This window comes from Schistosoma haematobium, chromosome 7, assembly GCF_000699445.3.
Source record: "Schistosoma haematobium chromosome 7, whole genome shotgun sequence".
NCBI lineage: Eukaryota > Metazoa > Platyhelminthes > Trematoda > Strigeidida > Schistosomatidae > Schistosoma > Schistosoma haematobium.
This window is the reverse complement of record NC_067202.1, coordinates 14,971,557-15,087,758: the sequence shown is the minus strand read 5'-3', so window position 1 is coordinate 15,087,758 and position 116,202 is coordinate 14,971,557. Positions and strand designations below refer to the sequence as shown.

Here is a 116,202-nt window from a genome sequence, read left to right as displayed (position 1 = left end):
GACCCGCGTTAAGAGAGCCCAAAAGAACCAGGCATCACCGCCTAAGCCGAGCAACCCAAGTGTTGCTGCACGGAAAATAACTGGTGATTTAGTCGCACAGTCTACCCCCAAGACTGTTCGTCCGGTCAATAAAGAGCCCAAGATTCATAAACGCACACTGACCTCCAAAAAACAAGTTATTAAACCTGAACCCATCGTGAAACCTGGTAAATTAACAACAGTTCGTGACGATTCTCTCGTCGACAATCCTGACCTTCCTCTCAGTCTGCAGGATAAAAACGACAGGATGCTGTGGGGTGAATTGAACAAAAAGCTCGAACTTCCTAGAATAGAGCCTTTGACGGTCACCCGGCTCACTCGAGGAAAGGATTCTAAGCATCTAAATCACCCGAGGCTTCTCCGAGTAACACTTAAGAATGCTACCGACGTAGAGGACGTCTTGCTAGCAAGTCACTTACTGAAATCAGATGGTAACGTAAGAATATTGCCCGACATACCGTACTCTGAGCGCAATATCATACGAAACGTCCCTAAAGAATCTCGCGAGAAGTTCTTCCGCGGAAGAAACATAATTGTCCAAGGTATACCGGAAAATGCAGACCCTACTCAATCAAATTCTGACATCAGGGAATGGAAATTCATCAAACAGTCCTTGAGGCTCAAACACATACTGACTCAGCATGTGACGAGACTAGCCAAGAAGGACGGTGATCCTAGACCTCGTCTGATGAAGATAACCTTCCCATCTTCTCACATGGCGGCTGCAGTTCTGGAAGCATTTCGTGCCAACAGACGTCGATTGCCACCTGGAATCCACATGCACCCGGATAGGCCATACGAAGTCAGGACCAAGAACAAAGGCAAGCTGGAGCTGACCATTCCACTTGTGGACTGTCTAAACGATAAAAAAACGTGTAAAGGACAGGGCCTACCACCTCGGCAAACCTCATATAGGTGGGCTACCTGTCCATTCACATAAGGTTCATACAGAAAAACAGGACGAAGCTCATGCGTTCCAAATTGAAAGCATAAACTGCTTATATACGAACGCCGCGAGTTTACCAAACAAACTGGATGAACTACGTGAACTTAGCGACGCTAACAAGGCCCATCTGATAGGAATATCTGAAACCTGGACATCTTCTCAGTTCTCGGATCAAGAGTTAGCATTGCCTGGGATGACTTTGTTCCGCAACGACAGAAAAATAGGAATTGGGGGCGGAGTAGCCATATACATAAGCTCTTGCTTGGAGGTGCACCAGGTTCACAACCTCGAGTTTAACAATCTTGAGGAATCCATATGGTGCTCTGTAAGGTTGTCTAGTACTTCCAGGTGTCTAGTCGGAGTCATTTACAGGAAGCCAACTGCCGACACCGAGTACGATAGTCGTATGCTGGAAGGACTATCCCGCTCTATCCGTCTCGGTTTCACACACATCCTGATTCTAGGGGACTTTAATCTCCCTAGAGTCAACTTCGCGGAACACACGTACACTGGAGGCGACAACTCAACTGAAGCTCGGTTCTTCAACCTCATCGATAACTTGGGCTTATATGAAAATGTGAGGTCGGCAACTCGTTGGAGAAACAGTCAGACACCATCGCGCTTAGACTGTGTATTCACTAACGAAGAATTCCTAGTCGACAACCTCTCAATCCTGGCTCCTCTGGGAAAAAGCGATCATGCCGTCATAGCCTTCAGTTTTGTCATCAAAACTAAGCTAAGGTATCCCAACAATAATTTGCGATGGAATTTTAAACGGCTGAATGTGCGAGCTCTACATGACCATCTACAACAGGTGGCTTGGGATGTTCACCCTCAAATCGATGTGGATGGTCATTGGGACTTCTTGCTGCACACGCTCTTACGTGCTACAAACCATTCAGTTCCTCAAACGGTTCCCAAAAGCTTCAAGCCACCTACAGTAATCAAGAACCGTACCCTCCGCCTCCTAAGCCGCAAACGGCACTGTTGGGCGGAATACAAACGAACTAATAACGATGGAGCGTATAGGCAATACAAACATATCAGGAACACATGCACGAAGGCTATAAGAGAAGACAGGCTTCAGTACCAAACAAAGCTTATGGACAAATTCGCCTCTAACCCTAGAAGCCTATTCCGTTATGCAGCCTCTCTTCGTCAAGCCAAAACAGGAGTTTCTCAACTGCTAGGTCCTAACGGCCCGACCAACAACGATGGCGACGCCGCTAACCTTCTGGCGGCCCATTACTCTCAAACATTTCAACCGGCTGATATCAACTTTATTGACGACAGTTTCATCTGCAATTCCACAGGACTTTCTGAAGTGGACCTAAGCGCTGACTTGGTGTTCCGGAAACTGCAGCACTTACGACTTGACACTTCTCCTGGCCCGGATATGGTTCATCCTGCCATACTGAGGGAGGCAGCCTCAATCCTGGCAACGCCGCTTAGCGTGATGTTTTCACACTCGCTTAGCCGAGGCAAACTACCGGAAAATTGGAAGTTGGCTCACATCACACCAATTTTCAAAGGTGGTCGACGCAATGAACCTTCAAGTTACCGGCCGGTAGCTCTTCTGTCGTTACCTTCAAAACTCATGGAGTCCCTGATATGCGACGGTTTAAATGACTACCTACTGTCCTTAAATTTCTTCTCACCCCAACAGCATGGTTTCAGGAAGGGTTACTCTTGTATAACCAACCTGCTGACTGCGGTGGACAGATGGACAAGCATCCTCGATCGCAAGGGAAAGGTTGATGTCATTTACCTTGATTTCTCAAAAGCTTTTGATAAGGTTAACCACTTGTGTCTTATCAACAAGCTCAAACGACTAGGTATCAAACCACCTCTAATCGACTGGCTTACTTCATACCTAAAAAATCGACACTTTAAGGTTAGGGTTAATTTCACTTTATCTCAAGCTATGGAATGTTCTAGTGGGGTCCCCCAGGGCTCAGTACTAGGGCCTCTTCTCTTCTTGATTTACATAAATGATCTTCCTCAACAGGTAACGTCAGACTTATTACTTTTTGCCGACGACGTGAAACTTTGGAGAGAGATACGCAACCAAGACGATATACAGGCTCTTCAAGAGGATCTGACTCGACTTCATAGTTGGGCAGACGATAACGGACTTACCTTTAACACTTCTAAGTGTAAAGTAGTCCATCTGCGACATGTCGCAAACTACAGTTACAACTTAGGAAACTCCTCTCTAGTAGTATCCCAAGTCGAAAAAGATTTAGGAGTCCTGGTGCCCCATGACTTAAAGTCTTACGCTAACTGTGACAAAAATGCCTTCCGAGCAAACCTTGCACTGGTAACGTTGAGGCGCATTTTTGGTCAGTTTGACGGAAGAACTTTCCACACAATCTTCAATAGTTTCATCCGTCCCCATTTAGAGTACGGAAACATAGTACTCCCCCTCACTCCAAAAGGATAAGGTCACTTTGGAGCGTATCCAACGGCGAGCCACGAAATCAGTTCGAGGACTCAAATCTAAGCCTTACGAAGAACGCCTCCGTTCACTAGACCTTTACCCACTAGAATATAGGCGTCTTAGAGGTGATTTATTAATGGCTTATAGTATTCTTAACACTTCTGGACATCCTCTTAAACACCTACTTAAGCTTAGTTCGAACAATAACCTAAGGGGTAACACCCAGAAACTGGAAACACAACATAGCAAGACGGAATGTAGACACAACTTCTACTCCTTAAGAGTTGTCAAAAGCTGGAATTCGCTGCCGGCCGAGCTAGTCCAAGCGACTTCTCAGGAGTCCTTCAAGAGGCAACTTGACCTATTCTTAAGGACCAAGGACAGCATCGCACTATGATTTACCAATTTCTTTTCCTCTTTTATTGTTAACATACCTAGGTTCCTGCCTGGAGGATTTGGTGATCCCCTGCTACTAGACACGGAAGCCTGCTAAGCGAAAGCTTCTTCTATTCCGTCCACAACCACTTGAACCATTTGAACCATTTGGCACGTGTTTCTTGGTAGCGGTGTTCATAGTTAACCTCAACTCGACTCCACGCTACAATTGGTGACCCGTATTTTGGAACACGCCTCAGCTTCTGGTCAAATCTTCCAAAGAAGCCAATTCGGTGAGTCTATGATTTATCTATCCACGTCTGTCGTATATTTTCATATTTAATATATGACGGATAACGATAAGAATAGTATTAATATAATAGACTCCCATTTATGTGTACCGAACTCTTGTTACTTTTTATTCGCGTGACGATGAATTCCACGCTTTATTCGAGAAATTTTCCCCTATTAACTATTCTCCTCGCTGACCCGGCTGCTTGGTACGGAATGCATTCGCATACGCATTAACGTCTACCTCCCAGCATCAAATGGTTAAGTTGAACGGTTTCATTGCCAACTTAAAAGTGCTCTACGAGCACACGAGAGCGACAACTGGTACGAAACCTTATCGCTCGTCCCCTTAGGTATTCGAACGAGCTTGAAGGCAGATATACAATGTTCCGCCTCCGAACTGGTATACGGCACGACATTGCGTCTACCCGGAGAATTCACACCACGGAGCAGACCTAATTTCGGTAAATCAGACTACGTCCATCGACTGTCTGCATTTATGCGAACGCTGTCTCCGGTGTCAACTCGAATACAACATTGACAGGTCGCTCTCTCTCGAGAGTTATCTACCTGTTCACATGTTTTTGTACGAGTAGATTCGGTACGCAAACCTTGGCAACAACCTTACGAAGGCCCTTTTCACGTGATCGCTCGTCACGAAAAGACCTTCAAGGTTGATCGATATGGACGCGTCGAGATCGTCTCAAACCAGCACACGTCGATGACAGTGACCTATCTGGTAACCTGAGATTCAATGCTAGACCTAGCAAACCTACTAGCGGGATCCTCAAACCATCTTCAGGTCCCACGCTAGATACATCTGAGACCTCATTCTCACGTCCCGGTCAACAGCACGCGTTATCTGCACCGTCTACGGACGAGACGATAGTCTCACGTCCAGATCAGCAGACCACGCCGCCTCTGACCTCGGATGAGATTACAGGCTCACGCGATACGAACGAGACTGCCGTCTCACGTTCCGGTCGCCGAGTACGGTTGCCCGTACGCTTCCGCGACTAGTCGCACAGTCAACAACCGATACGGTGTAGTGTTATTCCTATGCTACATGCATGCTACACTCTTCTCTTTTTTGATTTTCTTTTTGTTTCCTGAGCCCACGCCTTCGACCACCTCCGTTTGGTTCCGTCGACTTCAGTCAACTTTGGCGAAAGCTGGACTGGCCACCCATGCTCTTGTCAACGCACTCAGTCGATATTTTGGTTTCGAATGCTTGGCATACGCTTGGTCTCGAACTTGGTCGTTACGGTCGCTTCTGGTCTTTTGGCTCAACGTGGTTTCATCCTACGTCTGCAGCGTTTCTGGTCCGGACCCCTACGAACGCCCTCTTCAGATTCTGGATACAAACCACTCTCGTGTAGCATGCCAACTCAAGCAATACATACAGCACATCGCTCCTGGTACCGTTCTCCGAAAACGACCTTCGTTGGCAACTCGACGATCAACGATCGCTTTCCTGTTCGCCAATTCTTCCGTCCTACAATCGCTCGTCAGCCGATCAGTCCCACGATTTAAACCGCTATTTATCGAAAGTGTTAACCCTTTCTAGCGCGGGGCTCCTGTAGTGACTCACATTTATCACGAGAACACGACTGGTTTAATAAAAACAATTATTATTATAACCAACTGTACCAGTGTTTGTTTTAACGTGCTTTTGTTTGACTGTGCTAATGACAGCTATTTTGTGCTTCCATTCTTGTACTTACACTTCAATTGTAACTTCGCGCGAATTCGGTTACGTTCTGTAACCAAGGTTGTATCCTGGCACGATCTCGGTATCCTTTCGATGCCACGAGATCGCCAGCAAATAAATATCTCGACTTGGTCCATTAATTGCCTTCTGGTATTTGGCTTCTCGGAGATTTTATGGGTTTCTTTGGTTACGTTCAACCTTCGCCTTCTGATTTATTTGGCACGTGTTTCTTGGTAGCGGTGTTCATAGTTAACCTCAACTCGACTCCACGCTACGATGGTACATACTACTTATATCTATCGATATCAGTGGCACATACCACAAAAGTAAATGAAATGTTAGATTTATCAAAAGAGCTTGTAGTGTCGGTCACAATGTTAAGCCCATATACCTATTCTAGCTTCTGGACAGGTCAATCTATTCATTCTTCTTGAGTCACGCTTTGACCTTGTTAATTATCTACTTATCAACCTCGACTGTCTCTATATGAGCGTATGTGTCCCCTTCTTATCCCATTCGTTATATGTCTGTAACCTATTTTTGTGTGACTATAAATATTGACTAACACTTGACTGAATAGAGTTGACTCACAAGCCTTCTCCAACGCGCGTCGTTTCGTTTCGCCCTCTCTTCTTCACTTCCTTTGCTACATCTCTCTGATTATCTGTTCTGATCAATGATTGTAGAAAATATTTGTATTCAAACATCCACTCTCATATTTGACTTATTTAGTTCCGTTATTTACTAACGTGATCTTAGTCGATCATTATATACGAGGAATGACGATATGTATATCTGAACAGCAATTAGAAACAATCTTAACGGAGTCAGATTATACGGGCCACTAAAAGCTAATTCAGTATACTGTTTGGACAGTGTAAAACTTTCTTCTAGTTTCAATTTAGCTTAAGCAGAAACAGGATATTTAAAAAGTGTTGAAAAAAAAACAATTAAAAAGAAAGCCACCAATGTAACTTTAAAGCTGAATGATAAAACTATACAACGACATTGATTTGTCGAACGACTGTTCTGAAAGCTTTGCTAGTGAATAATGAAGAAATTCTACTGAACCTGAGTCATGTTTAGTATCTAGGCCGAAATGTATAATAATCGACTTCAAAATTATCATCACCACCACCACCACTGGCTTTCGATTCTCTTTGATCGTTTTTTAGGTATTCTTGAACGACTTGCTGTATTTTAACTTTGACAACTCATATATTTTTCTTACGAAATGTCATATTCTTCACATTCATTATATTCAAGAGAAAATAATCAAATACCAAAAGTATCCACTTGGAATAAATAATTATAATCTTAAACGAAAACTTCGTGAAATCGCGCGACCATCTTCCATTGTACTGAGGTAGATACCTGTCTCTACCCGACACCGATTAGCTCCACCTGTCATGGCTTCTCACTACAACTCCGAGAATTCCCTCACAAAGCTAATCAATAGTGAGCACATAGTAAATATCAGTGTAGGGTTGTGAAGATTATTAAGCTTTTGATTGAGATTATGAACCGATTGGTGTTAGACCACCATCGGATCCCGTGAGCAGGATCGTGGATGCATACTACTGAGGAGTCGCACCATACGAAGAAACAACCGTCCAGTGCTTCCAGGTCTTCAACGGTGGTTTAACATCCATCAGTTCATGATCTCAATCAAAAACTTAATAATCTCCACAACCCCTATACTGATAAGAAACCTTATTCACACAAAAAGTTGAAAACACAAATCTCTCCATACGTGTCTACCTGTGTATTACAACTTTGTCAATGAATTTTATATTATGTAAACAATACCCCTTGTTTAAATAATGTCTACAACAACTACATACCATATTATATTGGCTTGATGACGCGTTATTTTCAAGATATTGGCCCACACACACACTTAGAAATTTCACTACAGTATTATTTGTTATGCAATTGTTACTTAGATTGAATAATTTAAGCAAAATGAATTCCTGATCGTTAAGGATGATTAGAAGTGAGCATAGACAAGTGTTGGCTTCGAACAGATCACTGCATTATTGTATTTCTCTGATTTTATATTCATATCTAACTGGTTGGTCTATTTGATTGTAAGTAAATTAGTTAGTTACGTAATTAGAATATCAAATCACCATAGCAATTATTTCATTGTGTAATTGTTCAGATTTAGCTTAGTTGAATATAGTCATGGAGACTGGTAGTAGATCAGAGACAGTAATTATTAAGCACTAAGGTTAAAGTATTTGTGTTTACCTAATTGTAAGCCATAGTTGCTGTTAAACATCCAACCATCTCTAAATTGTCACTAATTGATTATGGACCTACTACTTAGTTTCGTATCATTACTTACTTACGCCTTTTACTTCCAATGAAGTATAGGCCGTCGACCAGCCTTCCCAACCCATTCTGTCCTGGGCTTTCCTTTCTAGTTCCATACAATTGTTATTCTTCTCATGTCCGTCTCCCTTTCTCGAAGTAATGTGTTATTTGGTTTTTCTCTTCTCATTGTATTTTGGGGATTCTAAGTGGGGGGTTGCCTTATGACGCAGCTGGGTGCTTTCCTCAACTCCGCCTGTAGCCCTTCTGGGGTTACTGTTGATCCCAAGCCCGGGTATAAAGAAGTAAGATTAGGTGACCTCATCTCGTAGAAAACTAGCTCGCTAAGAAAACGCTAGCCAAAAACAATAATTCAAACCATATAAACTTTGCCCTGGGAGTTAGAAGGTTTTCATTTGAAAGAGTTATGACGCCTCATGGTAAAAGGCCGAGTTTCTTCGGAAGTTACGAAGCTGATGCCCCTTCTAACAACTAGAGTAACCATTACTTTAGATACATGAAATGTTCGTACAATGTGTTTGGTGCTGTTTGACAAAGCAAATAATCCATATGAACCTATGAGTCTCTGAGTCATGATAGATAGAGATGAGCAGAGGACATTATAACAACAGGACGTTTATCTTCATTTTGACTGGCTTCGAAGTTAAAGGAGCAAACATTTCGCAGTGATTTGTTATCAGCCAAACCGATTAGTTTATCGACAAAAGATTATTATGACAGATAAGCAGAAAGTTGTTGATTCAACCTTCACAAAGCGTACAAATCAACAAACCTACTGATTAATCAATGACTTCCACTAGAAGTTGCTCGATCATACTAGCCTCATTAACAATAACAAAAAAGTTTATCTCTTTCTTTATATACAGCAAAGACTAAGCTTCATTTACTCACCGACAAAATTGATGGTAACTATTGATATCTATTGTAAGGTAAGTTATTCTTATGATTTCGGTAATATCAAAGTGATTGAAATAAATATTGATTGGTTCCGTTATTAAGATATTATCACCGAACAAACGTTACTATAACCCAATCGAAAAGAATTATCAATTAGTTTGTACAATATATCAATTTACTCGCTTCATTGAACGCCTACATATGTGGTCGATAGGATTCGATCTGGACTAAGAAGGACCTGATATACATGAAATTAATCACCACTCACTGACCAATCAATTGTAAATACATCTCACTCCGACAGAAGGTCAGTCACGGTCCGGATAGCCCAGTGTTAACGTCTCTGACTGTGAAGCTGGGTGACACGCGACCCAATCCAGTAGGGAACATCAGCTCCATCAAGATTACAGCTACACCTTGCTGATGAGTGCTAAGTAGTACAAAACCTAGGTTCAGGGTTTTATGTTGACTACCTCCAACCACCATCTTATCTCAACATAGTACACTCAATGTCGAGTCATCCAGACTAGTGAGCACATTACAACTTGGTCGATAGGATTTTGTTGTAATGGGTGTGACTGCAGGTTTTGATAAGCAGCGTTTATATCGATCGATTACAGTGACACGTAAAACACGTACGGACGACCTAGAGTCCCGATTGGCCCTGCTTCGCTGTCTAGCCCAGCCAGTTGAGTCCAGAACGCAAGTCACAGCCTCTGAGTTATGAATCGTTATATTTCAAACATACTCTGTTTATATACCAACCAAACAGACCACATCGTACCATAAAAATAGAAAACAACATCTGTACAATATTTAACGAGTGAAATAAATAACGGCCAATAGGGAATGCCCATTTAAGGTCCAAGGACATCATTAGACTTAACATGATAATGATTGGCACATCATTCCTCAGCATCCCTAACAGATTTGATCTTCAATAAGAAGGTTCTGACATACATGACATTGATCATCACCCAGTGATCAATCAACTGTAGATGCACATCTTGCATAGCGAACTCTGTATAAAATATACCAGAAGCCTAATCCAACTGTTTAGTTAGGAATTAATGTGAGGAAAGAAATAGATATGTGGTGACAAACAGCGAATTTCAATTTTATTCTATGTATCATAGGCTTTTGTTTAGTTCATAAATTACTATCATATCCGTTTATATTAAAAAAATCACTGTAAGTTGGACGTGACCTTTGTATTTCATTGTTTTACTCTTATTTCCTAATTGGAAAATAATTGTATCTCTGAGGTGGTGGAGAAGATTTATAGCTCAGATGAGTGATTTTGATGAAATTTTGTTCTTTGACCTGGATGGTTTAGTCGTGGAGTTTTCAACGTTCTTCTGAACGACATTATCTGCACAAACTTCAGGTAGAAATTACACACAGCTTGTCCTGTAGAACTCAATGTTGATTGCCTCTATCCAAGATCTCAACATTTTTCCAGTCGAATGTGTGTCCACAGGTGACCACATGAATTGATGTCCATGTAGGCAAAGATAAAAATGACCTCCGCTTTGTCTGATATGCTGATGATGTCGCTCAGAAGAACGATGAAAGCTCCACGATCAAGCCATCCAGCTCAGAGGACAAAACTCCGTCGAAATTGTATCTTTCCCAGCCTCACTACTTACATACTTACTTACGTCTGCTACTCCTCGCGGTGAAGCATAGGCCAGCCATCATCACTCTCCATCCAACATTGTCCTGGGCAATCCTTTCCGGCTCTTTCCAGTTGTTATTTATCCTTTTCATATATGCATCTATTTCGCGACGTAATATGTTCTTTGACCAGCCTCATTAGTCATATATTTATTCATATGCGTTTTAGACTTAGTACGAATCACGAACAAGTAGGACAGTCTTTCTGCCAAGTCGTCTTTTTCCTCCCTGCTTACCAACCACTGAGATTATAGGCTATTAGTAGGATAGTTTCCTTCTCTCCGCAAAGACATTCAATCAATTATCAGTGTAGGGTTGTGGAGATTATTAAGTTTTTGATTGAGATCATGGATCAATGAATTTTAGACCACCATTGATAACCTGGAAGTACTGAACGGTCGTTTCGTCCTACACTGATAATTACTATGTGCTCACTAGTGATTAGCTTTGTGAGGTAATTCTCCGAGTTCCAGTGAAAAGCCATGACTGGTGGAGCTAATCCGTGTTAGGTAGAGACAGGTATCTACCTCTGACAATTAAAGATGGTCGCACAATTCCGTGAATTGGTTGAAGTTAGGCATTAACACTATTGGATGTCAGTCAGTTCAGTGGTCTAGAGGTTAAGAGTTCGCTTGCAAGACCGAAAGTTCTGGCTTCAAATCCCGCAAGCAGGATCCTGAATGCACACCACCATTGATAAGTCCTATACTAGGACGAAACAATCGTCCAGTGCTCCCAGGTTTTCTTAAAGAGGAACTGGACCTTCACCGGAAGGCAATCAGTCAGGATTAACACAGGTTCATCAACCTACTATCCTTATTACTGATGACTGCATTAGTTTCTCATTATTTCATAAATATTACTCTACAGACTGAAATTATTTCAATATCAGTTTATTCAAATATAAGAAAAAGAAAGATTTCCAATTAGGCAACGTTTGTTATTTGAAAATCCTACAAGATTATTTCCATCATATATGAAGTTATATTGATAAAATTGACTGAATGATTTAAAAAAATGCGGGATATTTTGAAATATCACCATGGTGATTATGATGAGGATAATGATGGTGATGACGATTATGTAATACGAAGATAGTCGTGAATGGATATTTAATCTATGGTCTCTTCACTATCTATAAAACAATCATCAATTTCTGTTATATTAAATAAATCTTCATTCATTTCTTCAATGAAACTACTTTGTAAATAGTTACTAGTTGAATTAATTATTGTACATTGATTATTTTGTATTTTATATTGATCAATATCAGATGATGGTATTATATGTAAACTAATAATAAATCCATAAAATAATGAACCAATTATTGCTCCTATATATGGTCCAATTAATGGTAACCAAAAATAATAATTATTTGCTTTGAATGCTTGAATACCCCAACCTTTTTTCGTGTGGGGGGGGGAGGATGAGTTACCATGGCAATGAAATCGAAGCAAAAAAGAAAGAAAAACAACAGAAAGAAAAGAAAGGTGTTAATGAATCTGGGAAAAAAACCATAACAAATCAAATTCAAACTAAATTGATTAGTAAATATAAAATAAAATGTGGTGTTGTTTTACTTGTATCTTCCCATTGTTATTTAGGACTATAATTGATCAATCCCTTGTTGGCATATGTGCATCTTGCGCTAATTACCTCGATATAGTCTTAAGTCACAAGATTTTTAAGTAAAGATCGATAGTGGCTAGCAGTGGAATCTAGTTTGACACGCGTTTTGTCCTCTTTGGGACTCGTCAGCTGGATATACCTGCATCTCAGAGTTGATGTCCACTGTGGGACTCGAACCAAGTACCTTTCGCTTCAAACATCATCGGTTATCTACTTAGCTATTGAGTGCTGACACCCACCTGTTTATGCAGTGGGGTGAAGTTTAAATTCACTTGGTGTTGTATTACTTGTATCTTTTCAACAGGACGAAACGCGCGTCGTGGATTGCACTGATAGCCACTATCCATCTTTGCTTAAAATGACATCAGTTGTAAATACACCTTAGTCTTGTAGGAATTCGGTTAGAATCCAAATAGTTCAGTGGTAATATCTTAGACTGTGAAATTGAGTAAGGTGGGCATGAATCATACAAGAAACGACAGTCCCTCTAAGGTTGGAAGCACACCATACTAACGAGCTCTAGCTGGTGAAAAATCTATGTCAACCAGGGTTTCTTGTTTACTATATCCAAGCACCGAGGACTTTAATTAAAAAACTAATGATACTGAAATATCACTAACTAATCAACAATTCTGACAAATAGACCCGAAGAGTTTAAGCTATATTCGATATGATGAGTATACAGTTAACATGAAAATAACAATATCAATCTAATTGCTTTCATATTTCAATTGAAGATGTGATGTAGTTCATTTCGATAATATCCCCACTCATACTACACTTCTAGCCATCATTAGTAAACTTTACACAACGTAATTAATATTATCTAACAGATGAAACTCATTTAGATGCTTCGGTTTATTTGGGCTCTCTTTTCGTTATATTGAGGAATCTTCAGACGGATATACTAACAATCCAGTGTTAATGTTTACATCAAAACTAGAGTCCAATGTTTTTTGCATCAAATACCAAACGCTTTATTCATTAAACTACTGAATCCAAATAGCAACTAATTTGCATAATAAGTATAAAATTTAAAACTACATTGGATCAGTTTCAGGGCATGAACAACATCAAAGTTTGAAGCTTAACACATTGAGTTCCAATCTCATTGTGAATAGCAACACTCGGATGTAAGATCATCCAATTGACAAATTTCAAATATTACGTAATACACATCCTGGATTTCACTCTTAACTATAAAATAAATGGTAAGACTGTAATTTATGGACGAGCCAGTCAGATATAAAATAACAGATCTTCGATTTTGGCATAAAATTAATTCATCCACTTGGTTAAATATCATTTTAGCATTATAGCTGATTTCAGCTCGTGATGAAGACCCTAAATCTAATCCCTAACCTTACTCATCATTATTCTAATTTCTCAAATTGGTTTATAATCATTATCTAATCTTAGTTAGTATGTGAACATCCTCATTGTCGTTTTAGCATCACTTAAATGTCGTCCGTAAATTATAGTCTCACCTAACAAGACTAAAATGTATGGAAGTACTAAACAGATATAAAATAACATCTCTTGGATTGATCCACTTGGCTAAATTATCCTAATCATCCATTATAAATCATAATCCTTATTCTTCAACAAACTGGTTTATAATCATTATACAGTCCTAGTTTCCAGATGGATATCCTCAAGATCATTTCAACGTCACACAAAGATCATCTCACCATAGAAACATATATATCTGTATAGTAAAAGAAATATATACATATTACATAATCAATCATTTACCACATAATGATATTGTTATTCTTGCACCTAAATCACTAGCTGGATTTAATCCAATACCAATATTTAATGATAATGATCCAATAATACCAGTGAATAATAATCCAATATAAATTAATTGGAATTCATATGATAAATTATGATTATTATTAATGATTAATATAATCCATGAATAAATTGTATTGGATATAATATAATCTAATAAACATAATTGATGAGATACATTAGGTATATTGACTAATAATGAACCAGTATAATTCATTTCTAATTTACCATATGAATATAATTTAGCATATAATTGTATATTTTCCCAATAAATACAAATGATAATAAATGTACCAAATATTGATCCTAATAATTGTACTATACTATATGGGATAAGATAACGAAATGATAATTTACCAATTAAACAATATGCAAATGTAATCGATGGATTTAATAAACCTGATTGATTACCATGGTTACTACTACTACTATGATTATCATGATCACCACCATCATCACCATCACCACCACCACCACAACCATTAGTTGATATTAATAAACCAATAATTTTAGCTATACCCCAACCTGTTGATATAGATAAATATTGTCCAATATTTTTATCATTTATTGAATGAATATTTGTTTGAATCATAACACCTAAACCAAATATAATAAATATTGTTGTACCAATAAATTCATTAATACAATTACATAATAATGGCCATTTAGTTAAATTAATATAATTTGTTAATTGTTTAATAAATGCATTATAACGTATTTGATAGATTGATTCATTATTATTTGACATAATTACTCTTATGATGATGATGGTGATAATAATAATGATGATGATGATGATGTAGTGACGATTATAGTATGCACAACTTTAATTGTTTTTAACATTTACTTACCTTTTTTTTAAATGGTTATATATATTGATCCAAATTGTAGGTGGGTACATGTGCATACAATACATTATTCTATTCTACATTGGTTTTTTTAAAAAATGGAATTATGTAATCAACATTTATTCTTTATGTGCGAATCTGTAGAAGTTGATTTTATTGACTTCATTACAATATATATATATATATATATATATATATATATATATATATAGTAATGATAGTAATACTACTAATAATAACTCTGCTCACAATTGGTTGATCACTGGATGGTGATCAATATTATGTATGCCAGGTCCTTCTTAGTGAGGATCAACCAAGTTATAGTGTGGTCACTAGTTTAGGTGACTCGAAATTTCGTGCATTATGTTGAGATGATATGATGGTTGGAGGTAGTCAACACGAAACTCTGGGTGACCTAGGTTTCTTGCTACTTAGCACTCGTTAGTAAGATGTACTTGTAATCTTGATGAAACTGATGCACCCTGACGAGTTCGATCCTGTTTCAGTCAGCTTTACAGTCAGAGCCGTTACCAATGGGCTATCGAGGCCGTGGCTGACCTTCTGTAGGAGTGAGATTTATTTACAATTGATTGATTACTATGTGGTGATCAGTATTATATGTGTCAAGTCCTTGTTAGTGTAGGTCGAATCCTAACGATCAAGTTGGTATCGTCTCTGATTGTGAAGCCGGGTGACACAGTACAGGTACACCTTACTGACGGGTGCCGAATAGCACGGAAATAGGGTTGAGAGTTTTCTGTCGACCACCTCCAACCACTATTTTGTTTCAGCTTTACCAAATATAACATAATTCTGCTATGATCTCGCTGATATATTCAAACCTTTTACGACTTTCCTACAAAAATAATTATTTATTGGTTTGCTTATCTAAGTCATTATGTTTTTTTAGGATTTGTGGTACGCTGTTTGATGATGTGTTTTTAATTTATCTTAAGAAGCGACTTTAATTCCATTTTCGGACAATATTGTCGATGAAACCGTAAACATTATGGCCTATTCCACTTTTTATACGCTGTAGATGTTAGATTAATACAGTCATACTGTTAAAAGTCTTCAAATGCACCACATTTGAATCTATGGATCACTAAGTAGCGATATGTTACTAATGGGCGGTTACATTTTATCGTTTAAATTTCCTCTTTTTACTTAAAATACTAATATTATCTGGCGAAACTTGACATTACTTGAGATATATTGAAGTGTTGTGAAAAAATGTCGAATAACAACTAGTTATGAAACAAGTTGGTAAAACAATATTCCCTCTAAAAACTTTTCTTCATATAAAATGTTTGGCGAAAAATATTGCAAAATAATTGTGACTATTTTTACTTATACTCACTTACGCCAGTTACCCATCATGGAGGAGCAGAGGCCACCTGCCAGCATTCCCTATCTGTCCTAGGCACTCCTTCACTAAATTCTACTCAATTTTTCATGTTTGCTTCCAATTTCAGACAGAGTGTCCTTTGCGCTTCCACATGTCCGTTTTCCTTCAAGATTCCAAGTTAGGACTCGCCTCATGATGCAGTTCCATGACTTCCGAAATGTATGTCTCACCCACTTCCAGCGTCTTTCCCTAATTTATTCCTCGTCTAGAAGTTAGTTTAATCTCTTCCACAGTAGGCTGTTGCTGATGATGTCCGGTCAACGATATTATGTGACCATATGTCATTGTCTTCAGTGGGTAGCGTCTTCACGCTGGACGCGGTTGAAATCCACTGGTCACGGATTCTTACTAGAACTTCGGAAACTAGTTATTTAACCTAGTTATAGGTGTTTATATGATATTGCTCGTACTTGGCTAATGAAATTATTAGGCTGATTATACATCCTTAACTGTAAAAGATCAGGGTTAGGATATAAGATCAGTTTTTATACACTGAAACTTTTAATTTTAGCCAATATCATTTGTTATTCTAATTCCAATACTAAATCTACACTGTATTCTTAACCTAAACCTTAGACTTAGTAATAACTCAACCCTAACCTTAGCGAATATTACAACAAAATACTATTGACGATAAAGATTGAGTGATCTCCAGTTAGGTGTTAGCAGTCCAGTTAATAAACATTAAGTTAATGTACATTCTTTCCTCGGAATATTGCCAGCAACTACGGTGTATCTGATTAGGCTCTTTTGTAACTTTACACAGAAAGGTGGTAAACTTTTTATAATCTCGACTGAATAGGTCACGAGACTAATAAGCATACGGATGTGTTAAAACAAATAAAAAAAGTTAATTTGTTGAAATGTCCAGATAGCAAGAACACGTAGCCCAGATATTCAAGTAGGCAGGTTTTTATCAATCCACTGTCTCCTAAGGGACGAATTGTGTTTTACTTAATAAAATAAACTATAATATGATCGGTGATATACATGTTGTTTCAATATGGTTGCATAAACAGTATTTTCGATTTATATACACCCCATGACCATGAAGTCACTTTCATTTTCTTGATTTATTCATCTGCATACATTAACTTCTGGAAACAATCGAAGGTGAAACATATGGCAACATAAGGTTAAGAAGATCAGTGAAAAGAGAACCAGGACAGAGAATGATTGCTGGAGGAACAAAGAAACAATAAAGTCTGAGACGATTGGTTGACATTTTGCAAATGAAGTATTCACTGTATGATTCTCAGATTTTAATAAGCTGTTCTGTAGTTTTGTATTCAAATACATTCGATTGTTACCATTTGTGTTCTCGTCGACTACAATAGGAATTCCAATTTATATAAATAAATGTTCGTTTTTGAATATTTATCCCTTGGATTCTATGCAGATTATTATAGTAACCACCGAACCGGGTGGTTTTCTTAGGGGGTCACACCCAGAGCCTTTGACCTAAAGGTCTAATCCACAAGGCAGTGGAGCATCTTAGGAAGATACAGTCCCATGGTAGCCGAAGACGAACAATCTTTTCATATGCCATTTGTTCTCTCAGGATCCTGGAGCTATTGTACTTCACTAGTTTGGAATCAGGGTTTTCGAACTCCTCTAAGCGGATCCTCCGTACCCACTGACCCGGTTAAAGCACTGGACATTCAATTTTCGTCCTCTTAATTTCGTAAACAACACCTGTGGTGCGAGAAGGCAGTAAGTAGGAATTCCGTGGCGGTGGTTGTATGTACTTGGCCATGTGAGGGCATTACGAGAGATAGAACCAACACACTGCACCCTCGGCATGAAGATACGTTCATTTTCCTGATGCATCCATCTTCATACTTTAAGATGTAGAAAAAACAAACTTTTGTATCTGTTGTAGATGAGGAATGAACATCATTGATAGGTTATCTACAGGATAGATGGTAATAGTTATTAGGCACCAACTATCGTTAACGGACGCATCCTTAAAATTGAAGAAAATATGGAACTCAAAACAACTGTCTCTCAACCAATATCAAAGTCACAATCCTCAATACGAACGTCAACCTAGTCAGTTCTACTGTACAGAGCTGAAACTCGGACAACTATTGCAACCATCATCAAAAAGGTACAAGTATCTACACATAGTTGTCTACGTAAGATACTCAACATCCATTGACCGGATACCATCATCAACAACCCACTGTGAAAGAGAACAAACCAGATTCCAGTTGAATAGAAGATTAGGAAAATACAATGGAAATGGATGGGACATACATGACAGAAATCCGTAACATGGAATCCTGAGTGGAAGTGGAAAAGAGTAAAGCCAAAGAACACATTACGTCGGAAAATAGAAGTATATATGAAAAAGGATGAATAACAACTGGAAAGAGATGGGAAGGATTGCGCAGGATAGAGTTGGATGGGGAGTGCTGATGGTTGACCTATGCTCCTCCACAAGGAGTAACAGGCGTAACTAACTAACTAACCATTACCGTAACCATTAAAAAAGAACACTAAAATTATACCTACAAACGAACCTGTAGAATTATGGTCTACTATAATATTAGTACTGCTCTAATAATAGACCTAATCCTAAAATTGTAGATTTGTCATGGTATAACTGCCTAATCTATAAGATCTTACGCGGAAGTCACGCCATCGACTACACCAACTCACTGTATCGTATCGATTACCAATACATGATGTAGAACAAGGTTAGGCTAGAGAAGGAACAATACATTTAATATGAATAGAAGATATAAGGTAACATTCCGCAAGGACCACGCCTGCATGGCCGAGCCATGCCATCCAATCAACTCCAATTCATCCAATTAACTGTTCCCGCCTTTTCCATCGTTAGGTATTTCTCCGCGTTAAATATTGAATATCTATTTTCCGAGTAGTCTTGTGTTCAGCTTTGAAGATTGTGTGGTTATGGTCTAATGCCACTACAAACCAATCACATAACAGTCCTTGAATTACATAATATATATTACACATTTATTGATTCAGTGGAATAAATATTGACACAAATCTATTATAAATAAACCAATTATCATCAAAAAGAAATTAAGAACACCCCCACATGATTTTTTAATATGATTAATAATAATTCGTATAACACTTGTAGTACAATTTTTATTCACTCATGAAAATGTATAACATTAATCTCCATGACAACTATATCTATTTATTATATAAAATAAAACATAAATTTTCTTTTATTCATAATAAACATTTATTAAATGCTTGTCTTAGTGAATTTATTGGTACATTTATATTAATTACAATTGGATTAAGTAGTATGATACATAATACATTAAAATATAATTTATATTATATCAATATATCAATTGGTTGGTCAATTGCATTATTATTATCACAAATTATAACTCAACCATTAGGTTATAATAGTTTAATGAATCCATCGATTACATTATCATTAGCATTGATTAATAAATTATCATTTCATTATGTAATTCCATTAACAATTATACAATTAATTAGTTCATTATTATCAAGTTTAATGATATATTATATATATTATTATAATTATATTAGTATCCATGACAACATAAAATTGATTATATTAAATCAATTTATAATAACACCTAATGGATCACATTTAATATGTTTTATTGATCGTTTATTATTAACTATCATGACAACAATATTTATTTTATTAATAAGGGATGAAAGAAATGATAAAATACAAAAAAATTATCGATTAATTTATATCATTCTATTTACATCTGGACGAATTACATCCTTATCAATGAATGCTGGTACATCAATTAATCCAATACGTGATTTAGGTCCAAGAATAACAATTGCATTATGTGGTAAGTGAATATTGTTTTTAATAATATGTTGTTTTGTTTTTTGGTTTACTTTGGCTATTCAATCTAATATATGTATTACTTACTTACGTCTGAAGGAGCATAGGCCAACTACCAGCACTCTCCATCCAACTTTGTCCTGGGTGATCCTTTCAAACTTTTTACAGTTGTTATTCGTCCTTTTTCATATCTAATTCTATTTTCTGACGTAATGTGTTCTTTGGCTTTCCTCTTTTCCGCTTCCCTTCAGGATTCCAAGTTAGGTCTTGCTTCGTGATGTAGTTTGATGATTTGCGTAGTGTATGTCCTATCCATTTCCATTGTATTTTCCTAATCTTCTATTCAACTGGAATCTGGTTTGTTCTCTTTCACAGTGGGTTGTTGATGATGGTATCCGGTCAATGGATGTTGAGTATCTTACGTAGACAACTATGTGTAGATACTTGTACCTTTTTGATGATGGTTGTAATAGTTGTCCGAGTTTCAGCTCTGTACAGTAGAACTAACTATGTTGACGTTCGTATTGAGGATTGTGACTTTGATATTGGTTGAGAGACAGTTGTTTTGAGTTCCATATGTTCTTCAATTGTAGGAATGCTGTCTTTGCTTTACCGATTCTCGTCTTTACTTTTGCATCCGATCCTCCCTGTTCATCGATGATGCTTCCCACGTACGTGAACGATTCCACATCTTCCACAGCTTCGCAATCAAGTGTGATTGGGTTGATGTTTTTTGTGTTGAATTTGAGGATCTTGCTTTTTCCTTTGTGTATGTCGAGGCCTACTGATACAGAATCTGCTGCCACACTAGTTATCTTTATCCTCCTGTAGCTCTTCTAGAGTTACTGCCGATCCCAAGCCCCAATAAAGAAGGAGGGTTAGGCATGAGGTTACCGACCTCATCTCGTATAAAACTAACTCTCTTAAAAAACACTAACTAGAATAAACAATTCAAACCATTTCGACACTACCCTCAGATTTAGAATGTCTTCATTCAGAAGAGATGTGACGACTGAAGGTGAAAACCGATTTCCTTTGGAAATCACGAGGCTGACACCCCTTCTGACAACCAGAGCAACAATTTTTATAGGTACACGGAACATCCAGACAATGTGGAACATCAGGAAGAATATATATATGCAGAAAAGTTATGAAGAAAATATTAGAAATTCCAAGCAATTAATCCCTTTAATAAATTTCAATAGTGTAATAAGAAGAAGCAGATTATCAGAACTATGTTGATATAGCAAATGTTAATTGAATAAACATAACACTCTCCAAAACCACATTAGTCTTTCATGTGAAGTGAAGAAGAACAACCAGCTTCCCTTTCTTAGATATACTTCTAATTAGATGGAGAAAATGTCTCAATCACACGATTCATTTTTAAAAAATCAACGTGGACAGGTCAATACCTTGGTTATTATAGTTATTGTTCCGTGCAATACAAACAGGGTTTGATAAGGTGCCTATTTAACAGGCTTGATCGTATTTGTACAAATGACGCCACAAATAATGTTAGGTTGCTACACAAAACATTAATGGAAAATGACAATCCTCTTAAATTCATAAATAGGTGAAAAGTTCATGGTACAGTGTGACCTATTATAGCTTTGACAGAGAAAAAGCCTGTTTACATCACCTTACCATTTAGAGGTGAATCAAATAGCCTTTTATTGAAACAAAAGCTTAAATCAGTCATTAACAAGAGATATTGATCATCAAATGTCATTATCAAGGAAACAACAAGGTTCATGAACGAAGCTGCCGTCCAGTGCTTCCAGGTTTCCCATGAAGGTCTAACTTCAATTGACTCATGAATTAAACTACTAAATTACTATAATATCCACAAAACCCATTTCTGATTATAATCATCATATGCCGTGACCAGTGGAGTTTAACTGGGTCTGTTGTGAGATAGTAATTCACTGATGACAATGGTGGACGGTGGAGCAACTTCATGGATTAGTTAAAGTTAGACATTAACACCATTGGATGCAAGCCCAGTGGTCAGGTGGTTAAGCGCTCACATGCGAGACCGATAGGTCGTGGGTTCGCACAATGCTTCCACGTTTTCCATGGTGGTCTAACTTCAATTGACCCATGAATTCAACTATCAAGTTGAACATTTCAAAATTTGTAGTAAGAAGAAAGATTATGACCAAAAATGCATGAGTTCAATGAACTGCTTATTCGTGATATTCCTTAGGATTGAAATATATATAATAACTTAGTGATTTAGACAATATTGTTTAACATCAAATTAACTAAATAATAAAAGACATTTGAATAAAATTAAGAGTTCTAAAATGTACTACTTATTATACTTATCAGTAGTATAACTCTATGTGTGATTACTTTCGTGGTTTACATTTTATGAACCAAATTAATGAGTAAGCTGTTGATAATAAAAGAGTATTCATCTATTTGTATGAACTTTTGGGGATAAATTCAAGAAAAGAAATAATAGTATGATTCCTTTTCTACCTTGGATCCATTATCTATTGTGAGTTTTCTGTGTTGTAGATGAAGTTAGATTATGAAAATATTCCATTTATGAATCATTATTGAAATGAATTGGAGCAAGACTGATTTATCAAGGTTATGATTTGAGTTAAGCGCTGAGTTTAGCTACTGAAACTGTGGTGAACAAAAAAAAGACAAGTGAGAACAATCGGATGTATTTAGATGTAAAATTATAGGATGTCTTAGTAAAATCTAAGAACTATACAATACATGTCAATCAATCGTCTCAGACTAGGTTATCCTTTGGTAACCATACAGATCATTCTTTGTTCTTAGTCTCTTGTCTTTGATCTTATTTTTAACCTTCTGACACAAAAAGTTTCACTTATATCTGTCGACATCAATAACATACACCATAATGCAACTATTTTCATTCGTTATTCATCACGACGGATAAAGAATTCAGGGAGAAAAGCATGATTGTAGAAGAAGACTGATTTATTCATCACTTACTAATTGGACTACATCTTCAGTAATATTAATAATAATGATAATAATAAATTACATAACGTATTCGATATTCGGTTAATCAATAAATTTGAGTAAACAGAACTAATAATTAATCAATATCAGAATGGGTTCGAGTCCTGGGTTCGAACCTCGCGGGGTGCGGGGTTGTGGATGCGCACGGTTGAGGAGTCCCATACTAGAACGGAACGGTCGTCCAGTGCTTCCAGGTTTTCCATGATGGTCTAGCTTCAATTGACTCATGATTTCAACCTGTGAAATTAATCAATAATCTAGAATTGTGTACATAGTTTACAAAATCAATAAATTAACTGACACCACAGAGAAATATTCATCAGTAAATGATATATATATATAGTTACAGGATGTTTGTATAGATCATCGAATTACATAATTTAAAGGATATATTGATTTAAATTAAACAATTGTTGCTAACCAAGTTGAATTAGGTAACTATATGATTGTAGTATTGGATTGATTTCTAGAAGATTCTACCATAGTTTTTAAGGTGAAACGATGATGATTAGTAAAGTATAACTATGTCAGTTACGAGATATACAAAGGTATTTGTACAATACTTACTTTACTTACTTACTTTCGCCTGTTACTCTTAATGAAGCATAGGCCGCCGAGCAGCATTCTCCAACCCACTCTGTACTGGGCCTTCTTTGCTAGTTCCATCCAATTCTTGTTCATTTCTCTCATGTCTATGTGTTCTTTGGTTTTCCTCTTCTCCTTTGGCCTTCAGGATTCCATGTGAGGGCTTGTCTTGTGACGCAGTTGGGTGCTTTCCTCAATATGCGTCCTATCCATTTCCAGCACTTCTTCCTGATTTCTTCCTCCTCTGGGATCTGGTTTGTTCTTTCCCACAGTAGGTTGATTTGTACAATGCTGTGAATTATTTGAAGTTACATATGTAAATCATCAAATGATAGCTCAATAGTTTCAAGGTATAAAGCGTTTATGTTGCGAAAACAATTTCTTAGGTTTGATCCTCTATGGGACTATGGGTTCTTATTTGTAAAAGTTCATATTGTGGGACGAAAAACCTGTTTTTCTATTTTTTTCTTAACTTAAATAGTTATCTAACTAAATTCAGTTCATGATGAAGACTAATAATGCTTAATATAAAGTATAGGTCTTGGATTCGGGATCGGGGATGCGCACTGCTGAGGAGTCCCATAATAGGATGAAATAGCCTTCCAATGTTTCCAGACTTTCCATGGTGGCCTAGCTTTAATTGACTCATGAATTTAATAATTAAATTACTGGAGTCTCCATAACCCCACTCTCTGATTATAGTTTATTTATTTAAACACAAATATTGGTACAAGAAGGCACGAAATAGATACACACCACATAAATCATTCGATTTGTGTGAGGACTGGGCTACTGCCCGAGTGCCCAGACCAAAGCAGGGGGTGTTCTTAGGGGACCACAACCCGAGCGTTCGACCTGAAGGTCTGATCTTCAAAGCAGTGGAGCAACATCAGGAGATGTAGTCGCATGGTAGCCGGTGACGAGTAATTGGTTCATAAACTATTTTTTCCTTCGGGACCCTCGAGCCCATGTTCATCATTGTTTTGAAATCAGAGTTTTCCTACTGCCCTAGGTAGATCCTCCATATCTACCAACCCGGTGAAAGCCTGTGCTGTACACTCGCTTTTCGTCTTCTCAATTTCGTAAACAACAGTAGTGCTACAAGAAGGCAGTAAGTAGGAATTTCGTGGCAGCTATGTGAGAGCATTTCGAGAGGGAGAACCAACACACAGCACCCTAGGCTGTACTCAGGCATTTGAAAGCCTTTGATTATAAAGTATATGTTTGTTAACCTTTTATAATTCTGGCATCTCCACTGTTTTACAATCTATCTTGTTTCTTCTTCTTCTTCATAGAATTAGGTTTGGATGCATTCAAAAAAGATCATTATTATTTTTGGATTCCAATTGTAGCACCATATATTGGTTCTATTATTGGTGCAATATTTTATGAATTATTAATTGGTACTTATTTAAATAGAAAAACAGTTGATAAATTACAAAATACTATTGAAATATCACAATCGCGAATCTTTTCATCACCATCATCATTATCATCAAGTATGAATTCAAATGTATCAACACTTACCTCGTCAAATGATACCACTAAACATTTTTATAATAAATGATTTAACAACAAATGGTTTATTAAGTATTATCTTTTTCTGATATAGTGAATGAGAACACAAGTTGCATACTTATTTACTTACTTAAGACTGTTACTCCCAATGGAGCATAGGCCACCGACCAACATTCTCCAACCCACTCTGTACTGGGTCTTCCCTTCTAGTTCCATCCAATTCTTATTCATTCTTTTCATGTCTGTCTCCATTTCTCGGCATAAGGTGTTCTTTGTTCTTCCTCTTCTCCTTTGGCCTTCAGGATTCCATGTGAGGGCTTGTCTTGTAACGAAGTTGGGTGCTTTCCTCAATATGTGTCCTATCCACATCCAGCAATTCTTCCTGATTTCTTCCTCCTCTGGGATCTGGTTTGTTCTCTCCCACAACAGGTTGTTAATGATAATATCTGACCAACGGATCCGAAGTGTTTTGTGTAGACAACTGTTAATGAACATTTGTATATTCTGGATGATGGTTTTCGTATTCCTCCAGGTTTCCACCCCATACAGTGGAACTGTGTTGATATTTGTATTGAAAATTCTGATTTTAGTGTTGATTAACAGGCAGTTGTTTTGAGTTCCAGATGTTTTTCAGTTGTAAGTGTGCTGCTCTTGCTTTTCCGATCCGTTCCTTCACATCTGCATGAGATCCACCGTGCACATCAATGATGCTGTCCGGATATGTGAATGTATTTGCATTTTCCAAATCTTCTCCTTCAAGTGTAATTCGATTGGTGCATGCTGTGTTCTATCGGAGAATCCTAATTTTCCCTTTGTGTATGTTGAGACCTACTGCCGCTGACGCTGCTGCTATACTAGCCGTCTTCTCCTGCATTTGTTTTTGCGTGTTGAGAACATAAGTGGGGATAATCAAATGTATTTGAATCTCTTCGTAAAATCTGTGAATCATACAGTGAATATTTCATATGAAAAATATAAATTAATCGTCTCAAAATTCATTGTTCTTTCATTTCCATACTAATCATTCTTTGTTCTCATTCGCTTTTCTTCGATCTTCTTAACCTTCTACCACCAGGTATATCACATTGGATTGATGGTACATACTACTTATATCTATCAATATCAGTAGTACATACCACAAAAGTATATGAAATGTTAAATAAACCAAATGAACTAATTCTGTATACTGTTTAGACAGTGTAAAAGTTTCTTCTAGTTCCAATTTGGCTTAAGCGGAGACAGAATATTTTTAAAAAATGTGGTTAAAAACACTCTAAAAAAGAAAGTCACCAATGTAGCTTTAAAGTTGAATGATAAAACTATACAACAAAATTGATTTGTCAAACGACTTTTCTGAATACTTTAATGATGACTAATGAGGACGTTCTACTGAATCTGAGTCTTCTTAAACTTCTGTTACCAGGTATTTCATTTTCGTTTGATGATATATACTACTTATATCTGTCGATATCAGTAGCATACACCACACTAGTATAAAAACTACATGTTCTACATTTCCCGTTTCATTGGGTAACATTGAGTCTACTTAAAACTAATTCACTTTACTGAAATATGACCAATGAACTTCACTTGATCAGTCGTTTGGTTGGGATCCTAATTCTTATTGATCCGAGATCTCTCGATAGTCAATTAGGTGACAAAAAAAGTCTTCTATGACTTAAAAACTCATAGGTTCATACGCATTAATCGAATGTTTACACATCATTACAAAACAAACTAAATCATAGTTTGTACATAAGTAGGTTTTAAGTGATACAAAACAGGGCAATCAGTCAGTCAGTGATCTACAATGTAGGATCAGGCACATATATGCATTTGTCAAAGTTGCCACACATTATTAGCACAACAAGATGAACACCAACTTCATGGAAGTAGTTACTACAATAGTAGTAATATATCAAAAGTAGATTGAATAGAATGATAGGATACAGGGAGAAAGAATTAATTCATAGAAAAAAGTGTTATAACGATTGGTTTTACTTCGTCTAATGTTATGACGGTTGGTTTCCCACATTTACACGTATGCGACGTTAATTCAACTTAGACCAAATATCTACACTAGATTCCCTTCCAGTGCCTATTCTAAAGTAGTTCAATACAACTCAGATCAAGAACACATGAATAGCCTGACCACAACGTAAATATATTTCCACACCAAAACCCGACACAATCCAACAACAATAAACAATCAATAATAAGTGACTAGTAATAATAATAAGGATAGGGGAATATATAACTCATCTGATACCTGTCAGATTATCTACATGTCTGACTAATCAGAAATCCAATCATTATCATTCTCGCCCACATATCAGAAAAGTATAAAGTAATGCAATCTCATGGTTTAAGAGAAGACAAAGAGTGTTTACACCTACACCATTGTGATCGATTCGGAGCCATGTTATCCAGAGTCTCCAACTACAGGTTACGATAGTCGTGCAGACCCCAAACAAGGAGTATGCATCTACCACCAACATGGCTCACACTAGAAGTTATTGGCTTTATAAGTTGATCCCACTTTTCGGTATGGCTGCCCCTAATTTTCTTCCAACCATCCGCAAGACTAGTCAGGATGGCACGTCGTGGTAATCAGTGTTTTGGCATACGTAACGCGAGGCCCAACAAAGCAATAGGTGAGTTACTTTTGTAGTTAACAACTTAAATTCAAGCTTATATTTAGTGCAGTGTAAAAATAACTACTAGGTCCTATCAAAGCTTCTGATTACACGATCAACTGATTCATAAAAGCCAGGGATCAAAAATGCTTAGTTTATATGAAATACGAACTATTATTACGAAAATATATGGAATATCCAGGCATTATATACAAAGACGTATAGTGTCTAGCAATGGAATTCAAGACGCGCGTTTCGTCCTGTTTGGGACTCGTTAGCTAGATGTACCTGCACCCTAGATTTGAAGCCTCGCAGTGAACATCATCTCTGAGGTACAGGTACGTCCGGCTGAGGTGCCCCAAATAGGACGAGACGCGTGTCCTAGATTCGATTGCTACCCACTATCCATGTTTGCTTAGAATGGTTGTGACTTAAGGCTATATCGAGGCAATGTTCACAGGATGTACATATACTAATAAGTGACTGATCAATTGTAATGCTAAACATCCATGGGAAGATTCAAACAAACAATAATAAGTGAATTTATATGGAATATCATTTGCAAACCTTAATTCCATAAGGTATATATGGTGTTTACTGTACTAGTAATCAACCAAATAAAGAATATTGCTGAAATGGATATATATATATATATATATATATATATATATATATATATATATATATTTAAAGGTTAATTACAACAACATACAAAAGCCTATATAATAGCTAACAGTTGTTATGTGACTACAATGGCAGATAATAGTCCATAATGAGAAGAGACATTAAGATGAAAAGTATATACAATAGAACAACTGTTCAATAAATACAGTAGCAACGAAGGAAACTATTACCAGTTTTCTTTTCAGGGATATACAATTATGATAACAATAAAATAAACTGAACATTGACAGTTTATGTAGATACTTGGTAATATACAACAACATATGTTAAAAGATAGGGATACTACCCCTAACTCAGGGTCTGAAAAGTCGGAAAAATGAAATTTTCGCAAATGCGATAAAAATAATCTTGGTGGTCTAGTAATAGTATTCCTACACCAGACAATCGGTTTTAAGCGTTATTTAAGCCCTAACGCTTCAGGCTGGGCTATTTCGCTTACTACCCTATACATGTGTTGTATGCACTATAAGCTATATGGTTATATAGAGCTGAAGGTCTCATATGAGGCTGGAGGTTCGCCATTGTTATTGTGGACGGTTCGGCATTGCTTTGGTAAGTTTTGCTGACTGTTCATGCAAAAATTGGTTTGCTGGTTAACCGATTTCATTCATACCGGTGGTTGCTTGTCAGTGTTCCCGAGGGCCATTGTCATTGGGACATTGTAAGGCATGCCGCCATTGCTAGTATTAACGAGTTTGACTGTCGTGTAAGCGGAATAGGTCAACTTTGGCCTGTTCGTGCTGTGCATAATTGAATCACGCGATCATTGATCGGAATAACTATACATATGATGCGAGTGTGTATATGAATGGTGCGAATGGTCCACCAGGGATCTTGGTACCTGTGTGGTTGCGGAACAGGATTGAGCTGTACTATCCAGATTGTAGCGTTAAAGCCTGTACGGTGTCTGGTTCCTCTGCTAAACAGGGTTGAGCTGCACTGTTTGGGTTTTTACGTGAAAGTCCGGATGGTGTCTGGTTCTCCTGAAAACCAATGTAAAATTACCCTGACTCACAAGGCTATATTATATATATATATATATATATGTAGTGTCAGTTATTATGCCAAGCCCATATACCTTATTCTAGCTTTCGGACATCCCATTTTATTCATTCTACTCGAGCCATACTTTGACCTTATTATTTATTCGCTTATCAATCTAGACTGTTTTTATATGAGCGTATATGTGTTGTGCCCTTCTTATTCCATTAATCACATGTCTGTAGCTTTATTTTGTCTGACTATAAATATTGAGTAACGCTTGACAAAGATGGAGTTGGCTTCCCAGCCATCTTCCCTGCGTGTCATTTTGCTTTGCTATGTTTCATTCGTTTCATGTACGAAATATATGTATTCTCAAGTCAATTCTCGTTATTCGACATATTTAATTCCGTTATTGGATAACGCGATTTAAGTCGACGATGATATACGAGAATCAGCGATAGCAAACATCTATACGATCTTGGAGTCAGATCAATGGGCCACTAAATATATATAACTATGTTAAAAGATTATTAAAATTGAAACTCATTACTGGATATTTTATAAGTAGTATAATTCATCATACACAAAAAATGGGATGGGGCAAGATCATAAATAGAATACGCTACTTGAAATTAATGTCGTAAAAGTCAATGTGTTAATTCACCTTCCAGAAGTTTTGACGATTTCATCATCTTCGGAAATTTCGTACAATCTGGTAATTCCTTTGTTTCTGTCATAACTATACCTGTTTGTCTACGGATATCCTTAACTGGCTTATACTTGATACTGCGATCCTAAATCTGACTGCATAGCGAAAACCAAGAACCAGTTTTGCAAATATACTTGTCTCTTCTCACGAGATCACTTAGAGATGTCCATCCATGTCGTGAAAGGAGGTCACACTCAAGACTCTCGACTTCATACATAAACACTTTGCTTCTGAGCCAACGCCTAGCATTGTATGTGTCGAACTTTAATCAATTCTTTAAAATTCACAATCATTTACCAGTATCTTCAGTGGTTGAATGCTTGATATTCTTTACATTTGGATTGCACTTGTCACAGGTTTGACTTGATAATTTCAAATAAATTGAACACTGGGTAGATTGTTATGAATAAAAATAATCTATTTGTATTAATATCAATATACAGGTTTAACTCGGTGCCCAAATACGGTGAAACTATTCGATCAAATTTAGACGAAAGTTCTCATTTAATATCCAGGTTTGTTGAGCTTATTGAAGTTAGACATGTAAATCATAGCATTCTGGCTCAGTACCTTAAATGTTTACTGTGGAATGTAATAATCCTTGGTTTAATCCTCAGTGAAGTTGCGCATGCTCACCACCACTTAAAAGTCCCATATTGTTACGAAACAACTGTTCAGTGCTTCCTAGTTTTAAATCGTTGTAGAACTTAAATAGATTTGTGATATCAATAACACTGATTAATCTCTACAAATCTCTATATTATTAATTGTCCAGTCAGACAGCTACAACGTAGCTCCAGGCACATATATGTATCGGTTGCCATACCTCATTAGCACAGCAAGATGAACAACAAATTCATAGAAGTAGTTAATTCAGAGGTGGTAATATATAAAAGAATGATTGCTTATAAGGATATAGTACAGGGAGAAAGAGAGATCTAAAGCAACTTTAACATCATAGTTTAAAGGAAGACAGATAGTGCATACATCTACCCCATTGTGATCGAAACTGAGCCAATGTTAAAGTAAATGCTTACACTACTAGGAAGATATTCTCTACATTATAAAATATATGTATATATTTGTTATGACTTGTGACCGCCAATTAGAGAGCAGTGACTTGTCGATCGGATCAATGAGGCGTAAAACACGTGCGAGCAGCCTAAAGTCTGATTGGCCCTGCTCTCCGCCACGCTCAGCCAGTTAAGTCCGGAACACCAATCCGAGCCTCTGCGATATAAATTACTATATTTCAAATATACTGAGTTTATATACCAATCAAATAGACCACAATGTACCAATAAAATAGGAAACAACATTTGTACAAGAATTAGCCAAATGTGGCTGTGAATGAGGGAGGTAGTAATTAATATACTGGGTATAACTCAAGAATGGTAAAACGTATAATAATAGTTTATGGGTCAACATAAAGCTTAGAATAAGATAAATATGAATATGCATAGTTTAGTTACTTAATAATTTTACGATAAAAGTATACGCACAGTATTGATCCATCAATAAACCTCAAAAGTTACCATTCATTATTCTTGTCGGGACATAACAACATCCTGAAATACTTACTTACTTATTTATTTATTTATTTACTCCTGTTACCCCTCGTGGAGGAGAATAGGCCACTCACCAGCACTCTCCATCCAACTCTATCCTGAGCAATGCTTTCCAATTGTTTCCAATTGCTATTCATCCTTTTCATATCTGCTTTCAATTCTTAACATAATGTGTTCTTTAGTCTTTCATATTTCCATTTTCTTTCAGGATACTAATTTAGTATTTACCTCATGATTCCGTTTAATGATTTCCATAATATATATGTATATATCCTATCGTATTCCAGCATCTTTTCCTATTCTCCTCTTCATATTCTAAACTAGCTTAAAGAATAAATAGATAATAATAAAGGTAAATATACCAAATATAAATTGATAAAACAATCATAATCGAAATAATCTTTTTCCCTCCCTCCCTCCCTCTTTCCATCCATCCATCCATCCCCCCCTCACCACCATCACTTTAATTCTACATGATACATCATTCTTATTGTCATTGTCAAAAAGTAAACCGAACAGATAGTTTATATTGTACGTTTCCATTAAAGAAGAAGAACATTGTTATGTATAATAGTATTACTAAAAAAAGGATAATAATAATATACATTAGTTGCTAGGAAAAATTCATTACAAGTTAATATCTTTTCTCTAAAACAAAAAAAAAGAAAAAGAGAAAAAAGAAAAAGAAAACTATCTTATCCTATCAACATCAAATATGTCCATAATTTAGTCTATTCATGTCATAATGTTTATTCATATAACTCCCAACTCCACCCCTCCCCCCATCAGAAAAAGAAATCAGTTAATTTATCACGTTATAGTAAAACAACAAAAATAAAGAAAAAGAAGAAAAAGAAAAAGAAGAAGTAAGGGAAGAACAACATTGTATTAACTTCAATTGACTAACTATCTTTCTTCCTTTCTTATTTATGGTATAAATTGAAATATTCAATGACATAAATTGTTTGAATAGTTTGTTAGTAGTTCATGTAGATTTTATTTAAATAACTAATTTATTCATAAATAGTGGAGATAAATAAGATGGTGATTGCTGATAGTCGATAGGAAACCTTGGATGTACTTGTACATAATGTCGAATTATCTAGACTAGTGGTCATATTATAAATTAGTAGATAGGGTTCGATCTGAAGTATGAAGAACCTGAGACATCTCAATCTTACATGAGGACTATCACGGCCCTGATATTTGTGTAATAACAATTCTTACTATGAAGCTGGGTGATATGGGATCGAACCTTTCAGGGTGCATCAATTCCATCAAGATTACAAGCACATCTTACTGACGAGTCCTATGTAGCACGAAACTTATATCACCCAGAATTTCCTGTTGACTACCTCTAACCATCGTCTTATCTCAACATAGTGCACTTAATGTCGAATCACACAGACTATTGAGCATATTACAATTTGGTCGATAGGATTCGATCTTCACTAAGAAGGTTTTGATATACATGACATTGATCATCATCCAGTGATCAATCAATTGTGAATAAGTGGGGGAGAATGTTTCGCAAGCATCTTCAAACATGCATATATATATACATAATATTCTTATTAGTGTGAAGATAAACTGAAGTCTTTTTCAATCATTTAAAGAGTAAGTATGACACTTTCCTTCATCATTGAAGTTCATTCTTATACTTTAAAGACTAACTTTAGTGACATCTTCTTTATTCATAATTCTTTCATAACATTTATTGTAACCTGATTGATTGTTATCCATTTTAATTTCCTTATTTCAATCATGTACTTCAAGGTCATTGCATATTGTTGGGGATGTTAGATCTTCAGAACTCACTTGGGAAAGAATCTAATTTTGTAATTTTATTTAGAAAATTTGAATTTCTTTGTTTTTGTGCCAAAAGCGCTCTTGTCACCTTCATGTCGTATTTCCTACTGGGAAATATCTTAAATGTTATTGGTCCGTTGCGTCTTTTAGTATGCTACCTAGTATCTCTCCCCAAGGACGATTTTGTACTGTATATATACGTTTTGAATTGTGTTTGTTGTTATTGCTCGTTTCTGGCTGTTTTGCAGAATATACTTCCCCATTCCAAGCTTGGACTTCTTCCTTTAGTTAGCGGGGCTGGGATGCATCAAATAGCTCGCTTACTGGTCTTTGGTCACCAAGTCTTTGTTCTCGTTCGCAGATTAAGTGAACTCATGATAGCCTCAAACCTAGCACATATGGAGTTGTTCCTTTTACAATTTTTTTCTCACTTTTATGCAAGAAATAAAATTTACATGATTGTTCCTGTCTTCTATTTTAGTTTATAGATCATGAATATTGAATTAATACTGTGTGACAGATTCAATCTATTGGAGTTAATATACATTGTGTTGTATTAGAAGATTCCTCACAATTGTTCGTAAACAGAATTTACCGTAGGTTAACCGGAAACTTAAATATTTGATTATCGTTATTATTGTAGTTTAACAAACTGTAATACAATTCTGTTGCATCAGCTAAAATTCGCTTTATTTATACATTCAAACAACAACAAAAACATACATGAGCCAATTTAAGTTAAACCACCACGGAAAACCTGGAAGAACTGGACAGCTGTGTCGTCCTAGTATCCGCGAGACTGATAGGTCCTGGGTTTGAATCTCACGAGGCTGGATCATGGATACGCACTGCTGAGGAGTCCCATACTAGGACGAAATGGACGTTCAGTTCTTCCAAGTTTTCCATGGTGGTCCAGCTTCAATTGACTCATGATCTCAACTATTGACATTAATATAATATCCACAAAACCCCTCTCTGATTATAACCATTGTTTGCTCAATAGTGACGGTCTCCAAGAGGTATTTCCTGGAGTTCTATTGAGAAGCAGTGACGAGTGGAGTTCAACCGGGTCTGTTGTGAGATAGTAATTCACTGATGACAATGGTGGACGGTGGTGCAACTTCGTGGATTGGTTGAAGTTAGATATTAACACTGTTGGATGCCGGATAGCTCAGTGGTCAAGTGGTTAGGCGCATATGCGCGAGACTGGATTCGAATTTCGCGGGGTGTGGGATCGTGCATAAGCACTACTAAGGAGTCCCATACTAGGACGAAACGACCGTTCAATGCTTCCAGGTTTTCCATGGTGATCTGGCTTCAATTGATTCATGAATTCAACAATTAAATTATTAAAATATCCACAAAACCCCTCTCTGAAAAAAATATACATTTCAATTTGATTCTATTCTTAAACTATCATCAGCTTGAAACTAACACACTTGAAATATTCTATAAGTTTGGATCGGTATAGCTCCTGTATATTTTCATTGCTTCAATGTAATCATTAGAAAGTATTCATCATTATGGGTTATGTAGAATCTTAGGGTTCAATACTCTTTACTGGAGTTGTTTACTTTAATGAACAATTCAACAATGAATGATAATCTATAATCACATAAATATACATTTTACTGTAAATCATCTATCCCTTTTGTTTATACCGTCGTAAGTTTCGGATTCGAACCCTAATCTACAATGGCAATACAAACTAACGGTTACACTCATCAGTCTGTATGAAAATGATAAAGAAAAGAAAAAGAACAAATCACTTTCCATCTCTATTATCAAACAAGCTGTTAGCTATGAGCAAAGAATCATTTAGATGATTTTCAGACATTGACCAAGGAAAATAATCACACTTGATATAAAGCAAACCCAAAATAATGTCACGTTCTATGATCACCCGATTATGGTACAAACCATAGACACTCCCATACAACTTGTCCACCCTAACACGTGAATTTAGATATCTAAGAGACAATAGAGAGCTATAAGATGTAAAACGTATAGTATACACAATCCATTGGTATGTATATATGTATTTATGCCTCAGATAGAATATCGGTACAGACATGTGATATGTCTGGAATTGTTCAGACTTGTAAACGAACAACAAATGAGTTATAATTATCATCAGAAAGTCAATAGAAGAAATTAACGATGATGAAACCCAGTAATCATGACAAAAATCATATTTCTGAACATCAAAAGAGAGAAAAAAACAATTTCGATATACAATTTTTTTAATAGTTGAGATCATGGGTCAATGGAAAACCTGGAAGTACTGGATGACCGTTTCGTCCTAGGGTGGGACTCCTCAGCACTGTATGTCTACAATCCCACCTCGCGAGATTCTAATCCAAGACCTATTAGTTTCACGTGCAATCGCTTAACCCCTAGACAACTGAGCCAACCGGCATCCAACGGCGTTGATGCCTAACTTCGACTCATCCATGAAATTGAGCGATACATCTACCATTGTCATCAGTGAATTACTGTCTCACGATAGACCTGATTGAACTCCATTGGTCAAGGCTTTTAAGCGAAAAATAGGTTCAGATATTTAGAATCTGGACGATTTTAGTGTAGTTTGATCACTGCTTTTTATAAGTGACATAAAAAGTATTACTAAAACAATGTCCAATAATTACCAATTACATTTCTTCGTGTTAGCGTTTTTTAGCGAGTTGACGTCTTCATGATTGACTGGATTATGATTTATGGACGACCTTTTAGCGACGCCAAAAAGAGGGGAGTTGGGATACCCTGATTCCAAGCCAATGGTTCAGATGAGCTCCAGTATCCTGAAGGAACAAACGGCGTATGAACCAATCGTTGGTGACCGGCTACCATGGGACCGCATCTCCTTACGACGCTCCACTGCCTTGTGGATCAGACCTTTAGGTCAAAGGCTCCGGATGTGGCCCCCTAAGGAAACCACCTGTTTCATCGGTTTGGGCACCAGGGAAGTATCACAGCCCACACACAAATTTAATGAGATGACAAATATTTCACAAAATACTATGCTCGCTCCGATCAGAACTCAGACGTTTCACTTTCACTTGATGAAATTCATCCTTATTATTATTACTATTTTTTTTATAGACTATATCACTTAACACTTTTTATTCACACTTCATATATCCCTACTGTGTGGCGCATATGTATCTGTTGCCCACTTGTACCAAAATGCCAAGACGCTATTTGGACGAATGGGTAAGTGAATTACGCGCCAAAATCCAAGATCTGTTATCCTAAATCTGATTGGTTCGTCCAGTAATGATAGCCTCGCCATATTTCTTTAAGCAAAATCAATTTCTATTAGTTGAATTCATGATTCGATTAAAGCGAGACCACTATGAGAAACTTGGAAGCATTGGACGGCCATTCCGTTCTAGTATAAATCTCTTCAGCAACGCGCATCCACAATTCTACCACGTGGGACAAGACGCGGCCAACATCCAACGGTATTAATGTCCAACTTCAATCAATCAATGATATTGTACAACTCATGAATTCAATTAATTAATTACTACAATCTCCACAAACCGCTATTCTGATAAGAACAAAAATCGATTTTTTCTGGTTGATCAACTGATAGAAATATTGATTTTTTTCTAAGAAAAAAATAAAAATCAGATCATTAAATAGATAAACTAATTTGCATCAATTATTGATTAGAATTGGTAATCATAATGATTACATAATTACATCATTCACAAAAAAATAAAGAAAAGTCTTTACCAATGGAATAAATATCAATAATGGTAATATTTTCTTCTATTGATATCGATTGGGAATAGTTGATTAGCATCAGAAGGGGTTTTGTAGAGATTGTAGTAAGTTCAACAGTTGAGATCATGAGTCAATTGAAGCTGGACCACCATGGAAAACATGGAAGCACCGGACGGCCGTCTCATCCTACTGTGCGACTCCTCAGCAGTGAGCATCCACGACCCCGCCTCACGGGATTCAAACCCAGGACATACCAGTCTCGCGCCAGGCGCTTCAATGGACGAAACGGCTGTCCAGTGCTTCCAGGTTTTCCATGGTGGTCTAGCTTCAATTGACTCATGATCTCAACTGTTGAAATAGTTGATTAGTTTCATTATAAAAATTCAAGTTGGAAACTAAATATAACTAACCAAAAGGAATAAGGGGGAATAGCACCAAATTATCTAATGATAACAGTTTAACAGATAGTTGTAGTTATATAAGGTATATATATATTCATGGTTTATCTTGTTAGTTGTATGATATTGTAATGAACAAATACACAAATGAAGTCAATCAAATATATTTGATAACAAAAGAAAAAGAATTACCGAGTTATTTAATAAATTCACTTAGTATTATTGTTCTACTTATATCTTCCCATTGTTTTTTAAGATAGTGGAACCTTGCTTGAAGCGCGATTTGTCCTATTTAAAACTCGTCAGATGGATATACCTGTATCCTAGAGTTGATGTGCACTCCGAGACTCGAACCCAGTACCGTTCGCTTCAAACGCTATCGCGTTATCTACTTAAATACTGAGTCCTGATAACCACTTGCTTATACAATGGAGTGAAGTTCAAATTCACTTGGTGTTGTTTTATTTGTATCTTAGGTCTGTAGTTGATCAGTCAAATGTTGGTATATGTGCATGCTGTACGGGTTGCCTCGATATAGCCTTAAATCACAAGCTTTTTAAGCAAATATGGATAGTGGCTAGCAGTGGAATCCAGGACCTGTGTTTCGTCCTATTTGGGACTTGTCAGCTGGATGTACCACTATCTCAGTCTACACTACATGGAACTATTGACCTGGATTATTTACCAAATAATCTTATTGGACTTATACGTCTGTGCATCGCGTCGAAAATACCATTGTAGGGAAATAGTTAACAACTGAGTTTAACTCTATCTGTGATAGTTACCCAAAATGGGACTTCAGAGTAATATTCACTACATAACTATTGAAAATGTAGTGAACGAGAACACACAGGTGGGAACAATCGAATGTATTCGAATGCAAAATTACAGAATTATATCTTAGTAAAATTTGAGAATCATACAGTAAATACTTCGTTTGCAAAATGTCAATCAGTCATCCCAAACTTGATTGTTCCTTCATTTCCACACCAATCATCCTCTATTCCCATTCTCTTTTCTTCAATTTTCTTAATCTTCTGCCACCAGGTATTTCACTTTCGATTTATGATACATACTACTTATATCTATCGACATCAGTAGCATACTTTGTCATTCAATATATAACTTTTGCATGTTATTATATCTTGAGGGTCCATCACAAAACCTTCCTTGATTAGTAGCAAGGTATATTTGTTTATACATTATAAACGAACTCCCTCCTTCTAATAACTTTTATGACAAGTGCTAAAGAGCACGAAACTTAGGTCACCCAGAATTTCCTGTTAACTACCTTCAATCACCATTCTCTCTCAACATAGTGCACACAATGTCGAATCACATAGACTATTGAACATATTACAACTTGGTTGATAGGATTCGATCTTCACTAAGAAGGCTTTGATGTACATGACATTGATCATCATTCAGTGATCAATCAAATGTGAATAACCTTTATGGTTGTTATTCGTAACAACATCCATTTATATATATCATTGATGGATAACTTCATGAACATATGTCATTCATTAGTTTATTAAATTACAATTTATACTTAATCTAATTAACTTCTATCATTATTCATTAGTGATTTAGGATAACTCAATCTTTATTATGAAAATTTCATAGTTATTGTCAAATTCACATAGATTTGGATGTTACGTCTAATTAGTAAGATGAACTCATCGAGATTTTTTTATCAACTAAGAAGAATCAAATGGCAAAGGTAACAATGTACTTATATACGCCTGTTGCCCCTCGTGGAGGAGCATAAACCTCCCGCTGCCCTTTTGAAGCAAACGGGTCTAAGTTCGAGTCCCGCAGGGGACATCAACCGTGAGATTTAGGTACATCCATCTGACGGGTCCCAAATAGGACGAAACGCGAGTCAAACTGGATTTCCACTACTAGAAACTATCCACTTTTGCTTATCCCACTTTTAGTTTTCTTTTTTTTTCATTCACATGAATAGTAAAAAGGTACTTTGTACTAAAATATTTGATTTTGAGAATTGTTTGGAATAGATTATGTAATCTGGCGGCATTGTTTGAATTCTCTAACTTACTATAAGATGATTACATCTAATTAAACGTTATTGTTTTCTAGTGACATAGTATAGAAGAAATTGTTTAAACTATACTTAATATACTACTGATTGCTTAATGTGATAATAAAAGATTAGAATTATTGATAAGACTATAATTTATGGACGATCTCTAAGAGATGTCCAAATGACCTTGAGGACATCTATCCAATTACCAGGATTAAATAAGAATTATAAACCAATAGAAAGATTATGGATTATAATTTACAATTGATGGTTACGGTTGAGATTTATATTCAATGTTTTCATTCCATATTGACATCAGTTATAATGCCAAAACTTTATTGAATCAAATGAGTAAATAAATCTCGCGCCAAAAAAATTGAAGATCTACTCTCTTAAATCTGATTGGTTCATCTATGAATTATCAAATTTAAAGAAAAAAACGTACTATTCAATGATATAAAATTACTACAATTGCATTATTAATACCTAATCCATTGAAATTGGCATAGATATACATATATACATGGTAAAGATTTGTGTAGAATTTGACATATACCCTTGATAATATAATCTGTAATATGAAACTTATAAATTATGCCATTATAATTATAAATCAGTAAATTATCATACACCCGTTTTGACTTATATTAAAGCTTATTACCTTAAGGGTGATATAGATATATGAAAATAACTAGATCACCAGTGAAAATCTAAAAGTATTAGATTGTTTTGAAGCAGTTATTCATTGAAGACAATGATGAACAGTTGAGTGGTCTGTCTAGAGGTATAATGTTCGTAAACGATACCAAGAAGTCTTGAGGTTCAAGTGGTGGTGGATATGCACTGCTGAGAAATCTTATGCTAAGACGAAACGAACATCTAGTGCTTTCAGATTTTTAGTACGGGTCTAGTTTAAATTGACTCATAACATTCAACCACTGAAATTACTACAATCTCAACAAACCACTACTGTAACTTGTGAAATTATTACGTTTACTATGACTTATAATAATTTTAATATAAAACTTTGGAATATGTAAAGACCTGTACAGATCTGAGCAACATGACTGACGAACACGGTGGATCTGATGCATATGTAAAGGTGCGGATCGGTAAAGCAAGAGCGCCATATTTACAATTGAAAAATATCTGGAAATCAAAACCATTGTCTGTCAACCAACACCAAAGTCAACATTTTCAATACAAATGTCAAGACAGGTTTACTGTATTGGGCGGAAATTCGGAGAACTACGAAAGCCATCATCCAGAAGATACAAGTGTTCATTAACAAATGTCTACACAAAATACTTCGGATCCATCGGCCAGATACTATCAGAAACAACCTATTGTGAGAGAAAACAAACCAAATCCCAGAGGAGGAAGAAATTAGGAAGAAGTGATGGAACTGGATAGGACACACATTGAGAAAAGCATCTAGCTGTGTCACAAGGCAAGCCCTCACATGGAATCCTCAAGGCTAAACAAAGGAAAAGAGGAAGATCAAAGAACATATTAATTCGAGTTGGTACTTTCGGAATTATTTTTCGGACAATAGTAATAATAATAATTATTAGTGACTCATGATCTCAACTTTTAAGATTACTACAATATCCACAAAAACCCTTCTGATATTAATCAACATATGCTCAATAGTGAATGGTTTCAAGAAGTTTTTCCTGGAGTTCTAGTGAGAAGCATCGACCAGTGCAGTTCAACCAGGTCTGTTGTGAAATAGTAACTCACTGAACACAATGATGGATGTGTCATTCAATTTCATGGATTAGTTGAAGTTAGATATTAACACCATTGGATGACGGCCGGCTCAGTAGTCTAGAAGTTAATCGATCGCGCGCGAGACGGGATCGTGGATACGCACTGCTGAGGTGTCCCACAATAGGACGAAACGACCGTCCAGTGCTTCCAGGTTATCTAGCTTCAAGCGACTCATGAATGCAACCATTAAAATTACTTTAATATCCACCAAAACCCCTTCTGACATTAATATTATTATTAATTATAATTTTATTGTATAATTAGTAGATAAATGTGTAGTGATCGTACACTCAAGTAATCAAAATCATTACAAAATACTTTCGTAAAATATAATAACCATACATTGAATACATTATTTTCATATCTTCCATCAATTGTCCTTTACATGCTTTGTGATCTTTCTTCAATTCTGTTGTTACCCTATCTTGTTTTCTTTAATTCAACCTTCTCAACTTTCTGATGGTATGCATTCCAATTCCAACTGATGATACATACTACTTATATCTGTTAACACAAATGTCATACATCATAACTGTAATAATATATCTCAACATTGTCATTATCGTAAGCCTAAGCTGAGCTTATTAGTTACTGTTACGATATATATATGACATATTAGAAACTTGATTCTAGACTTCTTTTTAAACTCAAGTCTAAGGATAGAAAGTTTTTCAAATAGATAAACTGATGGGAGTATAACTTACGTTAACGCAAGGTCAATGTTCAGGTCAGAATGTATAATTGGTGAAGACTAAGGACACTAAGCTATAGATGGAATAGTAACATGAAGTTGATAAACTAATAACCGAATGTTGATTGGTGAATTCAGCACGTGATATGGATTAACGCCTCAAGATATAACATACTACATATGTAATTATTATGTGAAAATTATATTCTTCAATAATCTTAGCGATTAAAGTCTTAAAAATTTCCCATGTTTCGTCCAATAAACTTGTTTGAACTTCTTCAGGATGATAATCGAAACAAAGATTATCAAAGAAATACCACATATAAAAACAGAAATAATTTCGATAAATATAACAATTACGTGAAGGTTCATATTGTTCAAATGAAAGATTTATCCTCTTCTATAAGTTACGAAATAACAACTTGATAAATTCACTTGGTATTATTTTGCTTGAATCTTCTCATTGAGGTTTAAGACTGCAATTGATCAGTCTGTTATTGGCATATGTGTATACTATGCGTATTGCCTTCATTCACAAGCTTTATAAGCAAAGATGGATAGTGGCTAGTAGTGGAATTCAGGACGCGCATTTTGTCCTATTTGAGACTCGTCAGCTGGATGTAACTACATCTCAATTGCAATCTTAAACCTCAATGGGAAGGTTCAAGCAAAACAATACTAAGTGAATTTAAATTCATCCCATTGCATAATCAAAGGGCTATCAGAACTCAGTAGCTAAGTGGAGAACGCGATGGCGTTTGAAACGAATGGTATTACGTTCAAATCTCAGAGTGAATATAAACTGTGAGATACAGGTACATCTAGCTGACAAGTCTCGAACAGAACGAAACGCGCGTTCTGGATTCCACTTCTGCCCATCATCCATCTTTACTTATGAATAAAATAATATTTATGGTAATTTAGTTCTCCCATTATTCTTATTTATTGTTTACTTAAAATTATTAACATCAAAAGAATTTCAGTACTTTTTTCAGACATGAAAAATAGTCTTTACATTCAGGGACCATTTACTACGTTTTATATTAGTACCTGTTTTATATCATCAAATAATGAATGTAACTCCGAAGAGTCACGGTTATGAAAAGACTTATATATACGAATCAATAAAATTACTTTATATACACTTATAATTCTTACTATAGTTTGCATCTGAGACTGATCTTCGACAATCTTTGAAAACAAAAGAGAACATTGTGTCGTCTGAGTATTAAACTTCTCAGTAACTGTCTACATCCATAATCCTGATGGGGATTATGAGCCCGTAATCCTATGGATAGCGTTAAATCTTTAGACCAATGAGTTGGTATATAATGGTTTATAAGTTTGACTTTAATCATTTCTTAATATTACACAACTATCTATGAATACGCTATAGAACAGGTGCTCTCCACAAGATCTGAAAGTCTTGGATTCCATCCTTAATTGGATCGTTCATGCATATTGTTAATCAAGATTTCCAAGATTAACACGAAACATCTATCCCTTCAGAGTTTCCTGATTTATTATGGTTGTATAATTGAGGTATGTCTATGATGAAAACAGTTAAATTCAACGACTTTTAAATACCTCCATACTAATAAATCTATTTTTATTGCTTTCGTTATATTTTTTCCATGTAATTGTTATTAGTTTACAATTCGGTCAAGTTAAAATGGTACAATAATCTAATCTAACTAACATTACAAAGCTCATATAGTAAATTCAGTTATCATTAGCGTTTTCCTGGTTAGCATTTTTTTTAGCGAGTTAGTTTTCTACGGGATTGAGTCGCTAACCCCATGCCCAACCCTCCTCTTTTATCTGGGTTTGAGACCGTCAGTAGCCCCAGAAAGGCTCCAGTTATAGTTTCTGTTACCATATTGACAATAAAAATCATAATGATTACAGTCGTAAACGTATGTATCCAGTTTCTAACTAGAAATAACTCTTAATATCATTTCAATTTCATTCTAATTTATTTCATTAACTTACTTGATTACTCCTTTTACTTCTCGTGGAGGAGCATAGGCCAACCACCAGCACTCTCCACCCAACATTGTCATGGACAAACTTTCTAGCTCCCTCCAGTTGTTACTTATCCTTTTCATATCTGCTTCTATTTCCGACGTAATGTGTTCTTTGGCCTTCCTCTTTTCTGTTTCCATTCAGGATTCAAAGTTAGCACTTGTCTCGTGATGCAGTTTGGTGATTTTCATAATGTATGTCCCATCCATTTCCATCGTCTTTTCCTAATTTCCCATTCAGTTGGAAGCTGGTTTGTTCTCTCCCACAGTAGGCTGTTGCTGATGGTATCCGGCCAATGGATGTTGAGTATCTTGCATTAAACGTATTGTTTATTCAACCTTAAAAGTAAATAAATTCTACACTGTAATAAATGGTTACAACTGTCATAAGAAAGGCAAATATTGTCTTATCAATCCAAATGAACTAATTACACAATTTTATTTACATACCCATTAATCAGTAATCTTTTTATCTGTATTTGTCATTTTACTTCCGTTGACTACCATACAATTTAAACTATTAGGAGTTTTGTTTTATTAGTTATTGATTAGTGAATAATTTCTAGTTACTGCCAATCTTTTATCCGAGTTTATTGTAAAGATTCGTAGTTTTCTTTATTGAATCTGGTGATATTTCATTTATCAATATAGAGTTGCGGAGATTGTTGAGTATTGATCGGGATCATGAATCGATCAATGTTAGACTAGCAGTAAAAACCTAGAAGTACTGAACAGTCATTTCGTCCTAGTATGAGACTCCTCAACAGTGAGCATACATGATACCGTAGGTGGAATTCGATTGTCGCCGCTGGTGTTCTTGTTCACTACACTATCAAACACTTCAACGACTATTTATATGAACAATTATGAACTTAGATGGTGGTTGGAGGTAGTCGACAGGAAACCCTGGATCCGGGTTTCGTGCTACTTGGCACTCGTCAGCAAGGTGTATCTGTGATCTTGAGGGAACTAATGTAATGACAATTGATTAATCACTGGGTGGTGATCAATGTCATGTGTATCAAGCCCTTATTTAGTGCAGATCGAATGCTATCGAATTGTGATTAAATCTCGGTCCTACAGTAGGTCAATAGCGGCCCGGATAGTTCAGTGGTAACGTCTCTGACTGTGAAGCTGGGTGACACGTGATCGAATCCGTCAGGGAGCACTAGGTCCCTCAACATTACGGGTGCACCTTGCTGACAAGTGTCAAGTAGCACGAAACCTGGGTCCAGGGTTTCTTGTCGACTACCTCCAACCACCATCTAATCTCAGTATATAGTGCCCGCAGTGTCGAGTCGCCTAGACTGGTGGTCACATTGCAACATGATTGATAGCATTCGATCTGCACTAAATAAGGACTTGACACACATGACACTGATCACCACTCAGTGATCAATCAATTGTGACAATTATGAACTGTTAAGTAAAATCATGAGCATATATATATCATTCAGCCTATGATATCTGCGCTAACCAATCTGCAAGTAATCTCATCACTATCTGTTCATAGGTAACCCTAGTCGCATTTACTGATGTTTGACTATAGTTGTATTACATGACCTTATTGAAACTCTTGATTTTGAGACGTTTTCTGACAGAGTTTGTCATTTAAATTTGTTCCAAACCTTGTGAGGACTCGGTAATCAACACTATCACATGAGTTAGAGTTTATAATAAGCTTTCATTTGAGATGAAAACTTAAGTTTATGGTCGTTAGGATTCCCACTATCTTCATTTTTATTTGATTCTGTCAAGGTCATTTTGTTAGAGATAACCCTTTCCTTGTCCAACTTTTAAGGGATTGATCTCTTATCAAGAGATCCACTTATCAATTCGACATATCTAGATGATGAAGTTCTGTTTGACAGAAACTCTGATAAAGTGCAATTCTGAGACTGTTTTTAACAAAAGTCCAGGAGTATTTGGTAAACGTTTGCCTCTCACTAGGTAAGCATTGTCTCTTCAAGACCAATCTGAGTCATCTCTTAGATCGATCATAGAGAGTGAAGTAGCTGATCGTATCGAACAGTTGGTATATTTTGAAAGTCTTATTAACCCTAATAGGTTGGTATCTGATGATATTTCGATATTTTTTCAATAAGTCCTGTTGGCCTTGCCAGAAAGCACCACATGTAGCGTTGACAAGATGCAAGATTGCTAACCAGGAGACGAGTATACTACAAAGAAGTCCACTTTATACACTCCTGTGGAAGTAAAAAAGGGTCTATAAAAGTAGAAAATATTCATAAGTCGCAAGTACTCAATAATAAGTTATTTCGAAGCATTAATAATGTTTAAGAAATAACCGAGCAAGAAATGTCGACGTTAGGCAGATGTTAGTGGGCAATAGTGACAAATCAGTTAATGAGAGTATGCATTCTCACTGACTAATTTACTTGAAAATAATGTCACCTTCACAATCATCACTTATCTAGAATCTCAATGTTAGGTGGAGTAGAAGTAGATTCGCAGGAAGCTAGAGGTGACCAAGACCAAACGTGATATCAGTTCATGAAGTCCCTCAAAGTTGATCTAAGCTTGGTTAGGATCTGCTCAGTTATCATAATCAATGATCGGAAATGTCACAATAGAGTAGAAGTTTTCACCTTTGATCTTCTCGTATCATCTTTATGATTGACTTATTTATCGATCTAGTACTGATCTTCATAATTTCATTACTCAATACTGTTATATTAATTTGAACTGATTTTATATCTGTTCTTGGATCTACCTTATTTATGACTAGTTAATTGAAATTTGATTATCATAGAAGTCACTTTAATACACTTTATATCATTTAATTCCATGATCATTCATTTTCAGATTGGAAAGGACAGGAGGCTTAATGGCCTGTGTTAATCCTGGCAATCATGGTCTTTCAGTTAATCCAACTTTTGTTTTGAAAGAATCGACGAATGAAGCCTCAACCACGTCTTCATATAATGAATTCTACTTACTGATGATTCGATTTGGAAAGTCGATGGACTTGTAAACATTTTTCTGGCGTGTCCTCTTAAATCATTGATTGAGATCATGAATCGATCGATGTTAGACCACCATTGAAAACCTGGTAGCACTGGACGGCCGTTTCGTCCTATTGTAGGACTCATCAACAGTGCTCCTCCACGATCCTGCTGGCGGGATTCGAACCCAAGGCATTCACTCTCGTGAGCGAACGCCGGCATCCAATAGTGTTAATGTCTAACCTCATCCAATTCTCGTAAATTCTGTTTTGGAAGATAAGAAAAATGAGAGTATATCAGGGCATATCATTCTATTCTAAGATTGAAATTTCATAACATTTATTCATTATTTAAAGCTTATTCATTAATTAATTTAAATAAAACAAATGTATACCATATTATAAGGTGTCATTAGTATTTCTTTTCAAATCTATCTGACTAACTAAAGAGATTGTCATTTAAACAAGTTTTTTCATTCAATGATATTCATGATTTGACATGTTCCATTTGGTAATATATAAGTCAATTTCATTTAAGTAAACACATGTTTAGACAAGATTACTTAATTCTGTCTATTAGTACTCATGGAGGAGTATAGACTTCTCATCAACTCTATCTTGGATATATATTCTTTCTGTTTGTTTCCAGGTACTATTCATTCTTTTGATGTGTATTTTCAATTCTTGATACAGTGTGTTATTTGGTGCTCCTCTTTTCTGTTTCTCTTCAGCTTTCTAATTTAACGCTTATTTCTTGATACAGTTTGATTATTTCCATAATTTGTGTCCTATCCACTACCAATATCTTTTACTGATTTCCTTCATAGCTGGAACCTGGTTTGTTCTCTCGCATAGTAGGCTGTTACTGATGGTATCCGATCAACGAACATTGAGTATCTTACGTAGACAATTGTTTATAAATACTTGTACTTTGCTGATGATGGTTATGGTGGTTCTCCAAGTTTCAGCTCCTTACGCTTATTATAAATTACTTAAGCTTGTTTCCCTTCGTGGAGGAGAATGGGCCGCCGACCAGCATACTCCAACACGCTCTATCATGGGCATTCCTTTCTAGTTCTATCCAGTTGTTATCCATTCTTCTCATGTATGTCTCCATTTCTCGGAATAATGTGTTCTTTGATCTCCCTCTTTTCCTTTGCTCTTGAGGATTCCATGTGAGGACTTGTCTTGTGAAGCAATTTGATGCTTTCCTCAATGCGTGTCCTATCCACTTCCATCACTTCTTCCTAATTTCTTCTTCCTCTGAGATTCGGTTTATTCTCTCCCACAATAGGTTGTTTCTGATAGTATCTGGCCGATGGATCCTAAGTGTTTTGCGTAGACATTTGTTAATGAACACTTGTATCTTCTGGATGATGGCTTTCGTAGTTCTTCAAGTTTCCGCACGCTAATTATAAAAAGTATATTATCATTAAGCACCAGAATAATTATCAGTTTTCATGAAGTTATTCTCACAAATCAAATTATCTTTTATGCTGAAATATTTGTCCGATTAGACTAGGAATATAGATGGGAATGATTTAAAACCACGCCAATATGTTTTCGAATGTTTATGGACTAAACATAAAAAAACTATACTATACCGACGACCTTCAACTATTCTAAGAGTGACCCTGAGAACAATAAATGAGAAAACAACCAAACGTAGATTTCGATAACCTATTCAATCATTATAATCATGATTTGTTGCGATGACAGCTTTGAATCGACAAATAATGTGTCATATCTTACACATTTCTTTGATGAGATTCTTTTTCAGCGTAAAATATTATATCTGATTTCGAGTCTCCGATCTCAGCACACATCATTTCCTAACCACAATCACATAAAATACTGTTTCTCCAAAGGCCGATCACCTGCAGATGATGCATCATTGAATCATCTCTTAAACGAGGTAAAATGCTAAATCTCGTTAACATTATCTGTATATGTAATAGGTTTTCTGAAAGTGCATTTAAAAAATCGCAATAAAACCTAGAAACACTCAGTCAGTCACAACTTAGAACTTCGTACGTGCGTACATCAGTTCAAGTTGCCATACCACATTAACACAGAAATGCAGTTGTCGATTCAAATCTCATAGTGTTAGAGGTGGTGAGAGTATAAGCAGTAATCTGAAAGATTAGGGTTTGAAGATGTTATTCAAGGAGTATAATACAGCGAAATAAATTTGAAGAGATAGAAAAAAAGGGGACATGAAGAATTCAGAAGATTAGAATTTGGGAGAACACAAAGAGTGGATGCACCTACGCCATCGCAAACGATTTTGAGCCATGTGATAAGTTTTATCGATTGAACTCTATATTAGTTTCCTAAGCTATTCTGGTACCCCGCAGTCTAGAACTGCACAGCGACTTGAACACCAGAGAGAAGACGCAAGTATGAGGGAAAATACTTTACTCCGAGGTTCATTTTATTACAGAAAATATAGGGTTTTTATAATATATCTAAATGTCCTTGGGTCGCTGGAGTATTCTGGAATGCTACTAAACATAGTAGCACTGTAATAGCCAACCAATCAGAGCTTCCGCATGTGACGTTTCGCTACCTTGATATTTCTGGCCAAGACTCCAAATGAGCGCTGATTGGACGAAACACTTCTTAGTGTTTCTTGATGCTTGCTTGTCTTTTGCAAGCGATTTCTGGATCACCTCAACACCATGTCATTCAGGATCTCTAAACATCGGTTGCTATCATCTCGCGGATCCCAACCAGGTAGTCTACACCTACCAACATGGCTCAGTCCACTTGTCAGTGACTTCGTGGACTTGTGCCATGTTTTGGTCTGGCCACCCCTAGCTTTCTTCCAACCTACTCCTGTACCACTGAACATCTCACGTCAGGGCAGTCGGTGATTGGGCATAAGTAACGCTGGTCCCAGCCATCTCAACTCATGAAGTTTCACTACTTCATCAATTGATTTACCATCCTTACCTAGTACCCGTTTCCTGACAAATGCGTTACTTACTCGATGGTCCCCAGATATACGAAAAATGTTTAGAAGACACCTATGATCAAATACTAGTAACCTACGAATATCCTCTACTCTTACCGGTCATGTTTCACTGCCATAAAGTAGGACGGAACGAACTGCTGCACAGTAAACACGTCCTTTGGTTGATAGACGGATATATCGCTTATGCCATAAATGACGCAAGTTGGCGAAAGCTAGTCGAGCCTTCTGTATCCATGCTGAGATTTCGTCACACACCAGACCACAAGGGCTGATGAGACTTCCCAGATAAGTGAAGCGGTCGACACGCGCAACTACTTCCCTCCCTATCGTTAGTTCAGGTCTCAATGCAACCCAATCCTGAAGCAACATTTTGCATTTCGAGGGGGAGAATCGGATCCGGAACATGCTTACATTGTTGCTTATAGTAGTCAGAAGACTGCATTTGAAAAATCGCGATAAAAACTAGAAACGCTAACTTTATTCCGATTGGATAGCTGAGGATCGCTGGTAAAGTGCAGTCTAAACTAAAACATAATAAGAAATGATTAATTAAAGGAAACTTTAACAATGTTTAGTCAACAACCTTTAAAAATCCCTTATTCTAATAATACTTATATGCTCATAAATGGCTTATTTTGAAGAAAAGTTCCTGGAATCATGACTAGTGGAGTTTGAACATGTTCAATGTGAGATATATACATACATATCAACGAGATTGAAAGATGAATGCCCGATGAAGCGCGTTGATTGAAGGTGGACATTTACTAAGATTTAAAACAGTCTCAATGAAGTTAAAACGTTTCAGTGCTTTGAAAATATAATATGAAAGTTTGGGAATCTTCAATCACCAAGCCATCTGTATGAAAACTTAATTCACATATTTGAGTTCTAAATTATTCATCATTCATAAGCACCAAGCTGAAAGTGATGTTGAATATATATGAATGTAGATAGAAATATTATAACAAATTAATTCGAACAATGTAAAAGCGGCTAACACAAGTCACTTGATTTGTGTGTGAGCTGTACTACTGTCCGGATACCCAGACCGAAGCAGGTGGTTTTCTTGAGAGGCCACACCCCGAGCCCTCAACCCAAAGGTCTGACCCACGAGGCAGTGGAGCGACTGTCATGACATGCAGTCCCATGGTAGCCAGTGACCAACAATAGGTTCATGCGCCATTTGTTCCTTCAGGATCCTGAAGCCTATGTGCACCACTGTTTTGGAATGAGGGTTTTTCAACTCCCCTAGGTAGACCCTCTGTGTCCATCAACCCGGTTAAAGCCCCTGCCTGACATTCGCTTTTCATCCTCTTAGTTTCGTAAACAACATCCACGCCACGAAAAGACAGTAAGTAGGACTTCCTTGACAGTGGCTGTATACGCGTGGCCATATGAGAGTAGTTCGAGAGGGAGAGCTAACTATCCCCACCCTCGGCCGTACCAGGGCATTTGGGGGCTCTACATTAACCTGTTGAAATAATGTCAGTATATCCCTTGCAAAATGAATTATTTATGAACATTGAATTGAGTTCGACATCATGATCCAGAGAAAACCTTTCCTAATTTGAGATAAACATGAAGAAAACACCTACATTATAGATGAAATATTATGACATTATGACATGGTCTAGTGGTTAAGTGCTCGCGCGTGAAACTAATAGGTCCTGGGTTCAAATCTCGCAGGGAGCGAGGTCGTGGATGCGCACTGCTGAGAAGTCCCACAATAGGACGTAACGGTCTTCCAGGTTTCCCATGGTGATCTAACTCCAACTGACTCATGATGTTAACCATTGAAATTTATTTTTTTCTTAAGAAAAAATAAAAAAATTCATTTTGTTTATTCTTTTCAAATGATAAGTCGATTAAATTAAGCCCAGTTACATACAACTCCCATTCTTCTAAATATATATAATTTTCTATAGAGATGTGTTATTGGGCGATTTCTTCCTTTATTCTTGCTTTAAGTTTATAAGGTCAATCACGTTTTTTTTCTGTTTTTCAATTTTTCTTTCAAACCTTTAAGTTCACTTCATGAACGTAATTTTCATAAATAATTATCAGAAGTTGGATTTTGTGGAGATTGTAGTAACTTAATAACTGAGTTCATGAGTCAATTAAAGCAATCTGGAAGCACTCAACGACTGTTTCGTCCTCGTATAGGACTCTTCAGCAGTGTGTATCCACGATTCTGCTCTTCAGATTCGAACTCAGGACCTTTGTTCTTCCACATGAGCACTTAACCTCTAGACTACTGAGCCGGATTTTGTGTCTAACTTCAATCAATCTACGAAAGTTACTGGTCTCCATTCTCATGTGCAGAATCGTGAGTGCTCATTGTCGAAGAGTTTCGTACTACGACAAAAGAGCTCGTTAGTATTTCCAGTTCTTCAATGTGTGTAGAACTTAGATCAGTTCATGATTTCAATGAAACTTAATAATCTTCACAATTCCATACTGACTACTGCTCAGTCATTTATGAGTTACCAAAATGTATTTAAAAATAAATAACAGTCCAGAATAAGTCAATTTGATAAGTATAAATTCTCCTGGAATATCTTTCATACAAATAATCAATATTATGAATCACGAAATGGAATTTTTAACGAAATAACAAGAATTTAATAAAAAGGAGACGAAGATATGAGTGAACTGTATTGTAGCAGGTTGACTACTGTTGGGGATGGTTGGAAAAAAGTTAGGGGCGACCAAACCAGCCAAAACGTGGCATCAGTCCACAAAAACACTAACTTCTAGTCTAAGCCATGTTGGTAGATGCAGACTACTTGGTTGGGGTCCATCGTGATCAGTGGTTGGAGACTCCGAGTGACATGGCTCAGAATCGATCACAGTTGCGTAGGTGTATACATTCTTTCTCTTCCATTAAACCGTGAGATTAAAATAGCTTTATACCTTTCTTTCTACCAACTAATTCTTTCTTCTTTTATTATATCCTTGTATGCAATGTTTCTTGTATATATATTACTACCATTAAAGTAATTACCATGAATTTGGTGTTCATCTTGTTGTGCTAATGAAGTGTGACAGCTTGGACCGATGAATATATGTGCCTGGTCCTACTTTGCAGCAGACTGACTGAACTATCTACTTGTAGTTTCAATTTCTATATTGTCTTAATCTATGGCTTATTTTATTACTAATTATTCTCTATTACTTTCTTGAAAAAAACCAGTGAAATCTCTAAAATCTCCACAAAACCCATTCTGATAATAATAATCACCCGCTCACTAGTGACTGACTTCAGGAGACACTCCTGGAGTTCTAGTGAGAAGCCGTTACCAGTGGAGTTCAACCAGGTCTTTTGTGAGATATCAACTCACTGAAGACAATGGTGTACGGTGGCGCAAATTCGTGGATTGGTTGAAGTTAAACATTAACACCATTGGATGCAGGCTCAGTGGTCTAGTGGTTAAGTGCTCGCGCGCGAAACCACTAGGTCCTGAGTTCGAATCCCACGGGGTGCAGGGTCGTGGGCGCGCACTACTGAGTAGTCCCATACTAGGACGAAACGGCCGTCTAGTGCTCCCAGGTTTTCCATGGTGGTCTAGCTTCAATTGACTGATGATTTCAACCAGGTAAATATATGTGCATTGTGTGCGCACTTACTGGTCTACCTTTTTTCTGTTTTTCAGTTTTCCTCACGTATATTACTCTACATACTCCCCTAATACACAAAGTACCTTCTGGCTAGATATAAAACGCTATATGTATCGATTATAATTTCAATAAGGAAGTAAATAACCGATGAATTTAGAATAAATTTTGACATAGATATGAACTATTTTACATAGAGGTGTATTATTTTGTTAGGATGAAATGATACATATTAGTTCATTGAGAGCTTATTGGGTCAGTGATATGAATTTGTGAGTAGGTATCATTCAGATACATTCATTATATTAGGTCAAGTGATCAATCACAAAACTTACACTGAACATTCATACAATTATCTATCCATTATACCAGTAAGATGCTGTTAGGTATTACTTATCTTGTGTAGTTTATATTACAGATTGATCTTATTTGAATGACGATTAAAAACTGGGAAACATTTATGAGACAGGTATTTTGTCCAAGAATAGAATTTCACAATGACAGTGCATCTCACAGTAAGTGCTTCACCTTCAGATCATTGAATAAATATCTGATGCTTTATATTCCTAACTTCAGTTAATTCTATTGGTAGATAATTATCTCACATCCAACAGAGGTAAACTCTATTAATCAAGACTTCTGACTGTAACTCTAGGAATTACTTTCCAAAATTAGTTACTCGTACTAACATGTTTATTATACAGGTTCACTATGAATAATTCGAGTCTAATTTGTGTTTTAATGAAATCAAAGCACATATTCATTTAATCCAGATAAACTAATAATTAATGAGAGTGAAAATCAATAAAATGAACCATTCACCAAAGAAATCCATTTCAATGATAAATGAAATGTAGACGGTGGCGTAATTTCGTGGATTGGTTGAAGTTAGACATTAACACCATTGGATGCTGGACAGCTCAGTGGTTTAAAATTTAAGTGTTCGCGCGCGAGAGTGATAGGCTCTGGGTTAAAATTTCGCGAAAGGCGGGATCGTGGATACCCACAATAGGACGAAACGACCGTCCAGTGCTTCCGGATTTTCAATGGTGGTCTAACATCAATCGACTAATGAATTCAACCATTAAAATTACTAAAATATCCACAAAAATCACTTCTGATATTATTCAACATATGCTCACTGATGACCGTCTCCAGGAGGTATTTCCTGGAGTTCTAGTGAGAAGCAATGACCAGTGCATTTCATCCACGTATGTTGTGAGATAGTAATTCACTAAACACAATGATGGATGTGTCGCTCAATTTGAAAATCATAAAGCACTTCATATCATTATCAATTATAATGTTACATGATGGTTGGAGATAACTGATGAAAAAAACCACTTAGAGACATAGATTGCGATATACAATAAGACAATTTTCCTTCATTATCATATCAGAACTATTATCAAGTATAAAACACTTATATTCAGTCTACAATTTAAGAATATACATCTAAGAGTAGTAAAAGATGAAGATAGTTAACCTCCTTCATTCTTATTCATTCACAACAATTAAGTAAACATATAAAAATTATTTACTTAGTAACAAGATTCTTCACTTCATTAAAGTTGATCAAATGATTTTAATGAAGAATTTTTATTATTCGTTTAATTAAATTATTCTCTATTTTTAAATCATAAAACGAACTTCATAATTATATGACCGATTTAATCAAATGAATATTATGATGAGACTAGATTTATTCTTCGTGAGATATTATTCGCAGTCGTTTTGGGATAAATCTCTTTATTTACTTACTTACTTACTTACTTACTTACTTACTTACTTACTTACTTACTTACTTACTTACTTACTTACTTACTTACTTACTTTACTTACTTACTTATATCTGTTGCCCCACTTTGAGAAACATAGGCCAACACTGACATTCTCCTTCTAACTCTATCTTTGACACACCCTTTCCACTTGTTTTCATTCGTTACTGATCGTTTTCATGTCTGCTTCCAATACTCAACATTGTGCGTTTTTCTGATTCTAATTTTCCGTTTCCTTTCAGGATTACGATGTAGAATTTACCTTATGATGAATTTTGATGATTTTCGAAATGCATGTCTCATCCACGTTTAACACGTTTTTCCTAATTTCCTCCTCAGCTAGTTTGTTCTCTCTCATGACAGATTGTTGATAATGATGGGCATCTAATTTTGATTCCTGGTTGATATTTTAGTCATACTAAGAAGTTTCTTACCTGGATGAAACAACTGTTTATTGTTTTCTGGTTTCTATTTACGTATTTTGTGAGATATAATGGTAAAAAGTAGTATGGGACTCCTCGACAATGCAAATCCACGATTCCCCATGAGGGATCCTAATACAGGGTATTCAATTTCGCACAAGAAAGCTTAAACTATAGACCTCTGACCAGTGACCAGAGGTGCTAGTCCGTGTCAGGTGTGAGGCAGTTACCCACAGTGGACCATGAAAGATGGTCGTCCAATATCGTGGATTGGTTAAAGTTAGACACTAAAACCGGCCCAGTGATTAAGCGTCCGTGCGCGAGACCAAAGGTCCTAGGTTCGAATCCCGCGTTCGAAATCATGGATGCTCACTGTTGAGGAGTCCCGTAAGAGTTTTTCATTGGCAATCTAACATTGATCGATTCATGATCTTAATCATAACTCAACAATCTCTATGGCCGTATACTTATATTTTTGCATACTAGTAAGGTTATAATAAGTTACAGTATTCATCCGGCTCAGTTTTATCCCGTAATATATGTACTCCTATAAAGGTAAGTAGATAATTCTGATAAGATATTCATTTAAAGTTAATTGATTTAATAAACAATTAATCTTTGAGATTAAAATCATACTGCCCTCCTAAATATCTTCACTCTATACTTTTGGTTGGATAGTTTCTCCTTTTTAGTTTTGTTTATTTTTGCACATAAAAATGAATGAAATCGTTTCCATTGTGTTATCTCCAGAAGATAGAACTCCCCTAAATATCATATCTCAAGTCAATTATTTTATATCGTTTATTATATTTTCAAATTATTAATTATGATTTTAAAGGACTGATAATTTCTCATTGCCTTAATGTGATAGACAACAAATGATCAGTTTCTATAGATATATTGTAGTGCATACTACTTATATTGGCATATATAAGTAGTATGTAACACTTGTTGGAAATAAAACTTCCACAAGCAGAAAGTTGAGAAGAATAAAACGACGAGAAGAAGGAAGAAAACTGAAAGCAATCAAGATGATAATAAGAATAAAGGAACAATAAAACTTGTAAAAGATGATTCACAGATGTGTAAACAATGTGTTGAATGTATGATTTTCACATTTTACTAAACTATTGTGTGATTGCATATTAAACATTAAATTAGTTATCCCAATCAAGTCTTCATTCACTGCATATGTATATTTCAGTAGTTGAGATAATGAAGCTAAAACACCATGAAAAACCTGGAAGTATTGGACCGTCATTTCGCCCTAGTATAGGATTCCTCAGCGGTGCGGATCGATACTCTCGTCTCGCGAGATTCGAACCCAGGACCTTTCACTCTCGCACGCGATCGCTTAACTTCTAGACCATTGAGCTGGCCGGAATGTTAATGTCTAACTTCAACTAATACACGAAATTGAGCGATACATTCATTATTGTGATCAGTGAGTTACTATCTCACAACAGACCTGGTTGAACTGTACTGGTCATTCCTTCTTACTAGAAGTCCAGGAAATACATCTTGAAATCAGTCACTATTGAACATATGTAGATTAATATCAGAAGAAGTTTTTGTGGATAGTATACTTAGTGAATTCATCAGAATAAAAATTGTTCGTTTGTGTTTTCTTTAAATAAAGTATCTGAACAATAATACTACTATTAATTCCGTTGTATAAATGTACTTCTTTTTTCTTTCCATGATTTATTTATTAAACAATTTGTAAATGATCAGGTAACTGAGTAAGGCTATAATTTATGGACGAACCAACTATGTATAAGATACTAAGTGTCAGATTTTGGCGCAAAGTTCACTCATCCATTTGAATAAATAGAGTTTTGGCATTATAATAGCTGATGTCATTTGATCATGAAAACCCCTAAATCTATTTCTTAACCCCTAACGATCAACTGTAAATCATAATTCGAATTGTTTACATAGATCTATAACCTTTATTTGATTCTAGATACTAGATGAACATTTTCAATGTCAGTTTAGCATCACTTAAAGGTCGTTCATAAATAATAATCACACCAATATCTCTATTGGGCAGCATCATTGATGGACAGGGTGGATCTGATACAGATGTGAAAGCGCAGATCGGTAAAGCAAGAGCAGTATATTTACAACTGAAGAACATCTGGAACTCAAAACAACTGTCTGTCAATCAACATCAAAATCAGAATTTTCAATACAAATATCAACACAGTTCCACTGTATGGGGTGGAAACCTGGAGGAATACGAAAACCATCATCCAGAAGATACCAATGTTCATTAACAATTGTCCACACAAAACACTTCGGATCCGTTGGTCAGATATTATCATTAGCAACCTACTGTGAGAGATAACAAACCAGATCCCAGCGGAGGAAGAAATTAGGAAGAAGTTCTGGAAATGGATAGGACACACATTGAGGAAAGCTCCCAACTGTATCACAAGGCAGACCCTCACATGGAATGATCAAGACCAAACAACACATTACGCTGAGAAATGGAGATAGACATGAGAAAAATGAACAAGAATTGGATGGAACTAGAAACGAAAGCCCAGGACAGAATGAGTTGGAGCATGCTGGTCGGCTGCCTATGCTCCATTAGGAGTAACAAGCGTAAGTAAATAAGTAATATCTCTATTTGTAAAGTTTTTAGTATCTACTTATTTCTCATGTTAATTAGATAATAAAAATGAAATCAAATTCTACTTTTCTTTTCATGATTATTGATATTCAACAAATAAATATCTCTTCATCAAAATGGGTATCAAAAATCGAATCATCAATTGGTTGGGAATAATAATAATATGGAACATTGGATTGGTTAAAACATTTTCAATGATCATTGATTATAATAATCAATTTTATGTGGCCTAGTTTGCTGTGTTTGTTTCGTCCTCTTTTTTTTTTGTTTTCTACTATCGGTGACTAAATTCGTTCGGATCTAATACAACTATTAGAACTGTGATTAACTATAACTAATATATGTACATCTATATATCTATATATAATCAATGTCCATTAAGTGTGCTATATTCGATGCTTTCAGTCATTTTTGCCTTCAATTAGTAAATATGTACTATTTATTAGAGCGTAATTTTCAACTAATTACATTCATTGTATATGTATTTTTTGTATCTAAGATGTTAGACTATGTTACACTGACATATTCATTCATAGAAGATAGTTATCGATAACTCTAAACTCTGAAGAGTTTGTGGAGGAGCATTGACACCGATCAGCATTCTCCAATTCACTCTGTACTGGGCCTTCTTTTCTGGTTCCATCCAATTGTTATTCATTCTTCTCATATCTGTCTCCATTTCTCGGCATAAGGTGTTCTTTGGTCTTCCACTTCTCCTTTGGTCTTGAGCATTCCATGTGAGGGTCTGCCTTGTGATACAGTTGGGAGCTTTCCTCAATGTGTGTCCTATTCATTTCCAGAACTTCTTCTTGATTTCTTCCTCCACTGGAATCTGGTTTTTTCTCTTTCACAGTAGGTTGTTGCTGATAGTATCTGGCCAACGGATCAGAAGTATTTTGCGTAGACAGCTGTTAATAAACACCTGTATCTTCTATTTCCCACACTCCTCTGAAATATAAGGTACCATCCGACTAAATACAAATGTACTAAAGATTAAATGTTACATATACTTTTTCACGATTACATTATATGTGATGAGTATTTCGGGTAATACGGTACATTTTAGTAGTTTGATAATGTAAATGTTATATACATATATATGTACTGGTGATCAATTTTCAGACAAGTATTGAACACATTGAAGCGTCTAATTTCCTGATTGTTTGATTTCACATTGATCTCTTATCAGTGACATTGATCATTTGAATAGTTTAATTATACTAACTAACTCAGTTTAATGTTGTTTTATGGAGTCTAACTATTTGTATGAATATGAAGTTATATGGCGAAACACATTTTCAGTGGTTGATATTATTTCAACAATCTATTTAAAACAGTCGAATGCTTTCCTTAATGTGTATCCTATCCACTTCCAGCACTTCTTCCTGATTTCTTCCTCCGCTGGGATCTGGTTTGTTATCTCTCACAGTAGGTTGTTGCTGATAATGTTTGGCCAACGAACCCGAAGTATTTTGTGTAGACAACTGTTAATAAACACCTGTATTTTCTGGATGATGGTTTTCGTATTCCTCCAGGTTTCCACCCCATACAGTGGAACTGTGTTGATATTTGTATTGAAAATTCTGATTTTGATGTTGATTGACAGACAGTTGTTTTGAGTTCCAGATGTTCTTCAGTTGTAAATATACTGCTCTTGCTTTGCTGATCCGTTCCTTCACATATGCATCAGTACCACCGTGCACACCAATGATGCTGCCCAGATATGTAACGGTTTTTACATCTTCCAAATCTCCGTCAAGTGTGATTCGATTGGTGCATTCTGTGTTGTATTGGAGAATCCTAGTTTTCCCTTTGTGTATGTCGAGATCTACTGCTGCTGAGGCTGCTGGTATACTGGTCGTCTTCTGCATTTGTTGTTACGTGTGCGACAGGAGGGCCAGATCATCTGCGAAGTCTAGATCGTCCAGCTGCATCCTAGATGTCCACTGTATCCCGTGCTTCCCCTCGGATGTTGACATCTTCATGATCTAGTCGATCGCCAGGAGAAGGGAAAAGGATGAGAGTAAGTAACCTCGCCTGACACCGGTTTTTACTTAGAACGAGAGTGCAAGCTGTCCCCCATGGACGATTTTGCAGTTTAATCCATCATTAAGATTTCGTATGATATTGACTATCTTCTCAGGCACGCCGTAGTGTCGAAAAAGCTTCCATAGTGTTGTTCTGTCCATGCTATCAAATACTTTCCCGTAGTCAATGAAGTTGATGTAGAGCGATGAATTCCATTCAATTGATTGTTCCACAATGATCCGTAGTGTTGCGATTTGGTCTGTACACAATCTATCCTTACGGAATTCAGCCTATTGGTCTCGAAGTTGGGAGTCTACAGTATCCTTCATTCTATTTAAGAATACCCTGTTGAAGACTTTTTCTGGTAATGACAGAAGAGTGATACCTCTGAAGTTATCACATTTGCTGAGATCGCCTTTCTTTTGCATTTTGATCAGGTGTTCTTCTTTTCAGTTTGTTGGTACTTGTTGTTCATCCCAAATCTTGCTGAAGAGAATATGAAGTATCTTTGCAGTTACTGCTACGTCTGCTTTCAGTGCCTCTGCTAGAATGTTATCTGGCCCCTTTGCTTTGCCACTCTTGATTTGTCTGATGGCCTGAGTGAAAATTATACTCTAATATACACCAATCGTTTAGTGAATAAACCAATAAATGTTGAAACATGTCGAGTAAAACATTCACTGAACACTAAAAACTTTAACCAGTTATTAGATTGAATAATTTTAAATTCCTATATTAATAATTATAATGTTAGATAATTGGAAACGAAGCGGGAAAATGTATCCCTCTTTAATATATATATTTCATATTTATAGGTAGTCATTAAACTCCCCTTGTAGCTCTCATACGGTAACTGCTAGTCCAAAGTTCGGGTAAAGGAGGAGGGTTAGGCACGGGGTCAACAACTGTATACCACAGAAAACTATCACCCTAAAATAACGCTAACACAAATATGGTAGGTAAATGCTCCTACACGTGGAGTAACAGGCGAAAGTAAGTAAGTAAGTAAATAAGGCAAGCAAGCAGCAAGCAAGGAAGCAAAGCAAGGAAGAAGGCGCAAGCGCAAGAGCGCGCGCGCGCGCGCGCGCGCGCGCGCGCGCGCGCAAGCGCAAGCAAGCGCGCAAGGCAAGCAAGCAGCGGCAAGCAAGCAGGCGCAAGCAAGCAAGCAAGCGGCGCAAGCAAGGCAAGGCAAGGCAAGCAACAAGTAGCAAGCAAGCAAGCAAGGGCAAGGGAAGGGCAAGCGGCAAGGCAAGCAAGGCAAGTGCAGCAAGCAAGGCAAGGCAGTGGCAAGCGTGAGCGGCAAGCAAGCAAGGGCAAGTGCGCAAGCAAGCAAGGCAAGGCAAGGCAAGGCAAGGCAAGCAAGGCAAGGGCAAGAGCAAGGCAAGTGGCAAGCAAGTAAGGCAAGTAAGTAAGGTAAGTAAGTTAGTAAGGTATTCACCAAAACAGCTTATTTATCATATCACCTCAGAAACACTTTATGTTGCGATCGAATTTTTCACTGTATGATTATGTTGTATAGGTGAGTGTTCACACTGTATATACATATATATTTGATATGTTTAGTCTGAAATATTTTGATGGTATCTAATGTTTGTCCATGAATGGTCTGATTTTATTTGATTTTAGAAACTATATTACGTGAAAATAAAAAAAAAAGAAGGTATCTCTCTAAAGGTGTATCCAGTTACTACAAATGAATTGAAGAGGCTGAAAAAAAAAACAAAAATAATAACTAACCACTAACTACTCACAACGATAGCCTATATAAATCATATTGTACTCAATCACATATAAATTGCATGAATTTATTGAGTATGATAGTTTTCTAATGAATTCTATTGAATAAATTGACTAGAATAGATTAGACTATGCATGTTTTGTTAGTAGAGAGTATTGTTTTTTAGATAGATGAGATATATCATAGATTGATCTGAAACTAGACGATTGTTTAGAACTAGAAAACACTAGATATCTGATTCTTTTTAGTATTGGAATATACACAACAATGTGTATTTATCATTCCATTGGGGAATGAATGTATTTATTTCTTTTAACACATAGATATTGGTAGAAGGAGGCACCAAATACATATGCACCACACAAATCTCGTTTGATATGTGTGAGGGCTGTGATACCGCCCAGGTGCTTAAACCAAAGCAGCTGGTTCTCTTAGGGGGTCACACCCCACTCAATTTCGTAAACAACACCCCCACCACGAGAAGGCAGTTTGTTGATTAGCGTAGGACATACATTACGCAAATCATTAAACTGCATCACGAGGCAAGACATAACTTGGAATCCTTAAGGGAAGCAGAAATGAGGAAGATCAACAAACACATTACATCGGGAAATAGAAGCAGATATAAAAAGGATGAATAACAACTGGGAAGAACTGGAAAGGATTGCCCAGGACAAGGTTGGATGGAGAGTGCTGGTGAGCGGCCTATGCTCCCCCACGAGGAGTAACAGGCGTAAGTAAGTATTTCTCACAGTTCCAATGAAAATCCGTAACCAGTAGAATGCAACCATATCTATATTATGTCGAAAACTAAATTGTAACTTTTTTTAAAACTCGTCCTTATATGTTTATATACTACTAGTTAGTAGTCAGTAGATTGTATATCAATGTCTTTTAATGGATTTTCATTCTCTGAGCTGAATGGTTTAAATGTGAAACTTTCAATGTTTGTCTGAACAACATTGTTAGAATCGACTCTGGATGGAAAGAAACAAAAATAAAAATTCCCTCTGTTTTCTAGTATATAAAGTGATAATAAGATTAAAGGAGACAAGTAGTTCACAGACAACTTCATTATGCTATGAAACTGTCATGCATCATACATGCTGGCATGTAAGTTTTAAAATGATTGTGAAACTTTTAGCACAGCGAGATATTTTGTTGGTAATACTGAGTGATTTAATCGCGAAACGCTTGTTTTCATTCTGGATAATATCATATAAGGGCTTACTGAAAGTAGAAGTGTCACCAATATTCTCCAAGTATTAGATCAGTTGATTCGGATGAACTTATTTCTAAATGGTTGTTTTCATGAGTACTTTAATTCCTTCTGGAGTGTTCTTTTCCAGTTGACTTCTGATCATATTGTTGGTTAACCTTTACCGTATGAATTGATAAATCGAATCTATATTGATATATCTGTTGACTGTAGAATGATATAAATGCCACTCTTTCAGAAATCCTTTATCACGATTATAATTTCAATCAGTGATAATGCACCACAACCTCGCATGAAGCCACTCTGGGGCTACTGCCGGTCCCAAGCCCGAATAATGCAGGAGAGTTGCGCATAGAGTTAGCGACCTCATTCCGTAGAAAACTAACCCGGTAAAATAACGCTAACCAGAAACAATAATTCAAACCACCTAAACTCTTTCCTGAGAGTTATAAGGTCTTCATTTAGAAGAGTTATGACGCTTCATGGTGAAAGCCGAGTTCCTTCGGAAGTAACGAAACAGATGCCCCTTCTGACAACCATAGCAACTATTTAGGCCCAGGACAGAGTGGCTTGGAGAATGCCGGTCGGCGGCCCATGCTCCACTATGAGTAACAGGCATAAGTAAGTAAGTAAGTACATGATACATTTTCACAGCTGATTTATGTTTTTGTGTACACAGGTGTCGGAGTAGTTCATTTCTGTAAGTTTCTGAATATATTCCAGAATGTACTAAACATTTATCGACCCTTTACTTCATTTTTTTAAGACACACATTTGAAAGATATAATGAAATTAGCTGATTCACTTACGGTAATCTATTTTCAGACAATTAAATCAATATAAATATGCCCAAAATCAATGATATCACTCAAGTAGCTAGGTGGTCATCATTTATATATATATATATATATATATATATATATATATATATCTTATTAAAATTGGAAGGACTTATATCCCAATTCTAGTTTTCAATGTGACATTCATTTCCTATCAACAATTACCTACAAACTACTACCGTCCAATACGTCCAACTTTTCCATGGTGGTCTAACTTCAATTGACACATGATCTGAACTATTGAAATTACTAACAATACCAACAAAGAAGCCCCTTCTGATATTCAACTACTATTTCCCAGCATAAAAAAACTAGAATTAGATATATCAAACAGAAATATCGAATATTTCTCGTTTATCTGTTTACTTATCAATCATAGGACTACAAATATTATTATTATTACTGTGTCAAACTGTGCTTCATTATCAGTTAAAGTTATACTGATTATTATTATCAAAAGGGGGTTTTTTGGAGATTTTAGTAATTTCAATAGTTGAAATCATCAGTCAATTGAAACTAGACTACCATGGAAAACTTGGAAGCACTAGACGGCAGTGAACATCAGCAAGTCTGAGATGAAGGTACGTCCAAATAGGATGAAACGCGCATCAAGCTAAATTCCACTGCTAACCACTATTCATTTTTGTTTATAATGCTTGTGAATTATGGCAATATTGAGGTCATATGCACAGTATGCACATATGTCAATAAGAGACTGTTCAATTCCAGTCCTAAACATCAATGGGAAGATACATGTGAACAATACCAAATGAATTTAGTCTTTTCGAACACCTAAACTAGTACAGAACTATTCTACAATTGACACCATTATTACCTAGTTTTTTTTTGTCATTTCACTCTTTTACCAAAAAAATATCCCTCCCCGCTCCACCCGAAAAACAAATATCTATCACTAACACAAGTGTTACCATTTTGTCAGTTAAAAAAAAAAAGAAAAAAGATCAATTATTTATTGGACAGGCATGAATAAGGTATCCAAAGCAAAAAACACACATATATATTTTTTTAAAAGAATACTGTAGGTAATGTGATCTTGTTTTATTGTTAAACTAAAAACAAAAGAGGGTGGGGGATGGGTAAAGCGAAAAAACATAAATAAATAAACAATAAACTTATTTCATTAGTAGTATTATTCTTGTAACCATCTAAAGTGTTCCCATGCAACTTGTCATTATTATTATTATTATTATTATTATTATTATTATTACTATTACTGTGATTGGAAAAGACAAATACATATGCATATCAACTGGTGTTAATGATATAATTAGTAACCATGGGAAGATTCTTTTCTTTTATCATTATTCTTGTTGAACATAGATATTCTATGTGTAAACATCAATTTTTTTCAGAGTGCAGTATTCTTTCTCATGAAAACAAAACAAGTAAACTAACTGTGGTGTTTTTTAAATGAAGAAAAGTGTGCATATATACTTACTTCGAATATATCAATGAAGGGTGAGATAATGTTCAAAATAGTGTTCTACAAAAAAAAAGGAAACACAAGACTATCACATTCGTTAAATGGGTATCGAACAAACAGATCAGTAAGGGTAAGGTAGGGTTTTTTTTCTCAGGCTAAATTGAAGATGAAATAGAACGAAGAGAAGATAGTGATAGCCTTTTTATTCGATCGGCTTCCACAAGTAAATAACTGTATACATTAAAGCTGAAAAGTATTCATAGGGGAAAATGTTTCTGTAATAAAAAATAAGGATTGAATATGGTGAAAAGCACTTCAAACAAGGGTTGATGGAGTAGAGAGACTATATCAACACACAAAAAAGAACAACTGTAATCAACCAAATGGTACACATACACAAATATAATAAGAATATCAATTTCAATCAGAATTAGATTGATATCAATTAGAATCAAGGAGAAACAGGTCAATTACAATGCAGCATAGTATCGATTAGTTTCTTGTAGACACTTCATTATATATTATAATCCCCGAGTTAATAAATAAGTACCAGACTTTCCAGGTGAATCAAGATCAAATCTTTGCTCTCCAGATGGTGTAGTTGTTTGCGGTGGTGAAGATGATAATGATTTACGATCAAGGTGTATACCAATTGTTAATTCATAAAGAATTGCCCCTATCACTGCACCAATATATGGACCTAATATAGGTACCCAAAAGAAATAATTCCCTGAAGTAAATGCTGAACCACCCCAACCTATAAACAAATAAGAATGAACAGATTGGATATTAAATCAACAGAATAAATAATTTATTTGTTAGTATACATATAAACACACAATTAAACTATGCGATAATCATCGACCTTCGATATGCAATTAGTTGACATAAGCCAATCCTAACTGGTGATCCATCAATTCATTGATGTGGAATTGATTGGTAGAATGAATAATTGGCTATTATCAATGCGTATCAAAAATAACTCATATGTATACACTATCCTGGTGGGACTATAGACGGATTAATCAGATTGAGGATAACAGGTCTTCAATTTTAGGGCAAAATCCATTCATCTGTTTGGCTAACTGTAACCTTTTGACATTTTAACTGATGTTAGTTTGTGATGAAACCAAGAAATCTAATAATTCCTAACTCTTACTATCAACTGTAAATCATCATTCTAATTCATCACAATGGTTTCTAATCATTATTTAGTCCTAGTTAGTAGGTGGACATTGTGAAGATCACTTAATCGTCGTTCAATCGTTGTCCATAAATTATAATCTCACCAAAATATGGATTCACATAATTAGTGAAACAAGAGATAGTAGATTGACATAAACACAACAATAGACAATTTGAAATAAAGAGAAATTAAGAGATCATTCAATTCGTAGTTACAGAAATAAACAAAATAAGTATATAATTCAAGAGATACTCCTGGAGTTCTAGTGAGAAGCCGTTACCAGTGGAGTTCAACCAGGTCTGTTATGAGATATCAACTCACTGAAGACAATGGTGTACGGTGGCGCAACTTCGTGGATTGGTTGGAGTTAGACATTAACACCATTGGATGCCGGCTCAGTGGTCTAGTTGGTTAAGCGCCTGGCGCGAGACTGATAGGTCCTGGGTTCGAATGTCGCCGGGTGCGGGATCGTGGATGCGCACTGCTAAGGAGTCCCATACTAGAACGAAACGACCGTGCAGTGCTCCAAGGTTTTCCATGGTGGTCTAGTTTCAACTGACTCATGATTTCAATCTGTGAAATCTCTAAAATCTTCACAAACCCCTTCTGATAATATACATTAAGAGTTCAATTGAAAGCATAGATAGATACACAAAATAAGACTACTGGATCATTATGCTATTTTATTAATTATAAGTAGTGAGACTATAAATTTATGGACGAGCTTTGAGCGACGCTAAACTGACCTTGAGAGTGTTCACCTAATAACTAGGACCAAATGAGGATTATAAACCTGTTGTGAGGAATTCGAATTATGATTTACAGTTGATTGTTAGGGGTTAGAAATTAAACTTCGAGTTTTCATCACGAACTGATATCAGCTATAATGCCAAAACTCTATTTATCCAAATGATTGAGTGAATTTCGTGCCAAAATCCGACACTTATTATCTTATACATGATTGGTTCGTCCATAAGTTGTAGTTTCGCCTGTATCAGTATGATAACAACTACACCTATCTGTTGACACTATAACAACTGGACAACATTGAAGCTGTAGATTTAACATGTTTATAATAAGAGTTTATCCCAAGTTGAAATATGAGTATATTTGGGATAGATATATCCCATCCATTCGTTTATATTGACAGAACATTAGAGATACAGCATAGAGAAAGGTTACTCAAACTACTTGACAAGTAACAGCTGAGTCATTCTTTGTATAAAGTGAATTATGTGCCAATTTTCAATAACCAATTAGAATATATATGACATATACACACATACCCACACGTAAGATAAACATACATAAAACTCACATGATATAAGGTCACAGATAATAAAGTACTTACGAAGGTCTTAAAGTACTTGATCAGATTACAATGATACATTTAGTGGCTGAACTAAATTGGGCTACCTTGTCATGTGTGATAAGAATTGCTACAAGTATATTTTAAAAGATCTAACAAATTTAGTTGTTTCAATGGTTAAGACCATGAGTCAGTTGAAGCTAGACCACCATGGAAAACCTGGAAGCACTGGACGGCGGTCTCGTCCTATTGTGGGACTCCTCAGCAGTGCGCATCCACGACCTCGCCCCCTGCGAGATTCGAATCCAGGGCCTACTGGTTTCGCGCCCAGGCACTTAACCACTAGACCACTGAGCCGGCATTCAACGGTGTTAATGTCTAACTTCAACTAGTCCACGAAATTGAGCGACACATTCACCATTGTCTTCAATGAGTTGCTATCTCACAACAGACCTGGTTGAACTCCACTGGTCACTACTTCTCACTAGAACTCTAGGATATACCTCGTGAAACCAGTCACTAGTGAGCATATGTTGATTAATATCAGATGGGTTTTTGTGGAGATTGTAGTAATTTCAATGGTTAAGATCATGAGTCAGTTGAAGCTAGACCACCATGGACAGCCTGGAAGCACTGGACGGCCGTTTCGTCCTAGTATGGGGCTCCTTAGTGCTTCCAGGTTTTCTATGGTGGTCTAGCTTCAATTGACTCATGATTTCAACTATTGAAATTTAGTTATGAGTATCATACAATAGTCCAGATTACATAAATCATGAGTATTAAAGATGGTATTGTATACCTTCAGATTAGTTAATTAATTAATCATCTTGATGTTAATAAAGTGTTTATCTACACTAACATTAAGTTTCCTATGTAACCTTAGTGGAATAAAACTAGTGGTGAGATTATAATTTATGGACAACGATTGAACGACGATTAAGTGATCTTCACAATGTCCACCTACTAACTAGGACTAACTGATGATTAGAAACCAGTGTGATGAATTAGAATGATGATTTACAGTTGATAGTAAGAGTTAGGAATTATTAGATTTCTTGGTTTCATCACAAACTTACATCAGTTAAAATGTCAAAAGGTTATAGTTAGCCAAATTTCAAGACTTGTTATCCTAAATCTGATTAATTCGCTCATGAATTATAGTCTCGCTAACATCTCTGTCAACTTTTCTAATTAGGTGAATCAGTAGTGTTTCGGGATAGCTAAGTACAATGAAGTAGTGTAGAACGGTATTCTCTGAAATCATATCAAGATTAAGGTAAACCTCAATCAATTAAAGTTATTTTATCTCAGTATAGGGGTTGTGCAGTTTGTTAAGTTTTGATTGAGATGATGAACCGATTGATGTTAGACCACCATCGAAAACGTGGAAGCACTGGACGGCCGTTTAGTCCTATTGTAGGACTCCTCAGCAGTGTGCATCCACGACCCCGCTAGCGGGATTTGAACCCAGGGCCTTAAGTCTCACGCGCGAACGCTTAACCTACTGAACTACTGAGCCGGCATCCAATGATGTTAATGTCTAACCTCAACCAATCCACGAAGTTGCGCAACCATCTTCCATTGTACTGAGGTAGACACCTGTTTCTACCCGACACGGATTAGCTCCACTGGTCACGGCTTCTCACCAGAACTCCGAGAATTTTCTCACGAAGCTAGTCACTAGGGTGCACATGACACGCGATAGGACGAAACGGCCGTCCAGTGCTTCCAGGTTTTCAATGGTGGTCTAACATCAATCGGTTTATGATCTCAATCAATATTTCATCTCATTGAATTGTAGTTGAGATCCAAGTAATTTAGACATCTTTATGGTATTTTAGAAAACAAATTCATTTAAAAGACTCTACTATTAATTATAAATCTAAAAATATTACATTGAAATACTCAGTGTAAAGTGTAAACATTCTGATTATTTCAGTAAGTGTTGCACGTTAAAAATACTGAATTTCACGACGACATTTGTTATCATTACTTATGGTGGCTTCTATGTACAATGATAAGTGCCCAAAATCTGTGAATGGATTTAGAAAGAACAAATGGCGTATCAACTAATTGTTGGTCACCGGCTACCATGGGACTGCATCTACAGACGTTGCTCCACTTCCTTGTGGATTAGGTCTTTAAGTCAAAGTCTCGGGGAGTGGCACACTAAAAAAACCACCTGCTTCGGTCTGGACACCCGAACAGTATCACAGACCACTCACAAATCAAGTGACCCGTGTGGCGTATATGTATATGTATTCGGTGCCTCTTTGTACCAATATATTTATGTGTTCAAATAAATGAATGAATAAATCAATAAATAAGTGTAGATATTAGTATTTCATCAAACAGTGATTAGCACGGAAATATTTCATTTATATCTCGTCTATTGTTGATAGTTGCAGATCAACAAACAAAGTCCTTGATAATTATGACAACTTAACAATGCTTGAAGTTAAACATATACACCATTGAATTATACCAAATGGTCCTGAGGTTAGACGTTAACGTGAAAGATCAAACATCCTAAATCTAACTCCTAATTTCAGAGTTATGTATACACACGGCAACTGAAGAGTCTCATTCTAGGACAAAACAATCACCCAATGCCTTTTAGTTTCTTATGGATATGTAACTAAAGTTAGTTTGTGACATAAAACAATAAAAGCTATGAGTGTTTACCAGGTTAACCAGACTGATAAAAAGAAAACTAGGTCTTGAGGTTTGTACGATTAAACCCTTAAAATCTCAAATTTTTCTTATTTATTAATGCCATAAAATATATTTGGTTTTATGGTAAATTCCAGAAACATCATAAATCCCTTTCAACATACGAATAGGACTGAAATAAGGAAATCTTAAAAGATAAATCAGATCATTCATTTGCTATATGTTTGTCTGAAACATAAAAATGAATAATCGATCAGATCATTTTCACAAAGATAAACTAAAGTTAAGATAACCAAAAATAAGAATAATTTATGACATATTCAGCCAATAGTTGGCAAGCCCTAACTTGGAATCTTGAAGGGAAGCAGAAATGAGGAAGGCCAAAGAACACATTACATCGGATAATAGAAGCAGATATGAAAAGGATGAATAACAACTGAAAGGAGCTGGAAAGCATTGCCCATGACAGGGATGGAAGGAGAGTGCTGTAGGGCGGCCTATGCTCCTCCATGAGGAGTAACAGGTGTAAGTAAGTAATCCATTGGAAATTAGTTTATTATTACTTAACACTGATGTAAGTTATTCAGAATACAGTTAAACAATCAATCAAATTTACAGCTCACTCCTTAATCTAACCTACACAAATAATCGAAATTGTAGGAAGCATTAATTCTGACCAGAATATTCATTACATCACTTGGAAACATACTCACCCACTAGATCTCTTTCTCTCTCGCGCACGCACACACGCACACTCAAATTATTTCACTTGCCACCATACATAAACCAACATCAGCACCTGTAGCTGAAACCAACTGACCCATTTGTGAAACTTATATTTGGATCAGCATTAGCGAAAGTTAAGGATAGCTTTCCAAAGGAAGAACAACAGGATGTCGTCTATGAGATTAACTGTCATTATTGTAATGCAGTTTATATGAGATAAACGTCTAGACAAATGAATGTGAGTTTGAAAGAACGCAAGCAATATTTGAAAAGTGTTCCCAAATCCTCGGTTGATCTGAAGAAACTTGAGGATAGATCAGTGGTTGCTAAAGCGGTTGCAAGAATAGTCAAATTTTATTAGGAACGATAACCGCTCGCATACTTTCTACTAATTCGATTTTCCGCATAACTTTTACCCTATGATTGTTTGTCATGTTTAGTTCGCTAAATTGCTACATGCCCGAAGGTCATATTCTACTATTATACTAACAACTTTTGTACCAATTTCGTTTGAGTTGCTTGTTCTACTGCAAATATCAAGTTACCTGCAATTCCGTTTTCTTCCTGTCTTAGCCGTCGACGTTTGATATGTTAAGTATAATTGACTGTTTTCGGTTCCGAAGAGAACCTATCGTATTAGAAACGCTCAATCATTTTCGTTCCTAAATCCGTAACATCGTAGGCCGTACTGAACCCTAATAACAAGACACAGCAATGACAGCGTTACACGCGTTAAAAACAGAACACAAGATCAATTTCGAAAGGACCAAAATATTTCAGAAAGAGTTTGGCACACATAAAGAAAAACCGACAGTAGAAGTATTCTATGTATAGGCTAATAAGAACAGCCAAAACAGAAAAGATGATATTCAAGTAGCTACCACATGACAAATGTTCATTAACAAGTGATTGGACGCTATCTCTATCCAACCTGTTTATTTCAGATGTATCATTATCCTAACAGAAATTAATTGGGATATTTCAGCACTACAATTATGCATTTGATGGTACTTATTCTACATATACATTGACGTTTCAAAAACATATTCCGCCTTTGTACTTAACACCTAATATAAACTATCAAATAACTCAATCATACACACACACACAGTCATTCATTCATTTATCTTCACATTGTGAACTATTCATATGATTCGCATATAACTAACTCATGTTATCCTACTTACTAGAGTGTAAGCACAGTAAAGATTAGATTTGATTACCAAAACATCATTGGTTTCATTGATAATTTTGATTTTGATGGTTACCCTGAAGAAGTTCAGACAAGTTTGTTGGATGAAACGTTACAATTATTTATATTTCAATCGATGAAATTATTTAAAATATAATTTTCACAAATAATATCTTCTCTATATTCAATGCTCAATTTCTGTCAAGTGATTCGTTTTAATATTGTACAATAGTCCTAGAAACAAACGATCTGTTGACTCATCAACAACAACCACTCATGAACGCATTCACAATTCATATTTTCAATTAACAGACTCCATTACGTCAATGATAAACAAACACGTCGTATCCACTAGGAATCTCAGTAACAAACACATATATACACACACACAAAATAAAATACAAAAATCATAGTTTGTCCAGTGAATGGAAAAAGGAGGAAAAAATCTGTTCTCGTGATACCGTCGCCTACGTCATAGTAATCAACATTTACAACGTAATCTAGACTAATAGTGACAATAACAATGATCTGTAGTGAACAATAACATTCTCAAAAATTCTCTACACAAACCATAACAATCACATCTAATTCATTATATTCATTAGGTATTTGATAAACATGACACTAATTCACTAATCGTTCATTAACTTTCAAGTAAAAAAATAACATGGATTCCAACGGAATACACATCACAAGAGCACAGTCAATCGTGTGGTATTACATCGATTTCTGTCACTTTCTGATACACTGAATCGATGTGTGATTTCACTTGTGCTTTTCTCTATTCTCAACTACCATTCCACATTTCACATTCCTCTGTATATCTTGTAGTAAATTACAAAGTGAATTTGTTGATCGTACACTAATCAGCTTAGTTTGTCCGTTAACCAGTCAGTTTTTCGTTAAATCAGTAATTATCTGTTGCTATCTCAGACATTTTGTAAATAGTAATTTTAATGGGATTCTTAGTACGTAGTATTAGTAATCATTATAATAAGAACATCAAGATAATCAGATTATTAAAACAAAAACTAAACTTACCACACATCAGTATCATTAGTCGAGGTCCTAAATCACGAGCTGGATTTAATGCAGCTCCAGCATTCAATGCAAAACATCCAACCAAAGCATAAACTAGAAAGGCTAAATGTAGCGGGTGTAAATAATCTGGAAGTTTCCATCCATTACGATCAGTAATAGCTAATGCTCCTGCTGCTAACAATGCAGTACCAAGAACTTGATCAAGGAAACATGTTAAATGTGATGCCCCAGGATTTGTTACAAATATACCACCTGTTGTCTTTACTATAAAACTTCCATTTTCACGAGTTACAGCATATTCATGAATTTTCTCATAATAAACACCATATATAACAAGAGAGCCAACAAAAGCTCCTAAAATTTGACTAATAGTATAAAGTGGTACACGTCTAAGTGGAAATTTTCCAATTAATGAAAATGCTAATGTAACAGCTGGATTAATATGTCCAGAACCACCACAACCAGAAAATATAACACCCATATAAACAGCAAATCCCCAACCCAAACTAATTGATAAAAATCCACCATGTGCTTGTTTACCATGATCACCTAAAAATGTTTGAGCTAATACACCAGTACCAAATATTAATAATATTGCAGTACCACAAAATTCGGCTAAACATGCTCTAATAAATGGATATGTAGTTAAACGAATTTTATCAGCAATTAAATGTTGTTTACGTTCTAATCTACCTTCAAATGTATCAGTACGACCCATGAATAATGAAATTCTTTTAATAATATGAATATGTATCTATGAATTAGATTGTTTTCTAATGAAGAAAGTAATGTAGTGTAGTTTGTTAAGTTAAAAGTGAATGCCTTTTTACAATTTATTTGTTATTATATTTAGAAAAGTGAAAAATACAAAAAAAACTGTTTAACAGAGAAATTTGATTGGTTCTCATTTTTAACCAATCATATTGTTAATTCTATTCCCATTTTATGATGTGATGGCCAAATGATCATTTTTAAATTGACCAATCAGAATGTAGATTATAAGGTCATTCTATTTTTGAAAAAAATGAAATGGCAAATGGTTTAATGAATTCAATTTATATGTGGGATAAAATATGAATATTTCTTTGTTGTTACTTACTTACTTACGCCTGTTACTCCTAATGGACAATAGAAAGACGACCAGCATTCTCCAACCTACTCTGTCCTAGACCTTATTTTCTAGTTCCATCCAATTCTTGTTCATTTTTCTCATACCTATCTCCATTTCCCAGTGTAATGTTTTCTTTGGTCTTCCTCTTTACCTTTGTTTAGCCTTGAGGATTCCATGTGAGGGTTTGTCTTGTGATGCAGTTGGGTGCTTTCCTTAATGTGTATCCTATCCACTTCCAACGCTTCTTCCTTATTTCTTCCTCCGTTGGGATCTGGTTTGTTATCTTCCACAGTAGGTTGTTGCTGATAGTGTCTGGCCAACAGATCCGAAGTATTTTGTGTAGACAGTTGTTAATAAACACTTGTATCTTCTGGATGATGGCTTTCGTAGTTCTCCGAGTTTTCGTCCCAAACAGTAGATCTGTGTTGACATTTGTATTGAAAATTCTGACTTTGGTTTTGGTTGACAGTTGTTTTGAGTTCCAGATGTTCTTCAGTTATAAATATTCTGTTCTTGTTTTTCCGATCTTGATCTTTTTTCATATTCAAAAGTGTTGAAGCTCCTTAATTAATTATGATCTTTTTCATTTATGAAGTTACATTTAGAATCAATTGCTGTTCATTTAACTTCGCCTGTAACTCTGCCAGAGTTACTGCCGTTTCCGAGCTCAGGTAAAGGAGGAAGGTTAAGCATGGGGTTCGTGATCTCATCCCGTAGAAAACTGACTGGCTAAAAAGAAAAACACTAACAACACTGTTTACTTCGCAAGTAATCCATTAAGTAATTTCTGAAATGTCAAGGATATTTGAATCTAGCTGTTCGAGATTTTATTTATAAGTGAATCGAATTATATTTGTATCTTTGGAGTTATTGTAGTATAGAATTATTTACTTTTGAACTGAACATAATATGGTAATATTTTTCCCATTTTACTACTGTTTATAGATCAAAATGAGAACAATGAGTCCCCAAAATGCCCTGGTACGGCCGAGAGTTGGGACAGTCCGCTCTTCCTCTCTAAATGCTCTCATATGGCCACGCGTATACAGCCTCTGCCAGGGAACTCCTATTCACTGCCTTCTCGCACCACGGGTGTTGTTTACGAAAGTGAGAGGACGAAAAGCAAATGTCCGATAGAAGCTTTAACCGGGTTGGTGGACACGGAGAGTCCACCTAGGGGAGTTGGAAAACCCTCATTCCAAACCAATGGTGCACATGGCTTCCAGTATCCTGAAGGAACAAATGGCGTATGAAACAATCGTTGGTCACTGGCTAACATGGAACTGCATCTCATTACGTTGCCCCACTTCCTTGTGGATCAGATCTTTAGGTCGGAGGTTCCGGGTGTGCCCTCCTAAGAAAACCACCTTCGGTTTGGGCACTCAGGCAGTATCACAGCCCTCACACATATCAAATGAGATCTGTGTGGCGCATATGTATTTCGTGCCTCCTTGAAATGAAAACTTAAAAGGTCTAAGTTATGAATCTAATCACTATAGTGTAATTGGTATGAATCTCGACTGCCAACTATCCGAATTCCTCGCAGTTACCAGTCATGTATATCAAAGGTCTCGTAGAAATAGAAATAGATTGTCAGAAAACTAAGGACACCCGAACCATTAAGTCATGGACTGTTAAATTAAGACACGGTAACGGCGATCAATGGTCAGGCTTGTTGGTTGACACGGTTTATAGTCAGTCACAGTAGAGTAATTACATCCAATCTGTCTCTTCTCCTAGACAGACCCATCAAGTTCGAGGAGTCCTTCAAGTGGATAACGTCTCTCAACTACCGGTAATACTTATGTTGATCGTGATTTCTTTATTGATTCACTGTTGATCGGCCAAATCACACCATAAACAATTCTACGAAAATATGCTAGTTCATATCATACAAAACCATGTAACGGAGTTTTTCGTTAGTAAAAGAAAAATACCAAGCTAAGATTTGATTCAAAAAAACGACAAGGAATTTATTATTAGGGTTTTAAAACAGTACGAAAAATGGACGATTTATACGATGCGTTGTCAGACTAGAAAGAAATCTGACAGAATCATTGTCAATATTATGAATGGATCAATGCTGGACTACCATTGAAAACCTGGAAGCACTGAAATGCCATTCCGTCCTAATATAGGACTCCTCAGCAGTGCGCGTACACGATCCCGCATGCGAACCAGAATCAGGACCGTCGGGATGGCATACGAGCGATTAAACTTTAGACGACTGAGCCGGTATCAAAAGGTGTTGATGTTTAACTTTAACCAATCCACAAAATTGCACGACTGTCCACCACTGTCTTCATTGACTAACTGCGTCAACAGAGACAGTTGAACTCCACTAGTCACAACTTCTCACTAGAACATCTAGAAATCCATCTTAAAGCTAGTTACTAGTGAATATGATATCATTCTAAACTTAACAATTTCTACAACCCCATAATGAAAATCATTATTTTCACACTAGAATAAAGTAATAACTATTGTTTTCAACGATTCTCTAAGAGATGGACTCTTCTAAGAATTAAAATCCATCCCTAAAAATAACACTGACGATTTCTTTAATTAACAAACAATTAATATCATGACAGATTAGAATTATAATCTCCACGTCTTCGGTTTATTTAGCAAATAGTTGTAAGTGAGATTACCATACAATTGTTCGTATTACATCATCTTTTAAACTTGTTAATTGGAAATAGTGGTCTTTACACTCATGATTATTAAAATATGTTAACCTGTGATTATATAGAACAATCATTATCTCAAATTACAAATATCATGATTATTATGAGGGAACTAATATCCCCAAACTGCATATAGTAATAATAATCATATGCTCACGAGTGAAGTTGTAAGAAGTAGTTCTCAGAGTTCTGGCGAGAAATCATGATCACAGGAGTTCAATTATATCCGGTTTGTTGTAGTTATTCACAAATGGGATTCGAAGATGTTTGAACAATATTGTAAATGATTAAAGTTTAAAATGTCAAACAATAGGATATTGGCTTAATGGATATAAGGTTAATTTTTCGTTCTGAGATATGAATATTTTTAGTTGGATAGCCAATGAGATCGTAAACAGACACTTCTGAGTAGTTCCACATCACGACAAAATATCTTCATCTCCAGTGTTTCCTAGCTTTAAGATATTCAGAGTTATGTAGGGAAATTGTATGCTATGTCAATTAGAAGTATTCGAAATAATGTGCTAACTAAGAATTTTTGAAATAGGGTAATAGAAAGGAGGTAGAACTAGATGAGCACAGCTGGACGTATCATAATTGTAATTCATAATAAATGTGTCATCAAATACAAAGGAATAATCAATCGGTACAAATATCACAACCTCTACAACTTAAATGGGAATCCAGATTACTGCATTCCATTGTATATTGTGGAAGATTAGTCCCTCGATAGTTTGTAACACCAGCATACTGTAAAACATTTGATATTTGGATGCATATTTTTCTGTTTAGGCAATTTCATTATAGTTTCTTCCGAGTACAGTTAGGCAGTTCTGCACTGAAAGACTTTATCTACCCTTTTTTCGGGTCTTTGAATTTTGAAGTTGTAATAGAACTGATTGTTGTTTCCAAGGTCTTAAAATTCTCTACATGAGCATCAAAATGCGAAAACTTTGAAGTTGTGCTTAAATCTTCTCACTTCGATTCTGTAGTTAACAAGTGATGAACCATTTTATTAATACCGTCTTCAGTGACCAATAAGGAAAACTGTCCTTGAAACACTCTTAAACTTTCTTGACTTAGGATAGATAGTTTACGATTGATGTTGAGGAATTCACAATCTATAATTAAAAATTTATCGTCTCTAGTCAACAAATTACAACACCCAAGACTAGGAAGTTTATAACTTGTAATATTCAAAATATAAACATTGGAGGGTTTAATTATAGAATTGGGATTTGATGACTCTAGCTTCCCAACTAAAATGATGGATATGATACTACCGGTGTGAACAATAGAACCGTGTAAAGCACCACTGGAAAAATATAATCACTTTCGAATATGAAACGAATTACTGGTAATTGTGAATAAGGTTAGTTTATGATTATGGGAATCACTCAAATCGATAGGATCCAAATTACAGAGTTTAGTATTACAAGCGGTGAAACAAACAGTAGTTTTACAAATCGGTTTGATGTTTCCCATTTAACCACAATTGAAGCACATAGTACGATGAAATGAACATGAATTATGTGAATCAACTTTACTATAAGACAAACACTGGCCGAAATTGTGCTCACCTTCATTTACTGTTTCATTATTGTTGAATGATTGTCTTCACGAGAACAGGGATTATCTTTAATTAAACACTTACTCCAATGACTTTGAGTACGAGTCGGATTAAAACAACTAAGTAATATAATGGAATACTTTATGTCCTGAAAATCAACTTCATCCACTGCTTAATAATAAATACGTGCAATTCTGTAGTCTAGGAAGGAACACTATGGCATTCGTACAAACCTTCTTTTGGGATTTTATATGTTAAGTCCTGATATAAATTCCTCACGTAACTGGACATCAAACTGATCAACAAAATCACACTTGGCGGCTTGTTTCTGCGATTCAAGGATAAATTCTCTAACATTCTGGTTATTGTGACGAATCATTTAATGAAAATCTGTTCTTTCACGGCATTCTAAGGTTATACACATAACATAGTTTAGTTGTTGTTTTTTAGGAGTTACATAATGTGGTAGAAAAGGTTCCTTTGGAAATGGTAAACTATTTATCAGGGTGCAGTCATCCTTTCCGATGAATATAAAGAAATGAGCCACGATTTTACCATCTTAAACATCCATGAGGTAATATTCCACATCAAACACCTTAACATGCAATCTCTGAAGACTTCAGAATTCGAATGTACTTTCAGCTGTCCAATCACAAGATCAAACGAGACGCCAAAATAATACTGATAATAATAAGTGTTCAAACTGTTTGGTAACTAAGAATTCTCGGGATAGAGCAATAAGAGGCAGGTAGAATTTGATGAGCAAAACTGAACATATTAAATTTGGAATTGGTAATAAACATGTAACCAAATATAAAGGAATGACCAGTTAATATGCATACCACATATATTCAGTGAGATAGCTTTCAAAGAACAATGAACATAATGATTACATTATTTCCACAAGGAAAGAACTAAATAAATTCAATGTCGAAATTACGCATAAACGAAAGATTAGGTGGTGGTTGAATCAACTCGACAGGAAACCCTGAACCAGGGTTTCGTGCTACATGGCACTCGTCAGCAAGGTGTACGTGTAATCTTGAGGGAACTGGCGGACTCGATCTCTTGTCATTCAGCTTCACAGTCAGAGACGTTGCCACTGTGCTCTTAGAGCCGCGAACGACCTCCTGTAGGACTGAGATGTAATCACAATTGATTGATCACTGGGTGGCAATCGATGTCATGCGTGTCTAGTCCTTATTATTAGTGCAAATCGAATGCTATCGACCATCTTGCAATATGGCCACCAGTCTAGGTGACTGACACTGCGTGCACTATATATTGAGATTAGATGCAAATGAATATCTATCTCACATTCTACTCTACTCAACTCAACTCCATTCATACTATTCAATTCATTCACACTACACAATCAGTAAACAAACAAATTAAAAAAGTACTTCCAACATTCATTCAAATACCCAATAATAATCATTATGATAATGATAATAACCATGCGAACATTAAACTAAACGATTTCCAATAGATGATAGATAACAGTTCATTGTTTCATTTCATTCCATCATTTCATTAATCTCTTCTCATTCTATCATACTCTTCTTATTGTATTCAACTTGATACAAAGATTATTTATTCATATATGTGATGAATAGATTACTTACTTACTTGTTGTTTGTTAGTTATTCATTCCTACTAAAATTATTCCATTGACTACATCGACATTCATCAACTGGTTGGTACACTGAGTGAATTTCAATGAAATCCACTTCATTCAACTGATGAAACCTAATTATTCAACTGACAAAAACCACAATCCTTCCTATTCAATATTCAACTAACTATGATCGACTTACTGATAGACAACAAAGAATTTCTATTATTATTATCATTATGATAATTATTGTCATACAAGTTGATTTCGCTCAAGGTTATTCCAAATAATCAATACATACTGACTGCTTCAAGGTCAGTCGATTACCATTCTTAACAGATGGGAACAATTTAACAAATACACAACTTCCTCCTCATCTACCTCCTCCTTCTTCTTCTTCTTCTTCTTCTTCCTCTTCTTCTTGTAATTCTCTTACTTCTATTACTTTCTCTTCTTCATACAAGTGGATATGATGTAATTGTAATGTGAATTATTCATAGAATGAGACAGTCAAATGATTTGAGTAATGAAACACACTTGAAATATTATTTATCAAAATGCAGTTCTCTGAAATATCCAGTTAAGTAAATGTGATTGTGTGAATAACAATGGAATGATTCCACGATCATTTCATTCAAGTAAGTGAGTAAGTAAGTAAGTGTGGAAGTTGACTCAATATCCTACAGAACACATTCAAATAGTCTAACTGAACATGATCAAACTGACAATAACTATTAATCAGTTGCTCCATGTAAACTATTGTAAAACCACTGTGAATCAGATTTATCGTTCCTGTACAATGGTGAGTAGTAGACCAACATGAATATTTCGAAAGAACAAGAAATATAAAGACATATTTCACAGTTAGATGATGGAAGTCCACTTGATGGATGGTTTACAAATGAATGAAATCCAACAACACGCGTTTTACTTCATTATGAAGCAAAAGTATTTGATCCACGATATGCAATCACATGTTGTTCTTCATTCCTGTACAAATTGAAAACATTTGAAATTCGATAGATTGATTGTGATTCATTAGGACTCAGAGAAAACAGCTACCCATATCAACGAAACTATACATTGATGAATATATTACCTAATTTGAAGTGTATTTGATTGATTAAGAATACTGAGAAACTACTGATTGTGTAATGTGGAATGGTAGTTGAGAACAGAGAAAAGTACAAGTGAAATCATACATAGATTCGGTTTATCTGAAAGTGACAGAAATCGATGTCATACCACACGATTGACATTGTTGTTGTGATGTGTATTCCGTTGGAATCCGTGGTATTTGTTTACTTTAAAGTTATTGAATGATTAGTGAATTAGTATTATGTTTATCAAATACCTAATGAACATAATGAATTAGATGTGATGGTTATGGTTTGTGTAGAGAATTTTTGAGAATGTTATTGTTCACTACAGATCATTGTTATTGTAATGATTATTGAGAATGAAGCCAAAATAACATTAGATGTTGTTTTAATAGTAAGAAGATTTAGCAAGAAGCCTCTATGTGAGAACAATAGAAAAGTCAACTATCATAACACATCTTATTTCAGTGTGAAATACAGTTACTAATTTGACATTTGATCATTTATTCAATCACGTATAACGACAATGTCGACAGAATAAGTTCAGATAATAATGAGAAACATTAATCATTGTCTGTCATAAACATTTAAGCTTCTTACTAACTCTAGTTATGAATGAGTACAATCACAAAATCCAATCTGTTTTGAAAAAGTACAAAAATATCATACAAAGTTCAAGGGGGAGACTAATGAAACAACATTTAATGTTATTTTAGCTTCATTCTCAATAATCATTACAATAACAATGATCTGTAGTGAACAATAACATTCTCAAAAATTCTCTACACAAACAATAACCATCACATCTAATTCATTATGTTCATTAGGTATTTGATAAACATAATACTAATTCACTAATCATTCAATAACTTTAAAGTAAACAAATACCATGGATTCCAACAGAATACACATCACAACAACAATGTCAATCGTGTGGTATGACATCGATTTCTGTCACTTTCAGATAAACCGAATCTATGTATGATTTCACTTGTACTTTTCTCTGTTCTCAACTACCATTCCACATTACACAATCAGTAGTTTCTCAGTATTCTTAATCAATCAAATACACTTCAAATTAGGTAATATATTCATCAATGTATAGTTTCGTTGATATGGGTAGCTGTTTTCTCTGAGTCCTAATGAATCACAATCAATCTATCGAATTTCAAATGTTTTCAATTTGTACAGGAATGAAGAACAACATGTGATTGCATATCGTGGATCAAATACTTTTGCTTCATAATGAAGTAAAACGCGTGTTGTTGGATTTCATTCATTTGTAAACCATCCATCAAGTGGACTTCCATCATCTAACTGTGAAATATGTCTTTATATTTCTTGTTATTTCGAAATATTCATGTTGTACAGTCGGTATATTCAGAGAGGAATCATTATAGGGTCGTCGTCAACTCTAATCACAATATATAACATGAAATAATCTAAATTATTATATGGTCGGATGTTCAGGATGCAGTGGATTGTGATGAATAAGGAACGAAAAACCTGATTCACAGTGGTTTTACAATAGTTTACATGGAGCAACTGATTAATAGTTATGGTCAGTTTGGTCATCTTCAGTTAGAATATTTGAATGTCTTCCGTAAGATATTGCGTTAACTTACTTACTTGAATGAAATGATCATGGAATCATTCCATTGTTATTCACACAATCACATTTACTTAACTGGATATTTCAGAGAACTGCATTTTGATAAATAATATTTCAAGTGTGTTTCATTACTCAAATCATTTGACTGTCTCATTCTATGAATAATTCACATTACAATTACATCATATCCACTTGTATGAAGAAGAGAAAGTAATAGAAGTAAGGGAAGAACAAGAAGAAGAGGGAGAAGAAGAACAGGAAAATAAGAAGAAGAAGAAGAAGAAGAAGAGGAAGAAGAAGGACGTAGATGAGGAGGAAGTTGTGTATTTGTTAAATTGTTCCCATCTGTTAAGAATGGTAATCGACTGACCTTGAAGCAGTCAGTATGTATTGATTATTTGGAATAACCTTGAGCGAAATCAACTTGTATGACAATAATTATCATAATGATAATAATAATAGAAATTCTTTGTTGTCTATCAGTAAGTCGATCATAGTTAGTTGAATATTGAATAGGAAGGATTGTGGTTTTTGTCAGTTGAATAATTAGGTTTCATCAGTTGAATGAAGTGGATTTCATTGAAATTCACTCAGTGTACCAACCAGTTGATGAATGTCGATGTAGTCAATGGAATAATTTTAGTAGGAATGAATAACTAACAAACAACAAGTAAGTAAGTAATCTATTCATCACATATATGAATAAATAATCTTTGTATCAAGTTGAATACAATAAGAAGAGTATGATAGAATGAGAAGAGATTAATGAAATGATGGAATGAAATGAAACAATGAACTGTTATCTATCATCTATTGGAAATCGTTTAGTTTAATGTTCGCATGGTTATTATCATTATCATAATGATTATTATTGGGTATTTGAATGAATGTTGGAAGTACTTTTTTAATTTGTTTGTTTACTGATTGTGTAGTGTGAATGAATTGAATAGTATGAATGGAGTTGAGTTGAGTAGAGTAGAATGTGAGATAGATATTCATTTGCATCTAATCTCAATATATAGTGCACGCAGTGTCAGTCACCTAGACTGGTGGCCATATTGCAAGATGGTCGATAGCATTCGATTTGCACTAATAATAAGGACTGGACACGCATGACATCGATTGCCACCCAGTGATCAATCAATTGTGATTACATCTCAGTAGTGTGAATGAATTGAATAGTATGAATGCAGTTGAGTTGAATTGAGTTGAGTAGAATAGAGTGTGGGGTGGATATTCATTAGCATCGTTCTTTCGTTTGTGCATAATTTCGTTAAGGAACTGTATACGGTATTTTAACTTAATATGTTTGTTACGTACTTTATGGTTGTTTGTTTGTATGGAATTTCACCCCCTTCACAGTTACTGATTTATCTATTGTGTTGTTAAAAATACCTTGTTGTTTGAAATGAAGTTATTCCAACATTAGTACTGTCTGTCTTATTTGAGTTTCTTTAATATAATTTAACTGAAATCTAATTTGAGAATACTATTAATTTGACACTAGTTGGATCTTCTTCAATACTGTTCATAATCTCTTGCTTATTGTTTTACTTTTCTCTTTTAATCTTAAAAGGGATTTTTCTTTCGACTATCTATAAATGTTCACTCTAATTGTCTTTCTCAAGTAAATTTCGTCTGATATAGTTTAGTGGTTCGTTATGTGACTCCAATTGGATCATACCAATGATTGTTACTTTTATATACATGTTGCCAATCCTCGTATATATCACTAACAATCAATTGTACGATCCACCTGGAATCAGATATAGAGGCACTAAAATAATGAGTCTTCGAGGCCGAATTTAACGTAGCAAAATACGTCGATGATAAACCATCTGCTGTGACAGAATGAAATGAAACAATGAAATGCTATCATCTATTGGGAATCGTTTACTTTAACGTTCGCATTATTATTATTATTATTATTATTATTATTATTATTATTATTATTATTATTATTATTATTATTATTAGGGATTTGAATGAGGGTTGGAAGTACTTTCTATTTGTTTGTGTACTTATTGTGTTGTATGAATGAATGATGTTATATATATACTGATGAACTCAACGAATTTATTATAACTCTCAACAGTAAGCTATAAGCCTTACAGGATCTACTCAAAGAATAAGAAACTGCTATGGAGGACAACTGAAAATATATCGAAGAAATATCGACTTCAATGCGTTACAAGATTCTCGGCTGCAACAAGCATCATCAAAAGGAATGGATCCCTATGGAAACTCTGAACAATATTATTAGGAACTGAGTTATACTCAGTAGATTAATTATTGCTTGATATGATGGAAAGAAAAATCAATTCCTCGATTGAATTACTCATTATGAGTTCTATTCAACATTCAACATCCGTTTTGATTCAACGTGAGGATCATTCAGTGTAGTATTCGATTTGTTTTCTCAGTATGATATTTTCTTCTGTATAATATACGATATTCTTGTATTCCATTGGCATGAACTATACTCAGTCTGTGATTTGTTATAACTGAGTATGTGATGTAATCCTAATTATTGATCAAAATGGGTGTACAATCAATATATAAATGAGTGTATTTTAGACTATTATGATTCGATTCGTCGTCGTCATAGTGTTTTGGGGCTAATAAATATTCACTTATACCAGTCTTGTGTTCTTACTTTCGCGTCGTGGGAATTGTTGAGGTCCCTCGTTCCGAGTATAAATGATCAGCAATTTTCTTTTTTTTCCGGCACAACAAATATTCAAGAAAGGCAGGACAAGAAGACAGCAATTAACTAAAGTCGAATAAGAACAGAGAATGTTGGGGCACAAACTGAAAACACTGTAGCAAACAAGCAATTGAAGAAGAGAATTAGAGCTGACAGAGGAAAAAGCTAAAAGAGAAAGAAATTATGAGACAGATATGTGAAATAAAGAAGAAACCGACAGGGAAATATAACGAACCAGAGAAACCGATCAAGGACAATGAAGAAAAGCTAATCATTGAGATTCAAAAACAGTAGAACATATAGTTAGAGCATTTTGAGAAACTATTGAATAGACTGGACCCACTGAACCCACAGCACACACACCTTATTGCTGTCACACCACAACGATCGAAAAAATCAGCATGTTCATCTGATAAATTAACTGTGGGAAAGTAGGAGGACCTGAAAATTTACCAGCTGGAGCACTGAAAACACTACAAATATGCTCCTCTTTCTATTCAAGAAGATTCAGGAAAAGGAATAAATGCCACCGACAGTCTGGAAGGAAGGACAACTCAACAAGATACCAAAGTAGAAAAATCTGAGCAAATGTGAGAACTACAGAAACATCATACTACTGTCAGAACCAGGAAAAGTTTTCAACAGTGTTGCTGAACATCACGAAAGATTCAGTAGACGTTCCGATTCGAGATCAACAGGCTGGATTACGTAAAGATCGGTAGTACACAGACCAAATCACGACACTACCAGTCATCATTGAACACTCAGTTGAGTGGAACTCGTCACTGTGCATCAACTTCATTGACTATGAGAAAGCGTCTGACTGTGTGGATAGGAGAACCATATGGAAACGTCTTCTACATAATGGAGTGAGTAGCTGAGAAAATCATCAACATCATCCGGAATTTATCCGACGGCTACACTGTAATGTCGTGCATGGAGGACAGCTGAAAGATACATTTGAAGTGACGACCAAAGTCAGACAAGGTTGCCCACCCTCACCAGCTCCTTTTCTTCTAATTGTTGACTGGATTATGAAGACCTCGACATCTGAGGGGAAGCATGGGATATAATGAAGAGCTCGGAATAGGAAGATTCGAACTTTACAGATGACCTAGCTCTGCCATCCTATACAAACGAACAAATACAGATGAAGACAACTAGTGTAGCAGGAACCTCTTCAGCAGTAAGCCTCAACATACACAAAGGAAAAAGCAAGATCCTCAAATACAACACGGAGAACACCAATCCAATCACACTTGATGGAGAAACTCTGAAACGGATGCAAATTTTCACGTACCTGAGCAGTATCATCGATGAACAAGGGGGAACTGAAGCAGACGTGATATCAAGGATTGGCAAAGCAAAAACAGCATTCATACAGTTGAACGATATATAGAATTTAAAAGAACTGTCTGTCAAGCAATATCAAAGTCACAATCTTCATTAAGAATGTCAAGACAGCTAGTTCTACTGTACGGAGCTCAAACTTGAGGAATCAGTACAACCATTATCAAAAAGTTACATGTATTTATGAATAGTTGTCTACACAAAATATTCAATATCCTTTGATTGGATAACATTAGCAATAACCTAGTGTGGGTGAGGACAAATCAGCTTCCAGATGAAGAGAAAGTTAAGAAAAGATGTTGGAAGTGGATAGCACATACATTACAGAAATCGCCAAACTTCATCACGAGGCAAAACCTTACTTGGAATCCTGAACGGAAGCAGAAAAGAAGAAGGTCAAATAACACATTACGTCAGAAATAGAAGCATATATAACAAGGAAGAATAATAACTTGAAGGAGCTTGAAAGTATTGCCCATGACAGGGTTGGATGGAGAGTACCGTTTGGCGGCCTATCCTCCTCCACGAGGAGTTACAGGCGTAATTAAGTAATCATCAATCGAAAGTGGAATACCTAGCGGCAGAAAGTTGGGAAGGTCAGAGAAAAGAGTACGACAATAGCGAGTAATTGGTATGGAGACGAAGGAACAACAAAGTCTGAAACAATCGATTGATATTTTACAAATGAAGTATTTACTGCATGGTTCTCACACTTTATTAAGATATTCTGTAATATGTGTATTCAAATACATTCCACTGTACCCACTTGTGCTCTCATTCACTACACTACTACTACTCATCAACACACATGAAGGAATATTCTGAGAAACAGTGTTGATGGATTAACTACTGTAGTATTACAATGAATAATAAAACATTTACAGTTTGTTAATTGAATGTAACTAAAATGAGTTGTTGATAGGAATTTGTGAGATCTTGTGAAACATGTCAACAAATTCTCCAGATACTAAAGTGACTTACTCGATAACCAGTGATCACATAAGAAATATATTAACATTGAAAAACAGGAGTGAAATAGTCTTCTCTCCAAAAAGTAAACAAACAGATAGACAGACAATCAAACAGATATGAGTTCATTACTTGCATATATCGATAGAAATTTCACCAATACTACTACTTCTACTACTACTACTACTACTACTAGTACTACTACTACTACTACTACTACTACTACTACTACTACTACTACTACTACTACTACTACTACTACTACTACTACTACTACTACTACTACTACTACTACTACTACTACTACTACTACTACTCTTATTTCTATTGCTTAAGAACAATACACTCAAACATGAATTACATGGAGGCAAATCAATCCATCAATCTTTTGATTGACACATCAAGTATGTTGCTTTCTGTGAATGCTATCATGGAAACTAATTATTACGAATCCACATGTGAGTGTGTGAGTGTGTGTGTGTACGTGCAGGCGAATGCTTCCAATAATGTATGTTCATGAATGGATATGCATGTGTGTGTGTGTGTGTGTGTGTGCGTGACTGAGTAAGAAGAAAAACAATATAAAAGATGCAGTGTGTATAGATTACCTATTTCGCCATCTGAAACACATTATACACAATCAATCTCTAATTCACTCCGACTATTTTCTGCTTATCTCACAGATTCATTCAATATCAAAATAAACACGGTCATAACAACACAATCTACGGTCAGTGATCAACACACACACACACACGCACACACGTATATCATACAGTTAATTGTCAGTGAGATAACCGAACACGATAGAGAGAGACAATTTGCATTGATAAATAATTCTGGCAGTAACAATTCAATCGACACGCAGTTATCGAAAAGCCTGTCGTAGAAGAAATATGACTTCATGTGCAGAGAAATATGCCAACAAACAGCATATTATCGCTGATCGTCTACGATTGACTTCAAGTCCATTGGTGCGTGCATGTTTAGGCGAATTCATGGGTTCAGTCATTTTGATGATCTTCGGTAGTGGTGTGCTAGCACAAGTGATCCTGGGTGATCATGGCAAACATGCTCATGGAACATTCATTTCAATCAGTATGGGATGGGGTTTCGCAGTGTACATGGCAGTAATGTTCTCAGGACAGTGTGGTTCTGGACACTGTAATCCAGCCGTAACTCTGGCAGCTGCAGTCGTCGGTAAACTGCCATTCCGTCGAATACCGTTTTATACATTCTTTCAAATACTCGGTGCTTTCCTCGGTTCATTGGTTGTCTTCGCCTTATATCGTGAAAAATCACTGAATATGCCAAATTGCATGATAATGGGAAGTTGTTGGTGAATTCTACAGGTGGTATATTCGTCACTAATCCATCGGCATCTCACCTCACATGCTTTCTCGATCAAATTCTCGGCACTGCATTGTTGACAGCAGGAGCGTTCGCCATCACCGATCCAAATGGATGGAAACTTCCTGACTACTTACACCCACTACATTTGGCGTTTATGGTCTACGCTATTGTTGGTTGTTTCGCATTGAATGCTGGAGCTGCTCTAAATCCAGCTCGTGATTTGGGACCCAGACTCATGATATTTATATTCGGTAAGTTGTCCATTTCCCATTCATACTATTCGCTTGCTCTCAATTCTCACTAACGAGTACTAACGGTTGCATGAGTAGACTCACACTTTACTTCTTCCATAAACATATCTGAAACTATGATGATATCACTTCACAAATCGACCGATTGACTCACTGACTGACTGACTGACCGACTGACAATTGATTGCCTCAATCACTGACTACACTAAGATAGAATAATTTCAGTTTTGGTCTACGTTCAAACAAAACTGATTTTCGTTATCATTGGGAATTGAATCAGATTTAATGTTCATAATTTTGTTAAAGTTATTCAACACCATCACACTCACATCACATAACTCCACTAGAACATTCGTTCTTACGATAGTAATTCTCATATTATTGCAACATCCATTCATGTACTTGACAGTGAGTAGATTTGTTTGTAACACATTATTACAAAACATCAACAGGGGAAGTAACTCTACATGTAGTGTATGTTCACTTTATTTCAAATAGGTTTAGTTTGGTTCAACTCTCTTTAATCAATCTTATCCACATTCGTCACCATTCACTATTTTGACAGTCTAAATCCAGACACAATTTTGCCGAATTTGATCGAAATAATGATGGTTGTTTGCACCAAGTAGATTCTATCAATGTCACAATATGATATGTATTCGGTGATTTGATTAGGAAACTCACTTTGTCGTTCTCAGTCACATTGTCAGTACATACCTAAAATATTTACAATGTCTCTAAATCACTCTACACTGTGATTTACCATTTTGATCCGATAGCATTTAGAGAGATGAGTTTATTTCAGTGATCATCAGATACACACTGACACTGATTCAGTTTACCACATGATTAGAAATCTTATAAATTTAAATCATCTACAATGTGTTCGATGAGAGTGTCTGTCAAATTAACTGATGATGATGATGATGATGATGATGATGATGATGATGATGATGATGATGATGATGATGATGATGATGATGATGATGATGATGATGATGATGATGATGATGATGATGATGATGATGATGATGATGATGATGATGATGATGATGATGATGATGATGATGATGATGATGATGATGATGATGATCACCATCATCAGCCACATTTAACGTCATCACAATAAGCATTCTCGTTAGTTAGTTAGTTCGTAGCCTCAAATCCACTGTAATCATCATTTGCCACAGTTCAAACAGGAATTCTATTGTAACATGAAGGGGAAATTATGTGGACCATCTAACTGAGTGGTTCATGTTCGTACTTACGGTCAGATTACATCTTTGAAAATATCATACACACATATCTATACTTATGGTAGTAATCTCTAATGGTGTTGAATGATAACAAATGCACTGGCACACTCGAGGGAAACATGCATGACATATTCCACTGATGTAGCATATTTTCAATAACCCCGGTATTTTCGAGTTGGTGTTATGTTGAAATCGGGAATGATGTAGGTCATTGATAAACGATGTACGAGATTGTGCCTAACTCATCCATTTACTCAGACCAAACACTTTGATACAATGTGACTGGATTATGAAACAAGTTGATCGGCCTATCACCATTAATAATAATACCACTATTAATACCAAAACTTATTATATTACAAACAGTATTACGAATATTAAAAATAAAAAAAAGTGAGACTTCATTCAACAATCAAATTGTCTTGCATGTTCACTTTGGTCCATTAAGGTCCAATTCACTTCATTTCAGTTGGGTTTAGTTTGGTTCAACTCTATTCAATCAATATTACCCACAATCATCACTATTCACACTTTCGACAGTAACACAATACTCGCAAATCACTAGAGAATCACGACGTTCACTCAGTCATTTCATCATCACACTCATCACACAAATCGTAGATGGATTGATAGAAAGAACTCGTCTATGAGAGATAATTGTGAAGTAACACTCTCACAAATTCAATACTATTATGCAGTTTCTGAATGCCTAATCATAACATCAACACTGTCTAAATGAACAATGATACCGATGTATACACTGAACGATCTAAACACCATACATCATTCTCATCCATTCACAATGTGTCAATAAGAAAATCGGATGATCACACATGTTACTCGTATCATCTCAGGCTATTCAGATTAAGAAATTCTGTGATCATTCATGTGCACAAATTACCAGCCTACAACAAATCAAAAATATCAGAAGGGGTTTGTGGAGATTTTAGAAATTTAACAGATTGAAATCCTGAGTCAGTTGACCTGGTTGAACTCCACTGGTCTTTTGTTAGATATCAGCTCATTGAAGACAATTGTGTAAGGTGGCGCAACTTCGTGAATTGGTTGAAGTTAGACATTAACACCGATGGTGGCCGGCCGGCTCAGTGGTCTAGTGGTTGATTGCCCGCGCACGAAACCAGTAGGTCCTGAGTTCGAATCTCGGGGGTGCGGGATCGTGGATGCGCACTGCTGAGGAGTCCCATACTAGAACGAAACGGCCGTCCAGTGCTTTCAGGTTCCCCATGATTGTCTAGCTTCAACTGACTCATGATTTCAATCTGTGAAATCGAAAATGGTCAATCAACTGTAAAATATGAGAGAGAATATTGGTGGTGCAAAGTTGAGTGACAGGTTGACGATGAATGTGTCCTATATTCATACGGTCGAACATTTTGCAGTGTCTCACATAGGTCATTTCATTGGAATTGAGATACAGTGTATTGGGTAAAATTATGTTGATGTGTGTAGTGGGAATTCACGATCAAATGTCATTGTAGACGAGAGTGGAAATCGATCAGAGGAAGGAATAATGTGATCTCATAATTTTGATAATGGATTCTAACATGATTCGAAAAAGTCATTCAATTAGGTTTCTTAAATGTCGATAAAATCACACAAATGTATGGATGATAGATAACTTCCATTTGCCTTGATTATCGTGCATGCTTACATAAAACTGAACGTAGTGATGTCACTTCTGTCGTGAACTACTGAACATAACTTCTTTTCTATTACAAACACTACTACTATTACTACTACTACTACTACTACTACTACTACTACTACTACTACTACTACTACTACTACTACTACTACTACTACTACTACTACTACTTACATTCATCTAATCATCTCTTGCATAGAATTACTACAGTTCGTATCCAAATATTTTCAATATAATCAGTGAATAACATGACGATCAATATGCATTACACTCAGTTTGTAACCTATCCACATATTCTTACTTTACTATACACTGTTTCATATCACATGTTTAGGTTGGGGTAACCAAGCATTCAGTGGAGGAAACTACTTCTTCTGGATACCAATAGCTGGACCGTATATTGGTGCTGTGATCGGTGCAGTCTTATACGAATTGACTATCGGTATACATCTGGATAGGAAATCCGACTTCGTTGTGGACTATGATTATGAAGAATCACAACGCGATAGTAAGAAGTTGATGGCGTCTGCATCACCGTAATCGTTGACAACCAGAAACATTCCTCCCACTCCTTTTACTCTAACACTCACACACACGCAAACACAAACACACACTTTTATTATCGTTGATGCATAACAACCATTCTCATTGTTTTCATCATTCAGATTTTTTAAATATTTAACATTGTAAAATAGTCTGTTGATTCACATTTCATTCAGATCACTTGATCATTCGATGTTACCATCTATGCCAAAATGCAAGATATGCAAATACACAATTCATGTTCTCAATAAAATCGAAAATACACAATTTGTTAAGTTCACTGATGAAAGTATTTGTTTGTTGTTTTTCGGTAGTCTTATCGAAACACTCTATCTCAGAACATTCGGCACATGGAACACGTTAACATCTCAGTGGACGTAATCAGGAATGTAATATTGCTTTAATCAATCTTGTGCATTCTCACTTTATACCGAATTCCGTTTACCACTAAACTGACAACTCGGATCAGTGTAGATCGACAGTGTGTTTTGTTACACAATGTGGTAGAACGTTCACAGATTACCAATTAGAGAATTGTGAAGTGTTTGAGAAATACAAACAATTGTTCAACTCATAAATCGCTCTCCTCATTAAGATTAATTTTGTAGATTATTTGAAATGAACAGGTGTGACTAGTCGAGTGAATAGAGTACTCATAACTTACACCGATGTTGTGTAATGGTGAATATTCCGTTGAAACACAGAGCATTATCTCACATCTATTCATCATCACCATTATATAAAGAGAATACAGAATGTGTGAGATTTACCACACGGATGTAGAAGAATTTGGATTCGTTTGTGATGATGGAAATATTGGTGTGTTGTTTGATTTGTTGAAAATTGCTCATTCTTTCACCTTATTAATTACTGACTGACTGACTGAGTGACGACAAGTTGCTCGTTGTTGCATTATCGAATGGCTTACATACTTCATGCTTTAACTACACCTCACACTCTCTGTCTCGTTAATCACACTACACTCATTACATTATTGACTTCTTCACATATATTGTGAATATATCCCATTCAACTAATATATATCTCCACAACCAGATAGTTTACATCAGTCAATACTGTTATGTTCAATAACAGAGTTGATCGAATTACGGCATGTTTATCAATAATTCTGTCACAAATTAAACATAAATCCAACATGATTTTGAAATGTTGATTATTCATACATAGTTGACCTAAGTAAAGTAGATGATGAAGTTAGATTCCCGTTGTTGTTGTTGTTGTCGTTCTTGTTGTTGTTTTGAAATTCGAATGTTTAGACACATTCACATATTTGATGGTCTGTTCGAAATGATTCACATTCGTCGTGAGACACAGTTTGATGGAAGAATACTCATTCATCAGTGATCCATTCATGTTCTTAATACAACGATTTGAACCCCGTCTCACTCGTTTCGACTTACACTAAACCTATCACTACTAATTTCACAAATGATCACTCACTCAATTCACACAATTGCAGAGTTACAGAGTTCAAGAGAACAATCAATATTCACACATTTCTCATCATTGAAAGACATCAGTTGAAGTGGTAAGGGTTTAGTTACTTTAATGCATACCATCCATTTGATACTCATTCGAAATTAGGTAGTTCAGGTATTGATTGGAATGATGATGATGATGATGATGATGATGTTTTCTGCATCTGTGTTTATCTTCCGGCAAAACACTATCACTCAATCACAAATGCACCACAAAGCACAATCAATCACAAAGCAATATAAACAACTCAGGTGTGTAATCACAATATACTAGTGTAAACTAAAAATAAACATCTGATAACATGTAGGCTGGTTGTTTAGTAGCGCACTTATCATTGATTTCGAATTGTGTAATTGAGGGACCACATGTTCCATAAGATTGACAGATTGAATAATGAATGTGAGAACTGGAGAAAATATGGTATAGAGAAGTATTTACTGAATGATTAGACGAAGTGATCCAGTTCCACTGAACATTCGTCATCAATCGAATAAGATTGTTTTCAATGTGCATGATCACATAAATTTGTGAGGCATCATAATCAGTTCTTGAATAGGTACTATTTTTAAATATCCGTATCATTCACTATAAGCGACATACATCTGTGAGATGATTTCACTCGTGACGTTGATTAATCAATCATCATTCAGTTGAGATCCCGAATATTGGAGCATCATTTCAATCAATAAGATTATAAATGACGAGAGAATACTTGTGTCAATCCATTCACAATACACAAATACCAACTAAGACAGATCGATAATAGTAGCGAATTTCAACCACAGGAAATTACATTTACCGAATAACATTTAGCCATTATTTGAACTCAGTAGAATAGGAGATAAACCGTTGAGGTTCGAAGATGTAAACACTGGATTGAAATATTATTCGAAAATCAACACTTAGATACATGGGTACATAGAACAAACGAGTTAGTAACATGTGTATGTACTTAGAATAATGCCAATTACTTACATTTTAGTCTATACAATACTCAAAATCAAGTGAATCACACCGAATTTGTCTGAACGCTTCAGAAAGCATCTTTCTGTGTTCGAATACTATTAATTCTAATCGGAACAAACTTCTTACTCACAACGCTAACATTCCCACATCCATTCAAACTACTACTATTACTATTACTACTACTGTGGTGTGTGCTACCGATGTCGACAGATACAAGTAGTATGTTTCACCAGTCAGAAGTGGAATGCTTGGAGGAAGAACGGCTAGAAGATGGGCAAGAAGAGAGTGATGCATATGTAAATGAAGGAACAATAAAGTCTGAGACAACTGACGGATATTTTGTAAATGAAGTATTTACTGTATGGTTCTCGATTTCAACTCATTATCACATTCACTGCATGTAATCAACTCTTACTAATTTGTCTTCCTAATCACGTATCTATATTATGACCGGTTGACTGACAACTATTCACTGTGTTTCCATATACACCATCAATGGCAAACACAAACAATCTCAGTAGTTCCGTTTATCACAATTCATTCATCAACATACTCCATCATTCAGTGACTGTATATGCTAGAGTATAGACAATGGTAATTTAGAGTAAAGTGTATACTTATCATGTAATATGTTGGTTGGAATGAATGAACGATTTTGTTAGTTGTCTAATTGTCTATCGAAACTATGCATATCATATCAGATATTTGAATTCATATGACTGGACAATGAAGGTTTGGTACATTTGTAACTGTTGGAATAGGAATCAGGTATATATGGTTCAGTTAACAAGTGTTGTTTGTTGTTTGTGTATCTTCAATTTTGTGAAATGTCCGAAATCGTTTAATACATGATAATATTGTTTATTCAGTGGGAACACTATTCACTTCATTATGTGCCTACAAGTCATGATTGATTTGATCTGAGAAAATCAGTGTATCAGTACACAGATCGTCATCTATTGTTTTGTGTTAAATAATTCTACATCTATTCTTCTTATAGTTGATATCAAATTTTCATGTTTAACTGGCATTCATGAGTGGTACAGTATCAAGTAATATCTTACTGTATTGATTTTGTTACCGAACAATCCACTCAGTGAAATTCACTCCCACTAGACTCGTTGACAAGTTGTCTTCATGACAACAAATGTGAATTAAATAGGAAACTTACTAATTCTTGCCGCTTCAACAAATTAGACTAGAATATCAAAGGTTTGTGCAATTCACAGTGGTCATCTTATACACTTAATAAACATGTTCATGTGTGTTAACCAGCAATATTTTTAATGAACGTAAAGCAGTTTTACTGTCTGAATGCTTTCCCAGTTTGTTTTTCACAATCCCATACTGACGATTATTATAAGCTCAATTGTGACTAGTTTCAAGTGGAAATTCTTGGAATCTGTAATCAATGAAATCTACCAGTGTCGTGTTTGGAACAGTTACTCACTGAAGACAATGAAAACAGTTTTTCAATATCGTTGATTGATTGAAGTTCGATTGGTATACGATTAGATTCCAGCTCTGTGGTCTAAAGGTGCTGAGTTTACTGAGGAGTCTCATACTAGGACAAAACGGCCATCAACAAAAAAATTCAGTGCTTTCAGGTTTTCAGGGGTTATCTTCCTTACATTGGTTCGTGATTTTAATAAAATTCAACAATCTCCACATCCTCATAATTACAGTTACTTAATAATTTCATGAATAATCTGACCAACTAAATCTTTCTAACAGATACAACAGTCTACAATTTGTACTATTAAATTAAAGTATGATTTAAAGTCCTGGTGTGGTGTGTACTAATAATGTCGATAGATATAAGTAGTATGTATCATCAATTTAATGTGAAATACCTGGTGGCAGAAGGTTAAGAAGAGAGAGAAGAAAAGAGAACGAGAACCAAGAATGAATGGTATGGAAACGAAAGAACAATGAAGTCTGAGACAATCAATTGACATTTTACAAATGAAGTATTCACAGTATAATTCTTACATTTAACAAAGAGATTCTGTAATGTATTCAAATACATTCGATTGTTCCCACTCGTTTTATCGTTCACTATTCTGTGATATAGAAAACTGTATTTAGTAATTCGACTTGCTTACACATAATCAACTAAAACTCTAAAGCCAATTATCCATCAAATGTAAAAGACGGTTACATAGTTTGTTACTAGGGTTTCCCCATGTAAACATAAATCACTTAATAGTAAGAAAAAATTGTTACTTGGGAAAGAAATACTAATTATTCATTCTATTCTACTCTTTCTACTCTCTAAACCATATGTTTAATACTTCATTTGTACATCCTTCATTATTTATTATAAACTTTATTATCAGTATAGTGGTTGTGGAGATTGCTAAGTTTTTGATTGAGATCATGAACCGATTGATATTAGACCACCGTTGAAAACCTGGAAGCAATGGACGGCCGTTTCGTGCTATTGTGGAACTCCTCAGCAGTGCGCATCCACGATACCGCTCGCGGGATTCCAACCCAGGACCTTCAGTCTCGTGAGCGGACGCTTAACCTACTGAACCACTGAGCCGACATCCAATGGTGTTAATGTCTAACCTCAACTAATCCACGAAATTACGCGACCATTTTCCATTGTACTGAGGTAGACACCTGTTTCTACCAGACACGGGTTAGTGTTATGTATTACTGATGTCGACATAAGTAGCATACGCTACAATATTACAAGTGAAGATAGTTAACTTTAAACTATAGTTTCTAAGTATAATGAATCTATTGAAATGGGATCTTATGTGAATCATTAAATTTCTACACAAACTACTAAATGGAATTATAGTTTATTTCAAGAAACCTGAACGTGTGGTTATTGATCATTTGAATTGTGGAGGGTGAACAATCATACAAGAAGCTTGTGCTAACAAGTTATAATGAAACCACCGCTTTAATTGACTTTACACTATGTAACCTTTGTTGAGATATTATGTAGTTGGAGGCAGTTGGAGAATACTTGAATTCACCTACGTTTCGTGTTAGATGATATTCATCAATTGTCTGAGAGTTTTAAGCCATCTTAATCAGTTTCACAGTGTCAGACGTTGTTACTTCAGCTATTAAACAAATGGTCTCAAGAATTGTTCACCAAAAATTAATCGTTGAGTAGTGACCAATTCCATGTTTATTTAGTACTTGGTGCAGACCGAATCCGATGGATTCACTTTCAGTTAGTTGATCATTCTATCATTATTCTATCCACAGCATCAATGAATGCTATGAGTACTCTATTCACTCGACTAGTCACACCTGTTCATTTCAAATAATCTACAAAATTAATCTTAATGAGGAGAGCGATTTATGAGTTGAACAATTGTTTGTATTTCTCAAACACTTCACAATTCTCTAATTGGTAATCTGTGAACGTTCTACCACATTGTGTAACAAAACACACTGTCGATCTACACTGATCCGAGTTGTCAGTTTAGTGGTAAACGGAATTCGGTATAAAGTGAGAATGCACAAGATTGATTAAAGCAATATTACATTCCTGATTACGTCCACTGAGATGTTAACGTGTTCCATGTGCCGAATGTTCTGAGATAGAGTGTTTCGATAAGACTACCGAAAAACAACAAACAAATACTTTCATCAGTGAACTTAACAAATTGTGTATTTTCGATTTTATTGAGAACATGAATTGTGTATTTGCATATCTTGCATTTTGGCATAGATGGTAACATCGAATGATCAAGTGATCTGAATGAAATGTGAATCAACAGACTATTTTACAATGTTAAATATTTAAAAAATCTGAATGATGAAAACAATGAGAATGGTTGTTATGCATCAACGATAATAAAAGTGTGTGTTTGTGTTTGCGTGTGTGTGAGTGTTAGAGTAAAAGGAGTGGGAGGAATGTTTCTGGTTGTCAACGATTACGGTGATGCAGACGCCATCAACTTCTTACTATCGCGTTGTGATTCTTCATAATCATAGTCCACAACGAAGTCGGATTTCCTATCCAGATGTATACCGATAGTCAATTCGTATAAGACTGCACCGATCACAGCACCAATATACGGTCCAGCTATTGGTATCCAGAAGAAGTAGTTTCCTCCACTGAATGCTTGGTTACCCCAACCTAAACATGTGATATGAAACAGTGTATAGTAAAGTAAGAATATGTGGATAGGTTACAAACTGAGTGTAATGCATATTGATCGTCATGTTATTCACTGATTATATTGAAAATATTTGGATACGAACTGTAGTAATTCTATGCAAGAGATGATTAGATGAATGTAAGTAGTAGTAGTAGTAGTAGTAGTAGTAGTAGTAGTAGTAGTAGTAGTAGTAGTAGTAATAGTAGTAGTGTTTGTAATAGAAAAGAAGTTATGTTCAGTAGTTCACGACAGAAGTGACATCACTACGTTCAGTTTTATGTAAGCATGCACGATAATCAAGGCAAATGGAAGTTATCTATCATCCATACATTTGTGTGATTTTATCGACATTTAAGAAACCTAATTGAATGACTTTTTCGAATCATGTTAGAATCCATTATCAAAATTATGAGATCACATTATTCCTTCCTCTGATCGATTTCCACTCTCGTCTACAATGACATTTGATCGTGAATTCCCACTACACACATCAACATAATTTTACCCAATACACTGTATCTCAATTCCAATGAAATGACCTATGTGAGACACTGCAAAATGTTCGACCGTATGAATATAGGACACATTCATCGTCAACCTGTCACTCAACTTTGCACCACCAATATTCTCTCTCATATTTTACAGTTGATTGACCATTTTCGATTTCACAGATTGAAATCATGAGTCAGTTGAAGCTAGACAATCATGGGGAACCTGAAAGCACTGGACGGCCGTTTCGTTCTAGTATGGGACTCCTCAGCAGTGCGCATCCACGATCCCGCACCCCCCGAGATTCGAACTCAGGACCTACTGGTTTCGTGCGCGGGCAATCAACCACTAGACCACTGAGCCGGCCGGCCACCATCGGTGTTAATGTCTAACTTCAACCAATTCACGAAGTTGCGCCACCTTACACAATTGTCTTCAATGAGCTGATATCTAACAAAAGACCAGTGGAGTTCAACCAGGTCAACTGACTCAGGATTTCAATCTGTTAAATTTCTAAAATCTCCACAAACCCCTTCTGATATTTTTGATTTGTTGTAGGCTGGTAATTTGTGCACATGAATGATCACAGAATTTCTTAATCTGAATAGCCTGAGATGATACGAGTAACATGTGTGATCATCCGATTTTCTTATTGACACATTGTGAATGGATGAGAATGATGTATGGTGTTTAGATCGTTCAGTGTATACATCGGTATCATTGTTCATTTAGACAGTGTTGATGTTATGATTAGGCATTCAGAAACTGCATAATAGTATTGAATTTGTGAGAGTGTTACTTCACAATTATCTCTCATAGACGAGTTCTTTCTATCAATCCATCTACGATTTGTGTGATGAGTGTGATGATGAAATGACTGAGTGAACGTCGTGATTCTCTAGTGATTTGCGAGTATTGTGTTACTGTCGAAAGTGTGAATAGTGATGATTGTGGGTAATATTGATTGAATAGAGTTGAACCAAACTAAACCCAACTGAAATGAAGTGAATTGGACCTTAATGGACCAAAGTGAACGTGCAAGACAATTTGATTGTTGAATGAAGTCTCACTTTTTTTTATTTTTAATATTCGTAATACTGTTTGTAATATAATAAGTTTTGGTATTAATAGTGGTATTATTATTAATGGTGATAGGCCGATCAACTTGTTTCATAATCCAGTCACATTGTATCAAAGTGTTTGGTCTGAGTAAATGGATGAGTTAGGCACAATCTCGTACATCGTTTATCAATGACCTACATCATTCCCGATTTCAACATAACACCAACTCGAAAATACCGGGGTTATTGAAAATATGCTACATCAGTGGAATATGTCATGCATGTTTCCCTCGAGTGTGCCAGTGCATTTGTTATCATTCAACACCATTAGAGATTACTACCATAAGTATAGATATTTGTGTATGATATTTTCAAAGATGTAATCTGACCGTAAGTACGAACATGAACCACTCAGTTAGATGGTCCACATAATTTCCCCTTCATGTTACAATAGAATTCCTGTTTGAACTGTGGCAAATGATGATTACAGTGGATTTGAGGCTACGAACTAACTAACTAACGAGAATGCTTATTGTGATGACGTTAAATGTGGCTGATGATGGTGATCATCATCATCATCATCATCATCATCATCATCAGTTAATTTGACAGACACTCTCATCGAACACATTGTAGATGATTTAAATTTATAAGATTTCTAATCATGTGGTAAACTGAATCAGTGTCAGTGTGTATCTGATGATCACTGAAATAAACTCATCTCTCTAAATGCTATCGGATCAAAATGGTAAATCACAGTGTAGAGTGATTTAGAGACATTGTAAATATTTTAGGTATGTACTGACAATGTGACTGAGAACGACAAAGTGAGTTTCCTAATCAAATCACCGAATACATATCATATTGTGACATTGATAGAATCTACTTGGTGCAAACAACCATCATTATTTCGATCAAATTCGGCAAAATTGTGTCTGGATTTAGACTGTCAAAATAGTGAATGGTGACGAATGTGGATAAGATTGATTAAAGAGAGTTGAACCAAACTAAACCTATTTGAAATAAAGTGAACATACACTACATGTAGAGTTACTTCCCCTGTTGATGTTTTGTAATAATGTGTTACAAACAAATCTACTCACTGTCAAGTACATGAATGGATGTTGCAATAATATGAGAATTACTATCGTAAGAACGAATGTTCTAGTGGAGTTATGTGATGTGAGTGTGATGGTGTTGAATAACTTTAACAAAATTATGAACATTAAATCTGATTCAATTCCCAATGATAACGAAAATCAGTTTTGTTTGAACGTAGACCAAAACTGAAATTATTCTATCTTAGTGTAGTCAGTGATTGAGGCAATCAATTGTCAGTCGGTCAGTCAGTCAGTCAGTGAGTCAATCGGTCGATTTGTGAAGTGATATCATCATAGTTTCAGATATGTTTATGGAAGAAGTAAAGTGTGAGTCTACTCATGCAACCGTTAGTACTCGTTAGTGAGAATTGAGAGCAAGCGAATAGTATGAATGGGAAATGGACAACTTACCGAATATAAATATCATGAGTCTGGGTCCCAAATCACGAGCTGGATTTAGAGCAGCTCCAGCATTCAATGCGAAACAACCAACAATAGCGTAGACCATAAACGCCAAATGTAGTGGGTGTAAGTAGTCAGGAAGTTTCCATCCATTTGGATCGGTGATGGCGAACGCTCCTGCTGTCAACAATGCAGTGCCGAGAATTTGATCGAGAAAGCATGTGAGGTGAGATGCCGATGGATTAGTGACGAATATACCACCTGTAGAATTCACCAACAACTTCCCATTATCATGCAATTTGGCATATTCAGTGATTTTTTCACGATATAAGGCGAAGACAACCAATGAACCGAGGAAAGCACCGAGTATTTGAAAGAATGTATAAAACGGTATTCGACGGAATGGCAGTTTACCGACGACTGCAGCTGCCAGAGTTACGGCTGGATTACAGTGTCCAGAACCACACTGTCCTGAGAACATTACTGCCATGTACACTGCGAAACCCCATCCCATACTGATTGAAATGAATGTTCCATGAGCATGTTTGCCATGATCACCCAGGATCACTTGTGCTAGCACACCACTACCGAAGATCATCAAAATGACTGAACCCATGAATTCGCCTAAACATGCACGCACCAATGGACTTGAAGTCAATCGTAGACGATCAGCGATAATATGCTGTTTGTTGGCATATTTCTCTGCACATGAAGTCATATTTCTTCTACGACAGGCTTTTCGATAACTGCGTGTCGATTGAATTGTTACTGCCAGAATTATTTATCAATGCAAATTGTCTCTCTCTATCGTGTTCGGTTATCTCACTGACAATTAACTGTATGATATACGTGTGTGCGTGTGTGTGTGTGTGTTGATCACTGACCGTAGATTGTGTTGTTATGACCGTGTTTATTTTGATATTGAATGAATCTGTGAGATAAGCAGAAAATAGTCGGAGTGAATTAGAGATTGATTGTGTATAATGTGTTTCAGATGGCGAAATAGGTAATCTATACACACTGCATCTTTTATATTGTTTTTCTTCTTACTCAGTCACGCACGCACACACACACACACACATGCATATCCATTCATGAACATACATTATTGGAAGCATTCGCCTGCACGTACACACACACACTCACACACTCACATGTGGATTCGTAATAATTAGTTTCCATGATAGCATTCACAGAAAGCAACATACTTGATGTGTCAATCAAAAGATTGATGGATTGATTTGCCTCCATGTAATTCATGTTTGAGTGTATTGTTCTTAAGCAATAGAAATAAGAGTAGTAGTAGTAGTAGTAGTAGTAGTAGTAGTAGTAGTAGTAGTAGTAGTAGTAGTAGTAGTAGTAGTAGTAGTAGTAGTAGTAGAAGTAGTAGTATTGGTGAAATTTCTATCGATATATGCAAGTAATGAACTCATATCTGTTTGATTGTCTGTCTATCTGTTTGTTTACTTTTTGGAGAGAAGACTATTTCACTCCTGTTTTTCAATGTTAATATATTTCTTATGTGATCACTGGTTATCGAGTAAGTCACTTTAGTATCTGGAGAATTTGTTGACATGTTTCACAAGATCTCACAAATTCCTATCAACAACTCATTTTAGTTACATTCAATTAACAAACTGTAAATGTTTTATTATTCATTGTAATACTACAGTAGTTAATCCATCAACACTGTTTCTCAGAATATTCCTTCATGTGTGTTGATGAGTAGTAGTAGTGTAGTGAATGAGAGCACAAGTGGGTACAGTGGAATGTATTTGAATACACATATTACAGAATATCTTAATAAAGTGTGAGAACCATGCAGTAAATACTTCATTTGTAAAATATCAATCGATTGTTTCAGACTTTGTTGTTCCTTCGTCTCCATACCAATTACTCTCTGTTCTCGTTCTCTTCTCCTAGTTTTCCTCAACCTTATTCTGACAAGCATTCAACTTTCCATTGGTGATATACACTACTTGTAGCTGTCGACATCAGTAGCACACACCATATAAGGAATACTTTATTTATTTTTATGCAATTACTGACTAGTTAACGAACCATCTAACAGTTCATCATCGTCATCATCGTCATCATCATCATCATCATCATCAATTTTAGTAAATACTGTAAGATATTTTGTTGTTATTACAAAAATATGAATGTGAAGTTTGTTTGTAGTTCACATCGTACAGCATTCCTATATCATTTGATGCCTCAATGGGTCCGTGCTGTCAGGTTATTTGAAGGAATATGTTGAAACTTCAATATGAATCTCAGTAAGTCTTTTGTATAAGTATGTCAATAGTCTCAATGAGCTGGTGATAGGTACAGTTATAAATGATGTTTATTTATAGTACATGCTTCAAAAATGTGTTAGGCACTAATGCAAATGACAATATTCCGAGATGTTATCGAGGAATATTATCGTTGTGAACGAGAACAAATGTGGGGACAATTAAATCTCTTTGAACACAAAATTACATAATTCCTTAGTAAAATCTGAGTACTATACCGTAAATACTTCATTTGCAAAGTGTTAATCAATTGTCTCCACCAGGGTGCTTGGTACCTGTGTGGTTATGCCACAGGCTTGATCTGTACTATTCAGATTGTAGTGTTAAAGCTTATAAGGTGTCTGGTTATCCTGTGAAGCGGGATTGAACTGTACTGTTTGGGTTGTCACGTGAAAGTTTGGATGGTGTCTGGTTCTCCTGAAAACCAATGTAAAATTACCCTGGCCCACAAGGGTATATTATATAACTATGAACTAACTATGAATCAATCGTCTCAAACTTCACTGTTCCTTCATTTCCATATCAGTCCTTCTTTGTTGTCGTTCTCTTTTCTTCTCTCTTCTTAACCTTCTGCTACCAGGTATTTCACTTTTAATTGATGATATACACTATTTATATCTGTTGTTGTCAGTAGCATGCACCACACTATGACCTTAATTCCTACTACGTTTAGTTTAATGTTTTTTCTCCATGTAAAACACTTTTGATAACGCTATTTCATTGTGTTTTGTTTATCAAATAATAAAAGTCACTGATTCACGAAACAACAATAAAAGTACGATGACAATAAATTGAATTTATTTCATGAAATAAACAAGTGTATGTGTTTGTGTAGTTAACGTGAACTCAATTAGGGAAAACCAATTGGAGTACCACCGTAAAATAAGAAAACTATACAAAAAATACATCATTTCCAAATCTTCCATCAGTTGTCCTTTACATGCCTCATGATTCCTTCAATCTTGTTGTTATTACAACTACTCTCCTTTTTACACTCCTATTCTCTCGAATTGAATTTTCTCAATCTTCTGTTAATAGGCATTCAACTTCTGATTGATATTACATACTACTTATATCTGTCAACATGAGTAGTATAGACCACATTTGTAGTACTGAAAATCACTAGCTATCTGATTATAATCTTTAGAGATTTGAGAAGTATTTAGTTTGAGGCTCGAAATAAGTACTAATAATAATACAGATGTTATATTCACTTTGATTTCCTCCTATACGAAAACATCTAACTTATTAATTAATTTGTCCTCTCATTATTTACAACTGGAGTTTTCACAATTGATTGATCACTGGGTGGTGATCAGTGTCATGTGTGTCAGGTCCTTCTTAGTGCAGATCAAATGCTATAGACCATGTTGCAATATGGCCACCAGTCGAGGTGACTCAACACTGCGTGCACTATATATTGAGATAAGATGGTGGTTGTAGGTAGTCAACAGGAAACCCTGGACCCGGGTTTCGTGCTATTATAGGTACACCTTGCTGATGAGTGCCGAATAGCACGAAATCTGGGGCCAGGGTTTCCTGTTGACTACCTCCAACCACCATCTTATCTCAACATAGTGCACGCAATGTCGAGTTCCCTAGACTAGTCGCCACATTGCAACATCGTCGATAGCATTTGATCTGCACTAATAAGGACTAGACAAGCATGACATTGATCACCACCCAGTGATCAATCAATTGTCATTACATCTCAGTCCTACAAGAGGTCAGTGGCGGCCCGGATAGCCCTGACTGTGAAGCTGGGTGACATTAGATCGAATCCGCCAGTGAGCACCAGTCCCCTCAAGATTACAGGTACACCTTGCTGACGAGTGCCAAGTAGCACGAAACCCGGGTTCAGAGTTTGCTGTCGACTACCTCCAACCACCATCTAATCACAACTGGAGTTTCTTACACTTTCCATTGGTTAGTTATCTGTTTTCATTGAGGAATTATGAAATCTATGTTAACGAATAGTTGTAACATGAAAGTATTTCGATACGAATACAAATATTTACTAAACATTGATGCAAATCTAGACATTTGAGTGGAAAACAATATATGAGCATACGTATACAACTAACCGATTACTGAAGTGACCACTGTCATACCTATCAAGTTCTTCAGTTTTATTGAAAAGATCCTATCAATCAAGTTGTGGTATGATCACTAAGACATGTGACTACGTATCACGTGCACTATGTTGAAATGTTAAATGATTGGACGTAACCATCAAGACACCTTGATTAGTTTGGGTTTCCTCTCTATTTGACATTGGTTAACAAGGCATACCTGTAATCTTTAGGAAACTGAAAGCTGTTGTGGTTATTGAAAGCCAGATCCAACAGCTTCACAGTTTGTAACGTTAATACTAAACTGACCAAAGATTTAATAACTATTCTTAATCAAAAGAATATGATTTGCATGTTGAAGTGCAGTTTTTCTACTCATAATCAGATCAATCACAATCTGATGTGTTCTCATCATTGTCAACATGCATTGATATGAATGATAACATGTTGTGTTGTTTTATTGTCCGTAAATATTTATGTATCGTATGATTTGATAAATCATCTGACTGAACGTTTGAATCAGTTTCGTAAGCTCTTCTAATAACCACCAGGCTAGATCTACACAGCAACTTGGAAACGAGAGGAAAGGCGCGAAAAATGGAAGGAACGCTTTACTCCAAAGGAAAGTTTATGTACAGGAAAATTGAAGATATTTATAGCATTTCAGATGGCCCTGAACTTCTGGAAGGTTCTGGAACCCTACTAAATCTAATAGCAAGATAGGTAATCATGCAGCCAGAATTGTGACACATGACCCTTCAATTTCTAGATGATTCCGAGAAACTTCTGTTGAATGCTGATTGGATAAAATTTTTCCTAACGTTTTCAGGGCCTCTTTGGACTTTTCTCGAGGAATTTTCTGGGTCTTCACAACAAGATTATTTAAACAAAATGAATGAAGTTAATACTGATAATTGATATGTGTAAATAATCATGAGAAATCCATTGATATAACATATTTCTTGTTTGCCTTCCATTATCATTATTGAATTACATATATTCAAGTGATTAAATGAACATTATCCATTTGAATGTTCAATACTTAAATCCTCCTAGTGATACATATGAATTAATATAAATGTAGAATTGGATTAAGTGGATTTACTTTCATATAAAATCTGTTTTCCCCACAGATTAAACCATGTTGATTGATTCATAGTTTACTTACTTACTCACGCCTGTCATCCGTTGTCGATGAGCATAGGTCAACCACTAGCATCCTTTCAAGTTGTTACTCATTCTTTTGATGTCTGCTTTCAATTCTCGACACAGTGTGTTCTTTGGTGCTCTTCTTCTCCATTTCCATTCAAATTTCCAAGTTAGTGATTATTTTGTGATACAGTTTGATTATTTCCATAATGTACGTCCTATCTACTTCAAGCGTCTTTTCCTAATCTCCTCTTCAACTGGAACCTGGTTTGTTCTCCCCCACAATAGGTTATTGCTAATGGTATCCGATCAAACGATATTGAATATCTTGCGTAGACAACTATTTATAAATACTTGTAACTTTTTGATAATGCTTGTAGTGATTCTTCAAGTTTCAGCTCCATGCAGTAGAACTAACTGTCTTGACATTCGTATTGAAGATTATGACTTTGATCTCGGTCGATTTTCATAGAGTTACGTTTATTCACGTACTGTTAAGATAACTTGTTATAACTATATATATAGATATAGATAGATGCTGGTCGGCAGCCTATGCTCCATCGGGAGTAACAGGCTTAACTAACTAACAAATTTCAGTAGAATACTCTATTTTTGAATCCAATCCCACTATGACGATTGTTGCTTATTACGTATCTTTCTGTTTTCAATAAAGAACTACCGTCTTTTATAGATTTTTAATTGATTAATTACAGTATTGATTTCTAGTGATGGAATGTAGAAAACTGATTCCATACAATCTACTTAGGTATAGATTATCAATCAAAAATAGAGTGGAAAAAAAACAGTTTTACTTGTTACATTAATCACAAAAATTACCACCAATAACGAAAAAAACAAAAACAAACAACGTAATCTGCTATGTTAATTGATCTATCCAAATTGTTGGCATGATGATACATAAGTAAGTGAATTCTATCTTCAGATCATATAATGAATAAATAGGTAGCTAACTAGCTAGCTAGCTAAAGAAAGAAAAAGTAAATGGTAATTTATCATAATCGAAGTAATTATAGGTAATCTAGATCTAAGCAGAGGAAGAAATCAGGATGAAGTGCTGGATGTGAATAAAACACACATTGAGGAAAACCACTGACTGAGTCATAAGGCAACATCTCACATGGAATCCTCAATGTCAAAGGAGAAGAGGAAGACCAAAGAACACATTATTCCGAGAAATGGAGACATACATGAGAAGAATGAATGAGAATTGGATAGAACTAGAAAGGAAGGCCCATGACAGAGTGGGTTGAAGAATGCTGGTCGCCGGTCTCTGCTCCACTGGAAGTAACAGGCATAAGTAAGTAAATAAGTAATTATGGGTAATAATTACGCTTCCCTCCTTCTTTGGATAACATAGTTATTCAAAATTATTTTCATTATCATCTATATGTATATTACTTACTTACTTACTTACGCCTCTTACCCCTCATGGAGGAGCATAGGCCAACCACTAGCACTAATAAGGACTAGACAAGCATGAGATTGATCACCACCCAGTGATCAATCAATTGTCATTACATCTCAGTCCTGCAGGAGGTCAGTCGCGGCTCGGATAGCTCAGTGCTAACGTCTCTGACTGTGAAGCTGGATGACACGAGATCGAATCTGCCAGGGAGCACCAGTTCCCTCAAGATTACAGGTACACCTTGCTGAGTAGTGCCAAGTACCACGAAACCCGGGTCCAGGGTTTCCTGTTGACTACCTACAACCACCATCTAAATCTCATTATATAGTGCACGTAGTGTCGAGTCACCTAGACTGGTGGCCACATTGCAACATGATCGATAGCATTCGATCTGCACTAAATAAGGACTAGACAGACATGACATTGATCACCACCCAGTGATCAATCAATTGTAACCACTAGCAATCTCTGTTCAACCCTGGACAAGCTCTGGACAATTCATTCCACCTATGAAGTTATCAGTAGACTAATCGTTCAATAATGACCATTGTCATGTTCTTCTATATTTTTATAATGGTAAATCATATTGATCTTAATATAGTGTCGTAATATAAAATACGAATTAGTTACATTTTAATTATCTTCATTTGCTTCATTTTCTTATCAGATCATCATAATTTTCCGATTGAACTTACAAAACTTTCAAGAGTGACATTAAAGATTTATCAATCACTAGGCTTATCTTGGCCTTTGAAAGAGTGCGAGAGAGGGAAAAAATGTGTGTGTGTGGGTGGGTGGGTAAGTGAGAGAGAGAGAGAGGGAGGGAGAGGGAGAGCGAAAGAATGTGCGTGTGAGAGAGAGAGATAGATAGATAGAGACAGAAAGAGAGAGAGAGTAAAAGTTGCACAATTCGGGAAACAAAACATATTTCCACTTAGCTTATGGATTAATGAATAAAATCGAATAATTTTTCTACCAAAAAGAAATGACATTTAGACCATTGTTTATTGATTAACACATATGTATCACCATAGATATTACAACATAAGGCATATTTGAAAGCTTTCACCTATTCAAGATACCATTTGATCTTTATTGTTCACTAGTTCATATAGTTATTTCTCTATTGTTATTATAGATAAATTTATGGTTGAAAATGTAAACGTTGTAAGATGATGATTGGAGGTAAATGACAAGAAACTTTGAATTTAATTTTTCGTACTGTTTGACACTGTTGAACATAGTGTGACTGTAATCTTAAGGGAATTGATGTTTACTAACAGATTCAATCCCATATCATCCAGCTTCAAAGTCAGAGACATTACTATTGAACTATGTGGGATGAGACTGAATTTCTGTAAGACTGATATATATTTACAATTGATTGATCATTGAGTAGTGACTAATGTCATATATGTTAGGTCCTTCTTTAGGGCCAGTCGAATTCTATTGGTGAAGTTGCAATGTAATCTACTAGTTTAGGTGACTCGACATTGCGTGTACTACATTGAAATGTCAGTTGGTGGTTGGATTATTTGTGAAAAAGAAAATCGATTCAATTAGTCTTTTCTTCCTTAATGATGTACTTTAGGGGTTGATTTACTAAGCTTATTTAAATTATAAGGAATAAGGAAATAAGCTTAAAATCAGAGGTTCCTTATTGCTGTTCTAACTGATCACCCCCATTTTGAAAAGGGATGTTAGGTTATTAAACAAAATAGTAATTCTAGAACAGATTGTCAAACGTCTAAATCGCTAAAATAACGTCACATATTTCCTTCCACACTTGCTTACTTACTTACGCCTGTTACCCTCAATGGAGCATAGAAAGCCGACCAGCATTCTCCAACACACATTGTCATGGGCCTCCCTTTCTAGTTCTATCCAATTCTCATTCATTCTTCTCATGTATGTCTCCATTTCTCGGAATAATGTGTTCTTTGGTCTTCCTTTTTTCCTTTGGCCTTGAGGATTGCAAGTGAGGGATTGCCTTGTGATTCAGTCAGTGGTTTTCCTCAATGTGTGTTCTATCCACTTCCAACGCTTCTTCCTGATTTCTTCCTCCACCGGACTCTGCTTTGTTCTCTCCCACAGTTTTCATTTAATTAATATTTCAGTCAATGAATTATTATCGGGGTATGCATCTATGTTTAATAACATCTCAAATGTGGTTTTATATAATTTCCATGATGAACAATTTTATCTACAAATATCCCAATTGTTGCTATTATTTTATAAATGTTTTTGTTGTGACGGGCGGTGTCCAAAATCTGATATTGATACACGACGTACTAAGCGCTAACTCCTCAAGTGACTACTTGAGCGAAAACACAAGAGTAAACGAGAAAGTATATTTGACTGCTGAATAAAGTGTACAAATACTCATATATATGTATAGCTCTAATCCTTTGGAGATTGGTCACTCCTTAGCCAATGAAATGCACTTGTCCTTTATGTCAGTTCTGATTGACATTTATTGACCTTGTCACTAGGCTACTTCTGATTCACTTTCCATATCAGTTTTATGTAATCATTTCCTAAATTCACAATACCCTACTTTACAAATATTTCATTAAACTCAAAATGCCACCATGCATGACCATCCATAAACTGATCTTAGCTAGACTACTAGTGAAAGGCTGGAAGTGATGAACTAATGTTTCGTCACATTTTGAGACTCCTCAGAAGTATGCATCCACGATTTCTGGTTGAAAAGTATCATACTAGGAATAGATAGCTGTCCAGTGCTTTCAGGTTCCAATGATGGTATAACTATGAGCCGTTTGAGATTTAAAAACTATGGATGTTCTAGATTCTCCACAAATTGCTGCTATACTAAAAATGTTCTAGGAATACACACACACACCTCATCCATAATGATCTAACATAATAATAAATTGGGATTCATTACTGATCATTATTCTCATACTGTTTACAAAACAGTAAGAAAAAGTAGGTCGCAACTCTTAGGGATAATAAAATATGTTAAGTTACTTTCAAATCTTACCATTCTTGTGTAGAGAATGTGACATTATGTCTGTATGGGGTGGTGAAACGTTTTGGACGATAGAAAAAGATTTAACTGTATGAAAAATACTAAAAATGCTTGCAAGATTACTATATGAACAATGTTCTTGACCAACAACTCAGTGGTCATAATGAACAACTGAAGAATCTGAATATTTATTGATTCACCAGCTCTTTCTGATATGGTATCCATAATTAATTTACGATAATTAAAGAAATGGTAAATGATACAACAGTCAACATAAAGGAATAACGGTTCACCACATTGAAAAAGCCAGTGGCTAAATAGATAACGCGGTGGTGTTTGAATTGACCGACAGTGGATTCAAGTCTTGAAGTGAATATCAGCTCTGGAATTCAGATACATTCAGTTGACGAATTGTAAATAAAGTGAAATATTTATCCTGGATTCCATTGTTAGCCATCATTTATCTCTGCCAATGATACAACAGTTTATTAGTTAGATATTAACACTATTGGATACTGGCTCAGTGGTCAAGTGGTTAAGTGCTCGCACGCGAGACTAATAGGTCCTAGGTTCGAGTCCCACGAGGTGGGATCGTGGATGCACACTGTTGGGGAGTCCCACAATAGAACGAAACGGCCGTCTCTTGCCTCCAGGTTTTCCATGGTAATCTAACTTGAATTGACTCATGATCTCAACTACTGAAATGACTACAATCTCCACAAAACCACTCTGGATAATAAATCAGTATTACTAGGGTAGGTTAAATGTAAGGACAAATTTTTTCGAACACATAAAAGGGGTCTCAATTTCCGTATAGCCAAGGCTTCAATAAACCTTAATATACGTCATTGAAGGCTTTTTGTATAACACTACAAATGCCGATTTGACATCAACCTTTATGACCCATCTCACTCAAATGTTTCACAATGAAGGAAGATGTCTATCTATCCTGTGATCTGATTTGACCATTAGAATCCATTTGTTTCTGCAACCATTTTTTAGGTATGTGTTCACCTATCCTTAATTGTAAATCACAATTTGTATTCATTTCTATCTAACAATAGATAACTGTTGAAGAGATTCCATATTACATTAAATCAATCAATAATTAATCCTAATTAAACCAATAGGATCTATATACATTATTAAAGTGCAATAATCAAATCAATCATTATAAATATGATGATAAGTTCTATTCATTAACCATAATACACGAATATCATATATCGTTTATTGATTTTATTAATCAAACCTTTTGTAATAGAAATCAATCAACCAACTACATAGGGGGGGGGTTTACAAAAAAACAACAACGTTATCTGTAAATTTATCGATCATAATAATATAACAATCAGTTTGTTTTCATTCCCATTTTATATTTTTGCATATCTATTGTGCTACTTTTATTGATTATCAAATGACAATGTATATCATAAAGAGTTATGATAAGATAAAGTATCATGAATGATTGTCAATTAACTGAATAAAATCGATACAGTGTAAGTTACACTACCGCTGAAATGCCATTTCATCTTAGTATGGGACTATTCAATAATGCGAATACATGAATTCTCACTCGGAATTAGAATCTAGGACATTCAGTCTCACTCATCAACATTTAATTTCTATAAGTATAGGGTTGTGGAAATTGTTGAGTTTTGATTGAAATCATGAATCTTCACAACCCTATACTGATAATTATCATGAGTTCACTAGTAAATATATTTGAGAGGTAACTCTTGGACTTCTAGTGATTTGTGACCGATGGAGTCTAATCCGTGTCATGTGTGAGGCAGTTATTCAAAGAAGACAATGGAAGATGTTCGCACAGTATCGTGGATTAGTTGAAGTTAGATATTAACACTGTTGCATATTGGATCAGTAGTCTAAAGTTTAAGCGTCGGCGTGCGTGACCGGAAGTCGTGCATTCGAATTTCGCGTGCATGGTCGTGGATGTGCACTGTTGAGGAGTCCTGTACTATGACGAATCGGCATTGCAGTGCTTCTAGATTTTCAATCGTGTTCTAACATTGATCCATTCATGATACCAATCTAAAATAGACAATCTTCACGATTCTAGGCTGATAACATAAAATTGGTATTTCGAAATCAATAAGCAAAGATATAAGAAGTGAACATTCAAGTGTATTTTTTGTTTATTTGATCATGATTTCTTTTGATTATGATTTGAATCAAATTCAAAATCCCAACTTTCTAATGACAACTATTGTGTGCTTATTGATGACTAGCTTCCAGTAGGGAATTCTCGGAGTTCTATTGAGATACTGCGACAATTAGTATTCCACTGTATCGAGAAGGTTGTAACACTTACACGCTGAACACAATGGAAGATGGTTACTCAATTTCGTGGATTGATTCAAGTTAAACATTAATACTGTTGGGTGTTGGCTAAGAAGTCTGGAAGTTAAGTGTTGATTGAGATCATGAAGTGATCAATGCTAGACCACCATTGAAAATCTGGAAGCACTGGAATACCGGCTCGTCATAGTATGGAACTCCTCAGAAGTGCACATCCACGATCCCAGGTCAGGATCTTCGATCTGGCGCGTGAACGCTTAACCTCTAGACCAATGAGCCGGCATCCGACGGTGTTAGTGTCCAGCCACGACTAATCCACGAT

At 35.8% G+C, this 116,202-nt stretch overlaps 6 protein-coding genes across 8 annotated transcripts; 3 read left to right on the top strand and 3 right to left on the bottom strand.

The window, feature by feature from the left end:
* Nucleotides 1-3,862: 3,862 nt before the first annotated feature.
* On the top strand, nt 3,863-5,939 carry MS3_00009682 (uncharacterized protein). Its single transcript, XM_051218085.1, has one exon. It carries the CDS (start codon nt 5,023-5,025, stop codon nt 5,656-5,658), a length of 636 nt encoding a protein of 211 aa, XP_051064520.1. The 5' UTR covers nt 3,863-5,022; the 3' UTR covers nt 5,659-5,939.
* Nucleotides 5,940-7,248: 1,309 nt separating this feature from the next.
* AQP3_6 (Aquaporin-3) lies at nt 7,249-15,141 on the bottom strand (the record flags this gene model as incomplete). Of its 2 annotated transcripts, XM_051218084.1 has the most annotated exons (3): nt 7,249-12,115; nt 14,098-14,736; nt 14,991-15,141. In XM_051218084.1, the coding sequence occupies 2 exons, from the start codon at nt 14,729-14,731 to the stop codon at nt 11,826-11,828; spliced, it is 924 nt and encodes a 307-aa protein (XP_051064519.1). In that variant the 3' UTR covers nt 7,249-11,825. The 2 variants fall into 2 exon arrangements, with proteins under 2 accessions (XP_051064519.1, XP_012800456.1); XM_012945002.3 differs by lacking the exon at nt 14,991-15,141 and having other exon boundaries at nt 14,098-14,887.
* A 4,396-nt stretch (nt 15,142-19,537) lies between these two features.
* Nucleotides 19,538-47,866, top strand: AQP3_4 (Aquaporin-3; the record flags this gene model as incomplete). Of its 2 annotated transcripts, XM_051218083.1 has the most annotated exons (5): nt 19,538-19,858; nt 20,074-20,225; nt 25,111-26,756; nt 34,205-34,319; nt 47,218-47,866. In XM_051218083.1, coding segments are annotated over 3 exons (426 nt in total). The 2 variants fall into 2 exon arrangements, with proteins under 2 accessions (XP_051064518.1, XP_012800455.1); XM_012945001.3 differs by lacking the exons at nt 34,205-34,319; nt 47,218-47,866 and having other exon boundaries at nt 19,538-20,225; nt 25,111-25,382.
* A 17,547-nt stretch (nt 47,867-65,413) lies between these two features.
* AQP3_3 (Aquaporin-3) lies at nt 65,414-74,996 on the bottom strand. The gene is made up of 2 exons (XM_051218082.1): nt 74,182-74,996; nt 65,414-66,811 (listed from the first exon to the last, which is right to left on the bottom strand). Exons 1-2 carry the CDS (start codon nt 74,897-74,899, stop codon nt 66,576-66,578), a joined length of 954 nt encoding a protein of 317 aa, XP_051064517.1. The 5' UTR covers nt 74,900-74,996; the 3' UTR covers nt 65,414-66,575.
* A 14,516-nt stretch (nt 74,997-89,512) lies between these two features.
* On the top strand, nt 89,513-94,553 carry AQP3_2 (Aquaporin-3). Its single transcript, XM_051218081.1, has 2 exons — nt 89,513-90,506; nt 93,763-94,553. The coding sequence occupies exon 1, from the start codon at nt 89,799-89,801 to the stop codon at nt 90,243-90,245; it is 447 nt and encodes a 148-aa protein (XP_051064516.1). The 5' UTR covers nt 89,513-89,798; the 3' UTR covers nt 90,246-90,506; nt 93,763-94,553.
* Nucleotides 94,554-99,195: 4,642 nt separating this feature from the next.
* Nucleotides 99,196-104,623, bottom strand: AQP3_1 (Aquaporin-3). The gene is made up of 2 exons (XM_051218080.1): nt 103,632-104,623; nt 99,196-100,548 (listed from the first exon to the last, which is right to left on the bottom strand). The coding sequence occupies exons 1-2, from the start codon at nt 104,338-104,340 to the stop codon at nt 100,343-100,345; spliced, it is 915 nt and encodes a 304-aa protein (XP_051064515.1). The 5' UTR covers nt 104,341-104,623; the 3' UTR covers nt 99,196-100,342.
* Nucleotides 104,624-116,202: the final 11,579 nt, after the last annotated feature.

Bases quoted from the DNA above. Each gene is read 5' to 3' on its own strand.
- MS3_00009682 (XM_051218085.1), top strand. From the start codon at position 5,023: ATGAGATTACAGGCTCACGCGATACGAACGAGACTGCCGTCTCACGTT.
- AQP3_3 (XM_051218082.1), bottom strand. From the start codon at position 74,899: ATGGGTCGTACTGATACATTTGAAGGTAGATTAGAACGTAAACAACAT. The intron at 66,812-74,181 runs GTAAGTTTAGTT...ATTTGTTTATAG, and splicing joins ACTAATGATACTGATGTGTG to GTTGGGGTGGTTCAGCATTT.
- AQP3_2 (XM_051218081.1), top strand. From the start codon at position 89,799: ATGACTTCATGTGCAGAGAAATATGCCAACAAACAGCATATTATCGCT.
- AQP3_1 (XM_051218080.1), bottom strand. From the start codon at position 104,340: ATGACTTCATGTGCAGAGAAATATGCCAACAAACAGCATATTATCGCT. The intron at 100,549-103,631 runs GTAAGTTGTCCA...TCACATGTTTAG, and splicing joins ACTCATGATATTTATATTCG to GTTGGGGTAACCAAGCATTC.